The sequence below is a fragment of the Choloepus didactylus genome, chromosome 22 (assembly GCF_015220235.1).
Source record: "Choloepus didactylus isolate mChoDid1 chromosome 22, mChoDid1.pri, whole genome shotgun sequence".
NCBI classification, from domain to species: domain Eukaryota; kingdom Metazoa; phylum Chordata; class Mammalia; order Pilosa; family Megalonychidae; genus Choloepus; species Choloepus didactylus.
The window spans coordinates 43,677,805-43,817,042 of NC_051328.1; the positions used below are offsets into that span (position 1 = coordinate 43,677,805).

Here is a 139,238-nt window from a genome sequence, read left to right on the forward strand (position 1 = left end):
CGGCAAGCCGAGGAGAAAAGCAGATTGTGCACTCAAAGGGCTGGCCCAGGCGAGGCGGGCCGAATGGGAGATTTTTCTGCTTTTTGTTGAGGGTCTCCCCGTGAGCCTCGTAGCTAAAGCGACATGAGGGAGCGGCTGGCAGAGCCCCGGGCTGAGCTGTCAGGCCATTGCCGCCGCCTCAGGGACTGAGCTCCGGGGCTGTCAGGTGCGCCCGGCCCCGCGGGCAGGCAGAGCTGAGGGAGGCCCGTGGGGTCACAGCCATCTCTTGTGTTCCGGAGCTTTTCTGCAGAGGGTCTATCACTTGTCAACCTTTAAAGAGTTTTAAAAAAGCCCCAAATACAAAGGACCATGGAGGATGAGGGGCAGGCAGGCCTGCTTGTGTCATGAAGAAGCGGGAATGGTGCATAATAAAGAGCTGCTCTGCGCTTTGGGGGATCGGCTGCAGCTTCCCGGGCCTGTGGGTGAGGGCAGCGGGCAGCAGTGCCGTGGGGGAGAGGCGGGCAGCAGGCTCCAGTTTTGCCCATCACACTGGCAATAAATAGATACGTGTGACATCAGGGAAAGACTGGGAGACGGTGTCACTCGCCGATGGCCACAAGATAAACAGAGCGAACCTTCTGTTGGAGAGCAATTCAGTGACGTGCACTCTCTGATCTGGCATTTCATGGAAATTGTCTTCAGAAAATAGTTTGTATGCAAAGATTTACCACTGAAGTCAATAAATAAGCAAATAAAACATGGCAGCGAAAGCCAGGAAGTGGCGGAACGGAACCACCAGTGGCTCAGAGGGAGCCTCCGTCCTCTCCCAGGACAGCCCAGACCAGCCCCTGCCCGAGGCCGGCGTGGGGGAGCTGAGACCCCCGAGAGGGGAGAGGCCGGGGGCTGGGGGCCCCGCCCTGGCTGCGTCTCCCCGGCACCCAGACGGCCACAGGCTCCCGGCCCCATGGGGCTCCCTGTTCTGGACCCAAATGCTGTCCCTTGAGGCCGGGCAATCTCACCGGGGGGAGGTCGGGGGACGGGGTCCCGTTGTCCTTGAGAAGCTCCAGGACGCACTGGGGACGCAGCCGCGCTCCCCTTTCCTTGGCCTCTGGCTCCCGCTCGGCGGACCCCTTCTGGCAGGTCGGGCAGGGGCCTCTGGGAAAGTCCTCGTCCCTTCCCCGGACCACGGCCCCCGCCGCTCTGCTGGAGGAGCCACGTTCCCTCCCGCCCGAGCCCCCAGGGCTGGGAGCTGGGACCCGCCCTGTGAAGCCACAGCCCTCGGCTCCGTGTCTCCAGGGCGCAGGGCGGGACCCCCGGGGCCAGTGCCCCACCCCGATGCCCGCTCCTCCACTGCCCCTGCGGCCCTTGCTGCATAACCAACCCCAAGCTTGGTGGTACAAAGCCCCTGTTTTATTACGTCACAGGTCCTGGGTCGGGGCTCTGGACGGGACGCCGTGGGGACGGCTCTGTTCCACGCTCCCGGGGCCCCGTGGGGAGCCACAAGGGGCTGGGTTCGGCCGGGGCTGCTGAGCAGGGCACCCACACGTGGTGCCTGGTGTGGCCTGGGAGACCCTGGCAGGGTGACCGGGTCCCCAAGAGCATACAGAGAGCCAGGTGGAGCTGCAGCCCTGGCTGCCCAAGACCCCCAGGTTTGGGGGGGCCACCCCAGCCCTCCACAGGAGTGGGGCTGGAGAAGCAGCAGCGCCTCCAACCGCCGTGTTCGCCTCCGCAGCAGAAGGGGCTTCTCCAAGCCCCTGGGAGAGCCGGCCAGGCCCGGGGTGCGAGTCGTGTCTGCAGCTACGTCACAGATCAGCCCCATTCTAGTGGCTTCAGAGCAATAAACGCTGGTGACCACCCACAGATGAGGTGGGTCGGGGGTCCAGGGAGGGCTCAGCGGGATGCTTCTGGCTCGGGGTCTCCTGCGAGGTGTTGGCAGCTCGCCCGGGGCTGCAGGAGCTGCTTCCAGGACGCCCCTCGCACGGCTGTGAGCGGAGGCTCCTCGCCGGCCCTCCACAGAGATGTCTGTCCCTCACACGCGGCCCCTTCGCGGCTGCTGCGGCGTGCTGACGGGGGGGGGAGAGGGAGCCGGGGCGCCTCCACGGCCTCGTCCCTGGCTGCACGCTGTCACCTCCACCACGTCCCCTCTGGGAACGGTCTGTGTGACACGCCCAAGTCGGGAGGTGGGGGGCACTGGGCCATCTCGGGGGCTGGCGGACACGAGCAGGGTCCGAGCCCAGGTCACGGCCACCTCCACACCAGGGGCCTACCCTCCGTGTCCCCGCTGACCCGCCGAGCCTCTGAGCGCCCCCGGTGCTGGTGCAGCCCTTCCCGTGCCCCTGCCCTGCCCCGCATCACGGGCTGCGTCTGCCCTGCTCCCTGCAGAGCAGCAAGCTGGAAGGGGACGTGGTTTGCACAAGGCCCCTCCACGAGCAAGCTGCTGCCAGCAGAGCTGTGACTGGCTTTCCCCCCGTGAAGAGGTGTGACCCGGATGTCCCCGGCGGTTTGGGCTCCTGGAGCTAGAGGTGACACAAGCCGGAGGGCAAGGGGGTGTCTCCCGTGCAGTCTCCTGCCGGCCGCTAGGCCACCCCTGGCGGGAAGGACCTTCTCGGGGAGAGGCTGCTTGCCAGGGCTGCGTGCATCTCGGGCGAGGCTGAGCCCGGGGGGGCACCAGAGGCTGCAGCCCACTCCCCCCAAATCTCAGGGCAGGGCAGGCGGGAACCCCCCTCCCCCTTAGAGGCTGCAGACACTCATCTGGCTTCCGGAGAACCCGCCACTGAGCAGCATCCTTGCCAAGTGCCTAGCATTGTGCCTACTCCTCGGTTTATTCACGTTTCCCTTCCCCACTGGCCCGCGAGCTACAGGAGGTCTCGGTCCGGACCCTGCCTCAAGCCCCCAAAGCCACAGTGGGCCCAGGACCCAGTGGGAGGTAGAGGGGAGATGGGCAAGGGCTTGGGGTCCCCTGTTCTGCCCTGGGGGGTTGAGGCACGTTGACAAGGACTTGGACATAGTGGACAATCCGGCCCTGTTGCCCATTGCGGGCCTGGCTGGGAGCACCTCTGGAGTCCTCTGAGTGAGTCTAAGGGCTGGATGCAAGGGTCAGCGTGGTGGCCTCATGCTGGGCACATCCCTCTGCCCCTTTTACTTTATTGGCTAATTTACTTGTTTCTTTTATCCATCAATCACAGCTATACATCCCCACAGACTGAAGAATCACCCTCCCCTTCATTTTACCTTGATGTTCACCAGCCTGTCTCTAAGCCAAGGTCTTCACAGACACTTTCCTGTACTGAGAGCTGCAGATCCACTTCTGCCTCCTCCCACCCTCCTCCCACCTTCCTCCCACCCTCCTCCCCACCCCTCCTCCGTCCCCTCCTCCCACCCTCCTCTACTCCTCCTCCAGAACAGTCTATCGTAAACTTGGTTTGCACTTTCATGTTTACACAGTAGATATTTACATTATTGTACTTCCATAAATGCTATTGACAATGGAGCCTCCTAGTATAATTGGATAGCTTTTCCTTTCCTACACAACTTTCTGTTTTCCCAGTGTTTAATCATGGCCTTATTTTCCTCCTGATCGGTTTTCTGTGTATTTATGCCTCCTCTGTCCTCAAACCCCACCTTGGCATTCAAATATCCTCTCATATGTAAGCAGATAAGGCACTCGACCCATTTCCTCTTCCTGAAGACGACCCGCTCCCCCGGCCAGGCTGGGATCCACGGCTGAAGCTGGGGACCGAGACCGAGGGAAGCCGGCATGGGCTGCGTGGGGTCTTGGCTGGAACTGCTCTGGATTCTGGGCAGGATCCAACTCAGGGTTCAAAAGGGGGTCCCTCCAGCTGCCGAGCTGGGACTAGACTGAGTGGGCAGGTGCGAGTGGGGAGACGGGAGGAGGCTATTGAGTGATCCAGGGGTGGGCCGAGGGGCTTGGCCGGCGGTCAGAGCAGGGGTGCTGGGAGGAAACCAGCTCTGAACCAGTTCCGAAGGGGGGGCCGGCAAAGGCTGTGGGGGTTGCCGGTTAGAGGGAGGTCCCAAGCTCAGGTGGGGACACACCAGGTTTTCTTGTCCCGTGGGCGTCCAAGGGGAGAAGTCAGGTGGGCAGCGTAGGGTCTCCCTGCTCCTGTGCTCTGCGGGTCATGACTCCATTTGCTGGGTCGGCAGGGGCCATTTCACCCCTCGCATGGGCGCTCTGTGGCACCTCCGTTTGGACCCTTGTGCCTTCTCACTCTGTTCATCTTCTTAAATTTTTTTGATGATTTCTTCTCCTCTTGCTTCTCTGCTACCCCTTCCTGCAACCATGAAATGTTGCATACTGGGCATTCTGGACTGTCCATGGATTTTCTCAACTCTCCTGTTGTTCATCTTCCTGTCCTTTTTGTTCTATTTCTGGGAGATTTCCTTAATTTTATTTTCTAGCCCTTCTGCTGAGGTTTTCAGTTGAATTAATCATGTTCTTCATTTCCAAGAGCTCCTTTTTGTTGTTTGAATGCTCTTTCCCAAAGCATCTTGTTTGTGATTCATGGGGACCACACCACCACCTGTCTCTGTGAGGACATTCGCGGGGGCTTGCTCTGGAGTCCTATTCATCCGCATGGTTGCTGTCCCCAAATATCTGATAGGCCCAACATGGAGGCACCGTCCTAAGCCCTATGGCAAATTTCTATTTCCTGTAAATGCCCAAATGCCCAGAAGACCAAATTTAAATACAGCCAGATCTTTATCAATTATCACCAGCTAACTTGCTCTTTCCTAAGCAACCTCCTGCTCCCAACTTTGTATGACCCACCCCCCAAGTAAAATGGAAGCATCATGTCAGCTAATCAGAACACTTCCTCATTTGTTTCCATGTTTGTCCTATTTGAGTTTTCCCTTTATGTCCCCTCAGCAGGGCTCCCTTCTTCTTTCTGAATTGGATGCTGCATGATTCATGAATCATTCAATAAAGCTGTGAGATCCTAAGTGGCATGGGAAAGACACATTGGGGTTGAGCACGCAGGCCACAGCATTTTATTTGGGACACCAAAGTTTTGCTGCAGCAAAAGAAGCCAGAACAATAGTGGCCTCGGGTTTCTAGGGATGGCAAAGGATTTTTATAGACATAATAAAGAAAGTTGTTTGACTCCTACTGATTGGACCAGGATTTGTCCATTTCTAGGGGTGGGTTCAGGGCAGGTGGGCTTTATTTTGTTTTGGGTCAAAGGTAATGAACTAGGTGCTTGATTGCCTGCCTGGGTCAACTGCCTTGGTGGGGATTTCAAATTTCAAAAGATAGAGAGGAAACCTAAGAGGGTGTAGGTTATTTTTGGCTCTGAGGGGCACCCAGGGCTTTTCCTATACTATTTTTATCAGGCATGAAAAGTTTTTCCTTTATCACTGGTAATTCTTGACTGTCTGCCCACGTTTGTGAGTTGTCAAACCAGAAGTGGGTGCGGGGAAAGAGCATTAAGCACAGAAAGCTTGGGGCCCAAGGTTTTGATTTCAACTGTCCCTTCTCCCCCATTTGTGTTTTCAGGATCAAGCCCCTCTCCCCAGCCTGGGAAAGAGGCAGGGGTGCACAGCAGGACATTTTGACACCACAACCAGACCTGTCTCAATGACACTACTTGGACTTTGTAGATGACACTGGACAGGGCTCAGCGTTACCAACTTTTGCCCAGATCCAATTCCCTTATCCCAGGAAAGCCATCCTCCGGCACCTGAGGCTTCCTAAGGACACATCAGATGCCTCCCAAACGACGCTCGTCACCTGGGAGGGAGAGGAGCATGGAAATGTGTACATTTACTACAGGACGTGTGGACCCGGTTCCACAGATCTGCGCTTACTGTTTGATAGTGCAGCTTTTGTTTTTGTTTGTTTGTTCTTTAGGAAAAAATTCATACATTCCAGTCAACGGAGTGGATTTTTGTGTTTGGCATTAAATGTTTGCTTCTCCCGTACAGGAAGTTATAATGTCTAACAATCGGCCTAACACTGACACCCTTGCTCCCAAGTCTTGAGGAGAAAGCTTCACCCCTGTCGGCTGGCGGCTCTGCAGAGGAGCAGGTCAGCCCGCCAGAGGCCCCTTCAGGAGTCGGGGGGCCGGGAATTTATATTTTAACAAGTTCCCCTACTAATTCTAATTTTGAGACTCTTTGATGTGGAGTCCCACTGTCCGACTGGGTAGCCAGCAGATATTGTAACTATTTAAATCTAAATTAAAATAAATTTAAATCAAACACAGAAGACAGCGCCGCCGTGGCACCTCCATCGCTTGCCAGCCACACTGTCCCTTCCCCATGGCAGAGGGACAGACAGCAGGGCGCCTGGCCGTGCTTATTCCCTAAAAATACTCCCGAGCCTCCCCGAGCGCGGGGCCGTTCGCTCCGCCCGGGCATCGGGGCCGGGCCAGGGGGAACGCTCGCGCCCGGAACCCTCCGCTGCGCCGCCGCGCCGGGGCGGGGGACTCTTTTACGATCGGACGCGCCGCGCCGGGGGACGCACTTGGGTGCCGGACCCGGGCTGCGCGCGCCGCCGCGCTTCCGGCCCGAGCCCCCAGGCCCGCGGAGCCGGAGCAGGAGGCGGGGGCCGCGCGCCCAGGCCGAGGTAGAGCCCGCGCCGCCCGAGCGAGGGCAGGAGGGCCCCTGCGGCCTCAGCCCTGCGCCCGCTGCCTCTCCCGCCTCGCAGGCCGCCCTCCCCGACCCCTGCGCCCTCCTTCCGCCTCCGGCTCTCCGACGTCGCCGGGCTGCCCGGGGCGGGGAGACCTTCCTGCTGCGGCCGCCTCGTGGGGAGCGTCGGAGCGCGGAGTGTGCAAACGCGAGCCAGGCGGAGCCCGAGGCCGGCGTGCGCTCGGGAACTGCTGGGAGGGCCCTGAGGCGACTGGAGTCCACGTTTACTCCGTCACCTAACATTTTAGAGTTAAAATGTTTCTGTTGTGTCCAAAATAAGTTCTTTTCCATTTTCCCCTGGTCCTGCAGAAATCAGCCTTGTTTTTTGTTTGTGTAACATCTGCTCCTGCATTTGTTAGGTGCAGGAGTACAGATTCCAAGCCTGTCTCCCGGGGGAGGTGGATGTGTAAGCAAAGGCTCTCCACGTATACATGTGAGGTGTTTGGAAGGCAGGAGGGAGCAGCCACCACCCCGGGAGGGAAGGCTTCGCAGAGGAGGTAGTATTTGAGCTGAGCTTTGAAAGAGGATTAGGAATTTGCCAAGAGGGAAAGCACAAGAGCTCAGGGATCGGGGGCAGAATTGAACGTTTCGGGAGTCCAGGGAGAGGGGGAAAATGTTCAGGTGGGAGCAGAGGCTGAGGAGGTCTTCAGTGCTAGCCTCGAGTGCTGGCCAGGAGCATAAACTATCAGTTGGGTGTTAGGAAGTTTTTGAGCAGATGAGTGGGCTGGTCATGGCGGGAACCGTGACTTCCCTGCGTCCGGCTGAGCTGGTCGTGGCGGGAACCGTGACTTCCCCGCGTCCGGCTGAGCTGGTCGTGGTGGGAACTGTGACTTCCCTGTATCCAGCTGAGCTGGTCATGGCGGGAACCGTGACTCGGTCTAGTGGCCTTCCCTGTGTCCACCTGAGCTAGTCATGGCAGGAACCATGACTTCCCCGCGTCTGGCTTAGCTGGTCTTGGTGGGAATCTTGACTTCCCTGCATCCGGCTGAGATGTCATGGCGGGAACCGTGACTCGGTCTAGTGGCCTTCCCTTTGTCCGGCTTAGCTGGTCATGGCGGGAACCGTGACTTCCCCGTGTCCGGCTGAGCTGGTCATGGCGGGAACCGTGACTTCCGCATGTACAGCTGAGCTGGTCATGGTGGGAACTGTGACTTCCCCGCGTCCGGCTGAGTTGGTCATGGCGGGAACCGTGACTTCCACATGTACAGCTGAGCTGGTCATGGTGGGAACTGTGACTTCCCCGCGTCTGGCTGAGTTGGTCATGGCGGGAACCGTGACTTCCCCGCGTCTGGCTGAGTTGGTCATGGCGGGAACCGTGACTTCCCGTGTACAGCTGAGCTGGTCATGGCGGGAACCGTGACTCAGTCTAGCAGCCTTCCCTGTGTACAGCTGAGCTGGTCATGGCGGGAACCGTGGCTCTTAGTCCAGCGGCCTTCCCCGCGTCTGGCTGAGCTGGTCGTGGCGGGACTGTGACTGGGTCTGGCACCTTCTCTTCGTCTGTGCTGTGACTTGGAGGACAAGGTCTCCCTTGCTCTCACAATGTTTTTCTCTGAAACGTCTCCTTGTGGCAGACTGAATTGGTGGATTAATCTGTGGGTCTAAAATAGCAGCAAGCTTTGCCCTTGTTGGTATTTTTTAAAATGGCGTTTTACTTCCTAAAAGGGAAGTAAATGTAAGTGTGTTTTTTGTTTTTTTTTAATTTGAATTTAGAGCTCGTGAATGCAGTCTGAATGTCTGTTAGTTACAAATATAGTCTTGAAAGCAACCCCGCAAAACCACAGGCATCACTGAAATGAAGGTCTCCACTGAAGAACAGGGGTCTGCTCCTCCCGCCCCCACACCATTGTCAGAGCAACAAGGCAGGAGGAAGTGCTCTTGGGGGTCCCCTTTAGATATCAGGTTTGGGGGTCGGTGGGCTGGGTGTGGTGTTGAGTAGATCAGGTGCCGTTTTATTCATTTGGAAACCAGCCGCTTCATTTGAATGCAAGTATCGTTCTTACCCAGTAACCTTTGTCCTGCGTTTCCGCTGAGCCTCCACGGGATGCAGCCACTGTGCTGAGGACAGCGCAGCCATTTGTTTTGCGCTCGCCATGTGCCAGGTCTTTCATCCGAGCATCAGCTCTGTTAGGTGGGTCTTCTTCATCTTATAGATGCGGAAACCATGCCCTAGAGAGGTGAGGAAAAAGAAGTTCAAGACTAGGTCTGTGTTGACTATAAAATCCGTGCTGTTCACCCGGCGTCCTATTAAGACAAGAAAGATGGGATCTTCCTGGTGTTTGAAGTGTGACCCTTGGGGGTCCATGCGTCACCACTTCTTGGTGGTCTGCCCTGACCTCTGGGCTCTGCCCAGTTCCTGACTTGAGATCTTGCCTCCTAGAGTAGAAGGCAGCAGCTGTGTCCAGTGGTTCCCAAACCCCAAAGAACACTGTACGTTTTCCATGAAAAGGGTGACCTGGCTAGAGTGCAAGCTTCTCTGCTTTTGACCAGGATTGCATCCCAATGTGATGGCACTGGCCGTTTCGTGTTGATGAAGTGCTGAATAGCAGTTGGTTAGTTAAAACGGGGAGCACCCACGACAGAGCTGTGTTGACATGGTGGGTGAGGTCTCTCTGAGCTGTGCTGCTGGTCATGGGGAGCCGAGTGACGGGAGATGCCCCCGTGGCTCAAGGATGGGGTCACTTCCTGGAGGAGCCGTGCATCTTGCTGATGCCCCAGGCGTCTGTCCATAATTGAAGCATGTACCTGCTCGAGGCGGGGCCCAGCCCCGGTGACCTCGGGAGATGGCAGCCCTGCATGGAGTTTGCAGTTGGGTGCTGGCAGGGTCTCGTCCTCGAAGGACGAGGAGGCCAGTGTGACGGGTGCCTCTGTTCCCCCTCATTGTAGGTGGGAGAGTAGAACAGTGCAGCCTGTCTGGAGGGGATGTGGGCAGTATCTGCCCAAACTAAAGCTGACCTGCTGCCTGCTGTGGTGGTTCCACCTCCTGGCGTTGTCCCAGGCGGGCCCAGAGGCTGGGGCGAGGACAGCACTCATCCTTCCGCCAGGGTTCTCTTTTCTGGGTGTCTGCCCGGCTGCCCCCCGTCCCTCGGGGCTCAGCTGTCCTGCCCCTCCTGCCACTGTGCCCACCCCCTTCCATGCACTGGGGAGCCTCGTCACCCCGGCACCCCCCGGCTCCCTGGTTCTGGGTGCAGCGCAGCCCAGGAGGCTAGACTGGAGTCGGTCCATGCCCGACAAGAATGTGCCAGCCAGCGAGGGTTGCGGAGGAGAGGCAGGGCGCCTTAGGGAAAGGGCCGTCGGTGTCCTCATTGGGAAGTTGCTGGACTCAGGCAGGGCGCCAAGGAGGCATCGTGGAGACACTGTGGAGAGCGGAAAACGGTTTCAGTGTCGTGTTTGCTCTTTTTCCAGTATGCTGTCTTTTATTTGCCTTTATGTTTATCTTATATTTGTAAAATAGAGAAAAAGATGATGAAATCACCTGAGTTTACCTCCTGGCCCCCTGAACGTCGAGGTGTCGTTTCTTTCTGCTGTATGTTGGGTGGTTTCTTTTCACCCAACACAAACACATGTTCACAGTTTTCGTTTCATGTGCTGGGACACGTCTGTGGAAAACCAGGTTATTTCCTTCCTTTTTTTTTTTTTTTTTTTACTTTTATAGATAGTGTTATAAGGAAATCATTGTACCTGAATTTTTGTTTATTATTTTAGAATTTTTTCAGTAGATTTTTGAAGTTGAATCAAAGTATGAATATTTTAAAGCTTTTGATACCCACGGCTGATTTGCTGCCAGAAGCATTGTGTGGGTTAAAAAGGCAGCTGGAAGCACCTGAGGCCTGTTTCGGGATGTCTCTGTAAGGTAGTATTTCACAGCTGGAAGGTGTCATCCAGCCTGCCCTTCTTTTTCTTATTTTAAATTTATTTTTTTAAGGCTGGCTGTTCTTTGATGGTGGACAGCAGGATTGAGCTTTGCAGTGCATCATCTAAAACATGTAGGACCTTGACCAAGCCAAGGGGGCTGTGCTTGCATATGAGCAGGGCCTGCGGCCGCACCCCACACCCCTCTCCAGGCTGCCCTGAGGCCACAAAGCCCTTTTCCATCGTGGGCTAGAAGCCGAAGATGGAAAAGTGAAAAGCTCACCGTGCAGTCTCAAACCCCAATCAAGTGGAGGAGTGAGGAATGCTTTAGTGGCGTCAGCTTCCAAAATAGCCCCCTCACCAGCCTCTGCGGGGATCCCTCTGCTCCTGGTTATGTTTCGTGGCCATGTTTTCCTAAAAGGCATCAAACCCGGGCCCCAGCGAGACGGCTTTGTTGGAGCCGGTGTGTTCGCCACCTGTGCTTGAAGGCCGCTGTCCTGACCATAGCCTGGCCCTGCCGCACCCTGAGCTTGGGCAGGGCCCCTCCCTGGGAAAGCTGCTCCTGGGGATTCAGTAGCGAGCAGTGACCCAGGAGTTAGCGGAAATGCCAGGCGGAGGACCCCAGCGTCCTGGCGCCATGCCACCCTCCTGCAGCGGCGCCACCGGGCTGCGTGTCCAGCGTTAGCTCAGCGTGCGCGTGCACTTGCTTCGGGCAGGACCCAGTTCTTTGTCGTCTGCATAAACCTGTTATGAGCCAGTAGCTTTAATTTTTAAAAGGATGCACCTTTCTCATTTTTATTTGAGAAGTTTTCTGTATCAGATTTGCTGGGTCAGTGGGTGAGACAGTGGCTGTGCGTTGGGGAGCTATGGAAATTGCCCTCTCCGGGGCCACCGTGTGATAAAGGGACGGAAGCCCCAGGAATGGAGGAAGGGCCGGTCAGCCCTCAGGTTTCCCGCTGCCCTGAATGCTGACTGCTCGCTCCTTCCAAGTCCCTGCTGTGGTCTGGGTTCCTCCTCGGGGCCCTGGTTGGGGGCGCTGGGGAAGGAGGTGCTGTGGAGGCACTGCGCCTGCCACCTGCTCTGGTGCCCGGCGGGGAGAGCGGAGGGGCGGCTGGCTCCCCTCTCTGTGCGAGCAGCTCCTGGCCACCTCGGCACCCAGCCAGCCCCACTTCCAGTGAATAACTTGTTCAGTTTGCTAATGCTGCTGGAATGCAAAACACCAGAGATGCATTGGCTTTTATAAAAGGGGGTTTATTTGGCTACACAGTTACAGTCTTAAGGCCATAGAGTGTGCAAGGTAACACATCAGCAATCAGGTGCCTTCACTGGAGGATGGCCAATGGCATCCGGAAAACCTCTGTTAGCTGGGAAGGCATGTGGCTGGCATCTGCTTATTCCCAGGTTGTGTTTCAAAATAGCGTTCTCCAGAATGTCCTCATCATCTTTCAACAGCCATCTTCAAAATGTCTGTATAAGCTGCAGCAGCAAGCTTCTTCTGTCTGAGCTTCTTTATAGGGCTCTGGTAAACTAAACAAGGCCCACACTGAATGAGCAGGGCCATGCCTCTGTGGAAATTATCTAATCCAAAGGTTCCAACCTAATCAAGATTAAATATGTTTGCCCCACAAGATTGCATCAAAGAACATGGCGTTTTGGGGGACATAATACATCCAAATTGTCACACACCCCAATAGCACCTTGTTCTCAGCAGGAAGACTGGGGCCTTGGGGTGTGCCCTGAAACGCCATGTGGCGGCTCCGTTGGCAGACCCTTGCTTCCAATGCTGTGGGCCAGTAGCAAAGGCTCCCGGGGGCCAGGAGAGGGAGCACGGTGAGGCCGCCCCGGTCTGCCTCGCCCCCGTCGGGCGTGTTGACGGTGTCTGGTGGCTGCTTTCTTTTGATCTCTTGGTGTCTTGGTGGCAGCAGAGATGGGGGCCGCGTGCAGACGGGGTGTCTCTTCGCTGCCTGAGCCTGAAGTGCAGCCTTCCAGCAGGGCCACATGCAACTGAGGCTAACCTCTTGGGAGAGGCTGCCAGGCGCCGAGAGCGCCCACACTCGCCCCGAGCAGCCCGTGAGGTGGCGATTCTGCCTGGCACGGGAGGTGCAGGTGGCAGCCCCGTGTGGCCGTGGAGAGGCATCCCTGAGAAGACGCACCCCATGCCGGAGCTCCGAGGAGCTCCAGGGAAAGCAAAAGCATGCTTTGGCCCTGGCAGTTGTGAATGTTGTGGAGTTGGTTCATTTTGTTAGATAATTATAAAGCGTTGTGTGTAATCTGTCTTGTAAATTAGGAACAGAGAACAAAACTGTTTTGCACGTGCAATAAACAATAACGTGTTAGCTTCTGCCATAGCAAGTTGGTGAAGGAGCGAGGAAAGTGAGACCCTCTCAGCAGGAGACAGTGTGCTCCCCAAGAAAGAGGCCGCATTGGGGCCCCCCAGGGCTGGGCAGGGGCAGGGAGGCCTGCGGGGCGTGGCGCCCTCGGACAGGGCCGTGGCCTGGCGTTGCACTGATGGGCCAGCGCACAGCTGCTCCCTGTGGGTTGCTCACCCTGAAGGTAGGTGTTCTCCAGGGACAGGCCCACCCAGCCTCTGCCCAGTGGGGTAGGGAGGGCTCCTTCAGCCCGCGAGGGAGACTCCAGCCGTGGACTGCACGAGGCAGATGCTGTTAGGCCATGAAACGCCCTTGTACGAGGGCACATGACGGCAGTGGGCCTGGGTCCTTGTGGTGCCATCTGGGAGGCATGGTTCCTGGCGGGGGGTGTGTCCTGGGGGGGTGGGACCTGGGGGGGTGTGGGTCCGGGGGTGTCCTAGGCGCCCGGGTGGATCTTGCTGAGACGGGCCAGCTATTGCTGGTGGCAGCACTGCACCGAGCCCCCCCCACCTCCAGGCCCCAGTCCCCAGGCACCTCCCCAGCTCTGGCTCCTGCACGTTGGTCAGTATTTACCTTGAGGGAGAGGGAGGCGTTGAGTTTCAGCTTAGAACCCCGCTGCCCTCCACACGTGCACTTCTGCAGAAAGCCCCACTGCCTTCCAGGCAGCCTTCAAGGAGGGGAGGCCCCCCGCTCCTGGCGTCCCCAGGGCTTCCCTGCTGGTGGACGGAGCATCTGCTCAGCGGCTCTTAGCCAGTCCTCCTTTATCTAGTATTTTTCCAGGCTCAGGTTTTTTTAAACCCTTTTTTAGAATTGACCTTAAATGCATTGAGTTTGATTGGCTTCTCTTTGACCTCACCTGGTTTGTTCCACTTGTGTATTTTTGAAATCCCTAAACTAATGAGATTCAACAGAAAGCTGAGCTGTTGGACATTTAAACTCTGAAGGATGAGTGTGTGAGCGTTTCACATTCGGGACGTTAGATATTTGCAAGTGTGTTTTTAACCTGCTTCAGGTGGAGGGGAGGATGGGCCAGCAGTAACCTCGTGCCTTCCGCCTTGCAGCGCTGCCTGGGTCATCACTGCAAGATGTTTGTCGGCGCCATGTCCTTCCTCGCGCAGACAGCTGCCTGGCGCCTGGCACGTGCCATGGCCTCCCGCGGCGGGGCGAGCCTCCTGCACACAGCCGCGGCCGCCCACGCCAGCAGAAGCGCCCCGGTGTTCACCCGAGCCCTGGCCTTTGGGGACAGACTTGCCCTCGTTGACCAGCATGGCCACCACACGTACCGAGACCTTTACCGCCGCAGCCGCAGCCTGTCCCAGGAGCTTCTGCGGCTGCGGGGCTGTGCTGGTGGGGACCTGCAGGGAGAGAGGGTCTCCTTCCTGTGCTCCAATGATGCCTCCTACGTCGTGGCCCAGTGGGCCTCGTGGATGAGTGGCGGCATTGCAGTCCCTCTCTACAGGAAGCACCCGGCTGCAGAGCTCGAGTATTTCATCCACGACTCCCAGAGCTCCCTGGTTGTGGCAGGCGAGGAGCACGTGGAGCTCCTGAACCCGATCATCCAAAAGCTGGGGGTCCCGTTGTTGCCTCTTCCCCTTACGCTCCCCAGCAAGGACACAGAGGAGCCCGCAAGATGGGAGGTGCAGGAACAGGTGTGGGGGGACCGCGGTGCCATGATCATCTACACGAGCGGGACCACGGGCAGGCCCAAGGGCGTGCTGAGCACCCACCGCAATCTCGAGGCTGTGGTGAGTGGCCTGCGGTGGCCGGGGCCTCTGGATCCGCATCACGTCCTGCCCCAGGGCTGCTTTCTTTTCAGTGGGGTCACACATGGTGTCACCACCCTGCTGGGCCAGACAGGGGTGCTTGGCACTGCCCCCAGAGCCGCCTCAGCTCACAGGGCCGGGGGCGTCCAGGGGCTGGGGGCCTCTGCTGTCAGAGGGGTGGGCCTGCAGGGAGGGCCTCCCCACGACTCCCAAGTTGGGCCGTTTCTGTCTGCTGACCCCTGGCTTACGTGGCTGCCTCTGCCGGCGGGCCCTGGGCTGGGTCCTCGCCCCTCCCTTCAGGCCTTAGCGCTTTGCTTCCGCCTCCCCATCAGGCCCCCGGCCTGGGCCGAGCCTGAGCTGTGCCTCGTCCCCGCAGGTGACGGGGCTGGTCTGCAAGTGGGCGTGGACGAAGGACGACACCATCCTGCACGTCCTCCCGCTGCACCACGTGCACGGTGTGGTCAACAAGCTGCTCTGCCCGCTCTGGGTGGGGGCCGCCTGCGTGATGCTGCCCGAGTTCAGCGCCCAGCGGGTGAGTCGAGCTCGCGGCCCCCTCGCCTTGGAGTCTCCCACCGCTGCCGGAACAGTAACCACAAACTCTCTGACGTGGGTCCCAGGGCTAAAGGTGTCGGCAGGGCTGGGTCCCTTCTGGAGGCTCCAGGGAAGAATCAGTTCTGGCCCCTTCCAGCTTCCGGGGGCCGCCTGCACCCCTGGGCTCATGGTCGCACCCCAGCCCCTGTGTCTGTCATCTCACGGCCGCCTTCTCTTCTGCAGTCCCACCCCCTTGTGAGAACACTGGGCACCCAGTAACCCAGGGACGCCCCCCACATCTGGGTCCTTACCGCAGTCCCACCACAGAGTCCTCTTAGCCTTGCGAGTTGCCGTATCCACAGGCCCAGGGCCTGGACGTTGTGGGCCTTCCCAGCTCACCCTCAGCTCTAGTGATTCCGGAATGTGGCTCTGGTGGGGGCTTCAGTAGCTCCTTCGCTGTCCCCCCGAAAGCCTTTCATTCCTCCCTAGCACTCGCGTTAGAGGGGGCAGGAGGCAGGAGAGGGCCTGCACTCATGGCTGACGTGGGAGCTGAGGTGGGTCAGGGCCACGGCACCCGGGCACTGCTTCGCCGTGGCTTTGCTGCGGGAGAAGAGGGGCCACCGCACAGCTCCGTAGCAGCACCAGCCTCACCTCCTGGCACCTTGGTGCCAGTCAGGGTAATGGCAGCTCACGTGGCTGCTGGGAGGCCTGAGGCTCTGTCTGTGGCTGTCTGTCGTTTGGGGAAGGGAGCTTTGCCTTGGGGCTGCGTGTGTGCAGAGAGGAGCTCTCCAGGGTGCAGAGGCCTTGAAGTGGGGGACAGTGAGGGAGTGGCCTCCCTGCCTTCCTCGTGGGGAGGTTGGCTATAGCTTCCTGTAAGAAGGCCATAGGTTTTGTTGCCTTTTGCTGTCACCCATGCAGTGTTCTTATTCACGGAGCTCAGAGCATATGTGAATGTGGGAAGAGACCTGAGAGTTGGGGTCACAGAGCCGCAGTTCTGGGACCCTCTGTTGGCCCGGTGCTGAGGCAGAGGTGCCCTGAGGCCGGTTCCTGGCACCTGGGGCTCCTGGTCTGTGAGGGCGGTTGCAGCTGGTGGCCGCAGAGGGGCTGTGCGCCCCCACTGTCCCTGCAGGTGGAGCTTCCCCAACCACGGGAGGCGGGTCCACGACAGCCAGGAGGGGGCACCCACTGCAGCTGTTAGTGTTGGAGCCTCAGGCTTCCCCAGGGCTTGGGAGGGAATGCCCCCATTGCTGCCCCTTTGGTGGTTGCTTGCATCTCGGTCGGGTGAGTTTCCCCAGGGAGAGCCCCCTCCTTTGACTGCACTGAGGGAAGGGGTCAGGGCTCGCCCTTTCCTTGCGGCCCCGTCTCCTCCCTCGGTGTCAGGAGTGGACCAGACGAGCGCTGTTGGCGGGTGGGCTGGAGTCTGTGTCCAGCTTTTTATGAGCCATGCCTCCCGGGATCGGCTGCCCACTGGCCTGGTGTCCCTGACCCCTGAAAGGTGCAGAGCTATGAAGGAGGGTGCTCTCTCTGGCTTCTGCTGGGGTTAAGAGTCAAGGAGAACCCTGAGCATAGAAACCTCGTGAGCCGGCACCGCCAGGCAGCAGTGCTGGGGCTGAGAGAGGCTCGTTTGGAAGTCCAGGAGGGCCGCCACGCGACCCCAGGGGGGTCAGGGGCTTGTCCGCTGTGGGGGACACCCCAGCTGCAGAGCCCTGGGAGGGGGCCTGCTCGAGGCACAGGCCCTTCCCCTGCCTCCGTCACTGCGGTCACTCTGCTCCCAGTCACTGCGGTCACTCAGCTCCCTGTTAGGCTTTTGTTTGTTTGGGCCTATTTTTGGCTGATGGGTTCACATTGCCTTAATTACGCAAAATTCTTAACCATCACTTCTTCACATACACCATCTGCCCGTTCTCTCTTTTTCTTCTTCTGGGACCTCACTGACGTTAGTTTCAAATGTCTCCTGGGTGGGCCTGGACTTGTGTGTAATAATGTTCCTGCCTCCAGTTTTAAGAATCCCAGTATTCTCTGCTTTCCATCCTGTGTGCTCGCCCTGCGTCTGGGGTCCCCACAGCCAGCAGTCCCACCCTGCAGCCCACCGGGCTGTGGAAGCTCACTGGGGGGCCCGTCTGCTCCCACCGCACCCCAGGGAGGAGAGCAGCCCAGTCTCTGCTCACCCAACAAGTGTCCGTGTTTTTCCCTATGGAATTTAGTTCTTTTAATCTGTCTTTGAGTGTGGACTTTGGATATCTTTGAAACATTTATGGCTTTCTTAGATTATCCATTTTTTTCCCCTTTTGGTATGACAGAAACGATGGATGTCCTAACTAGAAGCTGACAGTCCTTTGTTACTTCTTCATTTATTACTGGAATATTTCTATAGAGAAACTTCCCCTTATCATTTCATGGGTACATTTCATGTGGTAAAGCAGAGTAAGTGCTTGATTCTTTTCCTTTATCAGTTCTCAATACAGTAAGTTGAGATGATCAGCCAGTTTGGGGTCATTTTGTTTAGAATCATTTTAAACTTCTGGCTTTAAGCACATTTGTCTGAAGTGTCCCATCCGTTGCAGCCGTCTCTCTATGGGGGAGAAGTTGTCCCGTCCGTGGCCAGTGGGACCTGCTCGGGGTTGGCCTCTGAGTCCCTGTGACCGACCCCAGGAGCCTCCGACGCCTTCCTTGGTTTCTGGTGTGACGGGCTGTTCCGGGTGCACTTGCTGTGCTCTATCTCAGACCTGGAAACAGCCGTTTCCTTCCGGAGCGCGGGTTCCCCCGGAGGGAAAGGCTTCAGAAGCCGTGGTCCAAGGGCAGGCTGCACGCGGCTGTCGGACTGGTCGTCGTTTCTTGGCCTTCTCAGTGGTCAGAGTTAGGCAAAAAAGACACACTTCTAAAATATGAAAAACGCATCGTGAGTTTATGCTTCCTCTCCCAGTTCGCATCTGGGACCACAGGGTTTTGCCGGATGCGTCTGTCGTCCGCCTGCCACCTCCTTCCCGGCCCGGTCTCAGCTCCATCATGATGTTGCCTATGGCTCATACACAGACTCAGGACTGCAGACACACCACCAGCAGTGCAGTTGCTGAAATAAGCTAAAAATGGTTTTTGAAGCTCTTTTTATCCTTAGGGTGTATTCCATTAGTTTTTCCAGTTAAATTACTGTGTTTTCAAGTCTGTTGGGAAAGTTCCTCTTGGTAGTGGGTAAGCAGCCAACTCAACACACGTTTGGATTCATGTGTGTCGTTATGCTTTCGATTCATAGGTATTGTATGTGGGAAAAATTAATTTTGTTTTAAAATTATATAAACCATTTATCTGGGTCCAAAGTCAATTTACAAAGCCAGCTCTCTTCAGACAAATATGGCTTCTCTCTCTGCTGGTCCTCTGTCTCCTCCATCCCTCAGAGATAACCGTTGAAACTTTAAATTTCCCTTCCATTGTAAAAGTGTCAGCCTTGTGTTTACATTCCATGAGCAGCTCTTCACGCCTCCCTCCCTTCTTAGGTAAACTAGCGTCTGGGAACGCTTTCCTCTGCCTTCCTCGTTTCCCTCCACGGTCCGCCCTGGAGCTCACACGGCAGAACTGTACATCGGGGGGTCCCTCGTTTCCGCAGCGCTGCGCCCTTCCCCTTGGGAGACGCAGCCATGGAGTGACGGGCCCTGCCGGCAGGCCTGTGTCTCCCTGGGTGACGAGGGTGGACGCTGGGGCTCGGGGACCCCGGAAGCTTGCATTCTCTCGGGGATTCCACAGCGGAATGCTGGGGCACGGAAAGCCACCAGATGAGATGTGGTGCACCAGTTTTCCTTAAAATTCATGGAGTACAACATGAAGATTTAACTGATGAGGAATTTAAAACCATCTTTACAGTAAAGCACGAACACACAAATGAAGCAGCGTCCTGGGCACTCACCCTCTGCCGATGCTGGTCCGTGCCAGGGCTGGGCCGGCTCCCGGGACACAGGCCTCTGGGATGGCACTGTGCACCCTGGCACATCTTGGCTGGAGCCTCCTTGCCCAGCTCTTTTCCTCCGTCGCTGTCCCTGCACACCCTTGGTGTCCATCGCCCAGGCGACCTCAGTGGGAACGGGCAGGGGGCAGTGTCATGGTACGAACGATGGGCCCCTTGGTGGGGTGTGCTGCCGGCATCTTCAGTGCCTGGGTAAGGAGAGGCATGCCGACGAGCCCCGCCCTGGACCTGGGGCATTGCAAATGCTGGTCTGTCTGCGTATGGTTTACTTTACTGCCCTGTCCTTTCTTTTTCCCTTTAGGTTTGGGAAAAGTTCTTAAGTTCTGAAATGCCACGGATCAATGTCTTTATGGCAGTGCCAACGATATACAGCAAGTTGATGGACTATTATGATGAGCATTTTACCCAGCCTCATGTCCAGGATTTTGTGCGCGCAGTTTGTAAAGAAAGAATTAGGTAAGACATCCAGAAAGTCTTGACGATCAGTACATATACTCCATTTCTAACAGTCAGTTCTGCTCCGTTTTAGGAAGCAGTGTTTTCTGGGCCCTGTAAAAACAGGTGCATAGGTGGTGGTGGGTGTGAGAGTGACTGTGAGGTGTGGACTTGGCCTGCTTGCAGGCGCCCTCCCAGCTTCTCTGCTCCTGCCAGCTACTCTCTGAGCTGTGCTCAGCGGGGCCCTTCTGCTGCTTCTCCTCTTTCTTGCCTCCTGCCCTCCAGAAGGTCCCCTGGTCGCTTGGTGTGGAGCTGAATCCTTTGCCCAGAGCGCCTCGGTGTGCCCATGCAAACCCTGGGTGTGATGTGTTTTCTCCCCCTGCCTGGCATCAAGGGTCAGAGACTCACAGGAAGGCACACACGTGTGCGCACAGCTCGGTTGCGTGTCACACCCACACTCACTCAGTAAACAGCAGAGGTGCAAGTGGGAGAGGGGGCAGTGGGTAAGCACAGCCTCTCAGACCCAGCGAGCAGGGGGCTGAGTGAGCGTGGCATGGCACAGAGGGCCAGTGTGACCTTTAAGCGCAGGTGCTCTCTGCGTCTGGGCCCCTCGGCCTTACGGGGTGTGCAGGAGGGGGTGCCTTTATTTCCCAGACACCCGGTGTGGCTGTGCTTGTGGTCCCACCTGCCATTCCCCTCTCCTTGTCCAGACATTTGGGGACACGAGCACCCTCGCCCCAGCCGTCTCCTGAGCCTGCTCACGTGGCCAGTGCTGGTGGCTGTCAGGGAGGAGCCCAGAGCCCTGGGCCGCGTGAGATCAGCGAGGGAGGAATGGGGTGATGTGGGTCCAAGGCCCTAAGGCCCGCCTGACTCGGACCCCTCCAAGGCTGCACATTGTCCAGGAGGAGACGCAGGGCGTGTTGCTCCGACAGCCAGGCCCCGTTCCAACTAGAAGCAAAATCCTCTTCCCCCTGGGCCTGCCACTGTGGAGGCACGATGCATGAGAGATTAGCTTCACGTGTTCCTAGTTTCATGTTGAACGGATCACGAAACCTTTAGGTGTGAAGCAGGAGCAAGTGGCCCCGCAGGGTCATTCCCTCCGGCTCCCTCCCGCTCCTTAGACGGAGCATATTATCCACGAATTGGGTTTTATCGTCATCATCAGTATTATTTTTGCTGTTACTTAGGATTGTGAATAGCCTCTTAATTACATGCCAGATGAGTGCCACCCCGAAGACCCTAAAAATACTTTCTTTTGTCTTGATTAAACCATCCCTTTTGAGACTTACTTGCTTTCTAAAATATACTCAATAAACTGTTTTCAAAGAACGAAGTTAAATTTTAACCCCAACTAGTTTGCATCCTGACTTCCTGGACCAGGAGTGTCGTAGAGCTCCTGCCCTGAGCATAGGAAGTGCTGCGCGTCGAGTCCGCGCTCTGCAGGATGCTGACCGCACCCGCCGTGCCGCGCAGGTTGATGGTGTCCGGCTCTGCCCCTCTGCCCCTCCCCGTGCTGGAGAAGTGGAAGGACATCACGGGCCACACGCTGCTGGAGCGGTACGGCATGACGGAGATCGGCATGGCCCTGTCCAACCCCCTGACTGCCACACGCCTGCCAGGTACAAGGCCTCCCTCCAGTCAGTGCACAGCGGGCCTGTCTTGGATGGGGGGGCTCCCAGGGGTGCTTGCCAGCCAGCCATGGCTGGACCCACCGTGCTGCCCGCCACGCTGCCTTCTCCCAAGGAGCCAGCCGAGCTCAGGACGGGAAGGCCCTCCTGCTGGCCCCTGCCTGAGCCCCCTGGGAGACGCGGGCACGCTGTCCCGGAGCCACGTGCTCTTGGTGCAGGGCGAGCTGACCACAGTGCCGCTGGCTATGGCTTCACGCCTCATCCCAGCTGCCCCAGACTGTGCAGGGCCGGGGGCAGGAGCAGAGGTGGAGGGTGTGGCGGGCAGGGGCTGGCGGCCCTTCTCCCACCCATCTCTTGTGAAAACGGACTGTCAGCCCCAGGTCCTCAGTGTCACTGTGTACTTTCACAGCCCTCTCTGTCCATTTTTCTGTACGCATAGAGTGAAATTCACCCGTTTTTTGGATCCATGTCTGTGAATTTTAAAAACGTTTAGTTACATAACCACCAGCACCTCAAAAGACCTCCGTTTTTTGTAGTCAGTACCTTCCGTACCCTCAAGGCCTGGCAACTACTTGCTTGTTTTCTGTGCCTGTAGTTCTGCGTCTTCTGGAGTGTCATGTGAGTGAAGCATGCGGTACGTGGCCTTAGTGTTTGAGGCTCATCCCTGTTGTCGCGTGCACCAGGAGCCCCCAGTTACCCACCTGTTACTGCGACAGTTGTCCGTCATGTGGGGGCACCATCCGCTGGGGGGCGTCAGGATGGCTTCCGGGTTTGGGTGGTCACAGGTAAAGCCATTCTAAGCACTGGCCGTGGGCTTCTGTGGGTCACACTCAGGAGCCGGTCACTGGGCTGCGTGCCCCAGGGTGGCCCTGCGCTCCCGCCCGGCCACGCCTCCAGCACCTGGCATCGTCCGCGTGTTCACGCCACTCTAGTGGGCGTGAAGTTTGTCTTGATGTGGGTTCATTTGCATTTATCTAACGGCAGCGATGTTGGTCATCTTTTCACGTGCTTGTTTGCCACCTGTATATCTTCTGTGGTGATGTATTTATTCAGACATTTTGTCCATTTTCAGTTGGGGTGTTTGTTTTCTTAATTGTGAATTTTGAGAGTTTTTTTTTGAAATTCTGAATAGAAACCTTCTACCAAATATGTGTTTTGTCTGTATATTCTCCCAGGTTGTGGCTTGTCTTTCCGTTCTCTTAATGTATCTTTTGAAGAGCAGATGTTTTTAATTTTGGTCCACTTTATTTTGTTCTCTTAAGAAATCTTTGCCTAGCCCAAGGTTTCAAAGATTTTCTACTGTGCTTTATTCCAGAAATTTCACAGTTTTAGTTATACATTTTGAGTTAACTTTTTATCTCATGCAAGGTATGGGCTGATGTTGTTTTCAGTCTGTCAGTATCTGGTTTTTCCAGTGCTATTTTTTGACAAGACTGTCCTTTCTACATTGATCTTCCTTTGACTCCTCATCAAAAGTTAGTTGACCGTATATGTGGGTTCTATTTCTGAACTCTCTTCTGAATTGTTTACTCTTTTGCTAATTCCATCCTTTCTCAGTTGCTGTAGCTTTGTGAAGTCTTAAAATGAGGTAGTCAGTCAGCTTTGTTCTCTTCCAAAATTGTTTGGCTATTCCAGTTCCTTTGCCTTTCCATACAAATTTTAGAATCAACTTGTCGGTTTCTTAAAAAGGTTTTTCTGGAATTCTGACTGGAATTATGCTGAGTCTATAGGTCACTTTGAAGAGAACTTGTTTCTTAATTTCAATTCCAATTCATGAGTACTGTGCATCTTTCCATGTATTAGGTCTTTTTTATTTCTTTCATCAGTGTTTTAAAATTTTCAGCATATAGATTTTGTACATATTTGTGAGACCTGAGTCGACTTTGGGGATGTTGTTGTGAAGGCTACCAGGTGTCCCCACACCACGGCTGCTGGCGTGGAGACACACGGCGGGTCCTGGAGGCCTTTGGAGGGCCCTTCGGGGTTTTCTGTGCAGGCTGTCACGCCAGCCGCACCCGCAGGCAGTTTTATTTCTTCCTTCCCAATCTGTGCACCCCTTGTTTCTTGCTCCCGCCCTGTTGCCTGGCTGAGACTCCGGCGTGGTGTCCGCAAGGAACGGTTGGGGTGCACCAGGCCCTGCACAGTCCTGCGGCCACCAGCCATGCGCCGTGGAGCCCGAGGGCGGCCTGGGTCTGGTGAGGGCCCTTCAGCCGGCTGCGGTGCGCTTCTCTTCCTGGTTTGCTGAGCATCGTCATCACGAGTGTTGGACGTTGAGTTTTGTCACGTGCTAATTCTGCGTTAAAATTATTTTTAAAATGGTGAATCACATTGGTTGATTTTTGAATGTTGCACCAGCTTTGCATTACAGTAATAAAGCACACTTGGTTATGATGTGCTGATATATTGTTGGATTTGACTTCCGAGTATTTTTGTGAAGAATTTTTGTGTCCATGATCATAAGGCATCTCAGCCTTTAGTTTTGTTTTTCTCTTGACGCCTGTGTCTGGTTTCACTACCAGGGTAACACCCTGGAGAATGAGTTGGGAACTGTCTTCTTTTCCGTTTTCTGAGGCTTCTGTGGAATTGGTGTTATTTCTTCTTTAACTCTTTGGTGACTCACTGCCAGTTATCTGGGCCTGGACCTGTCCTCGTGGGAAGATTTCAAACCACAAATTCAGCTTCTTTAATAGGGTCGGGTTTTTCAGATTATCTGTTTTTTCTTGAGGGAGCCACTGTGGCTTGTGTTGGTCACGAGTTGTGTCCATTTCACCCAAGTTGTTTGGCTTATCTGCTTAAAGTTCTTCCTCCTATCCTCTTGCCATCCTCGAATGCCTGCAGCGCTGCCTCCTCTCATTCATGACGGTAACTGTGTCTTCTCTTTTTCCCTGATCAGTCTGCCAGCGGTTTAGCAGTTTAACTGCTGTTCTCGAAGAATAAGCTCTCAGGATTCCAGTTACATGTGCTTTAGGCTGCTTGGCGTGTCCTATAGCTCACTGTGTCATCCATTTTTTAAAATGTTTTTTTTCCTCTGGGTTTCATTTCACTTTATGTTTTTAAAGTCACTCATCTTTTCTTCTGCTATGTCCACTATGCTGTACTTTTCAGTGAAGACGTTCTAGTTTTCATCTCTGGAATTTGATTTTGGTATTTTTGGGTTTTCCTTGCCTCTCGTTAACATACTTGGCTTTTCTGGGCCCTCTAGGTTCTGTTGCATAGTCACATTAATGTGATTGATGTCCTTGTCCGTGTACTGTCATCTGCACCATTTCTGGCTTGGTTTCGGTTCCCTGACTCCCCCACTTTCATCCTGGGCTGTGTCTTCTTTGCTCCCTGGTAATGTTTGATCTGCTGCCAGAGATTAGAAATTTTATCCTACTGGGTGCTAGATGCTCCCATATTTCCCAAAAACGTTGTACACTCTGTTCTGGAACACAGTTAGGATGTTTGGAAGTAGTTGGATCCATTGGGGTCCCACTTTTAGCCTTAGTGCAGTGGGTCCAGGTCAGCCTTGGGTCCAGGGCTGGCAATGCCCTGGGCAGAGGTCCCCTCGGCTCCCTCCCGCCCTGGCTGGTGGCACACGGGGCGGTGCTGCGTGTGCCAGGAGCTGTACTCGCCTGAGCAGGGCCCCTGTGGGTCTCCGTGGCTTTCTCGGCACGCTCGCCCTTGGCACAGTGCGCGTGAGCCCCGCACCCTTGGCCCCTGGACCCCCGGCTCCGTCTTTGCGGTCAGCAGGCCTGGGCTCTGCCTGGGCTCCCCTGCCTGCCCCGAGGCCTGAGGTCCCCAGGCTGGGGGTGGACACCACCTCTGTCTCCCCTCTTTCATGGGTCGCGGTCCTGTGCGGCCTGCAGGGCCTGCAGACGGTCACCACGTGCATCCTGTCGGGTTTCCTTAGCTTGTGAGGTAGGAGGGTGATTCCAGTCCTGTTCCTCCATCTTAGATGTGAAAATTCCAAATCTTGACTGATGATTCATTTGGTTCCTTATTTAAATGATGTCACCTTGTGCTGGCTTCTACTTTTTTTGTTTAAAAGACATATACGGGGGCTGGTCAGCAAAGAGGAAAGCACCTTCTCTGTTGAAAGAAAAGGCTAAACGTATTTAAAATGAGCGGAAACCTTTTCTTGCTAGTCTGCTGTGAGGTGATGGTGTGGAATCGGGTCGTTCTGGGGCTGCTGGCTTCACTGCCACCAAGGAGCCAGCGTTACCCCAACCCGGGGTTCCCTGGAAGCAGCTCCCCAGGGCTCAGCCACTTTAGCTCGATGCTCTTGTCCCATAATCCCAACCTGACCCTCCTCCATGCCGCACCCCCGTCCCGGGTGCCGTGGGGACAGGGCCTTCAGGCTCTGACTTTCGTCGCCTGTCGGTGTCTGTCTGTGGATGGAGGGGCACTGTGTGGGGCCCAGGCACTCATGGAGGGAGCAGTGGGGGGCTCTGAGGGGGGCTGGGCTACCCGCCTGCCCGTCTCTCTCGGGCCTTCTCCAGAAGCTGGAAGATTTCACTCATTTGTTGGGGGCGATGTGGCATTACGGAGGGAGGGGGAGGAGGAGGACAGAAGTGCTTCTGGCCGGGCCCTCTCAGGTACAGTCGAGCTGTCTCGATGCTCTTCAGTGAGGCATGTGCCTCAGCGGGACTTGGGTTTTCTCTCTAATTCGTCTTGAGACTGTTTCATCAGACTTCGGATGAAATTGCCATTTCATAATTCCCAAGCCCAGTGAGCCTTATTGCTCAAGTTAGAAAGGTTTTGAAGTCCTGATGAGGGTCTTTTATAAGACCAGGGGACTGGGGGGAGATGTGAGAGGCGGCCACTGGCTGGAGCTGCTTTACCCCAGGCCCTGTACCAAGCCGAGAGCCAGGGGTCTGTAAGGCTGCGACCTGCTGGGTCAGTTGGGGAGATGGGCGCTGGACATGTGCAGGGGTGGTCAGTGCACTGGGACAGACAGTCATTTAGTTTTGGTCCAGAGGGTGCTCACGCCGATGTGGTCCTTCACCTCCTTGGATACCCATGTGCCCTCAGCACTCTTGCGGGCCTTGGTCCCCTCCCTGGCCAGGTCCGGCTGTGAGGACGCGGGTGTTGGGAGCTGTGTGCCCCGCTGGGACTCAGAGGCTGGCAGCTTTGGGGTCTCGCTGTGGTTCTTGGTGGTTCGGCTCCTTGGCGCATGGTGCTGCTTTACGGTGCCTTTGGCTGGCAGTTCTGGGTCCGTGGCGTGTGGCAGATGCACGTGCTGAGGGATGTTTGTGGAGGGCGGGCACTGCCTCCATGCACGACAGTAAGCGCCGCCCCGCGGGGGCTCACTCAGTCCGTTACGGCAGGTCCACACGGGGGAGGCCAGGCTGCCAGCTCCGAAAGCCACGTCCAGAATTGCGGCCCCGTGAGAGCTCCCGGTGCAGCGCAGTGTGTGTTGTTTAAAAGGCCGAGGGCAAGAGAGAGGCGCACACACCTGCTGGTCTTGGCAGGAGCGGTCCTCAGGGGACGCCCCAGGCTGGCAGTGGTGCTTGCCCCCAGCAGGGGCTGGGGGACCTCACAGAGCTGGGCCCGGGGGTGTCCACTGCTCTGTCCGGTTTCTTTTTCACAGTCTACATACGTTACCTTTCAAAAAAGCTCCTCCGTTATTAGCTTCCCGTCACAGTCACACTAACGTTTTTACAGAACCGGTCGCTAACCCGGACCCGTGAAGCCTCCCGCAGCCACGAGAAGGCGGAGCTCCCCAGCGGAGGGGGCAGGGCGTCTGTTGTCCTTTTGTGGCATAAATGCCTTTGGGAAGCTACAGTTGTGGACATTGATTGTTTCTGATCATAGAATATTAAAAATGTGGAATTTCCGATTCCAGATGTTGACCATTTTGAATACGAGCCTGGCAGTGAGTGTGAGAGCACACGGCGGCAGGTGGCGGCAACACACACAGGGCCCCAGCCTGGGCAGGCAGAGGGTGGGCTTGGCAGGCAGGAGCTGGGGCACGCGGGGCCTGGCGGGCCAGTGTGGAGGGAAGTCATGGGGGACGCGGTCTGTGCAGAACAGGGAGGATGAGGGTTCACGGGGACAGCCATCATGGCGCAAGGAGAGGGCAGACCTGGGACGGACCATCTTGAAAAGGGGTCAGCACGGGGAGAGGGCCTTGGCCATGTTGGGGTCGGTCCCTGTGCTTCCTGTTGGGATTGGGCCGCAGCTGGGAGGGCCTAGCAGGGGCCTGGCGTCCAGCTCTCAGGTCCTTGGGATTCTGTCCGTGTTGCTGTCCTCACTGGTCAGCACGTCAGGATTTTCCCCCAGAAGGCCCCTCTCCACCTAGTTACTGTTCAGCGTGGAGCAGATGATTGATCAAAACTTGGATAGAGTGTATTTTGTAGCCAGAGAACTCCAAATCCAATGACAAACCGAGCTGTAGGCGAGGTCAGTTCACTGGAAGAAGTTTAAAGAGCAAGACCCTTCTCCAGATCCTCTCTGGGCAGCCGAGTTCCGTGCGTCTGGAGTTTGTTGGAGCCGAGAGTCCATGTTGAGCAGCTCTCACAGCCACCGTGCGGCCGCTGCCAGGCTTTTCCCCCTTCAGCCCAGCGTCGGGGCTGGGCTCACCCCATTCCCAAGTGAGAGGCGGGCGCCTGCCGTGTTGGGCCAACAGGCAGACCCCAGGCCCATCCAGGTGGACATGGGATGGGGGGACGGGCACCATCAAGGTGGACTCTGGCCTCCATGGCTAGCTCGGGGGTGCTCGGGCAGCATGTTGCCCCCACACAGTGTCATCTGCTGTCTCTTCGTCCTCGGACACATCACAGAGCTTCTGAAACCCTAGCCCTGGTCTCTGCTGGAGGCTTTTTTCTCCACTGTGGCCTCTGTGGTGGTTCTGTCAGCACGTCCTTAAGTCTTTTCTGCAGCCGTGGCTTTTGCTTCTGACAGGAAAAAGGGCCTTGCTGAACAAAGCAGAGGTGAGCCCAGGAGGTTTCTAATTTTTTTATGTCATTCAAATAAGAAGCGAGCGGGTTGGAAGGTGGTACAGGGGGGTAGGAGCCTCCGAGGAGGCCTGGCGTTGGCATGGCCCAGCCCTCGAGGACCCCCACCCCACGGCTCAGCACCCAGCCCTCAGGGAAGCCCCTCTCAGGCCCAGTGTGGAGGCGCAAGGCAGGCCTGAGGTGGCAGGCTGTCCCTGTAGGCCCGTGGGGCCCAGAGTGTGCCGGGAGGGGTGCAGGTGTCTGCCACTGCATGATGTGCACTTATCTGGATGTTAAATGTCTTTTCAAAACCAGAAAATGTAGTAATTTATTGTTCCTTTACCTCCAAGAGTTCTCTTCTCTCAAAGTTTAGAAATAACATAACTGTCCCGTAAAGCAAAACATGTTAGCGATGTTTAAAGGTTGGGCAGACTCTGGGTTGATGGGGCGCCTTCCACCCCACGTCCTTGTCTTCTTGGTGGCCCCAGAAGCCCCCCAACCATGGAGTGCGCTCATCCCCGCCCCCTGCGTTGGACCTCCTGAACAAGAGGCTGCCACAGCAAGCGAGGCTGGCAGTCGCAAGGCCACAGCCTCCTCTGTCGCTGGCAGGAGCACGCGGGGGTGAGGTTGTATCAGCAAACAGCCTCTCGTGTTCCTCGTCGCGCGTCCCCCACCCCTGAGGGGCCGGCGCTGGCAGCAGAGCTTCCCCCCATGGCGCCCCGTTCTGTCTGTGGTGCTGTTGGGGCACTCGTTGTGGGGCCACCGAGCCATGGAATGTGGCAGCACGGCCAAGGAAACGAATGCTTCGTGGATTTTTACTTATATCTGAACAGCCCACGTGGCTGGTGGCTGCTGGGTCGGACGGCGTGGCTCTAGGCACACTGAGAAACCAGGCCAGCCTCCCACGGCCCAGACCACGTCCTCAGCCAGTGCCGCCCACCGCTGACTGGCCAGCACCCCTCCAACGGCAGGGTCCTGCCCAGGGCCCCCAGGACACCCACCTCACAGGGTCCCCCCAGGACGCCCCAGAGAACCTCCCCCCAGGGCACAGAGGACATGCTGCGTTGGAGCAGGGCAGGGCAGACTCTGAGACCCCTGTCACGAGCTCCCAATGACGTGTTGATACAGCAAAGTCCCTGGCATGGGCGCAGCCGGCTCATTTGAGGGTGAGGAGTCGGAGCTCTGCAGAGAAGAGGCCGCTGTTGAGGAGCTGCCCTTAGTAAAGCACGTGTCCTGATAGAGCGTGGCCTGGCTGTGCCCTCTGTGCGGTCACCGGGGCCGGGCAGCTGCTCCCCTGCCTGTGGAGTTGGGCAGCCGGGGCCTGCGCCAGGGAGGGAGTGAGGAGGGGGTGACTGGGTTCCGCTGGGCACACCTGGAGCTGCGCTGGCCGCAGTGGCCACTTCCCCTGCAGTTATGGCCGTGGTGTGGCCCTCTGCCTGGACCTGCTTCCATCCCGGCGGCACCACACCCCTCTCATCCAGCCTCCGACCCAGCGGGTGCCGCCTGCTCACCGTGTCTTGCTGCCTCCCGGCTGAGCACTGAGCCCGTGCTCCTGGGCAGGGCTGGACGCCCCTGACTGGCATCTGCTGCACCGCAGGGCGTCAGTCCAGGACACACCGCCTAAGGCGTAACTGCCCTCGCGAGGCCAGGCCTGAGCAGAGCCGCCGCCCACATGGGGCTCGGGGAACGGGGAAGGAGGTGCAGGCATCGATCTCCCAGAGGCTGGCCGGTCCTGCCGCTTGGAATCCGCGTTTCAGCTGATGACCTGCTCCTGGCGGCATCACTGTGGGGATTGCATTCACGGAGCCTTCTTCCTGGGAGGTGCGTGACTGTCGTATCTGAGCAGTCTCAGGAAGCCAGCTGAGCATTTCCATGGCCCCCTGGTATCCGGGTACCCCGCCTGGGCGTGGACAGCAAGACATCGTCACATGAGACACAGTCAGCGAGAAGTCTCTCCGTGGGGGAGCGTGTGTCGGGATGGACGGGACTCGTGGTTGATGTGGCTGCCAGGACACTACCCACCGAGTGCCCGCGTCCTCCTCGTCCCTCCCACCTCCCCCCCGGCCTCGATGCTCCCGCACCACCCCGAGCTGTCTGCACACGTGTGTTGGGAGTTGTGACCACAGACCAGTCATCGGTGTGCGTGTGCAGAGGTCAGCCAGGTGGGTTCACACTGAGACGTGGGTACAGCGGGGGTCCGTGTCCCCACATTCAGGGCCCTCGTCCCACCCGTCCGTCCCTGTCAGGCTGCGAGGTCCTGGGGCAGCAGGAGAACCGGACCAGAGGCTGGGAGTTAGGCCCATTGATTGAAAAGGGAAATCAACAAGGAAACGGGTGATTTATCGTAAAGACAGTGACCTTGAGACCAAGGGGAAGCTGTATCTGGAGGCTGGGTGGTGGCCGGTCTTCCTGGCCTGCCTTCCTGCCCGGAGGCGCCCGTCCTGGGTCAGGAGAGGGCACCTCACCTGCGCAGCCCGTGGGCTGGTTCCACACCTGGGCCCTCACCTCCTCCTCTGCCACCCGGACCCGACAGTGCCTCCTCCACGGCTGCCCGCCGGGAAGACGGGCACAGGGGCTCCCTGCTGGGGCCTCGCCCTGAGGGCCCCGGAGTGGATGGCAGGCTGCAGCGAGAACTGGAGGGGGGTCTCAGCCTGGGCGCCGACCAGCTCCTGGGCTTGTGGTTGCTGCCCCCCTCCGTCATCCCATCTGTCCTGATGGGGTCTGTCCCCCCAACAATCATAGCTCGCTGTCCCCCCGTCATCTGTCTGTCCCTTGGCATGTCCCCGTCTCCTGTGCTTCGTCACTCACAGATCAGCGTGGGCATGAGGGTTCCCCGGGTGCAAAGGTGTCCTCGGCCGTGCAGGCGCGGTCGGCCCACCGGCTTGCTCGGTGGACTAGCTGAGGTGCCAAAAGCACTTGGTATGGGGCCGGCACCGAGCAGACGCTCCACAGACACTGCTGTGGCTGCCGTCATCATAGCCCTGGGGTCCTGGCACCCCATATCCTGCACCCCCATGTGACTCCCCCATGCCTTCCAGTTTTGCCTCCCAGAACACAGCCCCCACACACAGATGCCCATTGGGCACACGGGAAGCTGTTGGGAGACCCCACCCAGGAGTCCTTCTCCCCTGAGCCTCTTGTAACCCACTGTCTCCCCATCTCTCTTCTCCTAGGCTCCGTGGGGACCCCCCTGCCGGGAGTTGAGGTGCGCATCGTCTCAGAGAGCCCTCAGAAGGAGCCTGGCGCCTACACCATCCACGCCGAGGGGGACGAGAGTAGGACCAGGGTGGGTGGTGGGTCTGAGCCCGCCGAGAGGGGCCACGAGGGCAGAGGGCAGGGAGGGCAGCTGTGGGCTTGCAGCAGGCCCAGATTGCCCAGGGGCCCTCAAAGGGCTGGCACGGTTCAGGCAACAGTGGCACTTGTCCTGGTATGAGCGGGTGGGCACCAGCATCAGGGTGTTGACGTGGACCCGCTTCTCGTGCACACCCGGGCTTCTCGGTCCCGGAAGTGACAGGTGAGGCCTTGGAGGTGGCAGGGAGAAGGGCAGGGCGCCCGGGGGCAGAGCCTACCTTGGGGGAGGGGGCACAGCAGGGGCTCAGGACACAGGATGGGGGGCTGACAGGAGGCTGGGCACAGGCAGCTCTGGTCGCCTCCTCCCCACACACTGAGCCCCTCACTGCATTGGCTCATTCCTCAGCTGTCGGGCAGACCCAGAGAGCCCCTTTACCTGAGCCGTGCACCCCGAGACCCCCGCAGTCCCTTGCCTACCAGCCTTCCCGCCACTTACCAGAGACATGAGTGTTCTGCTTGTTTTTAGTTTAAGTAAGTTTAACTGCACCGTGTGTGTGTTTTGAAATTTCTCCTTTTGTCCAGTATCATGTTCATAAAATTCATTCTGTTTCCTGTGGGTCGTAGTTTCCACTTAGGGGATATTTCACACAATGCAGTGGTAAACTTTTTTGTACCTGCCCACCTGGGTGTGTGTGTTTGTGAGCCTGTCCACCTGTGGGCCTGTCTACCTGTGTGCATCTACCTGTGAGCCCATTCACCTGTGTTTATCTACCTGTGAGCCCATCCACCTGTGTACATCTACCTGTGAGCCTCTCCACCTGTGAGCCCATCCACCTGTGTGCATCTACCTGTGAGCCTGTCCACCTGTGTGCATCTACCTGAGAGCCCATCCACCTGTGTGCATCTGCCTGTGAGCCTGTCCACCTGTAAGCCCATCCACCTGTGTGCATCTGCCTGTGAGCCCATCCACCTGTGTGCATCTACCTGTGAGCCTGTCCACCTGTGAGCCCATCCACCTGTGTGCATCCACCTGTGAACCTGTCCACCTGTGTGCACAGACAGGCATTTCTGCAGAGGGCCTGGGAGTGGGCCAGCTCTCCCAGCGCAGCCCAGCGGTTTTCCCCACCCTCTGCCGGGCCGCACTGCAGCCTGCCCAGGGGGCCTTGGTGCTAGACCCGCTGCGCACGGGCCGTGTCTGCGGTGGGGTCTCCTTCTTCCCACATGAACTTCCTGGGTGGCAAGTTACTCTCTTCCTGTATCTTTCCATGTACATGTATGTCATCTGTATTTCTCTCTTTATTGAGGTGCCTTTTACCTATTTTTGAGTCTTTTGCCCATATCTCTCTTGGGCTGTCTTTTATTTGCGCATTTATCATCTGACTACACTGCGTCCAGGGGAGCCATCTGCGGTGCTGCACCCCGTGTCACCGACTCTCCAGGCTGCGGCCATTGGACTCCTGTCACATACTGGGCTCCTGTCACATGCTCGGCAGGGGCTCCTGGTGCCACATAGCTGCACTTGGGCAGCATCTTGTCACCTAGAGGCGCCTGCTCGTGCCCTTTCTTATCTTCACTCCACGCATGGCTGCGGTGGGGCTGGGCGCCCCATCCCCTTGGTGCCTCCTGGGACCACGGCCCCAGCCCATACCCCATGTTAGTGCTGGAGCTGGGCCCTGAGCCCTCTGGACATCAGCCTTACCGGGTGTGGCTGGGTGGCTGTTCTCCCTCTGACGTGAGCCACTCCTGTGCTTGCCGGCTTTCTGGCACCTGCCTAGACTTGGAGTTTCGGGGCTTCAGAGCGCATGGGAAGGTGGGATGCTGCTGCTCTCAAACCTGTGCCCGACCTCACAGCCTCTTTATGAGGTTGGAATCTCTGACCTCCATGGAAGTGAGGGCTTGGTTGCCTCCCATGCGTGGTTTTTGTTCTGCTGACCTGGTGGGGACAAACAGGTAGCAAGCTGACCCTGAAGCCAGCATGAAGGGTCCAGGACCTCAGGCTCTGGAACAAGACGTCACTGTGAGGGCCAGGAGGAAGACAGTTCATCCTCCGTGATGTAACTTCCTCCTTCATTAGCTTTAAAGCAGTTTGAAGCCCACCTCCTCCCACCCTGACTTCTAGGCCGTCCCAGGGCTCTGCTCTGTCCTCGCTCCTTCTGTCCCCCCTGGTACCTGGTGATCCCGTGGAGAGCACTGCCGACCCCTGAGCCCATCACTCCGATTTCCCTCTTAGCTTGTTTAACACCCTCTGAAAACACTGTGCCCTCCCCTCTGGCTGCACCTGATTGGACAGCCCCGGAGCACTGCTTGTCCTTGGTCTGCCCGCCTCTGACCATCTGTGGCCTCTCCCTGGGCTTGGGGTCGGTCCTGGGGTCAGGAGCTGCACCTGCGTCCCCCCACCATCGTTGTGGCCTGGCTGTGCCCCCTCTTGGTCCACAGAAAGGAGGTGGCTGAGCAGTTGGTCTGCTGGGATACTGCTCTCTGGCCCTTCGGGCAGCAGACCCTACGTGGCCTTGACCCTTTTCTCCAGGGGCACTGCCCGGCCCTGGTCTCAGCCCCTGCAAGCTCCTGCAGCCCCTGCACCCCCCTCCTCCCCACTGGGGCACGGCCTCTGTTGTTTTTTTTTTTTTGTTCTTAATGTATTTTTTATTGTGAACTTTAACATATGTGCCTAATAGTGATAACTTTCAAAGGATGATTTCACAAGTAGAGAACAAATCTCAAAGAATGTCATGGGTCACAGTTCCACAACTTCAGCCGTTTCCATTATTGTAAAATATAATATACAGACAAAGAGGTGTCATCTCTCTACATACAGCTCAACAAGCAGTCACACAGGTAATTTCAGACATTGTCATGGGTTACAGTTCTGCAGTTTCCGTTCTTTCCGTAGTATAAGATACAGGGTATGTACAGAAAGGTGAAGACTTTCAAAGCGCAATTGAACGAGTAGCTATAGAGCAAATGTCAAAAGATGTTATAGGTTACAGATCCACCACGTCATTTACCTCCTTCCAGCTATTCCAGCATCTAAAAAGTATATATGTTTATATGAAGTTTCAGTGTTCAATCTTTTCTTGTTTATTACTACCCTTTCCTCTCACTTAATCTCTTTCTCCATCTTCAGGGGTGTCTAGGCCGTGAGTACCCCAACTTGTTCATATTGAAAGGGGCTGTCAGCAGTATGGGGAAGGAGGCTGGATCTGATTGTTCTAAAAGATGCTGTTGCCTCTGGATTTTAGGACTTGTCTGGCATAGGAATGCTCTGGTGGACTTAAGTTTCTGAGAGATAAAACTAAGTGATTGAGTCTTTTATAGAATCTCAGGAGGGACCTAGGTATTTGGGGACTACTTTTGGTAAAGGCATGGCGTACTGTGGCCGTTTGGGATGCCTAGCTGGAGCTTGCATGAGAGAAACCTCCAGGGTAGCCTCTCAACTCTATTTGGGATCTCTCTGCCATTGTGACCTCAGCTTGTTACCTTTTTTCTCCCCCTTTTGTTCAATAGGCATTTTCAATCCCTCGCTGCCAGGGCCGGGCTCATTCCTGGAAGTCGTGTCCCATGTCGCCTGGGAGATTCGTTCCCCTGGGAGTCATGTCCTTCGTGGGGGAGGTTAATGAATTTATTTGCCAAGTTGAGCTTAGAGAAAGGCCACATCTGAGCAACAAAAGAGGCTCCCTGGAGGTGCCTCTCAGGCATAATTATGGGAGGGCTCAGCCTCCCATTTACAACCCTAAGTTTCACAAGAACAAGCTTCAAGTTGAGGGCTTGACTTATTAAGTAGGAGGTTCCTAACTTCATTTAATATATATTCTATCCCAAGATAAACAGTCAGTTTCTTACATTATTTTCCTTTAGTTGCATAGTCGTCGTCACTCTCACGTCCTCTGGGTTTAATTGGAGCGTGTTCCACCTTTGTGGCTCCCACCAGCTTTCCCGTTGTCTCCAGGCCAAGACTCACACGGAAGCACTGTGTTTCCGCCTCCCTTGCAGAGCAGGATGGGTTAGCTCCCCTGCAGAGCTGCAGTTTGCATTGTTTACTGCAATGCATGTCTCATGCACTGCAGCTCCCCAGCTGGCTCCAGCCTGCAAACTTTGAAACATTTTGGAGGTTCTCTATGTTTTTATTCTTTTATTTTTTAAAACTGCTCACTTACACGAGAGCCAAGCACCAGCCTGGGGAGTGGGGGTCTCAGTAGGTAAGTGGCTGCACAGCTGAGTTGAGCACCACCCGTCCACGGGGGCCGGGGCGCATTTCCTCTCGCTGATGGTGTGGAGATGCACAGCCAGGCAGGTTCTCTTTATTTCCCCCCTTCAAAAAAATCAGTTATCTTGCTGTCCATCCATATGCCAGCTGTCACTCTGGACAGCAGACTGCTCCCTATGGCCACCGCGCTCGCCTGCCCTCCTCCAGCCACCACTTCCTCCCAGGGCCCCCTCGTTGCTGCCATCTGTCACCCAGAAAGCCGCCAACTGCTGCTCTGCCTGTAAAGGGGTGCCAGGGCCCCCCCACAGTAGCAAACCATCTGGTTGCAGGCTCCTTGCCGTTGGGAGCAGATTTTCTTTCTCCACCAAGAGCTAGCCAGGAGGCGGCTCTGACCCTAAAGGGGGAATCTTCCCACTGAAAAGCAGAGCCATTCCCCCTGCCTTGCTGCGGCCTGTGCAGGCCTCGCTTTCCCAACTAAGACCAGAGCCTGTCTGCCCCAAACACCTTTCCAGGGTGTTGAGTGAGTCAGGGCACTGGAGCCTTATGGCTTCTTCTGTGCACAAAAACAATGTCCTTCGGGCCTGGCTGGGAGGGCGCCTTCCCCACAGAAATCGTGCCGGCTGCCACAGCCTCCAGCCTGGACACACTTCCCTGGGTTCCAGGTGGCTCCTTTGAGCACAAGACACGCTCCTGTGCCCCCCAGGCCCATCAGAAGGGGGTGCTGGGCCAAGTCAGGAGCTTCTGGGACAGGTGCACCCCACTACCCTCCCTGCCTGCCCCCTGCCGTCCCTCAGCCCCTGCTGCAGTGCCCAGTCCTGCCTGGACACGTGGCTGACCCACTGGGTTCCAGCCTCCTCTCCACAGAGGGACCAGAGCCAGACTTCCCGTTCAAAAGTGCTGGGAATGTGAGTGTGTCAGAGAATTTAGCAGCTGTCAGGAATTCCATCTGGGGGTCTTTCACAAGCAGTGAAAAGACGAGCGAGGAGCAGGCCATTAGGCGGAGGGTAGCTGCAGAGGGTAATGGGTTACAGGTGCTTTTGGACCAGAGGAATCTTCGTTTCCAGGCTGGTGGCTCTGGAGCATGGTCTGGGGGTGACCCTGTGGGAGAGAAAGGGGTGACCCTTGGGGCGGCCCAGGGAGGCCGAGCCTTCGACCTTCGTGTGGCCAGGTGCCCGCATGTCTTCATGTCCCCGAGGGAGAGCACAGCGTCTGGGGCCAGGGCGTGGCTGTCCCTCGTGAAGGCAGCCTGGCCTCTAACACAGGGCCCACGTGGGAGCTGCCACCCGGCCTGCCTCCTGGACCTTGCTGGGGTATGGGCGTCGAGCGCGCGTCCCAGAGCCCCTCTGCACAGCTGTGCGCGCTCTCAGGACACCGGTGTGGGGGAGACGTGCGGTGAGCTGGCTGCATTAGGGCACCGTTTTAGGTTATTCGTTTATTTCTTTGTGAGTCGTGTCCTCAGAGCACCCCACTGCCAGCTCGCTGCCACTTGCTGTCCCTTCTAACTGGTGCCCCAGATGGACAGACGCCAGTGGCTGAGGTCACCTATGCCTTTTTGTTTCCACGTCTGCTGGGTTCGTGTTTTATAAACGTGAAGTGGATATATATGGGGCTGTTTAGAGCTTGATGATGGATGTTCGTTTGTCCCTCTCCGCAAGGAAAACGAACACTTCTCATCCATTTTTTGGCATGAAGATGATGGCAGCTTTGTCATTTTGGACTAGCCTACTTTGGACCAGAAACTTCTGGGGAAATTGTGTAGTGAGGATTGGTGGTGTGCTGGCTTTACGTTGCTGGGGGGCTGCAGCTGTGTGGAAACACGGTGAGGGTATGAAACGAAATGAGCCAGCCTAGGAGGGATGCGGGCTGAAAGGCCGAGTGGGCTGGAGCTGTGGCAAAAGGCCTGGAGGGGTACGGGGCAGGGAGCTTGAGTTTGGTGTGACCATGAATGCACTCCTGCATCCTTCGGTGAGGCAGGGGGTGTCCCACCCTCACACAGGTGTCCCTTTCTCCTCTCGCAGGTGTCGCTCTAGCACTCCAGCACCATGCAGTGCTTGCACCTGGTGTCTGTTGGTGACGATGCCACCCGTCCCTGTGTAGATGTGGGGGGACAGGTAGAGGCCCTGGCCCTGCGCAGCTGGAGGTGGGGGCAGCTGAGCTGTCGATGTTCTGCATCCCTCTCTGGGCCCTCCCCTCCCTCCTGCTTGTCAGCCCCCAGGCTCCAGGCTGCCCTCCTGGGTCTGTCCACCCTGGCTTCCCTTTCAGGGTCTCGCCCACCCTCTCCCCCCGTGATGTGCCCCCCATCCTCAGATAGACGCAGCCTGGGGGCACCCTCCTGATTGCCAAATTAGAACCTCTTGTCAGGCTCCAAATTCCAGGAATGCGGCTCAGCTCAAGGTCAGCGCTGTGGACCCCTGGCGCTGAGTGGCAGGGTACAGGGATGGTGAAGACATGAGGAGCCCGTTCACCCTGAGGGAACCCCCTGGGCAAGAGGGATCTCGGCTGTTTCCGGTTCCTTCTCTATAATTGAGGCTCTCAGCAGAGCAGACAGAGGCTCCCTGCAGGGGCAGGTGAGCTTTTGCGGGAGCCGTGGGGGGTGGCGATGGACGTGGGGTTCTCAGGGTGTGATGGGGACAGGAGCTGTGAGCGTCCCCCACGTGAGGGGGCACAGCAAAGGAACCCAGTCCCGGGGGGCATTTCTGACATTCTCGTCTCCTTTGTTCTACAGGTGACCCCAGGGTTCGAGGAGAAGGAAGGGGAGCTCCTGGTCCGTGGACCCTCTGTGTTTCGAGAATACTGGAATAAACCAGAAGAAACGAAGAACGCATTCACCTCGGACGGCTGGTTCAAAACAGGTGGGGCCCAGCCTGTGTTCCTCCGGGTCGCAGATAGTCTTGCTGGGCAGGGGCTGTGGGGACAGCGCAGGGGTGAGGCTCGGCCACTGAGACGGGGTGTGGGGACCGGGGACACTCATCCTGCATGCACCAGCCGGGCCCATGGGGACCCGAGATGCTCGTCCCGCACGCACCGGCTGGGCCTGTGGGGAAGCAGCTGCCCCTTCCCAGGTGGCTCTGCCCAGCTCAGATCGTTTTGGGGTGTACTTAGTCCATGTCATCCCACCACTTGGGCTCTGCTCATCTATGTCACCTGCTGGGGCAGCTAGTTTCATTATTTAAGGTAAAGAAAGACCAAGCATGAAAGCTGTTAGCAAGAGTGAGCACGAGCCTGGGAAACATGTCCAGGGCACGAGGTCTCATGTGCAGATGGAGCGGCCTGACAAAGTCCATGCTCAAGCCTGAGACCCAGCCGCCAGCTGGAGACCGAGGACGCTCCTGCCTTCCCCGGAGAACGGGGGGCACCCTCCCCGCCCCCACCTTCCATGCTGCTGCCTCGGTCCCAGGGATGCTGGGGCGCTGACTGTGCTGCACCGGAACGTTGAGCCGTGTTTGTGGGTTTGGGGTGGTTGTTTCTTATTGCCTGTTTTTTAAATGTTTGTACTTGAAAGGAGTGCCAGGAAGCCAGACAGGAAGTCCCCAGAGCCTTGGAGCCGGGGCTGCGGACCCACCAGAGATACAGAAAGCACCCAGCCCAGGCTGCTCGGTGGGGATGTGGCGGTGCGGGGTGTGTGTGTGCATGTAGGAGCATATGTGCATGGGTGTGCGTGCGGGAGAGTGTGTGCAGCAGAGTGTGTGCAGGGCTGTGCATGCAGAGGATTGTGTGCAGGGGTGTGTGCAGAGGTATGTGCAGGGGAGCGTGTGCAGGTTGTGTGCTTAGTCACACGTGCACACGTGCAGGGGTCCCTGTGTTGAGCATTCATTCCGCAACTCTCCTGCTCTTAAGGGAAGTGCCGTCAGCCCGTCTGAGCACCGTCCCTGGTACAAATACGCGTGTTCTGCCCGATGGGCACATGAGGGTTGGGGCCCTCCCGCAGGGCCCCCCTTCCCGCCTCCAGCTCAGCCTGCCCCTGCCAGCCACCTGCTTCCTTCCCACGCCCTCCCTTCTGCCACACTCAGGGAGAGGCAGCTGGGGGAGCCCACCAGGCAGGGCCAGGCCCTGGTGTGGGAGGAAGAGATCCTGGACGCTCCGTGCTCCTGGCTATGACCGGTCATTAGGCAAAAGGTGTGTCTTTCCTGTTACGTGTTCCCCGTGCTTCTGAAAAGCAGCACCGGGGTTCCAGAGACCTCGCAGAGGCAGTGAGTTCTGCACACCTCCTGCCCTGCCATGCCCGGTTCCTGCCCCAGCTCCAGTGGCCTCCTTCGTCTGTCCTCCCTCTTCCCCCACCCCAGCCCTTACCAGCATTCTGTCTATGGGTGGGCACCAAGGCAATGGAGGGCAGCTGTGGGCAGCTGCCATGTGCGTCAGAGAAGAAAGAGAGAAAACAGACCGTGGCTGTGTGGCCTGTGGCACATCGATGGCCGCCCGAAAGGAGAGGCCTTAAAAGTGCGTGACACCTCGAGGCGTGTGCTGCTGGCTGCTCCTGCACAGCTGCGTGTGGGCCATCAGCTCTCAGGATGGCACAGAGGCCGAGGACAGGTGTCTGCTGCCGTGAGCACCCAGGCCACAGAGCCATGGCCGGGTGGGACCCCTGCAGCCTCAGGGTGTGCGGGGCCCTGAGGGTGGAGGGGCAGCTGGGGGGCTACCCACTGAGGAGGGGGCATTGTCTCCCTCCACTGTCGCCCCTAAGCCTGCTGTAAGGTCCTCACTCTTCCCTCTGCTGCTTCTCCACTTCCCAAGTGCAGCTGACAGAAACTTCTAGTCCCCATGGGTGGGGGGTGGTGATGCTGTGGGCGTGTTTCCTGTGCGCCCTGGTGGTCGTGTGTGTGATGGGGGGGCCGCTGTCCCCGGAGGCCCTGGGAGTGAGGAGGGGCCAGGCCACATGCCCCGCTGGCCACCCGTGGGTGCTGTTGTACCCAACACGCTCGCTCCTCGGGTGCCGCTGCCCATGGAAACAAGCTGACCTGAGGGAGTCTTCCAGCCCCAGGGTGTTGGAAACGCTGCCCTGAGCCCTCCTGCGTTTGCCGTGTCCCTCCCAGAGCCTCTGAAGGGCCCAGATTGGGCAGCCTGGCCGGCTCATGGCCATCTTATTTTTAAATTCAGGTAAAAAGCTGCAGGCTTTTTCCCTTTAAAACCCTGCAGATTTCGAGGCACACTAAGCTGGTGAGGCGGCAGCAGAATGGGGGCTGCGAGTGGCTTGAAAGGGTGTTTTTAGTCACCACTCCTGATGAATATTTCAGTTGAAAAGGAATCGCTTGCATTAATTATTGTAAAGAGATGTCTTTAGGAGAAAATGATCTTGAAATTCAGTTTAATTTCATTGTAATGCACCACAAACAGGAAGGGAGTGTGTGTTTAATTGGCTCTCGGGGGTGAGGCCTGGAAGCTGCCTGCCGTTGTCACAGGCCATTAGCAGCACAGACCGCGTGATGAGCCCACAGTCAGCACAGCTGCCGCTCCTGGGGGAGCAGCAAGCGGGTAGGAGATGGGAATCGGGATTGGACTTAACCCTTTCCCTGGCCAAAGCCTCCCGCACGCGGAGACTGAGAGGGGGTGCTGGGGGGCGGCCCCCGCAGCTTAGCCGAGTCTCCTCTGCTTGGATGAGACGCAGGGCCGCTCACTGGACCCCAGCCCCTGCATCCTCCTCTGCCTGGCGTCCACGTCTGCCTCATTTCTTGTGGTCACACAGGGGCTGCACATGCCTCAGGGGCCCTCAGTCCCCCCCAACTCTTGCCTGTCGCAGGGCCGTGCCTGCTGGGACTCCAGGAGGAAGGGGTGACTGCCACAGCGGCCGCAGAGGCCCCCGGCAGCCCCTGCCTGCCGCGCTGCTCCGAGCCGCCAGGGCGCTGGGCAGGTGTGAGGTGGCCATCCCCGCCCCTCGTGTCAGGAAGGACGGGCTCCAGAGGCTGGCGGGTCGGCCCAGGTGGTCCCAGCATCAGGGGCATGGGGGACGGTCCTTCGGGCTGAGTCGTTCCTGGCCAGCACTTCCCAGTGGGCTCCTGATAGCGCGCATGGCGGAGCTGCCCCGTGGGCTTCCCGGGACAGAGGGCGACCCTTCTCGGTTCCGAGGCCGCAGGATGGGCTGCACATCGCCTCAAAGGCTCTGTGCCTCTAATTCCTCGAGTCTCTTCATCCCGCCTCATGGTGCAAGAACCTGGAACCGAAGGTGCCTTGCGCTTGGTTGTTTAGGTGGTGACTCTGAAGCTCAGGATGCGCTCCTGCCATGCCCGACGGTCCCGGAAGCTTTGGGGATACGTGGTTGTGAGCCCGCAACCTCCGCCTTCCTGAGGTGGCACCTCGGGAGCAACAGCTGACGGCTCCGGGTTCTGTGCACTAAGGCTTGGCCTCCATCGGGACCCCCAGCCCCCCACATGTGCAAGGGGTTCCCACCTCCGTGAGGCGTTCCGTCCCCGCAGCTCCCACCCCAGCTGGCCTCTGCGTGAGGAGAGGACGCGGCAGTGCGGGAAACGTCACGAGCCTCTGCCCTTCCGTGTCTTATAAGCTTCACCATGTTTCTGTGTTTGCTTCTGATCCCCTCGAAGCTGGTAGAGGAAGCCCCTCGCCTGCCCGCACTGACCCTCCCCAAATGTGGGGCTCTCTGTTCTCATCAGTTTGCCCCGTCGCAGCCTCTGAAGGTGCCGCAGCCCCCATGATCACGCCCTGTCCACTGGGACATGCTCTCGCTGCCCGTCTGTCCACCGGGGGCTCTGGGGCGCTTGGGGCTGGCTCTGCAGGGCTGGGCTCCCTGCCCCTTCAGCTTCCCAAGGGCATCCCGAGGGCCTTGTGCCCTCATCTGGTCGACCCTGCCAGGCAGGTCTAATGCCTGGGAACCGCGCCTTTCCCTGACATTGGCGTGGCCGAGCCTGTCCCGTGGATGGGCCGTGTGCGGGAGACTTTGCTCCAGTGCTGTATCCATCAGCGTCTCCTCTGCGGGCCACAAAGATGCTCCCCTGTGTTTTTCTTGGGGACGTATCAGGCTTTGATTCTGCACTTGGAGCACGTGTTGCGTGTGGAGTGACGTCCTGATGTAATTTTGAGGGTTTCCTTGTGAGCCACCAGTGTGCCCCTGCAGCCTCCTGCACGGCCGTCCCCTCAGCCGTGGGTCTGGGCCCTGCCCCTCCAGAGCACTGGGCTGCTCCTTGGCCCCAGACGCGGCCCTTGCCGTGGCCCTGCCAGACATATACACACACGTAGACGGCGCCCCGTGATGCCTCTCCACTTACGGCAAGGTAAGGAGGCTCTCGCCTTGTGCACTTTCAACACTAATTCCGTAAACAGTCGAGGATGAGTTTTTCAAGCTTACGCTGGCACTGACCTCATCTAAGGCTCAGCTGTCAGCATGTAGGGAAACCGGCCTGCACTTCTCCCAGCCTCCCGAGCAGAGATGCCAGGGGCAGGAGTCCCAGGCCTCGAACCTCTGCCGGTTCATGACATCCGTATGCCCATCTGCAGTCTGGGAGAGGCTGCCCACCTCCTGGTGGGGACGGATGTGTCCCTGCAGCTTCTGCGGCTGCAAGGGACAGCCATCCGGGGACCCAGGCACCTCCCGGCCAGCGTCCCACCCTGCAGGCACAGGGGTGCTTGGTGGGCTCGGGTCCTTTTACTCTCCTCAGCAGCATGTGCCGTTTCTTCTGTGTATTTAGTTAGATTTCACACATGTACTGAGTACTAGGCACCAAATGCTCAGTATTGCCGTGCAACTTTGTTTGCTATTGTGAATGGAATGTTTTTATTCTATGTTCTCTGAGTATTACTGGCATATTAGAAAACTGTTGATTTTTTTATTATTTTTTTATTTTGAAATAAATTCAAAGTTATAGGAACAGTTGCAAAAACAATACTAACCCCATACACAGAATTCCATCATACCCTGACCCCCCTCCCCTGATAGCCCAATCCACCAACTTTAACATGCTGTCACATCGCTATTTCTTTCCCTCCCTCCCTATCATCCATCATCTATTGCTCTGTCTTCTGAACATATGGGAGCTAGCTGCTCACACCCTTGAACAAACACTGTAATTCACATATACACTTCCCATCAATAAGAACATTCTTTTATGCAATCCCATTAAGCGCAGCTAAGAAGTACAAGAGATTCAACAATGATACAAAGCTTACGTTCTATATTTCCTTTTCCTTATGTCTCAACTTGTGACCCTTTGAGCCTCCTATCCTCCATCCTCCAATCCCATCCAGGTTCATCCTTGGCATTCAATTGTCATCTATTTAGACTGTCTTTTTTTTTCCAATTGTGGAAACATATATACCGCCTTAATCTTCCCATTCCACCCCCTCCCTAGCCTTCCATTAGTGGGATTAATCACATTTAGAATGTTGTAATGCTCTTTCCCACCATCCATTACTAGAAATTTCCCTTCACCTTAAACAGCAACCCTACACTCATTTCTTAACTCCCCATTGCCCCTTCCCTCATTTTTCTTAACCCATACTCTACTTTTCATCTCTATGGTTATATTCTCTAATAATTTCTTTGTGTTTACTGTGGGGCTTAAAATTAACCTCTTAAATCCATAACAATCTTGTTTTTCTTTGATACCACCTTCACTTCAATAGGACACATAAACTATGTTCCTATACTCCTCCATTCCCCCACCTTTGTATAGTTGTCTAAAATTACATATTTTACGTTGAGTTCAAAACCACTGATTTGTCATTAGAATTTGTGTATTTTATATCATGTAGGAAGTAAATAGTGGAGTTACAGTTCAAAAATTATTGACTTCTATTTGTATTCCATTGTATTTGGAGAATGTGCTTTGAGTATATTCATTTTTTTTTTTTTTAATTTATTGAGGCTTATGTCCCAGCTTATGGTCTCTTCTGGAGAAAGATCCATGATCACTAGAGAAAAATGAGTGTCCTGGTGATTTGGGATGTAAGGTACTATATATGTCTGTTAAAATTCTCTATATCTCTTTCTCCTTTCTTTGTTTCTCTGTTGGTAGGGCTCCCTTTAGAATCTGAAGTAGGGCAGGTCTTTTATTGGCAAAGTCTCTCAGCATTTGTTTGTCTGTGAAAAATTTAAGCTCTCCCTCAAATTTGAAGGAGAGTTTTGCTAGATAAAGTATTCTTGGTTGGAAATTTTTCTCTCTAAGAATTTTAAATATGTCATGCCACTGCCTTCTTGCCTCCATGGTGGCCGCTGAGTAGTCACAACTTAGTCTTACATTGTTTCCTTTGTATGTGGTGAATTGCTTTTCTCTTGCTGCTTTCAGAACTTGCTCCTTCTTTTCAGTATTTGACAGTCTGATCAGAATATGTCTTGGAGTGGGTTTATTTAGATTTATTCTATTTGGAATTCGCTGGGCATTTATGCTTTGTGTATTTATATTGTGTATAAGGTTTGGGAAGTTTTCCCCAACAATTTCTTTGAATACTCTTTCTAGACCTTTACCCTTCTCTTCCCCTTCTGGGACACCAATGAGTCTTAAGTTTGGACGTTTTATTTTATCTATCGTATCCCTGAGATCCATTTCGATTTTTTAGATTTTTTTCTCCATTCTTTCTTTTGTTCTTTCATTTTCTGTTCTGTGGACTTATAGGACACTGAGATGTTGTTCAGCTTCCTCTAGTCTTGTATTGTGAATATCCAGAGTCTTTTTAATTTGGCCAGCAGTTTCTTTTATTTCCATAAGATCTTCTATTTTTTTATTTACTCTTGCAATGTCTTCTTTATGCTCTTCTAGGGCCTTCTTTGTGTCGCTTATATCCTGGGCCATGGTCTTCTTGATGTCCTTTAAATCTTTTGCCATGTTTTCTTTCCTAGATTGTAGTTCTTTGATTAATTCTGTTAGGTACTGTGTCTCTTCTGATATCTTGATTTGTGTGTTTGGAGTTGGATTCTCTACATCATCTGGTTTTATCATATACATTAAGATTTTCTGTTGTTTTTGGTCTCTTGGCATTTGCTTTGCTTGATAGGGTTCTTTCAAGTTGTAAAAAAAAAAATACCTATCTAATTTTTCAGAAACACAGTTTGGTGGCGTACACTTTCTCTAACTACCCAGCAGATGGCGTCTGAGTCACCTATACCCCTCAAGTCAGTTTTCCTCCACTTTGTCCCCATGGTGTGTGGGGAAATGATTCTTGTGGGTTCAGTTGGAGAACTCAGTTTGGGTGTGTTGCTGGAGCCGTCCGCCCTGAATGTGGGGCGTGTATACGGGTGGCCAGGGAGGAAGGACAGCTTTAATATTCAAATCCCCCAGGTTCCCAGAGATGCAAGGAAAACTATTGATTTTTGAGTGTTGATAGAGTAGTGAGAAATCTTGTTAAAATTTCTTTGAAGTTCTAATGAGTTTTTTCAGTCTCTTAAGTTTTTGTGGATGGTGCTGTCATTCGCTCATAACAAACTAAAGCAGGTGTCCGTCTGTGCTTCTGCTCTGCCGGCCCCTCTCTTGGTGCCCTGGCACCAAGCAGCATCCACACCGCCTGCAGTGTCGGCATCGGCAGCTGTGCTCGAGGCTCCGTGTGTGGACCCCACGCCAGGCCTCCCCCAGCCACACCCCCCAGCACGGCAGGGAGCTGAGTGGCACACCCCGAGTCGGGGCCTAGGGGCTTGGGGGCTGCTGTCGCCACGTCAGAGAGGACTGCTCGATTTGCTGAGAGGTTGTGGATTTGTTTGTTTGTTTCACAGGTGAGCGTTGGATTTTATTGAATTTTGCTTCTGAGACATTCCTGTAACCCCACGACTCTCCCCACGCACTCATCCTCTGGCGTCCGTCCCTGCCACACCGTGCACTCCTGGGGCCGTGGCAGGCCTCCTGCACAGGGATTTCTCTGTGTCTTCCGAGTCGGGGCTCGCAGGTTGTTCCGAGTGGAAGGCTCCGCTCTCTCTGTTCCGCTTGGCCTCACTTTGCTCTCGGCCCCCCATGTAGAACTCCTTCCCGTGGCTTGTGGGCTCTGTCCCAGGGGCCACCTCCCTGGGCCCACTGCCTCCCTGGGACCTGCTGCAGCACGCTGTCCCCTTTCCCAGTGTCTGGTGGGCCCCGTGCCCTCCATGGCCCTCACCCCTGCCCTCATTGGAGTCCGGGCCCAGGAGACACCTCCCCACGTGTGCACCAGCACTGGGCCCCCGCCCCTCGTCATCCCCTCTTCCTGTGCTCTCTGTTGCCTTTGGACCTCCCCCTTTCCCTGGGACCTCCCTCCATGTGCCCTCCCCTCTCCTGAGAACCCCCCAGACACTGTGTGCCCTCCCCCCTCTCCTGGGAACCCCCACACACACTGTGTGCCCTCCCCCCTCTCCTGGGAACCCCCCACACGTGTGCCCTCCCCCCTCTCCTGGGAACCCCCACACACACTGTGTGCCCTCCCCCTCTCCTGGGAACCCCCCACACACCGTGTGCCCTCCCCCTCTCCTGGGAACCCCCAGACACCGTGTGCCCTCCCCCCTCTCCTGGGAACCCCCCCACACACCGTGTGCCCTCCCCCCTCTCCTGGGAACCCCCCACACGTGTGCCCTCCCCCCTCTCCTGGGAACCCCCACACACACTGTGTGCCCTCCCCCCTCTCCTGGGAACCCCCACACACACCGTGTGCCCTCCCCCTCTCCTGGGAACCCCCACACACACCGTGTGCCCTCCCCCCTCTCCTGGGAACCCCCACACACACCGTGTGCCCTCCCCCCTCTCCTGGGAACCCCCCCACACACCGTGTGCCCTCCCCCCTCTCCTGGGAACCCCCCCACACACCGTGTGCCCTCCCCCTCTCCTGGGAACCCCCACACACACCGTGTGCCCTCCCCCTCTCCTGGGAACCCCCACACACACCGTGTGCCCTCCCCCCTCTCCTGGGAACCCCCACACACACCGTGTGCCCTCCCCCTCTCCTGGGAACCCCCCCACACACCGTGTGCCCTCCCCCCTCTCCTGGGAACCCCCCACACACCGTGTGCCCTCCCCCCTCTCCTGGGAAACCCCCACACACCGTGTGCCCTCCCCCCTCTCCTGGGAAACCCCCACACGTATGCCCTCCCCCCTCTCCTGGGAACCCCACACACACCGTGTGCCCTCCCCCCTCTCCTGAGAACCCCCAGACACCGTGTGCCCTCCCCCCTCTCCTGGGAACCCCCCCCACACACCGTGTGCCCTCCCCCCTCTCCTGGGAACCCCCCACACGTGTGCCCTCCCCCCTCTCCTGGGAACCCCACACACACCGTGTGCCCTCCCCCCTCTCCTGGGAACCCCCACACACACCGTGTGCCCTCCCCCCTCTCCTGGGAACCCCCACACACACCGTGTGCCCTCCCCCGTCTCCTGGGAACCCCCACACACACCGTGTGCCCTCCCCCCTCTCCTGGGAACCCCCACACACACCGTGTGCCCTCCCCCCTCTCCTGGGAACCCCACACACACCGTGTGCCCTCCCCCCTCTCCTGAGAACCCCCAGACACCGTGTGCCCTCCCCCCTCTCCTGGGAACCCCCCACACACCGTGTGCCCTCCCCCCTCTCCTGGGAACCCCCCACACGTGTGCCCTCCCCCCTCTCCTGGGAACCCCACACACATTGTGTGCCCTCCCCCTCTCCTGGGAACCCCCACACACACCGTGTGCCCTCCCCCTGTCCTGGGAACCCCCACACACACCGTGTGCCCTCCCCCCTCATCTGGGAACCCCCACACACACCGTGTGCCCTCCCCCCTCTCCTGGGAACCCCCACACACACCGTGTGCCCTCCCCCCTCTCCTGGGAATCCCCCACACACCGTGTGCCCTCCCCCTCTCCTGGGAACCCCCACACACACCGTGTGCCCTCCCCCCTCTCCTGGGAACCCCCCACACACCGTGTGCCCTCCCCCCTCTCCTGGGAACCCCCCACACACCGTGTACCCTCCCCCGTCTCCTGGGAACCCCCCACACACACCGTGTGCCCTCCTCCACCCCCCATTCAGCACTGGGTGGGGTTGCTTGGAGGCTGCCGAGGGGAGGGTGAGGTGGTGGCTGGATCCAGCTGTTTCTCAGAGGCCTTCTGCCACCGCCCCTGTCCTCCACCCCATCCCAGTCCCGGCGTGTCCCCCAGTTTTCACCTTGGGTCTCTGAGCTGAGATCTTTCTTCCTTTTAGTGTACGCCTCTAGAGCTACACATTTCCCTCTTGGCACAGCCTTCTCCGCATCCCGTCAGGTTTGGTGTGTTGTGCCTTCGTCTCATTTGTCTCAAGATACTTCCCAATTTCCTTTGTGATTTCTTCTTTGACCCATTGATTGTTCAGGAATGTGCTGTTTAACTTCCGCATGTTTATGGAAACGTCTTCTCCTTCTGTTATTGAGTCCTAGTTCCATCCCACTGTGGTCACAGAAGATACGTGTTTTGTAGTTTATGGAGACTTGTTTTGTGACCCAGCCCTGGCCTCTCCCCGAGAGCGACCCTTGCAGTGAGGAGAACGTGCATCTGCACTGGCAGCTGTGCCCAGCAGCGGGCTGCTGTGGGCAGGTCGGTCCTGCCTCCCTCCCTGTGCTCGTCCGACAGGACATCCTTTCCGATGGAGAGAGCCGCCACCGAGCCGCCTGACGGCAACGGGAACGCAGCCTCTCCCTGGGATCTGTCAGCCTGTGCTTCCTGTGTTCAGGCCCTGCTGTTAGCTGCCTGTGTTTTCACAGTTACATTTGCTTGTTGAATTGCCCCCTTTATCAGTATGTAATGATCTTCTTTGTCCCTCATAACAATTTTTGACCTAAAAGTCTTTTTTATCTGTAATTAATATCATTGCCCCAGCTCTTTTTTAGATATTACTTGCATGGTATATATATTTTCCATCCTTCACTTTCAACCTACTAATGTTTTAAGTTAAGGTGAGTTTCTTATAAATGGCATATAGTTGGGTCATGGCTTTTTTATCCATTCTGCCAATCTCTGCCTTTTGACTGGAGAGTTTAATCATTTACATTTAAAGTCACTACCGATGACCCAGGGCTTTTTGCTGCCGTTTTGCTATTTAGTCTTTGTAAATTTTATACCTTCTTTAACCCTCAATTCTTCCATTAATGTGTACTTTCATATTTTTTTTATTTGTGTGTGTCATACCATGTCTCATTTCTTTCCAGATATGTTTTTTATATATTTTCTTTAGTTACCATGGGGTTAAAATCTAACAATCTAAATAAATAACCATCATTTTTTGTTTGATGCAAACACACACATACACTGTTCTGTATACTCCATCCCCTACCTTTTTTTGTACTTGTACCCCTTCTATCTGTGTACACTGTATGCCCGAAAACCTAGATTTACTGTTACTTTTTATGCATTTGCATTTTAGCACCCATAGGAAGTAAGAAGTGGAGATAACACCGACAATACACTACAATAATCCTGGCATTTATGATTACCCAAATGGCCACTGTAACTGCAGGTCTGTATTCTTTATGCTGCTTTCCACCACTGTCCAGTGCCCTTTCCTTCCAGTCTGAAGAACTGCCATTAGCAGTGCTCGTAGGGCAGGGCTGGTGGTGACGAGCTCCCTCAGCCTCTGTTTACCTGCGAATGTCTTAATCTCCCTCGTTTTTGAGAGAGAGTCTCACTGGATATAGAATTCTTGGCTGGCAGTTGTTTTCCTTCAGCACTTTAAGTGTGTCAGCCCACTGCCCTCCCGCCTCTGTGGTTTCTGATGAGAAATCGGCACTCGATTTAACTGGGACCCCCTCGTACCTAACATTGCTCTTCTCAGGCAGCTTCCGGAACTCTCTTGTCCTTTGCGTTTGATAGTGTGATACGTATATGACACGGTGTATTTTTCTTCATGTTTATCCTGTTTAGTGTTCATTGGGTTTCTTGGATGTGCATAGTCATGTCTTTTACCGAGTTTGGAAAGTTTTCTGCCATTATTTCCTTGAGTATCCCTCTGCCCTCTTCCTTCTCTCTCCTCCTCCTGGGACTCCCGTAACGCATTTATCGGTAAACTTGATGGGGTCCCACAGGTCTCGTAGGCTCTGTTCACGTTTTTCATCTTTTTTCTTTCTGCTCCTCAGCCTGCCTCGTTTCAAATGTCTTGTCTTTGAGTTCACTGATTCCATCTTCTGCCAGCTCCAGTCTGCTCTTGAAACCTCCTGGGCATCTTCATTTCGATTACTGTAGTCTTCAACTCCAGTAGTTCTGTTTGGTTCCTTTTTAAAATTTCTGTCTCTTTACTGAGAGTCTCATATTGTTCTTTTTTTGTTTTTCTGACATCTGTAGTTCTTTCTTTGTTTTTTCCTTCATCTCCTTGAGCATATTAAAGGTCATTTTTTTAAAGTCTTTGCCCAGTATGTTCACTGTCTGGCCTCTTTGTTGATCTTTTCTGGATTTTCGTCCTCTTCCTTTGGATAGGCCTTCATTTCCTGTTTCTTTGTTTGTCTTGTAGTCTTTTTTGCACACTTCATTTTAATATTTTAAAATATTAAGTCTGGGAGTTAGTCCTTGAGCTTGTTTCTTGAGTTCGTGCCCAGTGAGCGATGTGACAGAGTGCCGGGCTAACAAAGTAAGCACAGCAATGCAAAAAACACCGCTCACCATCTCTGCACAGTTGTCAGGTTTTTCATTTGGGAAGAGAAGACACGAAAACTCGGTCAAAAGGAGCTTTATTGTCCGCTGTGCGCAGGGGGCTGAAGCCTGAGAGGGCGAGTGCCCCGCACCAGGGGAGCAGTGGGGCTGACGAAGGACGGCTGGCGGGAAGTTCTTTGTCCGGGGAAGGGGAGGCTGGCAGTTCTCAGTGGCTGCTTTGGAGAAGAGTAGCTGGCAGGTTTCCATTGGCTGGTTGGAGAGCAGGAGCTTGGGAAGTGGGAGAGTTGACAATTTTAAATGTCATCAATAACTTGCAGAATTCCTTAAGGGCGCAGGGGTGGGGTGAGGGCCCAGGATCTAAAGCTAGCGCAGTTGCTCTGCATGGGCTGGTGCCACGGGCAGGGTCCTCTTGAACCCTCCCGACCCTGCAGCTTGTCCTGGCTCCTGCTTGCTTCTGGCCTTGGGAGTTCCCCTGTTTACAGGAATTTGGATGCTCCCTCCTCCCTCCCCAGGAAACAGACCTTCTCCCTCGGGGACTTAGGGCCGCTAAGCCTTCGCCTGGGCTGCCCAACTCAGCTGTTTCTTACACCACTTTCTGCTCTCAGCTGCTGTGCCTGGAGGGCACCTTCTGGGAAGGGTGGGAGTGACTGGAGAGGCGGGTCCTGGGTGAGTCTCTCCCAGCCAGAGGGAGGCCAGGGCACCACAGGGGAGCACCAGCCCCACGCTGCCCGGGCGGAGGGGACGGGGGTCCAGCCAGGGCGCTGGCAGCTTCTTCTCTGGGCCTTGGGAGCTTGTTTTCGTGATTTGGCACTTGTCCAGTAAATGCAGCCAGTTAACTGTTTCCTGTGGTTTTCTACCACCTTTAACACTCCTCTGCTGCTTTTGCCCGAGGCGTGCTAGAGCAGCGGGCCCCCAGCAGCCCGAAGTAGCTGATCAGAGCAGCGATTGGGGATCGGACCATCACACCGCACGCTTGCACCCAGCTGGCACCAGCTTCGCCAGGAGCCGGGGTTAAGGACCCACTGCGGCTGCCGTGCAGCTGGGGACCTGCACGGAGAGTGAAGCTCGACAAGGTTTGCCACAGTTTCCAGCCCTGGGTGCTGTGTGGGGCTGATGGTCGGGCCCTGCCTGTTCCGGTGGAGGTGCTGACTCCTGGAGCTCCTACTCCGCCATCTTCCCACAGTCCCTTCTCACGGTGATGCTTGTTGTCGCTGAGCTTTTCTCCCTGGGTTGCTAGAGCCTTTGCCAACCAACCCCGTGGTCTTGTTTAAACCTGGGTTAGATGCCCCCAGTCCTTGATCATGGGGGTTGAGCCAAGAAGGATGCAAACCACAGAGCCTTGGAAAGAGTGGGGTTCCCCGGTTGGGAGTTGGCTCCCTGGAGTGCCCCCTGGGCAGGCACTGTGCAGAAGCCAGCCTCCCCTGAGTGGCCCTGCACAGTCAGGAAGAGCTGAGTGCTGGGAACAGGCTGAGAGAGCCCCTTTATATTGCAGCCCCAGGGCCCTCTGAGAAGGAGCTGGCCAGGGAATATGGGGGCTCCCAAGGAGCAGGGTGCATGTGCAAGCAGGGGGGAAGGGGGCAGCGGTGAGGGCTGGGCAAGGACAGCTCAGCTTCTTGCAGGGAGAGGATGCAGAGAGGCAGCCCAGAGCGCAGCTGGGAGTGGCTGGGCCCTTGTCTGTGTGCTCAGACCTCGGGCTACTTATGTGCTAAGAAGGGGCAGGCACCACCAGGGGCTGGGACATGGGTGGGCCCATGGGAAAGGCTTCTGGGAGCCCTTGAACACAGGGGACCCACCTCGAGGGTGACCCCATCCCACCCCCCAGGGAAGCCAGCTGCCCTCAGACAGCACCGTGGTGGCATCTGCCCTTCTGCCTGGTCACAGAGAGGCCGGAAGCCTCAGTCCAGCCCGGTGACCAGCTGCAGGCACAGCCTGCCCACCTCCCGCCCGTCGTCCACCTCAGCATCAGCCCAGCGAGTTCCCAGGCCAGGGGCTCGCACGGGCTCCCGGGGCAACACACCGGCCTCTCGGGGCTTTGGGGGAGCCTTGGCTCCGCGCCCTGCGGGCAGGTGTTTCCTCGTGAAGGGAGTTCCCACGGCAGGTGGAGCCGGAGCCTGCGGATGGAATGCCTCCCAAGCGGGAACTCGGGGACAGAATCACATCCAATCAGCGTCCTTTCCTACAATTTCCCCACTTTGGGGAGTGACATTTGTCTCTCACAGTCATAAATTTGGTTACTACAGTTTTTTCCTTAAAAACTTATTGCTTAATTATCATCTGTTGCGGCTGTTGTGTGTGCCTTACGTGTGGGTGAGCCACACCGGGGGGGACCTGCTCCTGGAGCTGCAGAAGGGAAAGTCTTCATGGACCAGAGAGCCAGTTTTAAAACTTTTTATTTTGAAATAATTTTAGATCCACAGAAAGCTACAACAGATATATACAGGGAGACCCTGGGTGCCCCTCGCCCACTTTGTCCCAGTGGAGGTGCCCCCCAGGGGGTGTCGGCGCCCACCTGACCCTGCAGAGGCCGCGCTCATGCGCTCATCTCCACGGTTTCCCATGCACTTGCCTCGTGTGCATGCGTGCACGTGGTTCTCGCTGCCAGCTGTGTGCACGTGTGCTTCTGTCTGTAGCACTGCGTGTACACATGTGCACTTCTGTTGCCGTATCTTACCTAGGTCTGGGTGCCGACCGCTGCTGCCCCGAGGACCACCCTTGAGCCGCCCTTGCAGTTGTACGTCTCCCGGCCGGGCCACCACTGCTCTGTCCTCACCTCTGCAGTTTTGTCGTTTCGGGGTGTGGTGTAAGTGGCGTAGCACACAGCTCGGGGGTTGCTCTTCTCAGCCTTTACGTCGGCTGTGCAGGCCGCCTGCTCCCACGGGCTCTTCCTCCTCGTGCTGGGGCACTCCGGGTTGTCTCCAGCTCGGGGCTGTTACGGATGGAGTTTGCTGAGCATTTGGGTACAGGTCTGCTCGGTGTGGCCCTAAGTCTTCGCGCCCCTGGGATGCGTGCCCAGGGCTCCGCTGCTGGCCCGGGCGGGAAGCTCACGCGCAGTCTCGGGAGGAGCTGCCAAACTCCCGCCAGAGCGGCTGCCCCCCCGCTTCCTGCGCACTTTCTCCACGTCCTTGCCAGCATGTGGTGCTGCCAGCGTGTCATTTTAGCCTTCTGCTAGGGCGAAGTGGCCTCGTGTTGGCTTCCGTTGCATTTCCCTCAGGGCTGGCGATGGGGATGCTGGTCGTTCTTTTCACGTGTTCACAGCCCACCTCTGTGTCCCGTGCTCAGTGGACGCCCCCAAGCACCCTCATCTGGTTCTGTCACAGGAGTGAGTGGCTCGTGCACGCACCTGCTGTTGGCTCGCGCAGGTGTTCAGGGCAGGCTGCGTGCTCACACACAACACACACAGACACACACACACACACACACCCCGGCCTGCTCTCACGGGCCGCCCCATCACCCTGTAGTTCTTGTAGAGAAAGGAGCTCCCGCCCTTAAAGTCATCTCTGTCAGGGCAGGCCTGGAGGTGCCCACGTGGCCCTTCTCCTTGCTGTGTCTCTCCTGCAGGTGCAACCTTGTGGCCTGTGGCTTCGTCTCCCTCTCTGTGCCCCAACCCTCCTCTCCATCCCCAGGACCAGCCCAGCCGGGCCCTGAGCTGCTCTTTCCCCCCAGGCCCCCGTCTGCGTGGCCTCACAGGCAGCAGGGTCCAAAACACACACACACACCAGTTCACCCTTATCTCAAGCTTCCCGAGCCTTCTTGAGAGCAGCTGGAGCTTCCTCGTGCAAGTCCTGGCCAGTCCGCCCGCCTGTGGACGCCCCACCCCTTCCCACCCTGACTGCAGCCCCGGGGTGGCTCCCAGCTGCCCTTGCCCTCCCTGACGAGGTGAGACTTCCTTCCCATGGCCCCTGCACCCCCTCCTCATTTCACATGGACTTGGGGTGTGGCCCATGCCTCATCCCTGGGGACTGTCCTTGAAGGCGCAGCCCTTGTCTGCCTGGAGAGGCTCCAGAACTCAGGGTGAGCTGGAGGCACCCAGTATCTGCCGGACGCGTGCTGAAGACGTTTAAGCTGCTAGGGGTCACAGGTTCTTCACCTGGAGTATCAGTTTCCCGTGGCCACTGTCACAGATGAACACAGCCTTGGTGGTCCGGAACGACAGAAGTCCAAGATCAGTTCTGCTGGGCAGGTGGTGACAGGGCCGTGCTCCCTCCAAGGTCCAGGAAAGACCCCTTCCTGGCTGCTTCCCGCCCCTGGAGGCTTCCACATCAGCACCTTCACGTTTGCCCGGGCGCCGTCCTTGCAGCCCCTTCCCCTCTGCCTTTATCCTGCTCTGGCAAGGACCCTGTGACTTCGTTGGGACCCACACAGATGATCCAGGGTCATCTCCCATCTCAAAACCCTAAACTGCATCTCCAAAGACTCTTTCCAAATGAGCCACCTACCCAGGTTCTGGGGCTGTCCTTCAGCCCCCACACTTGGTATTTGGGGTCCCCCATCCCAACCCGTCTGGCCACCACCACCTCCCAGCACCCCCTTGGCACCGTCTATGCTCAGTGGGCGCAGGGTCCCTTCCCAGCTGTCTCCTTCCTCGCTGGCTTTGGGTTCTGCTGTCGTTTCCCTGCACGGCCACACCTCCTGGCTGACTGCACGGACACCCGCCGTGTGCCCCACCAGATGAGAGCAGCTGCCACACAGCCTTGCTGGACATTGCTCCAACTGCAGTTTTCCTTGACGCTGCACAGCCCTTGCCTACCTGGCCAGGTGTGCAGGAGGGGGTCTCCTGCCTCTGGACCTGCCCCTTCAGCCAGCACTGGGTTCACGCCTTCTGCAGGAGGCTCCGGGCACAGACCAGAGGCGCTGGGTGGTGAATCCTGGGCACGAGCCAGGGCCCCCGAGCCTTTGCCATACTCTCTCCGGGGGAAGGGATGGTCTGCTCTGCCCTGCTCTTCGGTGGGTGCCCAGGGGACAAGGATGGCATGGGGCACGCCACTTGAGTCAGAATCCAACAGGCAGACAGCCCTGTGGGGTCCTCACCCAGAAAGCGCATTCTCTGTTTTGTCCTCCATGGAGGCATCAAGAGCCATTAAAGCTGCCCTCCATGTGTCCCTCGGGGTGGGGGTACGGGGTACCCTGCCACAGTGCCAGCCTGGGTGCTCAGCACAGGAGACTTCAGCATCCCTTTCCTTCCTTCTTAAGTTACTCGTAAGCTGCCCTTCCCCGGGCACTCACTTCCCACCCAAGATGACTGGGAATTCCTCGGCTCCTCGGACAGAAAGCTTCACCGTGGGTGCAGTCCGACTCGGGCGTCTCGAGTGTCTGGTGTCACCTCGTCGCGTGAAGCCTGGTTGTGGGCCATGGTGGTCAGTGGCTCCCCCAGAACCCGAGTGGACAGGCTGGCCTGGCCCGTGGGCTCATTTTTCGGTGGGATTGTTTTCTTATGGTGAGTTTTCACAGTTGTTTATCTTGGATGCAAATACTTGGTCGGGGAAAGTTTGCAAATACTTTCTCTCAGCCTGTGGCATGTCTTTTCATTCTCTTTTGTATCTTTCACTGAGCAGGTTTTCAATTTAATGAAATTCAGCTACCTATTTTTTTCCTCCGTGGTTCATGTTTTTTGGTTTTGTTATCTTGAAACTCATTGCCAAACCCAAGGTCACCTCAGTGTTCTCCTGTTATTTTCTCAAGGGTGTGTAGCTCTGCATTTGACATCTATTGCTCTGAACTGTTGAGTTCATTTTTGTGAAAGGGAGGGAGTCCGTGTCTGAATCCATTTTTTTGCACATGGGTGCCCAGTGGTCCGGCCCGCCTGCCCTGAGACCCCCCTGCCTGTACCCAAGGCGTCTCCTGCTGGGGTCTGCAGGACGCGGCGTCTGTGTCCCTCCACGCTGCTCCGCCGAGCCCTTCTCTCGCCGTCCTCGCCGTCATGGTCCCGGCAGCCCGCAGTGCCCATGGAGCTGCGGTCGCCCTCTCCACTGCCCCTCGGTGTTGTGGTGGCTCTTCTGGGCCTCGGTCCCCTCCGTCTAGACCTCGGGTCCAGCTGTCGTGTCCACAGAGTGACTCCCTGCGCTGCGCCGAGCCTGCGGGTTCCGCTGGGAAGCACTGGTTCTTCACGACTCGCGTCCCCTGCCCAGGGTGGGGGGTCCCTCCCTCAGGCCTCCCCGGTGCCCCTCCTCACACGAGCCTGGTACGTATCTTGGTGGATTTGTATGTAACTGTTTCTTCTGCGTTTCTTCTCTTTGGTGCTAATGTAGATGGTGTTCTGGTTTTAATTTCAAGTCCCCGTTGTTCTCTGCTGGTGGACAGGAAGACAGTTGGCTTTGTGTATTAACCTCGCTGTAGCCTTAGTTCCTGGAGTTGTCTTGTTGATTCTTAAGGATTTTCTATATAAACAATTGGGTTCTCTCTTAACAAAGGCAGTTTTATTCCTTCCTCCTCGATCTGCATCCCTTTTGTTTCTTCCTCTTGCCATGTTGCAGTACCTGGGACTCCTGGTGTGATGTTGACCAGGATGGTGACAGGGACATCCTTGTCTTGTTCTTGATCTTAGGGGAGAAGAATTTAATTTCTCTCCATTAAGTACGGTGTTAACTTTAGGTGTTTAGTGGATGTTTCCAAGTTGAGGGAGTTCCCCTCTACTTATAGTTCACTGAGAAGTTTTACCATGAATGGGTGTGGGATATTTTCAGATGCTTTCTCTGCATCTCTTGAGATGATCATGTGGTTTTTTCTGTAGCCTTTGGTGAGACAGATTACATTAACTTACTGTTGAGTGTTGAGCCAGACTTGCCTAACTAGAAAAACCCCCTTGGTTGTGGGCTGTGATTTATCAGTCCTTTGTGGAGGGGGAGGGTTAGTCCATCTATGTGCAGGAGATTTTGGTTGCAGTTTTCTTTCCTGTGATGTCTTTGTCTGGTTTTGACAGTATGGTGACGCTGGCCTCGTAGGATGGGTGGGAAGTGCCCCCTCTGCTTCCATTTCTCCGGAAGGGTTGTGGCAGGTGGCGTCATTTCTTAAGCACTTAGTGGGATGTGCCAGCAAGACCCCCTGGCCCTCTTTGCCCACCTGGCATCTAAATCCTTGTGTTTCCATCACACCTTCCACCTGCCCCCGGGTGTGCTGGTTTGCAGCTGTTACATCCCCAGAAAGGGCCATGCTCCTTTAACCCATTCTCCTGGGTGCAGAGCTGCTGTGGGTGGGCCCTTTTGGTTAGGTTGTTCCCATGGAGATGGGACCCCGTCCATTCAGGTGGGTCTTGATCCTCCTACTGGAGTCCTTTAAGAGAGGAGAAAAAGAGAGAAGCTGACAGAGAAAAGCTCCGGAGAAGCTCTGAGAGGAGCCGCTGGAACCAGGAGCTGAAAGCAGCAAAACCTGGGCGTGAAGGCCCAGCAGACCCCGCCACGTGCGTTCCATGTGCCAGAGGAGTCCTGGATGCCAGCAGCCTGTCTTCAGAATCCAGGTATCAACTTGTTGAAGCCTTGAGTTGGACATTTTCACAGCCTAAGAACTGAAATCGTAAGTTAATAAATCCCCATTGCAAAAGCCAGCCCATGTCTGGCGTATTGCACTCCAGCTGCTCAGCAAACCAAAATGCCAGGGCAAGCCCTCCTGCACCACACGTCGTTTCTTCTGCGAGGTCCTGGTCCTCACTGTTCTCTCCTCCCTGGGGCGTGAGGGAGGCTCAGGTGCTCACACAGGGCTGCTGGGCACTCGCAGACATTTGCAGACTCGTGGCCCCAGGGACACAGGCCCCTGCACGCCCTGCCCACAGCTTCTGGGACGTTCTCCTTTATGGCTTAGAGTCACGCTCAGATCCCTCCACAGGGCACTGCTGGGAACAGGACCCAGGCTTCTCACTCTCATGCACCTGTCCCTGCCACAAGAGACTTGGGTGGAGACCCCCGGCAGACCCCACATGGCAGACGGTGCAGCAGGCATCCCAAAAGCTGAGGGTGGGGAGGTGACCCATGAGGAGTGGGCTAGGGCCTTCTAAGGGGGATGCCCCGTGAGTGCCCTGGGGCATAAGGGAGCACGGCCGTGGGAGCCCAAGGGGAGGCCAGCGACGTGCAGCCGGGGGTCCCCGAGAGGCGAATGGCACAGGCCGGCCCATGCATTGCCTTATGGGACACGTTCAGGACTGTGACCCTGGGAGCTGCACCCCCCCCCCCATTATGCTGGATGGGGCATCTCAGCAAGCAATAGAGCAGCTCAGAGAGGGGGAGCAGGGTGGGAATGTTGCTCGAAGGCACCTGAGGCCCGAGGACAGGCCTGAACCTCATCGGTCACTTGTGCTGCATCAGCATGCACCAACACATGTTGGCACGCTTCAGCATGCAGCACATATCAGCATGCAACACGCATTAGCACGTGTCATCACGCATCAGCATGCAGCACATATCAGCATGCAACACGCATCAACATGTGTCAGCACACAGCACGCATCAGCACGTGTCATCACGCATCAGCATGCAGCACATATCAGCATGCAACACGCATCAACATGTGTCAGCACACAGCACGCATCAGCACGTGTCATCACGCATCAGCACGCAGCACATAACAGCAGGCAACACACATCAGCATGCGTCAACATGTCAGCATGCATCAGCACATAACACTCGTCAACACGTGTCAGCACACAGCACATAACACTCATCAACACGTGTCAGCACGCATCAGTGCACGTGAGGGTGAGCGGCCCACAGCCAGAGCAGTGTAGCAGCGATGCCCCTTGGGAATGGCGCTGTCCCTGCCCAGGCCACATGCCCACTTCCTGCAGCCTTCCCCAGGCCTGCGGCTGGTGCCCCCAACTCTGCCCCCAGGCTGGTCCCCCAGCCTGCTGGCTTCCTCCGGCCTCTGAGCCGAAAGCTGGTGTCTGTCCAGGGATCCCACCCCCCAGGGCAGGACCTGCAGCCCTACCCGCTGCCACCGCGCCTCTCCACACCTTAATCCCTGCAGCCCGTCCAGGCTGACCCCCTCAATCTTGTTTAATAGTCTGGAAAGAGCCTTGCAAGGGGCAGGTCAGGAAGGGCTGCGAGGCAGTGGGCTGTGACTTCCCCATGTCAGGCAGCCTGATTGCTGATAACATTTTTATGATTTATGGTTTATTCCAGCAAATGACCTGACATGAGGTGTGGGATCTGGGTGAGCAGGTGGGCACTGTGCTCAGAGGGCGGGGCAGGGTGTGTCTGTCCCTCCGTCACACACACGCTCACACAGGTGCATGCTGGCACACGCATGTCCACGCATGCAGCACATGGTCACGCACGCATATGCACACACACACGTGCACACCGTAAAGCCTAGCCTCTTGGCTGGGAACATGGCCCTCCCTTTCGTGGTTAGCTCCCCTGTCCCTTCTTGAAGGTTTGGTGTTTGGCTGCGCAATATGTGTCCCAGAGCTGGCCGAGAAGGAAACCAGGTTGATTCCTAGCTTCCAGGGGCTTCCGTGGGTGCAACTGGAGCCAGTGGGACTGAGTGGGGAGGGGGCTCTGGGAGAGAAGCCAGAACTTGGCTGGGTGAGGGACCCCCTTTCTCCCCGTGGGAGAGGTGACATAGTCGCGGGGGGCCGCAAGGGCCAGATCACAGCCAGGGGTGTCCTGAAGGCTCAGCCCCAGGACCCTGGGGTGACGGGAGCCGTCCACAGCCACCGAGAGAAGGCGAGAGCTGAGCAAGAACTGCTGCCTGACCCGGCAGCCCCACCTTAGTCTCTGCCACCAAGCACCAAAGGCGGGGACACAGATGGTGACCCTCAGGTGCCAGAAGGTGGGAGCAGCCCCTGGGGCCACAAGCAGCTGAGCAGACCCATGTGCAGCCTCTCCCCTCGGCCAGAAGAAGGATGGCTGGTGCACACCACGGCACGGATGAGCTCTGAAGACGCCGTGTGGGGTGAAATGAGCCCCACACAAAGGGGCAGACAGTGTTGATGTCTCTTATGTGAAACGCTTAGAATAAGCAGATTCAGAGAGACGGGAAGCAGAGTGGTGGTCACTGAGGGTGGTGGCAGTTACCTCTTAATAGGAGCAGGTTCCCATCTGGGGGTGAGGGGCTCTGGAAACGGTGTGATGATTGCACACTGTGTGTGTACCAAATGCTCCCGAATTGTAGCTTAAAAGTGGCTTCAAAGGTAAGTCGTACGTTACGTCTGCCATACCACAATAAAAGGAACGTTAAAAAAAACTGCAGGTGATTCCGACACACAGCAGAGCATCTCTGTCAGAGCCTGGTGCGGTTGTTTCCAAATCCAGCTGTGGCGTCACTGGTCTCGGGTTGGGGTCGCAGGCCACCAGTGGCCCGTTCCCCTTGGGGCTCCCTCAGGTGACGAGAAACTGGGTCTGGGGGTGTTTGTAAGGCGCTGGGGATCCGACTCACTTGTGGAAAATAGATGGTCCGTGTTTGCTCCCCTCTTGGGTCGACAAGTCTCCGTGGACATGGGGTGAGTGGATTGGGGCACCAGCGGCAGCCCCGTCACCAGGTACCTGCTCCCCCGTCCTGGTGGGGGCACTCACGCCTGCTGGCCTGTCCTGAAGCAGCCGGGGGCACAGGCTCCAGGGTCAGGCCAGCAGGAGTCTAGTTTGGGGCCATCATGCTGCGAGTCCCCTGCCCTGTTTCACATCCGCCACACCCAACTGCATTGATCACACTCTCTCTCACTCACCCTCTGCGAGGACGCTCGGGTGCAGGCAACAGAACATGAGCCCCAAAGTGGCTGACCCAGCTGAGCAGGTGGCGAGTGGTGCCTGGCTTCAGGGTGCTGACAGGCTCTCAGGCCCATTCCAGTTTGCTTGCCCAGGCCAGAGGGAGCGGGTGCTGGTGGACCCCACCCAGTATGCGGGCTGAGAGCACAGAGGGGAGGCCGCCAGGAGTGGGGCCTGGTAAAGGGACGAAGGCAGACACCATGTGACCCCTGGGCCGGCCCCTCCAGGACCCGCTGGGGATCCAGGCTCTCCTGGACGTGGCACCTGGGGACTCCTGGCAGCCAGAGGCTCAGTGACCAGGTCTGCCGAGGCTGCCCTGAGGTGGGAATCCTAGCGGAGCCAGCATTGCCAGGTACTGACAGCCGCTCTCTTCGCAGGCGACACAGCCGTGTTTAAGGACGGCAGCTACTGGATCCGGGGGCGCACGTCAGTGGACATCATCAAGAGCGGGGGCTACAAGCTCAGCGCCCTGGAGATCGAGCGGCACCTGCTGGCCCACCCCAGCATCGCAGGTGAGCGAACCCTGCCTGGCCGGCCGTGGGGGCCGTGGGGGCCGTGGGGGCAGCCGGGGCGCCCTGCACTCTGTAGCAGGAAGACCAGGTCTGGGAGCCCTGGGCTGTCAAGAACTTTGAACTTCAAAGGGGGTCCCGGGGACAGTGGGGCCCCAGAGGTCTCCTGGCCGTGGGTCTGAATGTCCGTGTGTCCTAGGGCAAGGCTCCCGAGAGGCGCTTGTCTGCCATTTCCAGGCCTTGCGTCTGGCACTTCTGCAGGGCCCCTGGGCACTGCCTGAGTCTTGGCCTGCTCTTGTCCGCAGATGTGGCCGTGCTCGGCATCCCGGATGTGACGTGGGGCCAGCGGGTCGCTGCAGTGGTGGCCCTCCGGGACGGGCACTTGCTGTCCCACGGGGAGCTCAAGGAGTGGGCGAGGTAGGACCCGGGCAGGGCAAGTGAGGGGAGGGTGGGCAGCAGCTCTCCCAAGGTCTGGGTGGATCCGTGTGTAGGTAAAAACGGACTCGAAAGGCCAGGTGGCCACAGTCCCTGAACCGAGGGCATCCCTCCCACCCCCTGTGGAGGGCTCACAGGAGAAACCTGCTCCTTTCCTAAAGTGCTTGAGAACCTAAGGGGGCAAACAAACGCCCGCCTCCCCCATGTGTCCAGGATGGGCGTTGGGCCAGCACGAGTTCTCTGCCCCTGAGGAGGGACCCCCCAGCTCTCATGCCTGGCTCTGTCTGAGCCCCCCGACGGCCGCGCAGCTCTGGGCCTGAGCCTGGGGCGTGCCAGCTGCGGGTCCGTCCCACTTCCTGCCTTCCCTGGCCCGGGCCAGCGTGTGAACGGGCTCCTGAGACGTCCGGGGCCGGGGACAGCAGGGGACAGGCAAGTGACCCGTGGCCGGCAGTGCTCTGGGCTCTCCCCGTCGGCCGCCCCTTCCTCGCCCTTCCGTTGCGGGAGGTGGGGCACCTCGGGCACCAATGCCCCTCCTAAGGGAGGCAGAGGCCCCTGCCCGCCCCAACGTTGTTTTGCCTAAAATTATTTTTAATTTAAGGGTTTTTGAAATGCACACAATTGAGGGTTCAGCTGGAGGTGTTTCTAGCCTAAGTCTTAGTTGAGGGAAGAAAATGTGGTGGCTGGAAATTCCCTTTGGGTACAAATCAGAATCGTGGACGATGCCTCCTTGGTGCTTCCAGGAAGGAGCCCCCTAAACAGGCCGTTGGCACAGACCCTTCCTCTCCCGGACGCTGGGGGTGAGGCCAGCACCCCCTTCCCTGCCGAGGGTGGGGTCAGGCCAGGCCACTCCGTTCCTTCCATCCTTCTGTCCCTCAGCAGCTCGGCTCATCGCTGACCCTCCCCGCCCAGAACCTTCCCTGCACAGGGCCCCTCTTCCCAGCCTGTCTGGGCCCCCGTGTTCCCAGCGCCCCCAGGGCACCCACCCACCCTCCTGGAGGCACCGCAGAGCCGTGGTGCCAGCAGGCGGCACAGAGGCTTTCAGCTTTACTTGTGGCAAATATGAATATCCCCCCAGAATTCTTTTTATTAAATCCAAGAAATTTTCTCCTTTCCACTCCCTCTGTCCCTCTGCCCTCCCCCTTCCACCCGGTCGCGCCTCCTCCTCCTTAGAGCTAAAGATAGTCTGGCTCATCCACCGTGATTTCACGAAGAGTCGGAATCCTCGTTTCAGCAGCAGAGCACAGCTGGGCCATTAAAGATTCCCCTGGATTTGCAGAATCTCAGTTGGAGGACGGTGGTGAGCAGAGGCAGGAGGAGCTGGTTGGCCGGCTGCTGCTCTGATTAAACAATTACTTTCTTTAAAATAATAATAAGGGTCTCGTGAGCCGAGCACTTCCTGAAGGGGTTTGGAGTCCAGGTGCCCAAGGACAAGCCCACTCTGGGTGTCAGAAGCCAGGCGCGCATTTGACCCTCGGCCTGAGGGAGCGGGAGGGTCCGCGTCTCCACCCTGCCCCTGTGAGGCAGACACCCTGCTCGTTGGCGCTCTCTGCTGCTTGGCTCTTTTCGTCCTGGCCCAGTGTCCGGCCAGAGCTCATGCTAATCGCTCCAGCTATGCAGGGACGCCCGAGACGGTTGCGGAGTGCCTGGGGGCCTGCCTGCCAGGCGGCGGGTGGCCAAGGTGCAGCCTGGGCCCAGGCAGTGCCAGGCTGGGTGACTGAGTCCTGCGCCTGGAGAGGGCAGCTCAGACCTGACAGGTGCCCGCTGGAGCTCTCCCGCACCTCTCGGCCCTCCAGGACCCCGGCTGGCCCACGGCTGCCGCTGATCTCCACCCTTCAGGTGGTGCTGCTGTCCTCGTCCCCAGCAGCTGCTCGAGGCGGAACGTTTCTCGCCTGACGAGGCTGCCTGTGGCATAGTACCTCAGGCCTCCCCTCGGGTCTGCCCCTGCTTCTGCAGCCTTCTCAGGACGCACTGAAACCGGGCACGAGGGACTGCGCAGAAGGGAGGCGAGAAGACACCAGCACAGCTGTCAGGGACAGGGGAGGGACGTCCCAGGAGACCCCCCAGCCACTATAGTCATTGTGAGTATTATAGGGACTTCATGCTGTCACATCAGCGGTTTGGATGAAATGGATAAACTCTTTGAAAGGCACAGTTACCAAAACTGACGCAAAAGTAGAAAAGCTCTGTATCTGTTAAATAAATCAGATTCATAACTTAAAACATTCCCAAAAAGAAAATACAGGCCTAAAAGGCTTCTGTTAAATTCTCACAAACATCCAAGGAAGAAAGAAAACCAGGCTACACAGGCCTGTAATGAAACGGAGGAGGAAGGAACACTTCCTAAGGTGCTCTGTGAGGCCATTGTCACGCTCTCCAGAACCAGTGTCACTAGAGACCACAGAGACAGAGACAAAAGGTCCTTAAAATACCAGCAAGTTGCATCCATAAGTGGGAAGGAAACTCCCGGATTGGTGGGAAAGGAAAGGCCTGGAGCAAGGGCTGGCAGTGGGCTGGAAGCCCCCACGGCTGAGCAGGGGACAGACGGTTCCAGGAAAGCTGCCTCCGAAGGGGAGAGGCTGAGCCGCTGGTGGCCTTTGTGTGAGAGCCTGCAGGAAACTGAGCAAACGGGCTGTTCTGAGTGAGAAGTCTTCTAGTAAGGAGCACTGAATGACCGCTCAACAGGCGGGGCCGGGGAGAGAGCCGGCCCGAGCAGGGGGCGGGGGGCAGCGGGCTGCGACCTCCCCGCTGGGCCCCGAGGACGCTGGCCACAGGCAGGAGTGGAGGCCGCCGGGAGCAGCCGTGGAGTGCGGCCGCGCAGTCCTCGCTTTTCTTGAGAATGAGGTCGTGGTCTCGAGCCTCTTTAGGAACCTGCAGGGGGTTTTCCCACCAATTGTGACTGGAACTGTTTCCCATCCAGTTACGTTTTTCTCTATGACATGATTCTTCAGGGCATCCTGGAAACCTCAAGAAATTAGCTCTTCTGGCTCCTGCCCGCCTCCCGCCTTCTCACCTTTGGGGACCAGTGCTGGTGCCCCTCGTGAGCCCGCCCCCCGTCACCACCTGGCTCACCCCTGGGAGACCTGGACGGCAGAGCTCCTGGCAGCTCGCTGAGGCGCCTCTGCACGAGAACATTTTGGAAATCACGTTGCTGTGGGGAGATGCATCCTAAACCAGCCGTCTTCAGCGTCGTCCCTTTATCCTCATCCCACCCTGGAGATGACGGGGGACCGGGTGAGGGTGGAGAGGGGAAAGCCAACGTGCTCCAGCAGCACCTGCCCCTGCATCCTGGGCCCCGCTGGCTGCCTCTTCCCCACCCCCCACCCCCCTCGCCCTCCTGTATCGCGAGTGTCGCTGCCCCTGGCAGGGGACGCATGTCCCTCGGCATGATGATCCACAGCTGTCTCCACTCGTGGGCTCCGTGGTGCCAGGCCGCGTCAGGAGTTCACTCACTGGGTGTGTCGCGGTCAAACCAACGTGGGCCAGTCACGCGGGACATGCTTAACGCCCCCAGCAGCAAGTGGTGACAGCGTGCTCGCACGCCCCTGCCCTGGGAAGCTGGTGGGAGACCCCGTGCCCGGCCTCTCCCGGGGGCTGCCCGCAGGCTCCTGGTGAGGAAGCAGGTGCCCAGCAGGAGACCCCCGCATGCCGCAGCCCAGGGTGGGCCTCTTGTTAAGGAGCAGAGAGAGCCCTCCCGGACCCTGGTCCCCGACGAATGCCCAGAAGGCACGCCCGCCTCCTCTAGGGGCCTGGGCTCTAGCCCTAGCTGCCGGGAGGCCGCTGGGGGCAAAGGGCACGTTCAGCTGTCGGCTTTTACAGACAGTGCTGTCGTCACCAGGTCAGGGTTAGGCTCCGTGTCCAGACCCCTCTGTGGCTGGTGGGGAAGGCGGCACCCTGAGCCTGGGCTGCGCTCAGAGTCCCTGCTTCTCCCCGGCCGGGAGGCCCGCTGCTGCCTTGCCACACGCACCTTCCTCACCTGATCCCCTGCAGCCCTGGCACCGGAACCCGGCCTGGGGGTGCCCGCCTCGCCCTCAACTCCTAGGGAGACACCAACCCTGGGCAGCAGGGGCCGGGGAGCGGTCGGCAGCCCTGATGGAGACGGGAGCAGGGGGCTGTGTGCCGGGGCTTGGGGAAGTGGAGACAGGCCCTTCAGACACGTTTGGCGGCAAAGGGAAAGAAACCGAAAGTGACAGAGGAGGTGGCCCAGGAGGAGGGGGCAGTTTGGGTGGCCCCTCAGAAGGTATGAGGGGGAGCAGGAGGCAGGAGGAGGAGGATCCACGGCCATGGCAGGGTGGAGGCTGAGAGGAAGGGGCGGCGGCTGGGAACACCGTGGCAGCCACCGTCGCGCTTCCTGGTGTGCTCCCTGCAGGCCTCGTCTTCCGGGATCGAGGATGTGTGCAGTGTTTCTCAGGCTCAGTGCCTCCCATGGTAGCACCCAGCACATGGGCACAGGCACGGTTTAAACAGCTGTGCTGAGGTATAATTGGCCTACAATGAAGGTACATATTTGAAGTGTACAATTTAATAAATTTCAAAACCATGTGTCCCTCCTCCTGCCTGTCCCCCCCCCCACCCTCCCCCGGCCCCAAGCAGTCCTGGCCTGCTTTCTGTCACTGCCTTTAGTCTGCATTTCCTGGAGTTTTGTCTAAATGGCATCAACACCAGGTAGTCTTGTTTGAAGCCTGGCTTCTCTCGCTCTGTGTGCTTCGGGACCCTTGGCTGCGTGCACCACAAGCTCAGGGCCCCGTGTTGCTGGGTGCGTCCCACCGTGGGCCAGAGCACAGCTCACGTCCCCAGTCGCCTGTGGACGGGCATTTGGGCTGGTCCAGTTGGGCCGTTACACACGACACCAAATGGGCTTTGTGTCCGAGTCTGCGTGGACGTCTCTCTCTCTTTTCTCTTGGGTGACTGCCCGGTAGTGGAATGGCCAGGTCGCGTGATGGGCATTAAACTCTCAGAGACTGCCGAGCTGCTTTCCAAATTGCTTGCGCCATTTTGCCTCGTCACCTGCACAGTCTTGCCGCCAGTTGGCACCTGGTCATTTTCATCTGAGCTGTTGTGACGGAGCGGTGTTTCCTCGAAGCTTTAGTTTTCATGTCCCAAACGCGGAGCATCTTGCCGCCTGCTCACTGACCTTTGTATATCTTCTTTGGTGAAGTGTCTGTTCAAACCTTTTACCGTTTTTGAAATTTAGCTATTTGTTTTCTTATTGTTGAGTTTTGAGAGTTCTTTTTATATTTTGGCAATACATTCCTTATCCAGTGCATGCAAATATTTTCTCTCAGTTTGTGACTTGTTCTTTCTTTCTCTTAACAATGTCTCTTGGATGACGGAAGTTCTTAATTTTCATGAAGTCCAGTACATCAATTCTTTCTTTCATGGATTGTGCTCCTGGTGTCATATCTAAGAAATTTTTGCCTAATGCAAGGTCTTCTAGAAGTTTTGCAGTTTTCGGTTTTACATTTAGGACACTGATCCACTTTCAGTTAGTTTTGTACGTGGCGTGAGGTGTGGGCTGAAGCGCATCTCCTCGAACATGGACGTCTGGTTGTGCAGCACCCGTCGTCGGGAAGCCCCCGCCCGGCCTCGCCCGTGAGCCTCTTGTGGTTCTGTTTCCAGACTCCGCCTGCTCCGCTCACCTGTGCTCGTCTGTCCTTCGCGGGCGCGGCACCACGGCGCCCCGGGAGGTCCTGACGCCAGCTGGGGCCAGTCCTCCAGCCTCCTGGTTTCTCAGTTTATAGCCCTTTGCGTTTCCACGTGAATTTTAGAATCAGCTCATCGATTTCTGTAAAATAAAGGCTGGCTGAGTTATCTGTTGGGATTGAGTTGAATCTGTAGATTATTTCAGGGAGAAATGGTACTTGACAATATTGAGTTTTTGAACCACGAACACAGAGTATCTCTCCATTCATTTAGTTCTTTAATTTCACTCAGCAGTATTTTGTAGTTTTCAGTCTTACACATATTTTGTTAGATTTATCCCTAAATAGTTCAGATTTTTGATGCTGTTATAAATGGTACTTTTTAAGTTTTTTGAATTGATGATTACTCATTGCTAGTACATAGGGGTACAGTTAAGTTTTGATTTTGATCTTGAATCCTGCAGCTTTGCTCAACTCATTACTTCTAGTGGCTTTTTTTAAAGATTCTATCAGATTTCCTACCCAGACAGTTGTGTCATCTGCAAATACAGATCGTGTTCCTTCTTCCTTTCCAATCCAGTTGCCTTCTATTTCTTTTTCTTGGCTTATCGCGCTGGCCACAACTGCCAGAACGGTGTTAGGGGGAGTGGCGAGGCTGGCATCCCTCTTGTTCCCAATCTCCGGGGAGGGGGGAGGGGGTTGCTCCCAGACTTCCCCACCAAGGAGGAAGTTCCCTTCTATTCCTGGTTTTCTTAGCATTATTAGGGATGGACAGTGGATGTTTTCAAATACTTTTTCGTGTAATCTGTTACGATGATTACATGTATTTTCTTTTTTATGTTGTGAATATAGTGAATTATGTTGATGGATTTTTTAACATTAAACCCACCTGGTCATGACATGTTTTCCTTTTCATATATTATTGGGTTTGATCTGGTATGGCTGTGTTTGGAACTTTGCATCTGAGTTTGAGGGACATTGGTCTGGAACGTTCTTTTCTTGTCACGTGCCTATGGTTGGCACCAGGGGAGGGCTCTGCAGCCCCCGAGAGGAGTTTGCCGAGCCCACAGTCGTGCCAATTGGTCCGGAGATGCCGCCTCCAGCCCGGTTCCCTTGGGAAGGGCTGATGCCCCCACTGCTGCCGCATGTCTGTCGTCTCCCACTTCCCCGAGGAGCTCAGAGGGACATGGCATATGTCAAAACTGCAAGCCCGTCCCAGCCTGTCGGTGCCTCCTTCAGGCAGCACAGTTACCAGCATCCTCCAGGCAGGGACGTGAGACGCCCACAGAAGCCGCCGCAGAAGGTGCCCGTGACCTGGCCGGACGGTGGCGTCAAACTGATAAAGGTGGAGGATGAGTGAGGGTCCCAGCAGAAGGCCCAGGGCTGCTCGGACGGTCCAGGATGAAGCCCAGGAGCTGACAGGAAAACTCAGGAAGCCTCAGAGATTGGGAAAAAACCTGGAGATGGAAAAACCCGTGTGCTCCTGCTGCTGGGCAGGCAGGCCGCCTCCAGTCACTGACACGAAGCAAAGGCACTGCGCTGGCACCGTGAGCACAGCTCACCTGCACACCTGGGGCCTGTCGTACATGGTGCTCGGAGGTAGCTGCAGTGCTCTTGTTTGAAGATGTCCGTCCTTCCGTCTGCTTGCAGTGGGGCTCTGGACCCACCCCTGTCCATGGCGGTCGCCCCCCTTGCCACCCTCTCCTTTCTGGGCGCAGCCTCCAGCTCAGGCTGCACGGCACAGGGAGCCGGCCTGGCAGGGGAGCAGGCACAGCGTGGCAGAGGGTGCTGACGTCCCCCAGATGCTGCAGGAGACCCTGAGTTTGGGCAGCAGAAGCGAGGCCGAGGGAGGTAGGGTGGCCGAGTTCCTGGAGTGGGCGGGCATCGGGGCTGAGGAATCACCCCGTGGTGCTTTCAGGTGCCCTCGGCCTGGTCCAGGTGGCTTGTTTTAGAATCCCGCAGCTGCAAGTCACCACGTCCCCCCAACGTGGCTCGCCCGCTCCTCCAGCCCCTCGGGAAAGGGCCTCCACTGGCATTCTTGGCCCCGCTCTGGTCTTCCACATGTGCATATCTCGGCCCTGGGAGGGGTCGCCCCTGGCCGGGGCTGTAGAGTGTTCCCCTAGCCCGCTGCAGCCGCGCGGCTCCTGGGCCTGAGCAAGCAGGCAGCCGGGTCCCACTTACCATGTTCTGAGTCTCATGCCTGGGGCAGCTTTCCACCTGATTCCCCAGCTGACTGTCACCCTGGAGACACGGGTGCCATGCGTGGGAGTGGCTGCACCTGGCAGACATCTTCATGGCTGTGGGAGGGGAGGAGGGGTCCTGAATGTTCTGGATCCCATCACAGCTGCCAACATGCCAACAATGCCCACCCATGTGGATGCACCCAGGGCTCCCTCAGTCGGCTGCTGGGCTGTGCCAGGGTTGGGCCATGGGTGGGAGGGCTGCAGGTTGCAGCCTGTGCCCCAGCTCCCCCCTGGGGAGGCCGCAGGGTAACCCATCAGCCTGCAGCAGGCGACTGTGGCCCTGCACCACTGGGGGTCACAGGATCTCGGTGCTGCTTGGGGATCTGGGTGCCCCTGGGGGTTGCCGTGCCCCCAGCACAGACTGGCCTCTTCGCCTGCAGGACATCCCAGCAGGCTGCCAGGCTTGTGTTGATTGAACCGTGGCTTGGGGCTTTTCGGGCACCTCCCATGCTAGCTCTGCACCCTGACACCAACACCTTCCAGAAGGTGAGCCGGGAGCCACGGTGCAGTCGCGACATGCACCGGAAAGCACAGGGCACAGGGTGATTCACGGCCCGTGGTCCCAGAGCACTGCCAAATGCCAGGGGGAGTCAGGGGCACGGCTGTGAGAAACAAGCACTATTCCTAAAAAGGAACAAACGCTCACCTGATTGTGGAGAAGAAAAGAATTTATTCACAGTCTTGTAAGAACGGGCGCCCAACCAAATGTGGGGGTTGGCACCCAGAACAATAGACCCAGCGGTATTTATCCCTTAAACCTAACCGCAAGTCCCTCCTGTTTCTCCATTGGCTGATACTCCAGAGGTTACATTCTATTCTACAAGCCTAACTAGCCTGCACAAATTGGAAACATTTGAAATAAGTTTCCCCCACAAATTTGCAACATTAGGAACCATTGGAACAAATCCCCACCCCTGACTATAATGGTTATGCCCAGGCTTCTTTAGAGCCAGTTGGGGCTAGTTTGGTAACAAGTTATGAGGCTATTTTGAGAACCTCTATTCTGAGGCTCCACCCTGCAAGGATAGTAGATAGTGGGCGGATAAGCAGGGGGACTGACTGTGGATAGTGGGCGGATAAGCAGGGGGACTGACTCTGGCTTACAGTTTGTCTTTTTAACCTTCTACCAATTCCTTAACTGCCCCACCCTGCTAGCCACACCTGTCCAGTGTGAAAGCTAAACTTAATCTCATTCTCACACGGCGCACACAGTCGTGGACCTGATGCCCAAGCAGCCATCTTCTCGATGCGCCCACTGGCAGTTGTGCAAAAGGAGGACAAGTGCAGAGCTCTGTGGTGCCTGAACCAGAACACCGGGGGCAGTGGTTCCTGCGGCCCAGGGACGATTTCCCAGAGCAGGGAGCTGTTTCTCAGAGGGCAGAAGCCACTGTGGGGGCGGGGGGCACCCCACCTGCAGCACAAGAAGCCTGTCTCCCGGTGAGGCCAATCTGTGGGCGTCCCACCTTCCAGCCCGGTGCCCCTGGACTCTGCGCCCCCCCAGAGCTGTGTCCTGAGCGCCCCACCAGGCCCAGCAGCCTCGCCCAGCTTCTGTACCACCTCCATAGGCTCGTGGGTTCCCTGGGGTGGCCTTTGGGTGGGCGGCCCCATAGGCCCTGGGCCTTCCTACGGGGCAGCACCTTGAGCACAGCCATTCTCGGTGTGTCTGTGCAGCCTCTCGTGTCTCACTGTCCGCTGCGGGGTCAGGCAAGCGCCAGCTGAGGCCGCACGGCGGAGGCGCAGCCTGAGTCAGAGGTTGTGTGTGCCACGGGGCGGCCGGGCTGTGCGTCTGGGGAGGGTCTCTGCCCTCAGCCTGTGGGTCTATACCCCTGTTCCCGGGGGCTGTTCCGTGCCCACCTGCTCATGACCTCCCTGCCACAGACCCTGCCTGTCTCCACAGAGGCCTCCTGGCCCCCTACGCCGTCCCCTCGGAGCTGCTGCTGGTGGACGAGGTCCCGAGGAACCAGATGGGGAAGATCAACAAGCGGGAGCTGGCCCGGCTGCTCTTCCCGCGGGACCAGCGGGTGCCGTGACCCGGGCCCCCGGCCCCCAGGTGCCCACAGGAGGCCGCCCCATGAACCCCCTCCGCGGGCCACTGCGCAGGCGCTCCGTCTCCTCCCTGTAGTCGCCTCCCACTGATGTTTCTTGCCACTGAAGGAGCAGGGGCAGCTCCCGCCCCATTATCTTTGGGCTGGTCTCCCACACTGGGGCGGGCTGGGAACCCCTGCAGTCCAGAGAGGTCCCTGGGGTGCTGGGTCCCAGTCACGGCTGTGCCCCCCACCCAGGCAGGCGCTCCTGGGTCTCCGGGGCCCACTGACTCAAGGAGGATGCGGCATTTGGGTTTAGGCGACTTGGGAAATGGGGGAGCAGAGTGCCTGGAGCCTCTGCCATGTGGCCCGTGGGCCAGCCTCACCCCACCCCCGTGCACAGATGACTGGGGCTTCCCAACGGCTGATTTGGAGCAGGAATGTTCCCAGAAAAGCCAGGTGCTGTTATCCACTCCTGTGGGCAGGACCCTGTGATCAGGCTGTTTCCATGGAGTTGTGACTCCACCGACTCAAGGTGAGTCTTGGTCCTTTATTGGAGCCCTTTGAGTGGATAAAGGACACACACAAAAAGCCCAGAGAGCGAAGAGAAGCCCCAGAGAGAGCTTAGACAGGTGTCCCCAGAGAAGCGGAAAGAGCCACTGAAGCCAAAAACAAAACAGCAAAACCTGGGAGAAAGGAATGAGCGGTCTGACGGGGACCAAGATGCCTTTGGCCTTTCTTCAGAGAAAGTGTCGTCCTCTTGGTGCCTTGATTGGGACGTTCCTCGTGGCCTTAGAGCCGTATAACTGAAAACCAGTAAACCCCCTTTTTAAAGCCAAACCATTTCTGGCCTATCGCGTTCCAGCAGCTCTAGCAAACCGAATCTGACCGTCCCTGTGGGTCCCTCCCCCTCCCCCCACAGCCCGTGGTCTCTAGTGCTTGGTGCTCTGCAGCCCCCAGCAGCACCTGGCCAGGACCCCATCGGCCCCCCACCCGCCCTTGCTGCCCATGCCCCCTCCCATCAGACCATCCTCTGGGCTTGTTCACAGTCATCCCGGCCCCACCAGCCCCGAGGCCTGGGAAGGTGCTGCAGGTGCAGGTGCTCACTGCTGCCTGGGATGCGTGGGGTTCCCTGCTGAGGGGAAGGGCCAGCCAGAGCCACACTGGGACACCCAGTGGGGAGCGGCAAAGCCTTGGGGAAGTGGCCACCCCAGGACAGCTGGAGTGTGGCCCTGCCTTGTCCAGAACCTCCAGAGCTCACATCTGAACGAGCAGCCAAGGGAGAGCGCTCAGGACAGGGTGCCGAGACCCCCAGAGAAGCTGGCCTCAGTCACGGGCACCAAGAGACGCACGAGCCAGCATGACTTCTAGGACGGGCCGGGAGGCCCCTGTGCCCCCAGCACTCCACCTTACCAGCCCTGCCTCCGGGCACTCCCACAGGGGCCCAGCCATGCTCGGGGGCCTCGGAAGAGCCCCCCAGGCCTTCCTCCTGGGGCTCTCCCTGGCCTGCCATGGCCCTTCCCAAGGAGCCGGGTCCTCGGCTCTCCAAGGGGCCGGGTGGGGGTGGAGCCGGGTGGGGGAAGCAGCCAGTCCTGGGAGCATCAGGGTTTGCATTTAGGGAATTTTCACTCACAGAAATGGGGAGAACCATGGATGAGCCCCGATAGACGCAGCCCCAGCGTCGGCGACTGGTGGGACCGCGCCACTCTGGCTTCTGGACCCGGCCTCCCCCCACCTCCCTCCTGCCTTTCCTTCCCTCCCTCCTTTTTGGAAGTTGTTTAGCAATTTTTTTTTATCCCAATATCATGTTGCTTTAACCATCAGTGTTGCCCTTAGCATGAGCCCTCGGAGAGCAGGCGCCGAGATGGGGCAAAACAGCGAGGCTGGGGTTCAGGGGGGCACCTGCAGAAGAAACAGGAGGGGGAGGACAGTGAAGGCGCTGTCCCTCCAGTCCCTGGAGCCCAGACTCCCATGGGCACCTGTCTGTCCTCGGGCCATAGCGCCCGGGTTTCCATCAGGAGGCGCCCACGTGGCACTCTGCAGGGCCAGTCCCCAGGTCCCCCGCTTTGTCCCGCCCTTTGGGGCGCCCTGTCAGGCTGCAGTGGACTCGGAGCAGCCTCGGGGTGCAGGGTGGCTTGAGCCCGGGTGGTGCCTGCCAGATACAGAAGCCGTGGCGGCAAACCACGCGGCATCTCCAGCACACCGACAGGCCTGTGGGGTCCCAGAACACCCTGTCTGTGCTCAGAACCCCTCTCAGACACCTTTTCAGCTGGTTTCCTGGGAGCCAAGACCCAGCACGCTGCCCATCCATGGCTGATGTCCCCACAGCTCCTCCACCCAGGGATTGCCTCCTGCTCTGCATTTTGCAGAAGCCCCCAACGGCCTCCTCGGCGCACGCCCGTCCCCATGTCCCACAGACTGGAGGCTCGGGCTGGGGGCGCTTCCGAGGCAGAGCTGTGGGGGTCTGATTTCTGTGACGGTGACGTGGACGCCTGGGTCCCCCACTCCGTCCCACGGCCCACCCCGAGGTGCGTCCACAGACGGTTACAGCCGGTGTCAGGATTTTCTTCAGGGCCCACAGATGGTGTCTTACAGCCCATCTCTAAGTGTTGGTGTCTTGGGCCATTTTATTTTCATTTTATTATCCAGGCTTTTGTTTTGTTCTGTTTTGTGGGTGCTCGAGCTCACTGTCCCCGCCCTGCCACTCTCTGGCCTGCCGGGTGTCCCAGCTCACGGGGCCCCACCCCCCCACACACCTGGAGGGGCCCCGGGAGCCAGTGCCTTTGAGGGGCAGGGCTGTCAGGCGTCTCAGCCCTTTCAGCACTGCACGGTCTTGTTTTTTTCTGCTGGTTTTACACCAATATCTCCTTTCTTTAGTACTGAAAACCTTGATTCCTAAAAACGCTGAGTCGTTCTTGCCCTGGTGCCGTGGCACACGTCACAGACCTCGGGGACAGTGTCCACCACGGCAGCCATGAGGGGCGGTTGAGGTCGCGGTGCCTCTCCGTGGTCCTCGGAGCGCGTGTTTCTAAGGACGTGCAGTCCAGTGCCGGCTCCCGCAGCCTGTGTGCCGTTCTCTCTGGGTGTCGGGGCAGGCTGTCCGGTGCTCTGCAGCCCCTGGGCCCTGCTCGGCTGTCGGATGAAGCAGGTCCCTTCCGAGGGGCCTCCCCAGCCAGTGTGGCTCCCGGCCAGCGCTCAGCAGACTCAGCTTGGCAAAGGGGCCACAGTGAGGCAGACCCCACCAGGGGCCCTGGGAGGACAGCTTGCTTAACCCTTCTGCTGCCCCGTCCTCTCCGAGCCTCTGGTCTCCACTGGCGGGGGTGGGTGGGGGTTCCGGAGCGGGGACGGCACATCTGGGGGCGAGTCTGTGGAAAGGAACCCGGGGAGCATCAGGGCCCAGCATGGTGCCTGGTGAGAGGCGGCGGCTGGGGGAGGCTCAGCTGCTCTGGAGGGACCTTCAGGCCCGGGAATGTCTGGGAAGCCACCAGTGGCGGGTGTCCTGAAGCTGTCTGGCCTGCTGGTGGCACTGGCAACAGAGCAGAGGGGGCCAAAGGGACATCACTCCCGCCCTCTGCCCACCCCCGCACGGCCCTGCCAGGAGCGACTGCCAGCGAGCCAGGAAGGACTGGGCAGCAGCGAGGAGCAGGGGCCAGGAGGCCAGGGTCCACAGGGCCTGTGACCACACTGTCGTCCTGGGCCAACCGAGAGCCTGTTTGCACGTGGCCACAAGGGTGCCTCACCCCCGAGAGGACTCACCACCTAACGGGCCACAAGCAGGAAATGGGTGCATCAGGGCACTGGCCTCCGCCCTGCCTCTCAGCCGCCTGCGCCTCATCCTGCACCGAGGCCGGAGCCACGGGGAGGCCTGGGGTGCTTACGGGCCTAGGCCAAGGTGCGTGAAGGGTCAGAGGTCACAGCTGGGCAGGACCATGGGCTGGTCCTGCAGTAACTCCAGCGTGCTGCAGGTTGATGCCGTGTGTCGCACGTGTCACACGCACAGCCCTGACCTCTCACCACCCAGGACAGCTCAAGCAGGCTGGGCCGGGATGTCTGGCTCAGATTCCAGAGAGCCTAGGAGTGGGAACCCCCAGCTTTTTCTCTCTGTCCCACTAGGTCTTTGAGCACCGACCTTGTCCCAAGACGTCCCTCTAGCCCAAACAGGGAGCGTGAGAGCCGCCCTGCTCCCTCGGGTGCCGTCTCATCTGCATTGCGGGCCCCAGCTCCCCTTCTGCCCCTCGTGACTTCAGGAGCCCTTCCTGCGCCCCCGGGCCTCACCCTCCCGCTCGGTGGCCTCAGTCACCTCGTCCACCTCATCTCAGGGTCCCCTCCCGCCTGGCTGGCTGTTGGCCTTCCCTGAGCTGGGTGGGTGCCCGCCTCCCCCAGGAACGACTGGCCTTGGGGCGTGTTGGGTGGGTTTCCAGCCCTCTCTGGCGTGGGCCGTGGCGCTGTGGGGAGTGAAGTGCGTCTTCTGCTAAAACATCAGCTCCAAGCAAAACTGACCAAGTCCCAGGTGATCTCACCCGTCGGCCGCTCCTGAGGCTGCTCCTGAGACTTACCCGGCCGTTTGTGGTTTCCTGATCGTGACTGAAGGACAGTGGCACTGGGTGCATGGAGAGATGGGGGACGGGGACCCGTGGTGTTTGCCCCTGCCCCCCGAGAACCCCTCTCCCTGCCCTCCCACACCCCACAGCCCCCCGAGCCTCCTCTCTCCGGCCCCTCCTGGGTGGAGAAGCAGCGAGGGAGAAACGCAGAGACAGTGCAGCCGGGGGGGCGGGGTGCGTCCAGGGCCTCGGCCGGCCCTGCCTCCCCAACTTCTCTCTGGCCAGCAGATGGGAGCTCACCGTGCAGGCAGCTATGAGCCGGACCGGGGCAGACCCCCCACGAGGTTCGTGGAGAGTAAGGATTTAGCGTACAGAGAGTGTGGGCTCGGCCAGCTCCCCCTGGCCCCCCTGCCCTGGGCCCGCCTGCCCCGGCCGTCACTGCTGCTGACCAGCTTGTGGGCAGGTGGAGGGGGACAGCCCCCCCCTGTCCAGCCTCAGGGGGAGACCTCCACCCGCACCCACAGCCACACAGGGACTTGTCCCAACCCTGGCGACACCGGGGGTGAGCCTGGGCTGTTCGCCCACCCCAAGCAGGACCTGCGGGGCCTGGAGCTCCTGGAAATAGGGGCTGAGGGGTGCTGTGTGGCCACATGGCTAATGAGCTGACGAGGTCCCCCACCTCAGGGTTTGGGGTGGGGTGGGTTTTTCAGCCTTTTTCTCCAACTGAGAACATTCTTCAAGGGAAACCTTTTGTGAAGCAGGGAAGATGGGCGCCGACAGGCGGAGCCTCGCTGCTCCAGGAGAAGCCCAGGGAATTCCGTGTGGTGACCCCTCACACCCCAAGCCCCCTCAGGTGCACTCCGCAGCCAGCACCCTGTCCAGCCTCCTCCTGCCCACCTGCCCTGCCCTGTGCTGTCCTTCTAGGCCAGCCCTGGAGCCCTGGGGTGCCTAGCCCTTTTGGGGTGCCCTGGGTGGTGACTGCCCTCTGGCCTTTGGTTCCTCTCCCCCCTAAGAGCCCAGCCCTGCAACACCAACTCCTCCTCCCGAGGCCTCTGCACCCCAGCCCCTCCGGGGGGCTGTTCTCTCCAGGACCCTGCAGTGCTCGCCCACCCTCTGCCCTTCCCCCCCAGCACTGGGCGAGGAGGATGGAGGGGGGTGTGGGGAGTGGAGGTGCCGTGGGAGGGGGGATGGCAGTGGGGTGAGAGGGAGTGAGGGAGAATGCTGGGTGGAGGGGAGAGGGCCTCCGTCCCTGATCCCAGACTCAAGGTGGCCCAGCCACTACCAGATCTATGGTTTGCCGGGGGGTAGGGCAGCGCCCACTGTTTCCCGTGGCGCCAGCTCACACCTAGGAGCTGGGCAGGCAGGTGGGTGGGCCGGGAGGAGCCAGCAGACCTCCTGCCTTTCTGTCTTTCTGGGGCTCAGCCAAATGTGGCCCCAAGATGACTCCTTTTACAGAACTGCCAGGGCTCCTACTGGGCCTTGCCCTGGCGGGCACTGACTCGGGGCAGCCCCAGCCTGGCCCCATTGTGGGCTGCATGGTGAGCGTCCTCACTGGAGCAGAGCATGGCCTGGAAACGGCCTCTGGGGGGTTGCTGATGTGTGCCCATTGCCAGGGGGTGGGGTGAGTGCAGGAGGCTGCCCTTCACCAGTCCCCCCACCCAGTGCTGTGCCCTGCACCACGGGACCTGCCTGCCCCGGGGGCCAGGGAGCAGGAGCCCGGCTAGGCTGGGCACAGCGTCCTTGGCAGGCGCGACATGGCACGGTGTGTCCTGCATCCCCAGCCGCCGCCACCATTTGGGTCCAGCCCAGGCTTCAGGTGAGCGTCCCCACAGGCACACCAGGCTGGGGAGGGGGCCTGGCAGCCAGGGCCTGCTCTGTGGGGTGACCCTGTGTTCGGCGGCCCCTTCTTGGCTGGAGCTGCTTGCCCGTGCCCTGCTCTTGTGGGCACTGGGAGGGCAGGAGAACCCAGGGGGGCTGGCCAGGGACCCTCCACCCTGGGAGGGGCTGGGGGTCCAGCCTAGGGTGTGGGCAGGCAAGAGGGCTCCATTTTGGGGGGCGGGGGGACATGGAGGGGCTGGGGGAAGGGCCCTGGTCCTGAGCGAGCTGCCTGGGAGCCCCTGGGGATGGCCAGGTGGTGCCTCCCCCAGCCCTGCCCGCCTGGCTCTTCCCTGGAGCCACACCGCCCCCTGCGGGTGCAAGGGGGTACCGCCCGCAGAGTGGGGGGCTGCCCAGTCCCTGGCCCTCCCGGCCGAACCCGGCTGGAGATGGTCACCATCTGAGGGTCACTGCCCCACCTGAGCCCACCTAGGGGTGCACAGGAGATGGCGTGGGCTCTCGGGTCCGGAGCTGGGCTCCCTGCCTGGCTGGGTCCCATGTCCCATGGCTGGCGGGACAGGGCTGCCCTGCAGCAGCTCATGCTCAGACCTCAGGGACCGCCTTGGAGGGGCTCAGTACAGACCCCCCGGGCCCCTCTGCAGTGTCCCTAACCAGGCCTGGGTCCCAGCTCCACAGGGAGCTCCGGCTCATTCTGTTTCCAGAGTCCTTGGAACCAGAGGGGCCCGTGGGGGGCACCGTGCACCCAGCCCCAGCCCCTTCCCTCCATCTGCTTTCTGTGTCTGTCTGTGTTTTCAAGGGCTCGAGTCTTTTAAATGAACGGAGTTTGAAAACGTATGGCTTTTTCTGTGGGGGCCCTGGGGGGCCAGGCAAGAGCACTGGGCTTCTGAACAGAAAAGATGGCCCCAAACCAGAGGGATGACGTCCCCGAGGCTGCCAGAGCCCCCCAGCTCCCTGGCCCCCCACGGCGGCCAAGTGCCCTCGGGCTCTCCAGGCTCTGTCCTCTGCAGGGAGCCGCCCCCTTCTCCCGGAGCCCCTGACCCCTTCCCAGGCGCACCCCAGCCAGGCCTGGCCTGGCTTACCACGGCGAGCCAGCACCCCCACACTCAGTGTGGGGGTCCGCCTCTGCCCCCCACTCCGAGGTCCAAGGGCAGCTGTGTCGGCACCATCCACTCCCAGACCCGTGGCCTGTAGGGCACTGGGGGTGCGGGACCCACATGGGGCAGAGCGGTCACCGGGGCGGTGGGGAGCCCCCAACCATGTGCATGGCCCAATCCCCCAGGAGCCCCAAGCCCCACCCTGCGATGCTCCCCCCACCTCCAAGCGCTCACAGCCCCCTCTCCCCACCCCTCTCACCCCGGGGCGCTGCGGACGGGAGCGTGGGGCGGTTAACGGACGAAGGTGGCCACCTGTGCTGCAGCCACAGGGTTGGCTGCCGGGAATGTCCAAGCTTAGCAGAAGGGAAAGCGGGGACAGAGCTGGAGAAGTGGGGTGCAAAGACAGGGTGTCCACGTGGGGGGTGCCCACAGCAGACCAGGAGGGGGGCTCTTCTGAAGATAACAGTCCCCTCCTGAAGAAAGAAACCAGCTGCACCTCAGGGCTGCGCCAACCACCCCCCTTTTACAGATGAAGAAACAGGCTGAGGGGGGCAGACCTCACCCAGCCACTGAGCCAGGACTAGGCTGTGGGGCCCCCGACACTGCCCACCCCAGCCCCCAAGCCTCCTGCCCCTGCCCTTGGCAGGTTCCCCCTGACCTGACCCGGCCTACCCACCCCCTTGCAGAGCCCCCCTCCTGCGGGGAGACCCCAGCCTTGTTGGGAGGGAGCCAGGTGGTCACGAGCAAGGCGAGGACAGATGGAGAAGAGGGGGAGCTACGAGGTCCAACTGCCCCAAGCCCCAGGGTTCAGGGCACCAGGAATTAGCTCACTTGAGACAGCCCCCTTGGGGGGGGGCTCACTCAGGTACCCCACTCCTTACACCCGAGTCTCTGACACGGACACGAGGCAGAAACCCCCAAAGCACCCGACCTTGGGAACAGCATGGTGACCCCCGAGCCTGGAGAGGAGGTGGCTCCCCTCCCCCTCCTGGGAGCTTACAGGTTGGGGGGCCCCAAGTCCCCGCCCGGCAGCACGGCCTCCTGCCCACAGTGCCAGGGGGGACAGATGGCGCCAGCACCTGCGGCCGCCCCGCAATCTGGAGAGAGCGGCAGCCCGCACCTGCGCACTGCGGGGAAACGGGGAAACGGGCGTGGAGAGCCGAGCCCACCCGCCCCGGGGAGGACTCGGGGGGCGCGGGGGACCCAGGCAGGGTCTGAGGCTGGTCAGGGATCCCTCTGCCTGTCTGGCAGGAAGCCACTGGGCCCAGGTCCCCCTTCCTGCCCTTCCTCCCTCCCTGGCCCCCTGCCCGGCACCCCTGCTGGTACTGCTCAGCCTGGGCTGTGTGTGAGGTGCACACATGCACACACACAGCTCACAAATGCAAGCACTTGCACAGACTCTTGCACTTACACACAGATTCACAATTTCACACTCATGCAATGTTCACCACACATGTGCACGTAGGCTCACATTCATAATCACACACGTTCACACACAAGCATGCACACACAACACACATACACTCACACTCAGTTTCACACACACTTACATGCTCAGTCTCATACACTCACAATCACTGTTACTTGCTCACACAACTCACAAGCACTGACATGCTCAGTACACACTCAGTTTCATGCACATGCTCACCACATACACACACTTGCACACTCACACGTACACAACTCATTCAAGATTGTGCATGCACACGTATGCATTCACACTCATGTACTTAGTCTCACACATGGTCACATACAGTCTTACACTCACACACAAAACTCCCACTCTCCCACTCTCACTCGTTCACACGCTTTCACACACACACACTTCCACGCACACCTGCTTGGGAACAGGCTGTGTGCAGTCCCCGTCGTGCTCTTCAGCCAGTGCTCGAAGGCTTGCGCGTGTGCAGGGCTTTCCAAACGCTGCTGCTGGGCCCGGAGGGGGCCGCCGGGGTGCTCCCTCACAGGTGACCTGCGCTCATCCCCTGGTGAGGTGCTTGCACCGAGAGGGCTGGGGCTGGGACCGCCGTGCCTTGCAGGAGCTGCTCCCTGTGGGGAGACCGAGAGGGCGCACTGATGTGGCGGCAACAGAGAGGTGGGCCCGCCCCAGGGACCACGGGTCTGCAGAGCGTGGGGGACAGGCTGCAGGCAGGAAACAAACTCAGAGAAGCTGGGTACATGTGACGGGAATGACGGGGCTCCCTTGGGGGACCCAGCTTGAAGCTTGTGCTGAGGAGGCAACACTTCGGGCGAAAGATCCAGCCTTTGGAAAGGTGGGCTTCCTGGGCAGGGCTCCCTGCGCTGCCTGGTGTTGGGGTCGGCCAGCACTTCTCCTTGGGAGTCATTACTGGGGAGGGGGCACGAACACAGGACAAGTCAGAGGCGAGGACCTTGGGGCACATGGAGTCCCTGTGGAGGTGTCGGCACGCCCACGTCAGGCAGGGGACCTGAGCCGAGGTACCAACCTGGAGTGGGGGGGGGGAGTCCTCAGCAAATCGATGGCATCTAAAGGCCAGGGGCCAGACAAGGACACCTGGGGAGAGAAGACGGGGAGGGGAGCCCCAGGACCAAGCCCTGGAGACCACCCAACGCACAACCAGGCTCCCATCTGAAGCTCACCTGCAGCAGCCCCTCATTCGCCACGGTCAGGACGGGATGCTGCTGGAAGGGATGAGCCCGGCGGGGGTGAACTTTCGTCTCCTCTCTGCCCACTTGTAGCCCTGACGGGGCCTGGGGGTGTGACGACACGCCAGGTGAGACAGCGGACGCAGGCCTCCACCCACAGGTCTGCCGGGGTGCAAGGAGCCAAGGCACAGGGCTCAGTCCTGGCTTCGCTGCTTCCCCGCCTAGCAGCCTTGGCGAGAAGGCCTTTATCGCTTGAGTTTTAGGTCCTCTTACGCAAAATGGAAAATGCCATTTCTCCTATCCCCTCGAGGGCGCTGAGAAAAGGCAAAGTGCTAGAAAGGCCTTTTTTTTTTGGCCCAGCTGCACTGTGGGGGGTGAAGCTGTTTTAAGGCCAGGCCTACCTTCCAGGGGCCGCAGGTGAGAGCTGGGGAGACCCACCCCCACCCCTGCTGGCCTGAGGACCCCTGGTCCACTTACTCTGTCCTCCCCACCCCATTGCCCCTCTGCAGCCAGTGAGGAACTGGGGGACAAGAAGCAGAGCAGGACCCCCCAGACTGGGCATCAGCAGGGAGAAAAACCCCTGCCCCTAGGGCTGCCACTCCAGGGGAAGACAGACAAGGAAAACGGCAGGTGAGATCCATGCTGGGAAGGGCCGAGCCGAGCTGCAGTTTTCAGTGGGGTGGGGAGAAGGTGCCTTTCCCAGAACCCTGGAGGGGCGGAGGGAGGGAAGAGCTTTCCTGGCAGAGGAGCAGCCAGTGCAAAGGCCCTGGGGCAGGCAAGGGCCAACGACAGGGACAGTGAGTGTGTGAGTGAACCCAACACCCCCCACCCCGCCCCTGCCTTACTGGGGAGTCTGCTGCAGCCGCCTCCACGGGCTTGCGTGGAAAAAGGTCGAGCCTCCTCCCTGCGTCACTTGACTTCTGGACGCTCCGCACGCGAGCTGTCACTCAGCCTCTGGCCCCGCCCGACACGCGCAAGTTCTCACTCGGCCACGCCCCCGGCACATTTACTCGGCCACGCCCCCGGCGCATTTGTGCTGTCGCTCAGGCCACCGCCCCGCCCCGCCCCTTCCCCGCCCACCCGGCCCACGCGCGGCCTCCAGGGCCCGCCCCCGGGGCACTTGTGCTGTCGCTCAGGCCGCCGCCCCGCCCCTTCCCCGCCCACCCGGCCCACGCGCTGCCTCCTGGGCCCGCCCCCGGCGCACTTGTGCTGTCGCTCAGGCCGCCGCCCCGCCCCTTCCCCGCCCACCCGGCCCACGCGCTGCCTCCTGGGCCCGCCCCCGGCGCACTTGTGCTGTCGCTCAGGCCGCCGCCCCGCCCCTGCCCCGCCCCTGCCCCGCCCACCCGGCCCACGCGCTGCCTCCAGGGCCCGCCCCCGGCGCACTTGTGCTGTCGCTCATCCCGCTTTTCGGGTCGCGACTAGGAGGCGCCGCGCTGCCCACTGAGCCCCGACACTCGCCCCATGGACGCCGCGCTCCTCCTCGCTCTCGGGCTGCTGGCCCAGGTAAGGCCTCGGCACCCCGTGGGGGGAGCCTGCCTCCCGGAGCCCTGAGGTGCGGCGCCCCAGGCTTCCCCCGGGACGCGGGTCCTGCGGCTGAGGGGTGCGCGGCGGCCGGGCTGCGGGGGTGGGGGCCGTGCTTTCCGGGAGTCTGGGTGCCGGCCGCTCCGTGCCCAGAGGGGTCCCAGGCGTGTGGGGGGCGGAGAGGTGGAGGGAGTTGGATGGGATCACCCAGAAGGGAGAGTCCAGCTGGGGCTCGCCTTAGGAGGGGCTCAGCAGAGCATCCTCATCCCGGCCAGGGGCTGGGGGAGAAGGGCACCCTGAGCAGGAGGGCTGGGACCACTTTTCGTGCACGGGGTCCTCTCCGGTGACTGCACTGGCACATGAACTGGTCAGTCCTGGGGGCGTCCGAGCCCCTTACCCCACCCCACCCTATGCCTGGACAGCAGGCAGGTGGCTGTGGGTCTGTGGGATGGCTGCGCTTGGGAACACCCAGGCCACACACTCACCACTACTCTGCCCGCTCCCCACATCCTCTCCAGCCCAGACAGCGGCTGGGTCTGTGTGTCCACCTGGAGCTCACCTGCAGCCAGCGTGGGCTGCATGGGGCCTGGACCCCACAAATCTCTCTGACGTGGAGGAAGGCCTTTGGAGCCCCCAGTCCCCCTTGTGGGTGCTGGCTGGCGGAGCCACGCTCTCACGCCCTGGGCTGACCAGGGGTGCAGGGTGGGGTCTCAGGGGGCCTGGGAAGCCAGGCTCACACCGCCAGAGTCCAGGGCCAGACAGCAGCTGGGGCCCACGTGGGTTCAGAGCTCGGCTCGGCTCCTTCCTCGCCTGCCAACAGGACGCCCTCGTGCTTGGCAGACGTGAGCACAAAGGGCTTAGCAAGTGCTCACGAGTCCTCGACTCCACGTGGCCTGCAGGGTGGTCGCCCTGGCCCAGCCACACCCTCAGGGGCTTCCTGAATCCCCTAATCCCCGTGGGCCTCCCGGGACAGGCTTGGGTTTCACCCCCTGGCTGCTGACCAGGTGCCGGGCAGCCCCCCACCCCTGCCCCCAGAGATTGCCGCCTGCCCTTGGGCTGCTCCCCCTTCTGCCTGGAGACCGGCCCCTCTGCAAGCCCTCGGCACACACGCCCCCACCTACACACGCTGGGGTTCCCCTCTGGAAGGTTCTGGGCCCCCCGTGTTGCCCACCTCACCCATTTGCTCTTAGGTCAGCACTTCCCCAGCAACCCCACTACGTGCATCCGGGGTCTACGCGTTGGTTAAAATGTTCCTCCTCTTCTTTCGGGGTTTGGGAGGATCTGCCTATCCGTGGCACCCCAAGTGGATTCTCCTTGGGGAAGAGGTTAGGCCCCTCTCGGATTTTCCTCCCTCTCCCCTCCCCCCGGGCTACTGCAGGGGCCCCCACCCCGGACAGCTGGAGGCAGGCCCAGGAGGGGTGGGGACCAGCCAGGGGGCCTCCCGAGGTCCTGCCCACAGCATGGCTGCGATTAGCTCTGCTGTGAGGGGAGGGTCTCCCGGGCTGCCAAATATGTCAGGGTCAGGACCCCGGCCCCTCTGCCACCCGGCTCAGCTTTCAGGCGGGTGGGCAAGGACGATGGCCTGGAGACGAGGCTCTGTCCCTCGCGCTGGGACACTGGACCCACCTTCTCTGGCCTGTCTGAATCTCGGGGGACTCACAGCATGTGTCCCCAGATCCGGCCCCTGTACCCCACCGCTGCCTGCATCCGTCCCCATAGCTGGTCCATACCCGGGACCCTCAAGAAGGAGCAGGGATGGGGCCTGTACACGGGCGTCAGTGAGGCGGTGCGTGTCCATGGAGGGGCATCGGGCGTGCGGGGGCACGGGGGCGGCGTGGGGCAGTCCCGGACCCCTAGGACACAGCCCCCGGCCCCGGCCAGCCGGTTTGAGGGTCACCGAGGCAGCAAAGGGGAGTGGTGCCCTGCTCCTGTGCTTTGTCCAGCGGGACCGGAGCCGCCCGGGAGGGGCTGGGGGTGCACAGAGCTCGCCCCCCCCCCCGTGGGAAGGTTTGTGTCCCCCAGCAAGGGGAGGAAACTGCTGCGCCCCCACCCCCAGGCCCACCCTGCGGCCCTGAAGCCTGTGGCAGCTGGACGGGGTGGGGCCCCCGAGCTGCCCGGGGCGTCCTCGGGGCCAGGCCGACAGCTGGTCCGTTCCTGGCATTCCCGCCACCTGCCAGCCTGTCCGGGGATCTGGAGGCCAGGATTCCAGCCCGGGGGCGGGGGGCTCAGGCCCAAGGAGCTTGGGGGGGTCCAGGCCAGGAGTGACCTGCCCCGGCCCCGTGTGACAGCGTCTCTGTTCAGGGTCGGTGACCTCGAGCTTCCCCCCCAGGCCCCTCGTAATGTCCGACCTGGCCCGGCCCCGTCAGAGCCCCCGGGGCCTCCCGGGCAAGGGTGAGAAGCGGGTGATTCCTGGGCCGGGGGGGTTGCAGTGCGGGGCTGAGGGCGTCCTGGGTGGCGGGCAGGAGGGAAGGCCTCGGTGTGCAGCTCCCGGCCGGCCTGGGGGCCACGGTTCCCGTGGGGGAGGGTCCGGAAGGAAGCGCGGCCGCAGGGCGGGGGCTCGGGGGCGGGCGGCTCCCTCTCGGCGGCCATCCTGGCCTCGGCCTCCTCTCCTGGGAACCGGGGTGTTTGTGAAGTGCCCTGAGGGGGGCGGTTTTGTGCGGCAGCCCCTGGCTGGTGGCCCGGGAGGGGCTTCGAGGATGTGCCTTCGAGAGCGTTGCACTGGCGCAGGGCGGCGGGCGGAGGGGCCTGCTGTCAGTGTACCCGTGTCCACCGTCCTGGGCACTGAGGGTCTGTCGAGGTGGCTTTGTCACAGGGCTGGAGGTCCCTGGCTCCCCGAGGTGGCACCAGGCCCCGCTTCCAGCCGGCCACGTCTTCTGGGGAAGGCAGGCGCAGGGGCGGGTGGAGGACAGGCCACGCCAACGCTCACCAAGAGCCGGATGTCCGTGGGGACCTGGCCGCCCATCTGGGCTGGGCCTGGAGACCTGGCCGAGGGCCTGTGGCTTTCTCTGACCTCGTGAACTTGAGCTGCGGACAGGCCAGGACCCAGGATTCTCAGGCGTGGCCACAGCCTCTCCTAGCCCCGCACCGAGCTGGGGGGTTTCTGGGGCACCGGTGAGATGGCGGCAGCTGTGGATGGGGGAGGGGGCCCAAGTTTGGCAGCAGCTGGACGGGACAAGGGCTTGACCACGTGGGTCTGCAGAGCTGGGGGTCCCCCCCGCTTAGCCCCTTCTGGCTGTGTGGCCTTCGGTGAACATCTTGGCCTCTCTGACCCTTGCTCAGCAGCCGTGAAGGGAGCCCGTGGGGATGAGGCCTGAGAGCAGGTCGCGCCCACACCGCGCACCCTGCCCACCCTGCCGATCAGCGCTGTGAAGAGCTTCCTCCCAGGCTGACGTGTCCCGCTTGGCAGCAACACACCCCTCGACCTGCAAGGCAGCTTGTGCTTTGCCCGGAAGTCTCTGCTGTGCCCGAGCATGGCCATCTGTCAGCAGGACGGGCCTCCCCGCAGGGGCTCTGGCCTGAGCTCTGAGCGCTGAGCCCTCGGATACCTGCGCGGGGCGGAGGGGGGGCCCTGGGGAGGCAGCCTGGGGTTCCCACCGGCCGAGCGTGTCAGGGTGGTCACCGGAGGCAGCAGCTTCTTTTGGGACATTACTGCCCCTTGTTGCGTTGTCAGCAGATGCGAACGCACAAGGCCCCTTGGGTGCCTGGCCTGGGGCGCAGCCGAGGGCAGGACCAAGCCCCTTCCCCAGGGGGTCTTGGACATCGGGACAAGGTGGCACAGGGAGGAGGGGGTAGAGGTGAGGCTGAGACTCGGGAGGCGCCTCCTGCTTCCCCACTCCCCAGCACGAGTCTCTCCCCAACCCCTGTCTCTCCCAGGTGCCGAGGCCCAGGAAGCTCCATGGGCAGCAGGACGCACTGCCCGCGGTTGGCACCAGGGGGCACGAGGCTGTTGATCCCAGTCCCGGGAGGGGTCCAGGGGCCAGGCTGGGCCCCCTGAACAGCCAGAGCCCCCCCACCCTGGCCCTCATGGCCTGGACAGCCGCCCTCGCTGCGTCCCCACAGGTCCGGTTTGCCCTCCCACCCTGACCATCCTCCCTGTTTTGTGCTTCATGGGGGTGCCTGGGGCTCGGGAGGGCGGCTGATCTGAGCGCAGCCCAAGCAGGGCTGGTGGGGTCCCCAGCTCCTGCCCCCTGCTCGGGGCCCTCAGGCACATCTGGGCAGGGCCAGCTCCGGCTGCAGGGAGAAGGGGGTCTGGTCTCCCGACTTTTGGATGGGCACAGAGCTGGGCGGAGACACCCACGTGGTTGGAGTTGAGGGGTCAGGGCAGTCCTCCGCCACCCCCACCCCAGATCTGAGCCCCCCACCCTCAGGGGCTCCCTAAGAGCAGAGGCACCAGCAGCTCCCTCTGGCGGCGTGGAGAGGGAGGCCGGGGGTCCTGGGCACGGGTGGCCCCGGGGGCAGCGCAGGGTCCGGGGGCTGAGCACGTGCGGGTGTTGGTCTCGGGGCCACCAGCGCCTCAGCAGGCAGGTGGGTCACAGACGCGTGCAGGGCACGTGCCCGCGGCAAAGACTGTAAACCTCCCGCACGCGTGTCCCCAGCCGGCGAACCGCGCACGGCCCGTTTGGTGCCTCGTCTTCCGTTCGTGCTGTGACGGGTGGGCGGGTGGCCTGAGGCGGCCCCTGAGCGCGGCCCGAGGGGTTCCCGGCGCGGGTCAGCCCTGCTCCGCGGGGCCCGGGTGCCGGCTGGGGCTCCGCGCCGTGTCCGTAAAGAGCAGCGCTCAGCAAACGGGGGGCCTCCCCGATCAGTTGATGAAAACGCTGTGGCCAGAGGCTCTCAGGAGCCGCCCCTCGTCTCCCCGGGAGATGGCGCGGGATTCGCAAATTCTGGGGTCCGTGGCTGTAGAAGCTGCACCCGCCATGCATGAGCTGAAGTCAGGACAGATGGACCCAGGGATTTGGGGTGCATCTGTGGGGCCAGTGCCCTTGCTGGGTGGTGGGTGGTCCCCTCTGGGCCTCAGTCTCCCCGTTGAAGAGGAGCTTCCCGGGGTCCCCAGCAGAGGGCTGCGAGTGGGGGGGGGGCTTGTTGAATCGCCCGCGGTTGGAGCAGCGGCAGGTGCTGTTGCCCCTTGACCTCAGCCCCCACACTCCAAACACCTGGGCCCCCGGGGAACTGCGGCCAAGCGTCCCCGCCAACTCCCCGGAATGGAGTGGGGGCCACACAGCAGCCACAGCCCCCTCCCGCCACTCTGCCGGCCCGGCCCCCAGGCAGTAGGGGTGCCCCCGCTGGCCTCCTGGGGTGGGCTCCCCCCTCCACGGGGAGAGAGGGAGGGAGCGTGTCCCAAGGGGCCCCAGTTTCCTGGAACTAAAGTGTTGGCGTGAGAATCGCACTTCGATGCCACAGCTCGAGCCTCTGGGAGAAAAACAGCACAAGGGGGAGGTGGGGGCTCTGGGCTGCGCCCCCATCCGCCCAGCTGCCCAGCACAGCCAGCCAAGCTCCTCCCCCTGGCTCAGGCCTGCGGGTCCCAGAACCCGGGGGCACAGCCCAGCCCTCGCACCCTCAGTCCCACAGGCCTGGAGCAGCCGAGGGAACGCCCCGCAGCCACGGCTGCGTCACCCCACAGCTCAGCCGCACGCGCCAACTGGGCCGCGTGTAGTCTGGGAAATTCCAGAGGCCCCACTTGCTCTGGCCGCTGGCCCTCCCTCCTACAAGGCGGGGCAGGGAAGGTGCAGGGGGTCTGCTGCAGGCGGCCCCCCATTGCGCAGTCCCTGCTGCTCCCCCACCCCGATAGCACCCCCACCCTGGCTCCTGGAAGCATTTGGGATGGGTCGGAGCGAACGTTCCAAAACTCTGCTTGCTGTGTGCCGGGTGCCCGCAGCCTCTGGCCGATCCGGCCGTGTGGGCAGGAGGCCCCTCCCCCAGGTGCCCGTGCGCCTGCCTGCCCCAGGGGGCTCCCCTCTCCACACAGGGGCTCCCGGGGCAGGGGCTGCAGTTGTGGGGATTTGGTCCCTGGCCGGCCACTGGACTCCTCGCCATGAGCCCATCCGTCCACAGCTCCACAGCTCTGCCCTCAGTGCCCCCTCACTTCCCAGCTCCCCAGCTCCTCTGCCCGGCTTCCCGGCAAAGTCCCGGCCTCTGGACACACCGAGTCTGGACTCAGGCAGCGAGGGGGTGCCCAGCTCTGGGGGTCTGAGAGGGTTACAGACCCTCCCCCACCTCCCTGGGGCTTCAGGGGCTCTGTTGGAGGCCGAGTGGCCGCGTGGAGCGGGGCTGGACTCCCGGCTCGGACATGGGCCAAGCCCAGGCCTGGTGCCCCCTCGCCCAGCGCCAGCCGCCAGCGACCAGGTTCTGGCTTCCTGTTGCAGGGCCTGGGCCTGTCTCTGGGGGTCCCCGGGTCCCCGAGTCCCAGCACCCTGTACCCCTGGCATCGGGCGCCTGGCTCGGGTCGCATGCGGAGAGCCTGGGTCATCCCCCCGATCAGCGTGTCCGAGAATTACAAGCGCATCCCCTACGCCCTGGTGCAGGTGAGGGTTGGCTAGGGGAGTGGGGGCGGGGGCACGGATGAGGGTGGGGGGGGCTGGAGTTGGGAGTGGGGGCAGGGCAGGGGGATGTGCAGAGCAGGAGCTGAGTTGTCTCCTTGTGTCCCTCAAAGAGCTGTGTGCTGAGGCTCCCTTGACCCCCCATTCCCACGTGCTTTCTGGGAGCTCCAGGCCCAGCTCACCCCAGCACACCAGGCTTTCCCATTCCGGGCTGATAGCAGGGCTCAGACCCGCCCCCGTTGGCTCCTGGGCCGCACCCACTGTGTGCTCCCTCCGCCCCCACATGTGCCCCCTGTGCACAAGCTCCCTCCATGCACACACTGCCCCCCACACATGCTTCCCCATGCACACGCCCTCCCCCCCGTGCACACCCTCCCCACTGTGCACAGACACACACCCTGTGCACACACCCCACCCCCATAACATTCTCCACAGTGCACACCCTACCCCTGTGCACACACATCTGTGCACACCACACCCATGCCCACACTCTCAGTGCACACGCTCCCCGGTGGACCCACAGATACAGGTTGAGCCTGGAATGTGCACTTGAGGCCTGTTGCCAGAGCCCAGGGGCCCAGTTGCACCCAGGCTGTGCCCGGGGAGGAGGCCTTGGGAGCCCCCACCCGGCACGGCTCCACTGGGGCCGTGGGTGCCTGGATCTTCTCTGCTCTCGGGGCTGCGGAGCCCCCCTACCGTCCCCCTGCCCGCTCCCCCACAGATCAAGTCCGACAAGCAGCCGCTGGGCAGCGTCATCTACAGCATCCAGGGCCCCGGCGTGGACGAGGAGCCTCGCGGCGTCTTCTCCATCGACAGGTTCACTGGAAAGGTCTCCCTGAACGCCATGCTGGACCGCGAGAAGACCGACCGCTTCAGGGTGGGTCCCTGCGGGGCTGAGGCCCTCCCCTCCCGGAAGGCGCTGAGGGCACGGGTTGGGGGCCTGGGACCTCCCCCCAAGGCAGCGGCACTCGGGTCTGGGTCCCTGTTAAAAGCTGCGCAGGGGAGGGCGGCGCGGACAGGGCAGTGGGGAGTGGCTTCCTGGGAGCTCGTTGCCGCCCCCCCCCGGGATGGTCCCCCAGGAGTCCTGGGCACCATAGCTGGGGACGGGGAGTCAGGAGGAACCCCAAATTGTTGTTGAATCAACTCGGCACCTGCCCTTTGAGTCTCAGGGTGGGACGGGCCCCAGGAAGGTGCCCGCGAGACCTGCCCCTTGGGGGCCTCAGGATTCTGGGGACCAAGGGGAGCCCCAGTGGGCAGAATGCCAGGAGGGGAGCGCACGGGAGCCAGAACCCCGCCCCCAGTCCCGCTGCACAGCCGTCTGCCCTCTTCTATGCCCTAAATCATCCTTCGGACTCAGAGAGGGCTCTTGATCCCATTTCAAAGAAAGAGATGAGTGTTTTCTTTTATCTGGATATTATATCATGCCCATTCTCCAAAAGAGTAGGAGGCAGTTTAATTTAAATTTTCATGTGTGCAGGGGAATTTAAAATAAACTTCAAGAGGAACCCAAACCATATAGAGAAAGGGAGAGATAGGGACCTGATGTGAGCAAATTACTTCAGTCAAGCACTGACTGAGCCTCCTGGCAGCCAAGGCAAGAGGGGAAGCCTGACAGTTGCCTTTGACACGGGCTGCCCCACCCAGTGCCGTTTCATACCTCAGCGTGTGGTTTCCAGCTGCAGCGGCGCTTGCCCTCGCTGCCCTTTTGCATGATCCTGACGGGAGCCACCAAAATTTGGGGACCCCCATGTCAGCCCTTCTCGCCCTCTGCCTGACCAGCTACGGGCCTTTGCCCTGGACCTGGGAGGGTCCACCCTGGAGGACCCCACGGACCTGGAGATCGTGGTTGTGGATCAGAACGACAACCGGCCCGTCTTCCGGGAGGAGGTGTTCACCGGGCGCGTGCTGGAGGGTGCTGCCCCAGGTGAGCTCGGCCAAGGGGCTCCATGTAGGTCAGACATTCGGGAATTTCCGAGGTCCTTTGCAGGACCCAACCCTAAGGAAATAGTCTTCAGGACGGAGAGAATTTCCAGAGGTCAACTCAAGCTGCTTTCGTGTCAACGTACATTTCAAATCAAAATATAAAGGTGGGTTTGTGGGGGGCAGCGCTCTGTCTGCTTTGGGTTCCTTGTTTTTGCTTGTGTGTGATTTGCGCTGGTTGCTTTGTAACGTGGCATTTTGACTGCAGGCGGCCACAGCCGACCCTCCCTCCCGAGTCGCCACAGGCACAGCCAGTGCCCCCGGCAGCCCCTGGGCGCAGCGTGTCCGAGTGGGGCCGCCGCTCCTTCCCGCGTCCCCGGCCGGCCCGGAGCCTCGGGAAGTTGGAAACCTCCTTGCACTCGTGCTTCTTACTCCATCCCGTTTTTTGTTTTTCAAGATAAATGACAATTCTTTTTCTTTTAACTTTTCTTTAGATGTAATTTCAGAGTCACGGAAAGGTTACGAGGAATTCCTGTACACACTTCACAGTGATTTCCTTGAGGTTTATCACATTTGCTTTAACCGTTTTTCTTCTTTTTCCCTTCCCCTCCCTGCTTTTCCCTCCTTCCTTTTTCTTGTCTCCTTCTCCCTCTCTCTTTTTTCCCTGGGTTCTGGTTGCAGACGTGATGCCTTTTTCTTTCTCATATCTTAGCCGTGGTGCAATGATGAGAGTCAGGGAACTAACGGTGACACGCGCTGCATCCTGTCCACAGCCTGTTTGAGCCGTGCAGTCAGCCTGACGAGGTCTTTTCTAGCAAAAGACAGTGCTGGGCCCTGCGCCGCCTGCGTCGTGGTGACCCCTTGGTCTCTTTCCACATGGCTCCCTCTCTCCTGCGTGGCCATCTCTCCGTGCACACGCACAGCTCCGAGGACCTGGCTGGCAGCCCGTGTCGGGGCTGTCTCTGGACCAGGTTCTGTTGACGGTTGGATCTCTTGATGATGTGTTCTGTCACTCTGTCTCTTGCTACTCGCTTTTCTGTCTGCGAAAGAACAGGAGCGACTGCGGGAAGTGGTTTCCGTGTCTGCCGGCCCTCAGTGTGCAGCGCGGATGGAGGGCACTCCCGGCGGTTTGGCTCCACCAAGCCGCACACAGCGGACCGTGGACACCCTGTTCTCCCAGCGGAGACTGCTGTGCTCGGCGCTCTGCCCGGGCCCCTCTCCTGCTCTAGCCTCAGCCCCAGGAGTCCCTGGGCTCAGCGTCTCAGGGGTGAAGCTTTTTCAGATTCATGCTCCTCCCTCCTGCTCAGGCGGGTCCAGGGGGCAGGCAGGCCTGTCCCCCCAAGAAGCACCCACCGTCACCGTGTACGTGCACAAGGCCCAGGGCTCCAACAGGCTCCTCCAGCTCCACCCCAAAACCTGGGCAGACCCCGCCTGCCAGAGCCAGGGGCACCCCCTTGGTCCCCTGAGTGGCAGCAAGAACTGCTGGGTGAGCCATGTTCTGCCTTGGAGAAGTCCCTAGGATTCCAGCTGTGTTCTTCTTGCCTGATCCTGTCGCGGCCACTCGTTCCACCCTTGCTCGGCAGGTGTGGAAGAAGGTGCATCGGTCTCCCCGGAGGCCGTGTCTCGGGCCTCGGCTGTCAGGTGGCCCCGAGGCCCCGTCTCTCTGATGAGCTCAGGAGATTGGAGGCTGGTGGCCGGTGCAGGCAGCGCTGCGGCCCCCGGAGCAGGACGGCCTCTTCCCCTGTGTCTGGAATAAGCTCTGTCTCTTTTTTGTGTTTGTTTTCACGGCACATTTTTTTCATCGTTCGGGCTTGTCATTTTGTAGATTGTCTCTCAGTTTGGGTTTGCTGATGAGATTCTGGCTTTGCCCTTTTGGAAGAAAACCACAAACGAGGCCGTTTGTCCCACTGCTGGATTTCACCTTTACACCTGCTCGAGGCGCTGGCTTTTCTGCTGTGGGGTCTCCGTGTTTCCCTTTGCAATGAATCGTTATCTTGTGGAAGATTCGTCGGGACTGTGTAAACATCCCATTACTCCTCAGACTTCCACCCACGAGTTCAAACACCCCTATCGACTCCTCCCTGAGTCAGGCCGTTTGATGGCTGCAGAATGGCGGTTTCCTGACTCCATCGTTCCTTCTCTCTAGTCAGCTGCCTTTCTGCTATACGGGGGGCGTTCCCTTCTCCTCTGCGTGTGTGTGCACGATGTGTTTCATTCATTTATATTTGTACGGGCTTGTGGAGTCACGCCATTCAATGGGTTATATTCTTTAGTATTGTTATTGTGATGCTCAGATAGTCCCAGATTTGGCCATTGGGGGTTCCCTCAGGCTGACTACTCACTCAGCCCTCTCAGTGGACAGAGCAAAGAAATACGCTTATGCACGTCCTTGCTCGCTCATGCACATCTGGATTTGTGTGTCCGTCTGTCCATGCTACCAGTGGTGGGGTCCCACGCTGCTCCGGGCCAATGCACAGGCTCCCTGTGGCCCCTACCCATCTGCTGCCCCTGCTCCAGTGGCGAGAACCTGGGCTCCCACTTACCTGCTCAACCCTGGAGCTGCACGGAGAGTTCTTTCCAAACCGCTGGCTCGTGCCTCTGTGAAGAGAGGCCTGCGGCCGAGAGGGGCTGCCTGGAGTCCTTGTCCTCCGTGTGAGGGTCCAGGGCTGCTCAGTAACCTGGTGGGCAGCACCCCACACCACCCTGCCCGGCCCGGGCCTTACGGTGTCTGCGAGGTGGGGCCGATGCACCCGTGTCCCAGGCCAGGAGGCAGCTGTGCCAGGGGCTCGTCCGGCTGGCCCCAGAGTTGTGTGCTTCCTGCTCCACCTTGCTGGTTTAGTTTCCCACAGCCTCAGGTGGTCAGGGGTAAGGCTCGCTCGGGCGGGTGTCCGGGGTGAGGCTCACGAGAGGAAAACATGAGCGGTGGGTGGAGGCTGCACGCTCCACCTGCCCTGCCCCGGCCTGACGTGAGGACGGGCGTGTGGCAGCCCGGGTCTCAGGCCTCCCTGAGCTGGGCCTCCCGTGCCGGGGAGGGGGCTTGGGTAGGTGCTGGAGGGGCACGGTGGGCCGGGGGCTGGGGCCCCCCTTCGAGGAGGACTTGGGGCCACGCGACCTTCTCCGGCCCGAGGACAGGGGTGCTGGCCTCTTAGTCCCTGTGTGGTGGGCTCTTGGGCGGTGGCCCAAGTCCGCGTGGCTCTCGCAGGACCCTGCATCTCTGACACGCCTGCTTCCCCCCCTCCCATGTGGCCCAAGCCAGGCCAAGGCCTGGGGTCCCGGGGTGGGGGTCGGCCCAGGGGCCCCCAGACCCGCCAAGCCTGTGCTCGGCCCCCGTTCATGCGTCCCCCTGTCCTTCCAGGCACCTACGTGACCCGGGCAGAGGCCACGGACGCCGATGACCCCGAAACGGACAACGCGGCGCTGCGGTACTCCATTGTGGCGCAGGGGGACCCCGAGCTCTTCAGCATCGACGAGCTCACAGGCGAGATCCGCACGGTGCAAGTGGGGCTGGACCGCGAGGTGAGGGCCGCCTGTCCACGCCGGCCATTCCTAGTTGCTCCCCCAGGCCTGGCCTTGCCCCCCGCAGACCCCTCCCTGCCTGTCCCCGGCCCCCGGCAGCCACTCAGGGGGCCTCCGACGGCTTCGGGAGGGTCCCTCCTGGCCTCCTCCGGCGTCTGGAGTTGGCCAACCCCCCTTGGCGTTCCTGGGCTCATGGCCCCGAGCGTCTGCCCCTGTCGTCCCACGGCCCTGCCCCGGGGGTCCCCCCTCTTTAGGACCCTGTCGTGTTGGACCAGGGCCTGCCCACCCAGCCTGGCCTTGTCTTAGCCTGATGACATCTGCAAGGTCCCTCTTTTCAAACAATGTCACCTTCACAGCACCCGGGGCCGGGTCTCGGACGTGTCTTTTTGGGGACAGAGTTCAACCATAACACCTGTTGTTGGCGTGAGCCCCCAAAATGCTGCAGAAGGCCCCAGATGCCCAGACGGCCCAGTCTGAGTCCGGTGTGGCTGTGTGCCGGGCACCCGTGACCTCAGCCTCGGTCCCGCTGAATGGGGTCCTTGGGGGTGTCTTCTTGGCCTTTCCAAGGCACCTCTCTCTCCCTGCTTGTCATGCTCTGGACTAACTGCCGTCTGTCTGACCATCTGTCCATCCTTCGTGTATCTCTGCCTCCTGTTGGGACCCCCGCTGCCCCTGCTGCCTGAGGATTCCTCTTGGAAAACCCTCCTGAGACCCAGGCCCAGCCTCGGTTTATCCACGGCCGCCCGGCGTGGAGCTCTGTCTGGTCACTTGCTGTGTTACGTGGTCCCTTCCATTTCTTTTGGTCTCTGCCACTAAATCGTGATCCCCAGGCACAGGGACTGGCTCCGAGTCAGGGGCGGACACTGTGCTGTGCCCGGGGTGGGCAATGGCCTCTCAGTGGCCAGGCTGCGTGGGTCTGCCCGGAGCTGGACGCAGGGCTCCCCCAGAGGGGCTGACCCCGCCTGCCCCCGGCCCTGTGTTTGGCCGCAGTGGCGCCCACCTGCGCCTTCCCACGCCCACGCCTGGCCCCCAGGTGGTCGCCGTGTACAACCTGACCCTGCAGGTGGCCGACATGTCTGGAGACGGCCTCACCGCCACAGCCTGTGCCCTCATCACCCTCGACGACATCAACGATCACGCACCTGAGTTCACCAGGGACGAGGTGTGGCCACCGCCCCCCACTCCTCGGCACCTGGGGGGCTGCGCTGCAGGAGGGGTGCCCACGGGTCCCAGGGAGACCCACAGGAGGGGGTTCCCAGTACCTGGGGCACACGGGCTCACCAGGGTTGCTAGGGTGTGGGGTGGGGGGTGATAAAGCAGATCCGAGAGCAGGTGGCGGAGAGGCTGCCCGGCGCGTTGGGAGGGTGGGGGGCGGTTTGGACGGCAGGGGCTTCCCTGCAGCATGGGGGCCCCGGGGGTGCTGAGAGAAGAGGGGGGCCGGGCCGAGGTCAGCGACCCTAGGCACCCAGGGCCTGTGGGGGCCCCCCACTCTGCAAGCCCTGCTGGTAACCAGGGCTGGGCTCCCCCCAGTTTTTCTTGGAGGCGGTGGAGGCCGTGAGCGGTGTGGACGTGGGCCGGCTCGAGGTGGAGGATGACGACCTGCCGGGCTCCCCCAACTGGGCGGCCAGGTTCTCCATCCTGGAGGGCGACCCCGACGGGCACTTCACAATCCGCACAGACCCCAAGACTAACGCAGGCATCCTGTCCGTGGCAAAGGTGAGTGGCACCCAGGCTCGCGCGGGGCCGCGACTCGGGCGGAGGGTGGGGGCAGCCGGGACCCCCATCTCCGCGTTGCCAGCACTGACCTGAGGAAAGGACTCAGGGTGCAGACCCTCGGGGGTGTGCTCAGGGGAGAGCAGGGCGAGGGCCGCAGCCCAGGGCTAGGCCGATTCTGCGTGTGACGATTCTGCATGTGACGCGCCACAGGAGGATGTAGCCTGTACGCCTCTGTCAGTGAGGGCTCTACCAGGGGGAGCGAGCCCACGGGAGACCGTGTGTGTGTGTGCATGTGTGTGCACGCACGCATGTGTAGTACGTATGTACAAACATACACAGACACGTGTACATATAAATAAATACATAAAGAGATTCATTGTGAGGAACTGGCTTAGCGATCGCTGGGGCTGTTTGGACATGTCTGAAACCCGTGGTGCAGGCCGCCGGCTGGGAGCGCAGGCAGGAGGGCCTCTTCTCCGGGAATCCTCGGTTCTGCCTGGGAGGCCTCCCTGTGAGGGACGAGGCCCAGAGTGGACCGTGTCCGGGGCTGACCCCGTCGACACGGCGCCTCTGCAGCCCACCCGGGTCAGCACCCCCCGGCCCGGCCACCTGGACATGTGAAACTGACATCACAGCACCCAGCACACACGTTTTGTGTGATGGATACCTGTTTTATTATTTTTGCATTGTTCTTTGTGCTTTTCCTTCCTGCAGACTTTTTATTTTTCAAGGATAAGAAGGGGAAGAAAGAGTGCAGGGTTCTCAGGACAGATCCAGGGAGCAGCCAGCCTGGGCCTTCCGGACCAGCACCCAGGGCCTGGCTGCCTCCGGGCTCCCCAGGATGGGAGTGGGTGCCCGCATCCCGGGCAGCCCCGTCAGCTCTGCTTCCTCCACAGCCCCTGGACCACGAGAGCCGCGAGCTCCACCGGCTCCGCGTGTCGGTGCAGAACATGGCTCCGCTGCATGCGGCTGCCCCCAGAGCCAGACGGGGCCAGGCCACGGTCAGCGTGCGGGTGCAGGACACCAACGAGGCCCCCGTGTTCCAGGAGAACCCGCTTCGGACCAGCGTGGCCGAGGGGACAGCCCCAGGGACCCCCGTGGCCACCTTCTCTGCCCGAGACCCTGACACGCAACAGCTACAGAGGCTCAGGTGGGGGGCGCTAAGGGCCCCATCTCACCCTCCCTTGCCCGGCCAGGCTGAAGTGCACATCTTGCCCCACACCCCAAGGGTCCCCATCTGTGCATGAGCCTGGGTAGTGGGGAGTGGCGCTGTCTGTCTGCAGGTGCTTTGGGGGTCTGGGGTCTCCAGCCCTGTGTGCACGTGTGAGTTGTTGGAGTGCCCTGGAGCCCTGGGGTAGCGCCGGGCCCCCTCCGGGAGGCACCAACTCGGCCAGTCTGTTCCCACCAGCCTGACGGCCTGACCTGTGTCTCCTGGTCTCCATGGCTGCCCCTGTCCCTCTTGGTTTCCTCACCGGTTGACTGAGATAGGAGCGCCAGCCAAGGGCTGCAGGGAGACCAGCCACAAGGGCTCACGAAAGGCACCAGGCCTGTTTCCGGTGGTTCCCCGGGTGGACTCAGGGCTGCCCTGTCCCCGTTCACTCCCTGCCCTGCCAACAGCTACTTCAAGGACTACGACCCCGAGGACTGGCTGCAGGTGGACGGGGCCACGGGCCGGATCCAGACCCAGCGTGTGCTCAGCCCATCCTCGCCCTTCCTCAAGGACGGCTGGTACCGGGCCATCATCCTGGCCAGCGACGACGGTGAGTGGCCACACCCCTGAGCTGGCTTCAGGGTGCCCAGCTGGGCCCAGAAAGGCCCTGCCCCGAGCGACGTCCCTGGGCTCCGAGCAGCGACTCCCGGGGGTGAGGGTGGCCGAGCCCAGCTGTGCGTGCGCCCGCAGCCTCCCCACCGCGCACGGCCACCGGCACCCTGTCCATCGAGATCCTGGAGGTCAACGACCACGCCCCGGTGCTGAGCCCGCCGGCTGGCAGCCTGTGCAGCGAGCCGGACCTGGGCGCCGGCCTCCTCCTGGGCGCCACCGACGAGGATCTGCCCCCCCACGGGGCCCCCTTCCACTTCCAGCTGAGCCCCGGCGTCCCAGCGCTGGCCCGGAACTGGAGCGTCAGCCGGGTTAACGGTGAGGCGGGGCCGGGGGGCCGGGGGGCCGGGGGGCCGCCTGCCCGGGCGCCGGTGCGGACGCAGAGGCCCCGGGCCGCGGCCTCCCGCCGACCGGCGCCCGCCCTCTGCAGGGAGCCACGCGCGGTTGCGGCCGCGGCAGCGGGTCGCGGAGGGTCTGCACGGCCTCAGCCTGCTGCTCCGGGACTCGGGACAGCCGCCCCAGCAGCGCCAGCAGCCCCTGAACGTGAGCGTCTGCCGCTGCGGCCAGGACGGCGCCTGCCTGCCGGGGAGCGCGGCGCGCCGGGCCGGGGGCGCGGGCCTCAGCCTGGGCGCGCTGGTCATCGCGCTGGCCAGTGGGGGCCTGCTGCTGCGTGAGTGCGCCCCGCCCCGGACACGCCCCGCGCCCCGGGCACGCCCCCACCCGGACACGCCCCCCGCCACAGACACGCCCCCCGCCCGGACACGCCCCCGCCGCAGACACGCCCCCACCCCGGCACGCCCCCGCCACAGACACGCCCCCCGCCCCGGACACGCCCCCGCCACAGACACGCCCCCCGCCACAGACACGCCCCCACCCGGGCACGCCCCCCCGCACTGGACACGCCCCCATCCCAGACACGCCCCCACCAGGACACGCCCCCGCCACGGACATGCCCCGCCCCCGCCACGGACACGCCCCCCGCCCGGACACGCCCCCGCCACAGACACGCCCCCACCCCGGCACGCCCCCTCCACAGACACGCCCCCACCCGGACACGCCCCTGCCACAGACACGCCCCCCGCCCGGACACGCCCCCACCCATGCACGCCCCCGCCAAGGACACGCCCCCACATGGGCACGCCCCCGCCCCAGACACGCCCCTGCCACAGACACGCCCCCTGGACACGCCCCCACCCGGGCACGCCCCCCGCCAAGACACGCCCCCACCCGGGCACGCCCCCGCCACAGAAACGGCCCCACCCGGGCACGCCCCCCACCCGGACACGCCCCCCGCCCCGGGCACGCCCCCACCCAGACACGCCCCCACCACAGACACGCCCATGCCCCGGGCACGCCCCCCGCCAAGACACGCCCCCACCCGGACACGCCCCCCACCCCGGACACGCCCCCTGCCCCGGACACGCCCCCACCCGGAGCAGGCCCCCGCCCCGGACACGCCCCCTCCAAGACACGCCCCCACCCGGGCACGCCCCCGCCACAGACACGCCCTCACCTGGGCATGCCCCCGTCACAGACACGCCCCCACCCTGGGCACGCCCCCCCGCCCAGGGCACGCCCCCCGCCCCGGGACCCCCAGGACCTGCCCCTCGCCCTGCCCCGTGCACGCCCCCCGGGTCCCCCCTCCCGCCCTGGGCACGCCCCCACCTCGGGCTGGCTCCCCCGCCCCGGTACCCTCCAGGACCTGCCCCTCCCCCCACCCCACTAGGGCACGCCCCCCGGGCCCCCCTCCCGCCCCGGGCACGCCCCTCGCCCTCGGATCCGCCCCCCCAACCCCCTCTGAGGCTCCCTCGGCCCCACCCAGCGCCTCCCCCTCTGTCCCCGCCCCTCCCCCTGGACCAGCCTCTTGCTTCCCGCCCCATCCAGTGCTCGTCCTCCTGGCTGCCCTCCTCGGGCGGTTTCGCCGGCGGCCTCTGGACAAGGCCTTGCTGCACGGGCTGCAGGACGACCCACGGGACAACGTTCTCGACTACCACGAGCAGGGGGGCGGGGAGGAGGACCAGGTGCGGGACGAGGGCCAGGTGCGGGGTGGGGAGGAGGAGCAGGTGCCGCTCAGGGCGTGTGGGTGCCCCAAGCTAGCCAGGAGCCCCAGTCGTCTCCTGGAGCCCGATTCAGGCTACCGGAGGAGACCTCACTCTGTGGTTCGGGGTCTGACTCCTCTCTGCTACCCCCAACCCCAGGATGCCTACGACATAAACCAGCTGCGCCACCCCACAGAGCTGACGGCCCTGGGGGTCCCTCTGGGGCGGCCACCACAGCGCCGTGACGCCCCGTATGGCCACATGCCCCCCCAGCCACCCCGAGTGCTGCCCAGCAGTCCGGCTGACATCGCCGACTTCATCAGCGAGGTAGGTGCTCTGGGGGCAGTGTGCACATGCTTACGTAGTCATGCACGCTCACGAGCTCACGTGCACACACACACCTCCCGGGAGCCCTGGGTGTGCCCGGCTGGGAAACAAGTCTCCGGCATGGTCCGTTGGTGGGGGGGGTAGGAGCAGGGCAGAGTGGTCTTGGGGCGGCCCCTGAGAACGGGAGGTTCCGTGAGGACATCAGGAGGGGCAGTGGCCAACAGGCCTGCAGGGGTACTGGCCCCGTGGGGGAGAGCGGACGGTGCCAGGGGCAAAGGGCTGGTGGAGGTGGGTGCGGGGCCTGCCCTCCGCAGGGCACTGATGCGGGGGACAGTTTGTCGCAGTTGGGGTGTGGCAAAGTCAGCCGGACACCACGGGTGGGCCTGGTCTGGGTCCTGGCGTCAGCCTTAGCTTCCGCAAGGAGTAAACACCAGTGAGTGGCGGCGCTGCCCTGTCCCCTCACAAAGCCACGAGCTTTTTCTGAATCCCCCCAAGTCCATGGGCTGCTCCGAGGTCTTCTCTCGCCGTATGCAGAATCGCGGTATCCGTGGTGGCCACTCTGGGCGCCCCCTGACTGGCTTCCCGCTGCTGGCACAGGACACCCCCAGAACAAGAGAAGGAAGTGCGGGGGCCGCGGAGCCTTTCAGGCTGGGGCGAGCTCGCAGCTTGGCCGTCTCACCAGGAGGGAAAGGGGGCGGTGAGCGGGAGCCCCCGACGGCACTGCTGCGGCATGTGCCGGCCACCATGAGTGACAGTGCCCCTGCTGACCTGGAGAAGGCCCTGCGGCCTCGCCCGGGGGCAGCTGCCTGGGTCTGGCCCAAGTGGCCACAGTGTGGGAGGACAGTGCAGGGCCAGCCCGGGCCCGACTCTCCGGGGCCTCTCCGCAGGGCCTGGAGGCTGCAGACGGTGACCCCAGCGTCCCACCCTATGACACGGCCCTCATCTACGACTACGAAGGGGACGGCTCCGTGGCAGGGACGCTGAGCTCCATTCTGTCCAGCCTGGGTGACGAAGACCAGGACTACGACTACCTCCAAGGATGGGGCCCCCGCTTCACCCGACTGGCGGACATGTACGGCCACTCCTGAGGGCGGCAGGCTGACGGGCCCTGGGGACAGCACCTGGCGGCAGCCCTCCCAGGCCCAGGCTGTGAGCCAAAGAGCTGGGGAGCACCATCTCCCAGCCACAGGCACACGTGACCCTGGGGCCCCTGCTGGACACCCAAGCACCAAAGGCACCCAGCCAGCCCCTGCGGGAACAGGCCTTGTACCCCTGGCTGGAGCCAGACCACATGCTGGGGTCAGTTCTTGGAACCGTGGAGACAGGGCAGCCAGAAAGAGGTGCCCGTCCGGCCTGCGTGGGGGCCACGGCCTTGAGGGCCAGCAGCCCCACTCTCAGCTGCTCGGGGCACGCCGCCCCACTCCCACCTCTGCCCCCCCCACCCCATCTGTCTCTGGAAGGAAGTAGCCCCTTGGGCAACTTTCAATTAAAAACCTGCTAGTCTTTTCAAGGTGGGCCCTGGTGCCCAGCGCCCCACTGACTTCAGGGGCCCTCTGCAGCCCCTGCTACCACCCCGGGTGGGCTTCCCACGGTCGGCCGGCAGGGGAGCTCCCAGCCTCACACCACCCCCCAGTTCTGAGCCCAGGGGAGGGCTTCTTGCCCTGCTCAGGGTGCCCCAACTCGGGGTGGGGACGCTAAAGCCTGGTGGTGAGTCCAGAGGGCAGGGAGTGGACGCAGATTGCCGGGGGCCCAGTGCAGAGCAAGGACCAGGGCGAGACCCTGGACTCCCTGAAACACCTTTATCCCCCACCCACGGGCGTGGCCGGGAGTCGGTGCCCCTGTCAGCAGGGTCCCCAGTGGGACTCTTGCCTGTGGGGACCCCGGCCACTGGGGCGGCGGGGTGCTCAGCCAGGCCCCCTCCTGGCTTGGGGGGACGGGCACTGGGGGGCAGCAGCAGGGGCAGCTGGTCCCGCGGGGGCCGCACAGGCCGTGGGCATCGGGCAGGCGCTGGGGCGGCAGCAGGCCGCGGAGCAGCACCAGGATGGCACAGGCTGCCAAGAGCACGTGGCGCAGGAAGAAGCCGCGATGGCCGTGGACGGCGGCCGGCACCAGGCCCAGCCCAGCGCCCTGCGGACAGGCAGACGGGTGCCCGCCTGGCTCAGCGTCCGCCATGCGGGGTGGGGGACGTGGGGGGCGAGTGATGCCGGGCAGGGGCTCAAGGAAAAGAAATTAGGAAAAAGGAGGGGTCGGGGAAAGGCTGCTCCTTGCCCTGGAACAAGTTTTGTTCTTTAGAAAACGGAAACCTCCTTCCCCCTCGAATTCTACCTCCTGTGAGCACCCCACCCCCCGACCAGAGCCTTCTTGGGGAGCCCAGGGACCCCACACCGGCCAGGAGGAGGGCTGAACTCGGAGTGGTGGCATGAGCACGGGGGTGTCTGCCCCGGCCCCCCCTACCCCAGGGGTCCCGGCGGAGGTGGGGGGCTGCGGCGCTCTCCGGGTCACGGTGGGGAAGAGCTCGGGGGCTAGAGGCAGCTGAGCGCGGACACGGCCTGGAGGCCGGGAGCCCCGGAGCGAGGGCAGCAGCAGGGCCCAGCCGGGCAGGTCTGGGGGCAGAGGACAGGGCCCCCTGCTCAGCCGCAGCCCCCCGGCCCCACCCCAAGTGGCTCAGCAAGGCCCACCCTGCTCCTGTCGACACTCAGGGCCACCACCCCGGTGAATGCCTGCTGTGGCCGTGTTATAACTTGGCCGGCATCATGGCACTGCCCCTTCCCACCTCCCACTGTCTGGGGCCCTTGAGGGGTCCCATCACCCAGCAGGTGAGGCCTGCCCCCCCCAAGCACAGAGCCCACCGGGGACCCCACTGCACCCTCCTCCAGCCTCCTGCCCCCCCGACTCTGTGCCCAGTGGTGGCGTCCAGGCTGCCCTCTTGGGTCAGGGCTCTGTCCCCATCAAATAGGATCTTCTGGCCCTTGTGGCTCTTTGGGCCTCAGTTTCCCCTAGTACACAACATGGGAGATGGACGGGGCAAAAGGAACAACAGCTGCCCTGCCACCTCCCCCTGCCAGGCCCACTGGGGCTCACACTGGGTCCCGGTGAGGAACAGCAGGGACGCCAGGCCAGTGGCCATGGTGGTCAGCAGCAGGACCGGGCGACAGCCCCAGCGATCCGCCGTCAGGAGCAGGAACACTGTGGCCACCACCTCCAGGCTGGCGTCCAGGAAGTAGGGCAGTAGAAGGACAGCTCCTGTGGGGCCAGAACATCGAGGAAGCAGGGTCCCCCACCGCCTTCCCCCTTCCCCCTCCTCACGAACTGAATCCCAGGATAAGCCCGTTCTGCCAGGTGACGTGGGTGTGCAGGAGCCTCAGGACAGAGCAGTGCAGGGCTTGGGGCTCCCTGCAGACAGCGGGTCCAGCTCTGTGGCCACAGGGACACGAGGGCTGGGGGCAGGGGTCAGGGTGGGGCCGGCCTGGGTCCATGGCCCCTCCTCCCTCCTGGAGCACCGGGGTCTCCCTCCCCTGGCTGCAGCCCTACCCGCCCCCCGGGAGTTCCCTCCCGAGGAGCAGTTGTCCTCTGGGTCCACACCGCTGGCTTCCACAAAGTGCGGAATCTTCCCGGCTTGTGCCGGCTGCCCCGTGGCCAGCAGCCAGCAGCGGGACTCAGGAAACAGGGCTGGGAGCCTGCGAGGGTGGGTGAGGGTGGCTCGCAGCCCCTAAGCTGCCCCTCTCTCCTGGCCTCCTCCCCAGACCTGGAGAGGCAGGACCCCTGGCCGAGGTGCTCTGTCACCTGCCCCTGTCCCACGGCAGCCCTGGCCTGGCTCCTGCCACTCACCCCCAAAAGAGCAGCAGGAGGCCCATCCCCAGGCACACAGCCCTTGCCGAAGCATCAGTCCTGGGCGAGCGCGGCCAGGCCGGGCAGCAGCAGTGTGCCGGCCAGGGAGAAGGCCGTGCGGTGCGGGGGTTGCAGAGCTCCAGGCCTGGGGTGGACATGGGCAGGCTGAGCCGAGGCCGCTGTGCCCACTGCTGCCTGTCCCCACACCCGGGCCTGCCAGCAGACCCCAGGGCCGCAGAGCCACCAGCAGCCGCCACCCCCTCCTCAAGAGGCCTCAGGACCTGTCCTCAGTGGCACCCCCACAGCCCCACGGTGGTACTCACGAGCCATGCAGAGGGCGAGGAGAGTCCCTGACAGGGCGGTCCCCAGCAGCAGCCGCAGGGCCAGCAGTGCGGGGAAGCTGGCACCCAGGGCCGCGCTGGCCCCAGAGACCCCGCAAACGGGCCTGTGGCCAAAACTTCTGGGCAGAGGGGACACAGGGGGCCTCAGACACTCTGAAGTTTCACCCTCCTCACCCCATGCAGGGCCTGGGGCCTGGGCTGGGGGAGGGCCGCACCTCACCGGTCACACATGACGCCCAGGAGGACACAGCCCAGCAGCCCGCCCAAGCGGCGAGTCATCTGCTCAGTGGCACCTTCCAGGCGTCCTCACGTGTCAGGTTCCACTGTGTGAGGCACAGGCCACCTGTCACCTGTCGGCCAGTCCAGGCCTCCTGGGCCCAGGACCTTCCTTCCCAGTTGCTGGGAACCCCAAAGTGCCAGGCTGGGAGGGTCTCTAGATGTCCTGCTCCACCCCCTGGAGAGAAGGGGAAACTGAGGCTCGGGTAGGGTGAGGGGCCTGGGTGAGGTCCCACAGTGAGGGTCCCTGACAGGTCATCTGAGCCCCCAGGTGAGCTGGGGTTCCCAGGAAACCTGGATGTCAGACCAACTCTGGTCAGGGCCCCCCCCCCCACCCAAGGTTTCTGCTTTTCCCCAGCCAGGGTCTGACCCCTCCAGCTACCCCCCTCCTGCTGCCTCTGGCCTTAATTTCTACCAGTTGTGCCCAGAGAGCAGGATACACAGGACCTTGTGGCTTTATAAACACGGCACATCCATCCCCACCAGGGGACTCTGGCTCCAAGCCAAGACTGAGACACCCTCCCTCCACCGCCGTCCGGCCAGCAGGGCCCTGTGGGTTTCAAGAGGGACTCCGGGAATGGCCCTGAGGGGGTGTTCAGACGCTTCCTGGCCCCAGCCCTCAAGCTCAGCTCTGCCCCTCCCTGCCTGGGTTCCCGACTCTTCTCCCCAATCTCAATGCCCTGGGTTTGGTGGTGCTACCCCAGAGTCTTTGCTTCAAAATCAGATCGTTTGGGAAAGCTGCTGGGGCATCAGCTGACCCAGTACCAAACAGGAGGCGGCTGTAGGTGGGGGTGGGAGGAGGGAGGCCCAGCAGGTTTCGGGGCCCCAGGCAAGCTCTGGCAGGACACGAGGCAACCCCGTTCCCGTTTGCACACTAAGGACTGATCCTCACAGGGGAGGGGAAGGGCTGTGGGGTAAAGGCTGCCGGAGGGAGGAGGCAGAGGCAGACAGGGAGGGCGAGGAGCCCTGGGAGGGCACTGGACTGCCCCTCAGGGCCGCCCTGCCTCGGCGGGGCCTGCACCCCTCCTCCCAGGGGCTGGGCCGGCCTTTCTCCGTCTTGAATGTGCACATCACTCCCAGGACCCACGGCCTTGGGGACGGATTCCAGACACCTGCAGCCCACAGCCCAGGCTCAGAACATGTCTGTGACGTTGACGGGCAGTCCAGGCCCCGCTTCTGGCCGGGGCCTGGAGTCCACGTTCTGCTTTCCTGCAGCTGCCCTCGCCCCATGCGGCCTGTCCGTCAGCCACAGGCTCTGCATGAGGCTTTCCAGGGACGCCCGCTTCCCCGAGTCTCCGGGACTGGGACCTCTGTCCTTCCACTCAGGAGCTGGTCTGTGGCGTGCACACTGGAGGGCCAACTGCCCTCAGCTGCTGCAGGGGCCAGGTGCCCACGGGGAAGTCAGGAGGGGCCAAGAAACCCCACTCCCCAGCAGCCAGGCCGGGAGGGAACTAACCCCCCAATGAAAGCCCCAGCAGACGTGGTCAGAAGAGCAAGAGGGAGGCCGGGAGCCCGGGGAGGCCGAGAGCAAGGCAGGAGGGCCAGAGGACCCCAGGCGGTTTCCGCCCCGGCCCGCCCCAGTGCCCCGCGGTCCCCAGCGCCGGCTTCCTGTCCCCGCAACCGGGACCCCAGCGCTGGGCTCCCGATAGCGCAGCAGCAGGCAGGGGCTCCGGGCGCGGCAGGCTGGCGCGGAGCAGCGCGGGGGGCAGCGGCTCGGAGCTCAGCGCGAGCCCCAGCGCCAGGCCGCGCAGCCACGAGGCGACGGCCAACAGCCACCCGGCCCGGGCGAAGCCGCCCGCGGGGCACAGCGCCTCCAGCTCCATCCGCCCCGGCTGCGGGAGCCGCGGCCGGCCCGGGGCTCGGGGGAGGGTCTGGGGCTCGGGGGCGGGGCCACAGGGGCCGGGGGCCGGGGGCGGGAAAGGGGGCGGGCAGGGGCGGGGCCACAGAGGCCGGGGGCGGGAGAGGGGGGCGGGTCTGGGGTCTGGGGCGGGGCCACAGGGGCCGGGGGCGGGAGAGGGGGCGGGTCTGTGGCTCGGGGCGGGGCCACAGGGGCCGGGGGAGGGAAAGGGGGCGGGCCGGGCGGGAAAGGGGCCACGGGGGCCGGGGGCGGGAGAGGGGGCGGGTCTGGGGGCGGGGCAATAGGGGCCGGGGGCGGGAAAGGGGTCGGGCAGGGGGCGGGGCCACAGGCCGGGGCGGGTCTGGGGCTCGGGGCGGGGCCACAGGGGCCGGGGGCGGGAGAGGGGGGCGGGTCTGGGGGTCGGGGGCGGGGCCACAGGGGCCGGGGCGGGAAAGGGGGCGGGTAGGGGGGCGGGGCCACAGGGCCTGGGGCGGGTCTGTGGCTCGGGGGCGGGGCTACAGGGGCCCGGGGCGGGAAAGGGGCCGGGCTGGGGGCGGGGCCGCAGGGCCCGGGGGCGGGTCTGGGTCTTGGGGCGGGGCCACAGGGGCCGGGGGCGGGAGAGGGGGCGGGTCTGGGGGTCGGGGTCGGAGCCACAGGGGCCAGGGGGCGGGAGAGGGGGGGGCGGGTCTGTGGCTCGGGGCGGGGCCACATGGGCCGGGGCGGGAAAGGGGGCGGGAAGGGGGCGGGGCCACAGGGCCCGGGGGCGGGTCTGTGGCTCGGGGCGGGGCCACAGGGGCCGGGGCGCGGGAGAGGGGGCGGGTCTGTGGCTCGGGGCGGGGCTACAGGGGCCGAGGGAGGGAAAGGGGGCGGGCCGGGCGGGAAAGGGGCCACAGGGTCCGGGGGCGGGAGAGGGGGCGGGTCTGGGGGCGGGGCCACCGGGGCCGGGGCGGGAAAGGGGGCGGGAAGGGAGGCGGGACCACAGGGCTCGGGGCGGGGCCACAGGGGCCGGGGGCGGGGAAGGGGGCGGGAAAGGGGCGGGGACACAGGGCCCGGGGCGCGGGAGAGGGGGCGGGTCTGGGGGTCGTGGGCGGGAAGGGGGCGGGGCCACAGGGCCCGGGGGCGGGTCTGTGGCTCGGGGCGGGGCCACAGGGGCCGGGGCGCGGGAGAGGGGGCGGGTCTGGGGGTCGGGGCGGGGCCGTGGAGCCCCGCTGGCTTCCACAGGGGTGGCGACCGGCGCCTCAGCCCGCGGAGCTCCGGGATGCGGGGTCGCCGGGGCAGCCCGGCCCTTCGCCGCCCGGCCCGGTACGTCCGCGCCGGGGCCCCGAGTCTCCGCCCTCCGCGGCCGCCGTGGTCCGACCTGAGCTCTCGCCTCCGCCCGCTCCAGCGGCCCGAGGGCCTGTCGACCTCCCCCGCCCTGGCGGCTCCCCGGACGCGGCTCCCCGGACGCGGCTCCCCGGACGCGGCGGGCAGGCGGACGCTCCCCGCGGGAAGAGCCCTCCGGGTCCCGGGCGGCGAGGCGGCTCCTGGCGCGGACGCGCTTCAGTCCTGGTGGGTGAACGTCCTCGTTTCTCTCCCAGGATTTGGAAGTTGGTGGCGGATTCCGCAGGGCGCACCTGTCCTTTTGAGTCTGGCCTGGAGTGCACTGATCGGCGCCTTTCTTTAGGGAAGACGACTTCTTCACACTGTTAACCCTTCCTGCCCGGAAACAAGGTATGCCACGTTTATTTCCAAGTCTTTTGTTTTCCGCGGTAGCATTTGTGGGACAAACTCCACCAGATCCTGTAGCTTAGGGCTGCTGGCTGTTCTCCTGGATGCTTGGCTCTGTCGCTTTGGGTTTGCTTTGTGTTTTGCCAACCAACTTTGTTGTTTGTTTTTTGCATTTGAAAAATCTGTTGACTTTTGCAGGTGGTTCACTTGGGTTTTCAGTGCATATTATCATATGATCTGTAAATAATAACTTTGCTGCATTGCTTTCCAAATATTTATTCTACAGTTTGCAATTTGTTTCTTGTTTCTTGTCTGAATGTAATGGTCTTTTCTTCCAGAGTCATATTAGCTAATATGGGGATGGTTGGGACACTTATTCCTCGATGAATGGGAATGTTTCTGTAGTGCACCGTCAAGCATGGTGTCCACTGCCGTTTTGTGATGTGTGCATTTTATCGAGTTAAAGGAATTTTTTTCTGTTCTTGTTAAAGATTGCCCTTGGTCATGTTGAATTATTGCTTTAACAGATCGTATTTGAGATTATTTTATTTTTGAAGAACCAGTTCTTGGATTAATTTCTAAAGTACACTTTCCTTCTGTTTTCAGATTCATTATTTTTTGTTTCTTTCTTAATTCCAGCCTTGTGTTTTCTTCACACTTAATTTCTACTTTTATAGATTTAACTTTCACTTTTAAAGTTGAATTGAATATTTAAATGCTTTCTTTTTATTTTTACAATTTAGTAATAAAAATACTTAGGGCTATAAATTTTCCTCTCAGTGCGGCTTTGGATGTGCTCAATAAGATTTGATGTATAATGTTTAATTTCCAATTTGACCAAATAATTTTTAAGGAGGGAGTTTTAAAAGTTCTAAATGGGTAGGTTACTTCTGGTATTTTTGTTTCTAGTTCTGTTACTTCCAGTTTTCTTGCAATGTGGTCAGATACTAGTGTCTGTACTGTTTCTACATTTTGGAACCCATGAGGTTTTCTTTGTGATGTGATAGGCAATCACGTTTTGAAAATCCCAGGCACTTGAAAATCTATTTTATGTAGTGCATAGAGTTTGAAATTTAAAAAATCAGTCTTACTAACATTGGAGTTCCTCTGTCCCTTTACCACTGTATTTGGAACATTGTAATCATATATTTGACATATAACATATATTCTTTTGTAAATTATGAGACATCATAAGCCACATGTGAACACACCATGCTGAATTATAACATGCCTGTTGACTCTGCTTGTGTTTTCTTGTGCTCCAACCCTGAGCTCTGGGATTGATCCATGCTCTTTTGTGTAGCTGGAGTTAGTTTTCACTGAGTTGTATGCTGCGTTTTTGTGAATGAGCTACCATTTCTTTTTCCATGATTCTGACGGACGCCTTTCTCGTGTTTGCCTTTTGGGACTGAAGCTGTACATGGCTTCTGCTGCTAATATGCCAAAGTTGCTCTCGCAAAGTTGTTCACAACTGTTTGGTTTTTTACTCTTAAAAATTGAGAATCTCAAAGAGTTTTTATGGATGTGCTTTGTAGCTATTGGTAATTCTTGGCTTAGAAACTGAAACTGAGAAATTTAATATGAATACGTGTAATCATTTAAAAATGATAAACAATTTATACACTAACATAAGTAACTTTTTAAATGAAAAATCGTTTTCCAAAGCAAAAAACATTGAGTGAGAAAGATACCTCATCTGACATTCTTGTAAATCTCTTTTATCTGGCTCACAGAAGACAGCTGGATTCTCATATCTGCCTCTGCATTCAGTCTACTGCGATACCACATGTCATGTGGACTCTGGAAAGTGCCACTCTGCACTGGTCAATGAGAGTTTAAAAAGCAAATAACACCTTAGCACGATTAAGAAAATAGTTTGATTCTCCTGAACCCTCCAAAAGGGTCACAGGGACCCCCAGAGGTCACCGGACCACACATCGAGAAGCACAGCTCCCAAGGAACATTGTGGAATTGAGGAGCTGTGGGGCGTGAGCACCAGTGCCGTGCAAGATGCCCCCAAACTTCTCCCAAGTGGCTGGACGCTCCAGAGCTAATGCTCCCTCCTCCCCTCCCAGCCATTTCCATTTCTGTGGTTTGGATGTGAATTTTTCCTAAGTCTTCATAAAGGCCATGTCTTAGGAATCTGGAATCCAGGTGGGTCCTGTGGATATCTTCTGAAGTCTCTGATTTCTCAAAGAGTTTTTTTGGTTTTGTGGCTTTTTTTTTTTCTTTAACATTTTTTTATTGTGGAATATAACATATTTACATAGAAATTATAACTTTCCAAGTCCAATTTAACAGGTAGTTAGAGAGCAAATTTCAAACAATGTTATGGGTTATAGTTCTGCAGTCTCAGTTATCTTCTTCTTATAAAATATAGCATATTCAAAAAGGTGATAACTTTCAAAGTATGATTTAACAAGTAGTTATATATAGGAAATTTTCAAGAATATTATGCATTACAGTACCATAGTTTCAGTTATTTCCTTAATGTGAAATATAACATATATTCAAAACGGTGATATTTTTCAAATTACAACTTAACCAGTAGCTATATAGCAAATTTCAAAGAATGTTATGGGTTATAGTTCCACCATTTCAATTCTTTCCTTCTAGCTGTTCTAATACCCTAGCACCTTAGAAAGAGAAAATTTAATATAGAGATTCAGTATTCATAATCCTTTGTTAAATTCTGTCTTGTCTATTGCTACCCCTTCCTCTAGCTTAATCACTTTCCTGATTTTCAGGGATGTCTAGGCAGGGACCACCCTAATGTTCATGTTGAAAAGGGGTGTCAACATTATGGGTAAAGGGGATGCAAGTAGTTGATGTTCTTGAAGAGGCTGTTGCCTCTGGGTTTTGGGACTTATCTAGCATAGGAACATTCTGGAGGATTTAAGTTTCGAAGAATAAAGTTAGTGAGTGAAACTTTTATATAAGAGTCTCAGATAGGGACCTGGGTATTCTTTAGGGTTTTTTGACTTGGGCTTGTCATACTGTGGTCATTTAGCAAATCTAGCTGAAGCTTGCATAGGAGTAACTTCCAGGACAGCCTCTCAACTCTATCTGAAATCTTTTCGCTACTGAAACCTTATTTTGTTGCCTTTCTTTTCCCCATTTTGGTCAAAAAGGCATTCTCAGCCCCTCGATGCCAGGGTCAGGCTCATTTCCAGAATCCATGTCCCACGTCACCAGGGAGACTCACTTACCTTGGGGGTCCTGTCCCACGTCGGGGGGTGGGTGATTAATTTATTTGCAGAGTTGGTCTTAGAGAGAACAAGTCCCCCTTTGAGCAACAAAAGAGGTTCTCTGGAGGTGACTCCTAGGCAAACTTATATGTGGGCTTAGCATCCCCTTTACAAGAGTTTCACAAGAGCAAGCCTCAAATCGAGGGCTTGACTTATAAAGTCAGGGGTTCCTAATTTCACACAGCATATATTCTGTCCACGATAATCAGTCAGTATCTCACATTATCATTACTTAGTTGTACAATCCTCATCACTCTCCATTTTAAACAATTCTCATGATCCAGAATACCCCATAGCTCTTTTCAGCCCTTAATTATTTGTCCCTAGTATTTAAGTGGTACTAGGAAGGTATTCCTATTAATGAAATTCCCCAGTATGCAGTAGGTGGATTTTTCCCATATACCACTCTGTTGTCAGCTCTCTGTACCAGTGTGATACCTTAGAAGTGTATCATGCAAGCACCTATCTATATTTGTAGTGCTGATCTGTGGGATACATGCCTCTAAACAACCCCTTTCAATCCTGTTTGCCTCCGGTGCAGCTCTGATACTTACAATCTCATTAACAAATAGTCATCACCCCTATCCATTCCCATATGTTTAAATTCACCCTCATTAATATATCTGAACATATTAGGTTGTCATTCCCCATTCACTAGCTTCTGTCTGTCTCTAGGTCTCCAACATTCTACCTTATAAGACATTGATTTTACATTGTTCAGGGAGTTCATAAAAGTGGTAACATACAATCTCTCTCCTTTTGTGTCTGATTTCACTTCGTATTCTAGCTTCAGGGTTCATCGTGTTGCCATATGTTTCAGGACCTTGTTTCTTCTTACTGCTACATAATATTCCATCTTATGTATATACCACATTTTGTTTATCCGCTCTTCTGTTGAAGGGCACTTGGATTGTTTCCTTCTCTTGGCAGTTGTGAACAGTGCTGCTGTGAACATCGGTGTGCAAATGTTTGTTCGTGTCGCTGCTTTCAGATCATCTGGGTGTACACCTAGAAGTGGAATTGCCTGATCCTAGGGTAATTCAATATCTGGTTTTCTGAGAAACTGCCAAATGGTCCTCCACAGCGGCTGTGCATTATACATCCCACCAGCAAGTGGTAAGAGTCCCAGTTTTCTCCACATCCTCGCCAGCATTTATTGCTTCCTGTTTGTTTAATGGCGGCCATTCTTATTGGTGTGAGATGAACATTTTTTCATGTTTTTTAGCCATTTGTTTCTCCTCTTTGGAAAAATGTCTTTTCATATCTTTTGCCCATTTTTTAATTGGGCTGTTTGTACTATTGGGTTGAGTTGTAAGATTTTTTAATATGGGCAGGATATCAGTCTCTTATCAAGATACATGGTTTCCAAATATTTTCTCCCATTGAGTTGGCAGCCTCTTCACCTTTTTGACAGTCTTTTGAGGCACAGCGGCTTTGATTTTGATGAGTTCCCATATTATCTATTTTTCCTTTTGTTGCTTGTGCTTTGGGTATAAGGTCTAAGAAGCTACCTCCTGTTACTAGGTCCAGAAGATGTTTTCCTATACTGTCATACCTTGGTACTTGACTGCTTTGAAACACGTTGAATTCGGTCCTCGATGCGAAAAGTTTGTCCTGGTACTCATCGTTTGTTTGGTACTCGACGCACAAGCTAGAACTTGTCGGTGTTGGTTGCCTCCTGACTCGCTACCCTTTCCAGTCACGTGGTGCCTCTTGCCTTGTGCACATCCCCCTGCATTCTAGTCTTAGCTTCTGTGTTCATTCTGTGTATCTTCGTGCTTTTTTTCCTCATCATGGGCCTTAAGAAAATGAGCAGTGAAAGGGCCAAGCTGAAAAGAAAATTACTTTGCACCACCAATGAGCAAAAAAAAAAAAAAAGAAAGAATAGGTAAATGTGAGAGTGGTGTTCACGTTACTGATCTTTCTAGGGAATACGGGATGCCTAGAACAATGGTCTCCACTATCATCAAGAACAAAAAAGCGATAAAAAAGGCTGATGTTGTGAAAGGAGTTAAAGCAGGAACAAAGCAGCATTCCCAAACACTCAAGGAAGTTGAAAAGCTGTAATTAATTTGAGTAAACTAGAAGCAGTTAGCGGGGGACAGAGTACCGGAAGCTATGACGTGAAGAAGAGCAAGTGTTGCATGCTGCTTTTTTGAAAAACAAACTGGGACTGAGTGATGAGAGTGTTGAAGCTTTTAAGGCCAGCCAGGGCTTGTTTGATAATTTTAAAAAGCGGACCAGTATCTATAGTGTCATGAGGCATGGCAAGGCAGCGAGGGCTGATAAAAAGTCTGCTGATGTATTCATCAGTGGATTTCAAGACTATGTAGAGGCTGAGGGTTTTATTCCCCAGCAAGTTTTTAACTGTGATGAGACGGGACTTTTTGAAAAAAAAAATGCTAAGTAGAACCTACATCACAAAAGAGGAGAAAGGCATCACCAGGCCACAAACCAATGAAGGATAGGCCCGCTCTGTTGTGTGTGAATGCTAGATGGGACTTAAAACTCAAGCCTCTACTAGTCGATCATCGTGAAACCCTGCGAGTTTTCAAGAAGCAAAATGTCATAAAAAGCAAACTCCATGTGATGTGGAGGGCAAACAGCAAAGCTTAGGTCACAAGGCAATTTATCACTGAGTGGATAAATGAAGTGTTTGGTCCCTCAGTGAAAACATATTTGCTGGAGAAAGATTTGCCTTCAAAAGCTCTCCTAGTTTTGGACAATTTGCCTGCCCACCTTCCAGGCTTGGAGGATGACTTACTGGAGGAGCTCAGCTTCATCACTGTAAGGTTCCTGCCCCCAACACTACTCCTCTCATGCAGCCCATGGGCCAGCAGGTCCTTGCAAACTTCAAAAAGTTGTGCACCCAGGTGCTTTTCCAGTGCTTTGAGATCACCTCTGACACCCAGTTGACCCTCACAGAGTTCTGGGAGGAGCTTTCAATGTCCTGCACTGTGTTAACCTTATTGACAAGGCCTGGAACGAAGTCTTCTTACAGGGCAGTGAGTTTGGCGTGGAAGAGTCTGTGGCCAGAGTCTGTGACTCAGAGAGGCTTGGAAGGGTCTGCGGCCGGCCCTAAGCCTGCAGGCACGGGGGGGCAGCCATGCAGGACGTCGCATCTTCGGGCCCATCTGAGGGTCTGCGGCTGAGGCTGCCGATGATGAGGAGCTGGTGGAGGAACATCGTGAAGAGCTCAGCACTGAGGAGCTGCCGGACCTGCAGAAGGAGCAGCAGCGCGGGGTGTGGAGGAGATAAGGGATGATGTCCCCAGTTCCTTGATAAAAGAAATGGGCAAAAGTCCGAACGCTGTGGAGAAGCACCATCCAGACAAAGCTCTGACAAGCAGAGATGTGAATTTGTTGGATGACCAAACAGTTTCACATTTTCCAGGAATTCTGAAAAGAAGACAGAAGCAGTTCTCATTGCGTAAGTTTTTAATGAAGGTGACAAAGAGTGTGTGAGAGCCTGTAGTGCAAGTTGAAAAAAGGCAGAAAAGAGAAAGAAAACCTGGAGCGCAAGTGCCCTGTGTTCTGTCGGAGGGGACTCTCCTTCCGGGCGGCTCCGCGTGCCCTCTGCCCGCTCTCCTCCCCCCATCCCATCAGGCCACGGACCCTTCCCAGTACAGGCAAAGCGAAGTTTTTATTTTATTTAATCTCAGTATTTATTAATTTTAGGTTTATTTCTCATGTAAAGTGATGCCATACAAACATACCTTTTTACATATTGCCTTAAAAATGTGCATTGTCTTTGTTTGGGAACACATTAAATTTATTTACATTCCATATGGGAAAATTTGTTTGGTACTCACCATTTTTGGTATTCATCATGCCTCCCAGAACCAATTAACGATGAGTACCGAGGTGTACCACTATGCCAGTTTGCATGTTTTGTGTCCCCCCAAATGCCACGTTCTTTGATGCAGTCTTGTGGGGGCAAATGTGTTAGTGGTGGTTAGGTTGGAAGCGATTGGTTCAGTGTTTCCAGGGAGGTATGACTCAGACAACTGTGGGCGAGACCTTTCATTGGATTACTTCTGTGGAGATGTTACCCCACCCATTCAGTTTGGGTCTTTATTGGATCACTAGAGTACTTTTAAAAAGAGCCACACAGGCCCAGATGCAGAGATAGCTGCAGCTTACAGAGACATTTTGAAGATGGCCATTGGAAGCTGATGCAGAATTTTGGAGAACGCCATTTTGAAATGAAACCTGGGAGCACGCAGACACCAGCCACGTGCCTTCCCAGCTAACAGAGGTTTTCCGGATGCCAGTGACCTTTCTCCAGTGAAGGTGCCCTATTGTTGATGCCTTACCTTGGACACTATATGGCCTTAAGGCTGTAATTTTGTTACCAAATAAACCCCCTTTATAAAAGCCAATCCACTTCTGGTATTGTGCATAATAGCAGCATTAGCAAACCGGAATAACCACTGTGTTCTCTTCTAAGAGATTTCTTGTGCTGTCTCTTATATTGAGGTCTTTGCTCCACTTTGAGTTAACTTTTGTACAGGGTGTGAGGTGGGGGTCCTCTCATTCTTTTAGATACAGATGTCCAACTCTTCCAGCCCCATGTGTTGAAGAGACTGTTCTGTCTCAGTTCTGTGGATTTGGGGCCTTATCAAAGATCAGTTGACCAGAAACCTAAGACGGCAGCTAGGTGAGACAGGGCAAAAAAACACCTCTGTGAAAAATGCTAGATAAAAGCCAGAAAGTGACCCAGAACACCAGTTCCAGTGATGCACCAGCCGGACAAGGTCTGCTAAATCCACAGGGACCGTGCATTTGGTGAAACTGGAAGTCTGTGTTCTGAAACAAGTGAGTGAGTCAGCTGAAAGTCCGGCGGCTGTGCTGCGGTGTGGGGAAACTGTGGGTTGACGTTTGGAGACGAACTAGTTCTTTTTAAAAAAAAAAAAAACAGGGAGCAGCTGCAGATATGGCAATGAGAACCACGCGGTGAGGTGCAGCAGGAACGGGCTGTGCCAACGCCTCGGTATCTGGTGTGGAAGACAGCCCTTCCCACACCCGCTGCTAATTGTCTCGGAGCCAGGAGGGCAGAGGGGAGCCAGAAGGAGAAGGAAACCGCACCCCTTGCAGCCATCATCCCGGCGGGCTGGGGATGCTCCTGCCTGGCGATGGAACCACAGCCCAGAGCCGTGCCAGGAAACCCAGGGTGACAGGGAGTGTTACCCATAGCAGCGCACACACGCCACAATATCGGCCATGGACAGTCGCCTTTAGTGCACCTACAGCTGATTGTCCCAGAGCTGGGAAGGCAGAGCTGTGCAAAAAGGGGGAAATCAACATGCCCCATTCAGCCATCCTTACAGCAGGCTGGGAACAACCCTGCACAGCCTGGTGGCCCAGGGCTTCCCTGGAGGGCCAGTGCACACTTGTGACGTGGCGCAACTTTCCCTCAGCAGAGGCCCTAGAAGGGCACGGCTGAGAAGGGGTACCTGCTCAGAAATCCCAGGGACCCTACGCCAATACCAAAGACTTGTGGGTCAGCGGCAGAGATTCTCTGTGGCGAGACTGAAATGAAGACTTAGACTCTTCCAACAGCCTTAAATCTCCAGGAACACCTGGGAGGTTTGATTATTAAACCTGCCCTGCCTCCCTAACTGCTCAGACACATGCACCTCATCCAGGGTAGAAAGCATCAACAACACACCCAAACTTGGTGCACCAACTGAACCCCACAAGAATCAGACCCCCACACACCACAAAGACAAAGTTGGGGAGAACTGACTTGAGGGGAATAGGTGACTCGTGGATGCCACCTGCTGGTTAGTTAGACAAAGTGTATGCCACCAAGCTGTAGATCTGACAAATTAGAGATAGGTGTTTTTCATATTCTGAAAGAACCCTATCAAGTAAAGCAAATGCCAAGAGGCCGAAAACAACAGAAAATTTTAAAGCATATGATAAAACCAGATGATATGGAGAACCCAAACACAAACACCCAAATCAAAAGATCAGAGGAGACACAGGACTTGGAGCAATTAATCAAAGAACTAAAGACAAACAATGAAACCATGGCACAGGATATAAAGGACATGACGAAGAACATGGCACAGGATATAAAGGACGTGAAGAAGACCCTAGAAGAGCATAAAGAAGAACTTGCAAGAGTAAATAACAAAATAGATGATCTTATGGAAATAAATGAAACTGTTGACCAAATTAAAACGATTCTGGATACTCATAATACAAGACTAGAGGAAGCTGAACAATGACTCAGTGTCCTCGAGGACCACAGAACAGAAGATGAAAGAACAAAAGAAAGAATGGGGAAAAAAATTGAAAAAATCTAAATGGATCTCAGGGATACGATAGGTAAAATAAAACATCCAAATTTAAGACTCACTGGTGTCCCACAAGGGGAAGAGAAGAGTAAAGGTCTAGAAAGAGTATTCAAAGAAATTGTTGGGGAAAACTTCCCAAACCTTCTACACAGTATAAATACACAAAGTATAAATGCCCAGCGAACTCCAAATAGAATAAATGCAAATAAACCCACTCCGATACATATTCTGATCAGACTGTCAAATACTGACGACAAGGAGCAAGTTCTGAAAGCAGCAAGAGAAAAGCAATTCACCACAAAGGAAACAACATAAGACTAAGTAGTGACTACTCAGCCGCCACCATGGAGGCGAGAAGGCAATGACATGACATATTTAAAATTCTGAGAGAGAAAAATTTCCAACCAAGAATACTTTATCCAGCAAAATTCTCCTTCAAATTTGAGGGAGAGCTTAAATTTTTCACAGACAAACAAATGCTGAGAGATTTTGCTAATAAAAGACCTGCCCTACTTCAGATACTAAAGGAGCCCTACTGACAGAGAAACAAAGAAAGGAGAGAGAGAGAGAAATTTAACAGACATATATAGAACCTTACATCCCAAATCACCAGGACACACATTCTTCTCTAGTGATCATGGATCTTTCTCCAGAATAGACCATATGCTGGGACATAAAACAAGCCTCAATAAATTTAAAAAAAATTGAATTTATTCAAAGCACATTCTCTGACCACAGTAGAATACAAATAGAAGTCAATAACCATTAGCAACTTAGAAAATTTTAACACCTGGAGGTTAAAAATGAGGGGGAGATGAAAACATTCCCGGATAATCAAAAGCTGAGGGACTTCATCACCAGTAGATCAGTCCTATAAGAAATGCTAAAGGGAACTGAGCAGGCTGAAAGGAAGGGACACTAAACAATTGACTGAAACCACATGAAGAAATAAATATTTCCAGTAAAGATCACATGGTAAATATAAATACCAATACTACTGTATTTTTGATGTGTAACTCTACTGTTTACTTCCTATAGGATCTAAAATATATAAACTGTAATGATAAATTAGTAATTTTGGACTCAATGTAAAATATGTAATTTTTGACAAGAACTACATAAAGGTAGGGGAATGGAGGAGTATAGGAACATAGTTTATGTGTCCTGTTGAAGTTAAGTTGGTATCAAAGAAAAACAAGATTGTTATAGATTTAAGATGTTAAATTTAAGCCCCATGGTAAACACAAAGAAAGTATCAGAGAATATGACCATAGAGATGAAAAGTAGAGTATGGGTTACGAGAAGTGGGGGAAGGGGCAGTGGGGAGTTCAGAAATGAGTATAGGGTTTCTGTTTGGGGTGAAGGGAAATTTCTAGTAATGGATGGTGAGAAGGTGACGGCATTGCAACATTCTAAATGTGATTAATCCCGCTAGTGGAATGCTAGGGAGGAGTTGGTATGGGAAGATTTAGGCTGTATGTATGTTTCCACAATTGGAAAAAAAAAAAAGTCTAAATAGATAATGACAATTAAATGCCAAGGATGATCCTGGATGGGATCTGAGGATGGAGGAGAGGAGGCTCAAAGGGACACAGTTGGGACATAAGATAAAAAAGTAAATATAGAATGTAAGCTTTGTATCAATGTTTAATTTCTTGAACTTCTTAGCTGCGCTTAATGGGATTGCATAAAAGAATGTTCTTGTTCATGGGAAATGTATATGTGAATCATAGTGTTTGTTCAAGGATGTGTGCAGCTAGCTCTCATGTTTAGAAGACAGAGCAATAGATGATGGATGATAGGGAGGGAAAGAAAGAAATGGTGGTGTGACAGGAAGTTAAAGTTGGTGGATTAGGGTATTGGGGGAGGCGTGTCGGGGTATGCTGGAGTTTTGTATATGGGGTTTGTATTGTTTTTGCAACTGTTCCTGTAAGTTTTAATTTATTTCAAAATGAAATTAAAAAAAAAAATTCAGTTGACCATTGTTCTAGTTTGCTAATGCTGCTGGAATGCAAAACACCAGAGATGGATTGGCTTTTATAAAAGGGGGTTTATTTGGTTACACAGTTACAGTCGTAAGGCCACAAGTGTCCAAAGTAACACATCAGCAATTGGGTACCTTCCCTGGAGGATGGCCAGTGGTGTCTGGAAAACCTCTGTTAGCTGGGAAGGCATGTGGCTGGCATCTGCTCCAAAGTTCTGGTTTCAAAATGGCTTTCTCCTGGGACATTCCTCTCTAGGCTGCAGTTCGTCAAAAATGTCACTCTTAGTTGCACTTGGGATATTTGTCCTCTCTCAGCTTCTCCAGAGCAAGAGTCTGCTTTAAATGGCCATCATCAAACTGTCTCTCATCTGCAGCTCCTGCACTTTCTTCAAAGTGTCCCTCTTGGCTGTAGCTCCTCTTCAAAACATCACTATCAGCTGCACTGAGTTTCCTCTGCCCATCAGCTCATTTATATGGCTCCACTGATCAAGGCCCACCCTGAATGGGTGGGGCCACACTTCCGTGGAAATATCTCATCAGAGTTATCACCTACAGTTGGGTGGGGCACATTTCCATGCAAATCTAATCAGCACCAAAACATCTTCTCCACAAGACTGCATCAAAGAATATGACTTTTTCTGGGCGACATAATACATTCAAACTGGCACAACCATAGATCTGGGAGTCTATTTCCGAACTCTCAGTTTGATTCCATTGATCAGTATGTCTGTCTTTGTGCCAGCATCATGCTGTTTTGACCATTGTGGCTTTATAATAAGCTTCAAATTCTGGAAGTGTAAGTCCTACCACTTTGTTCTTCTTTTTCAGGATGTTTTTGGCAATTTGAGGCCCCTCCCGCTTCCAAATAAATCTGATAACTAACTTTTCCAAGTCTGCAAAGTAGTTGTTGGAATTTTTATTGGAATTGTGTTGAATCTGTAGATCAGTGTGGGTAGAATTGACATCTTAAAGATGTTTAATCTTCCTGTCCATGAACACAGAATATCTTTCCACCTCTTTAGGTCCCCTTTCATTTCTTATAGTAACAATTTGTAATTTTCTGGGTAGAGGTCTTTTATGTCTTTGGTTAAATGATTTTTTTTAGTTGCTATTGTGAGTGGAATTTTTTTTTAATTGCCTCTTCAGATAGATCATTACTAGTGTATAGGAACATTACTGACATGTGAATTAATCTTGTATCCCACCTGTAATGGGTTTGTCTCTTTGCACCTCAAACCTGTGATCTCTGTTAGAAAAGGTCTGAGCCTAATCGGGTCATTATTTAATGGGTTTGGGCTTCATCAAGTAACCTCCCACTCAATTAAGAGTCTAGGGACAGACAATAATTCAAAAGTAGAGAGCACTTAAGACAAGAATTTACCTTTAACACATTTTACTAAAGGAGCACTTAAGGTAAAAGAACAAGTTTACAATGTAAGAATTAATTCATACATTACCAAGCCTGGGAGCCCTGGCTCCTGCGGACACAGCTGGACTTGAGATCAGAGAGGCTCCCCTTGTTTCAGTTGCAGAGACTTCATAGCACTTTTAGTTTACATTCAGTCAAATCGTATTCTATTTTTACATTAAATGATGAGTTATGAACACAAATGTCTTACAAAACCAAGTATCTCAGTCCATGAGTGGTTCAAGATCAAAGGAAGGGATCCACATTATCAGAAATGTAGCCTGGAATGCCTGTAAAATTCTGATACTATTTTTACCAGTTAAGCTATGATTTCTGTAAGAGCAATATAACGTACTTTTACTTGTATAAAGTCTAAAAATTAGAAAAGAGATTACTATTACTTGTTTCTAACTTAATATAGTTTTTCGTTCATTTTATTCTATTGATTACTTTAGCCATTACATCATATTGATAAACATACATTTGATTAGGACTATATTCAAACCTGCTACAATATTTATGACTTCTCTATGATTAAAGTAACAGCTGCAGCCCATCCTCTTTTCACAGAGGACCAGGTGATTACATGTTCTCTATATCTAAGAAGGCTGACAGGGCCTTTCTGCTTTCTTGAAAATATTCACAGTTCTTTTAACTGTTTAGCTTCTCTGTCAGTGTAATTTTCTAATATAGGACTTGAAGGATATGAGTCATCTGTCTCAGTTATTATAGTAAGGCCTTTCCACGTTTTATCATCTGGAAATTGTACTTGAGGGTTTTTAGGTAAACATTCTGTTAAATATGCTTCTGTGTCAGAAGGAATAACTGGTTTTTTACTATTAGAAGAGAAAATCTGAGAGCAGCATAAAGAGAAGGAGTCAGCATCCTCATTATTAAGATTCCTCGGTAGAGATTATCCTGCAACATGCCACTCTGCTGAATTTGTTTATTAAATCAAGTAGCTTTGTCATCAGTTGCTCAGGATTTTCAAAATATAAGATCATATCATTTGCAAATAATGACAGTTTTACATCTTCCTTTCCATTTTGGATACCTTTTAGTTCTGTGTCTTGGAAAGTTACTCTGGCTAGCACTTCCAGCACAGTGTTGAGTAATAGTGGTGTCAGCGGGCATCCTTGTCTCGTTCCTGACCCTAGAGGGGAGGCTTTCAGCCTCTCACCACTGAGTACTATGCTGGCTGTGGGTTTTTCATGTATGCCCTTCATCATATTGAGGATGGTTCCTTCAAATCCTACCTTTTGAAGTGTTTTATCAAAAAGGGATGCTGAATTTTGTCAAATGCTTTTTCAGCACCTATCAAGATGATAATTTGATTTTTCCCTTTTGATTTGTTAATGTGTTGTATTACATTGATTTTCTTATGTTGACCCATCCTTGCATGCCAGGAATGAACCCCACTTGGTCATGGTGTATAATTCTTTTAATGTGCCTTTGGATTCGATTTGCAAGTATGTTGTTTAGGATTTTTGCGTCTATATTCGTTATGGAGAGTGGCCTATAGTTTTCCTCTTTTGTAGTACCTTTATCTGGTTTTGGTATCAGTGATATTAGCTTCATAAAATGAGTTAGGTAGTGTTCCTTTTTCTTCAATTTTTTGAAAGAGTTTGAGCAGGAACGGTGTCGGTTCTTTTTGGAAAGTTTGGTAAAATTCCCCTGGGAAGCCATCTGTCCCTGGGCTTTTATTTGTAGATAGATTTTTGATGACTGATTGGATCTCTTTGCTTGTGATTGGTTTGTTGAGGTCTTCTATTTCGTCTTGGGTCAGTCTAGGTTGTTCATGTGTTTCCAGGAGATTGTCCATTTCCTCTACATTGTCTATCTTGTTGGCATACAGTTGTTTATAGTATCTGCTTATGATTTTTAAAATTTCTTCAGGATCTGTAGTAAACCCTGCTCTCATTTCTGATTCTGTTTATTTGGGTCTTCTCTCTTTTTGACTTTGTCAGTCTAGCTGTGTCTGTCAATCTTGCTGATCAGCTCAAAGAACCAACTTTTGGTTTTATTTGTTCTATTGTTTTTTTTCCTTGTTGTTCTCCAGCTCATTTATTTCTGTTTTAATATTTGTTATTCTTTTCTTCTACTTGCTTTAGGGTTAGTTTGCTGACCATGCTCTAGACTCTAATTCGTTTACCATATTATTTAGGTTCTCAGTTTCCTTATGGGTCCTCTGTCTAGTTTTCCTGTCTATAGAAGTGAGTGATGTATTGAAGTCTCCCACTATTATTGTAGACATGTGTATTGCTGCCTTCAGTTTAGCCAATGTTTGTCTCATGTATTTTGGAGCTCCTTGATTGGGTGCATAAACGTTTATGATTATAATTTCTTCTTGGTGAATTGAACCTTTTATTAATATATAGTGTCCTTCTTTGTCTGACACCTTTGCATTTAAAGTCTGTTTTGTATGATATTAGTATAGCTACCCCTCCTTTCTTTAGGTTGCAGCTTGCATAGAGTATTTTTTTCCATCCTTTCACTTTCAGTCTTTTTGTGCTGCAAGGTCTGAGATTAGTCCTTTTGTAAACAGAATATTGATGGGTCATGTGTTTAATCCATTCTACCATTCTATATCTTTTAATTGGAGAGTTTAATCCATTCACATTCAAAGTTATTATTGTGAAGGGAGATCTTGAACCAGCCAACTTATCCTTTAGTTTTTAGTTGTCAGATCTATTTTTCCCCCTCTCTTTTTATTTCCTTTAAGTTACCATTACTAATACTCTTTAGTTCTGTGCCCTTCTCCAGGCCTCTCTGTCCTTTCTTTTTTTCTCATCCTGTAGAGCTCCCTTTAGTATTTCTTATAGGGCAGATCTCTTGTTAACAAATTCTTTCAGCATTTGTTTGTGAAAATTTTAAACTCTCCCTCAGTTTTGAAGAAGAGCTTTGCTAGATACAGAATTCTTGGCTGGCAGTTTTTCTCTTTCAGAATTTTAAATATGTCACACCACTGCCTTCTCGCTCCATAGTGCCTGCTGAGAGGTCAGTGCTTAGTCTTATATTGTTTCCCTTGAAGTGTTGTATGGCTTCTCTCATGCTGCTTTCAGAACTTGTCCTTTTCTTAAGCATTTGATAATCTGATCAGTATATGTCTTGGAGTGGGTTTATTTGGATTTATTCTGTTTGGAATTCTTTGGGCATCTTTTATGTGCATATTTATGTCATTTAGAAGTGTTGGAAAGTTTTCCCCAACTATGTCTTGAAACACTCTTCCTAGCCCTTTACTCTTCTTTTGTGTCACCAGTGGTTCTTATATTTGTGCACTTCATGTTGTCAATGTCATTTCTCTGAGATCCATTTCCAATTTTTTGATTCTTTTCACCATTTGTTTTTTTGTGTGTTTGCATTCAGTTGTTTTCCCTAGAGTTCACTTATCCCTTTTTCTGCCTCTTCAAATCTGCTGCTGTGTGTGTCTAGTATAGTTTTAATTTTTTCAACAGTATCTTTTATTTCCATAAGATCTGTTCTTTCAAATTCTTCTTTATGCTCTTCTAGAGTCATCTTGACGTCTTTTATGTCTTTAGCCATGTTGTTGAAGTTGTTTTGGAGATCTGTGTGTACTTCTTTAATTAATTCCTCTAAATTTTGTATCTCCTCAGGCTTTTTAATTTGTTCATTTGGCTTGTCCATATCTTCTAGATTCCTTAAGTGCTTTGTGATTTTTCTCTTGACTTCGGGGCTTTTGCTTGTCTTGATGAAGTTAATTTGGGAAATGCAGGATTATTTGAGCATTTGTATATGATTTTGCAGAGGTACATCTTTCTGGAATGCGGTTTCCCAGTCGTACCAGCAGTTGGTGGTCTCACGCCAGCCTTCCTCAAACAACTTCTGTGTGGTGGGCAGAGTCCCAACTGGGTGGGGATCCAATCATTGCACCAGTTCTCTGCGTGCCCTGGGGTGCAATGTGGGCCCTATGCAGTTTGGCAGGGAATCACTTCAAGGCACCCTGCCCCTCAGACGTGCCCCCTCCCTGCCTGCCATGCTCTTGCAAGCCTCTGGGGTGTGGGAGGGGCTCCTAGTTCTTCTGTGTGGTGCCCTCTCCTCACCCCACTTCTTGCTGTTCCACACCTCGCGGACTTCTGTAGGGGGAGAGTAAATGCAGTCAGTACTCGTCCGCAGCCTCCCGGGCTCCTTCATAGGAGCTCCTGGCCATGTGGCTGTGGAGGATTATCTCCCTAGCCAGCTGCCAAGGTGTGTGCCATGCAAGTGGAGGGCCACTGCTCGCTCCCTTGCCCGGTGGCCGTCTCATGGCTTCCAGCCCTGGGAGGCAATCCCAGCTAAACGCACTCACCCCGTCCTTTGGGGCGCAGTCTCTCCACTTTTCCATCCGTATCCCCACTGTGTACTATAGGAGTCCCTCTGTGGCTGCTCACATCCCCAAACTGTGGTCCTGGTCGTCTTCCGGCTCCTCTCTGGTTTCCATCATAGAGGAGAAGCCTGCTCTGCCTCACCCACTCCACCGTCTTCCCCTGCAATGGTTTTGTGGTTTTATTTTGATAATCTGAAAAAATAGTAAAGGCATACATATTCTGAGTGAGGACAGAATAGTGTTGTGAGGTGTCAGTGCGGAGAGTCCCGTTTGTATTCGTGACGGTGTTGGCACCAAGGAGGAAGTCCTAGTTCAGTCGTCTCTGACCCCGGGAGGAGGACTGGGTGAGCTGGGCCCTGTGTCAGGTGCAGCCTGGGTGGGCCTGCTGGCCGCACCGCAGGACCGGGGCTCTGCAGTGGCTGCCGTCGAGGAAGGGAGCAGGAGCGAGGTCTCCACGGAGCACGTGGGCACAGAAGTCGTGGGCCTCAGGAGCACTGGACATCTGAGTCCCGCTGGAAGCAGGAAGTCACTCTCAGCAGAATGCCGTTATGTTGAAGTGATGCTACCAATTTGAATTTTATTGATTGTCGTTTTCTATGTTTTTAACTCATAAATTTGTTTTGATTTTATATATGTATGCAAGTTATGATATAAAGAGTTTGTACTTAATATTAAGCTGGTGTATATACATGTTGTAACTTTTATTGATATTTAATATTCACATAGAAAAAAAGTGCACATTTTTCACAACAGAACATATCCATATAACAAGCGCCCAATTAAGAAACAGGACATTAATTGTTAATCGATAAAAATTGGATTAAAATGGATTAAGCTGATATTGCAGGTCTTCAGGAATCTTTTTTTCTTTAATGGAGCCATATATTGTATTGGGTTTTGGGCTAAGAACATCAAGTTTATTTTTTAATTATTTATTTGTAATTGTGGTAAAATATACATAACAGAAAAATCTTTGGAGTGTCCATTTTAAGTGGACAATTCTTTGACATTAAGTAGAGTGACAATACTGTGTAATTTTCACCACTATTTCCTTACTACTTTCATCATCCCAAACCAAGACACATACTCATTTAGCAAAAACTCCCCGCTCTCCCCTCCCCCGACCCGTGGTAACCACTCTTCTGCTTTCTGTCTCTATGAATTTACTTATTCTACGTGTTTCATATAAGAGAAGTCATACAATATTTGTCCTTTTATGTCTGGCTTATTGTACTCAACATGATGTCTGCAAGGTTCCTCCTTGCTGTAGCCTGTATCAGTACTTCACTTTTAGGGTTGAATAATTCTCCATAATGGCTCCGCTTTGTTTATCCTTTCATCTGCTGATGGACACTTGGGTGGCTTCCACCTCTTGGCTTCTGGGAATAAGGCTGCTATGAACGTGGGTGTGCAAGTAGCTGCTGAGTCCCTGCTTTCAGTTGTTTTGTGTGTGTACCCAGGAGTGGAATTGCTGATTCACATGGTAATTCTGTGTAACTTAAAATGTTTTCCACAATGGCTGCACCATTTTACATTCTCAACAATAGTGTTCAAGAGTTCCTATTTCTTTGCATTGTTACCAACACTTCTTATTGTCAGTTGTTTTAATAATAGCCAACCTAATAGATGTGAAGTGGTATCTCATTGTAGTTTTAATTTGCTTTTCTCTAATGGCTAATGACTTTGAGCATCATTTCATATATTTATTGACCATTTTAATATCTTCTTTGGAAAAATGTATTTTGAAATCCTTGGCCCATTTTTTATTGTTTGTCTTTTTGTTCTCGAATTATAGGAGTTCTTTTTATATTCTGGATATTAAGTTGTTATCATATATATGGTTTCCAAATATGTTCTCTCATTCTAAAGCTTGTCTTTTTGGTTTCTGGATAATATCCTTTGATGCACAAAAGTTTTTATTGTTGATGAAGTCCATTTTATCTGTTTTTTCTTTTGTTGCTTGTGCTTTTGATGTGAAATCTAAAAATTTATTGCCTACTACAAGGTCCTGAAGATATTTCTCTCTGTTTTCTTGTAAGAGTTTTGTAATGTTAGCTCTTATATTTAGGTCATTTATCCATTCTGAGTTCATTTTTGCACATGATGAGATGCAAGGGTCCACATTCATTCTCTGGCATGTGGATTCCCAGTTGTTCCAGTGCCATTAGTGGAGACTGTTCTGTCCCCATTGAATGGACTTGGCACCTTGTCAGAAATCAACTAGCCATAGATGTGTGGATTTCTCTCCGGACTCTCAATTCCATTCCATGGGTCTATATAGCTGCCCTTATGCCTGTACGTCACTTTTTAAATTACTGTAGCTTTGTAATAAATTTTGAAATCAAAAAGTGTGAGTCCTCTGGTTTTGTTCTTCTTTTTCAAGTTTGTTTTGCATATTCGGGGCACCTTGCAGTTCCGTATGAATTTGAGTATCAGGTTTTCTTTCCATTTCTCCAAAAAAAGGCTGCTGGAATGTTGATGGGGATTGCATTGAATTTGTAGATTGCTTTAGGCAGAATTGACATCTTAACAATATTAAGTCCTCTAATCTATGAAAACAAATGTCTTTCCCTTTATTTAGGTCATCTTTAATTTCTTTCAGTGCTGTTTTTAGTTTTCAGTGTACAAGTCTTTGACTTCTTGGTTAAATTTATTTCTAGGTCTTTTATCCTTTTAGATGCTATTGCAAATGGAATGCACATCTATTTTATTTTGATGCCTTTTGGTTTGTTTGAGCCCTTTTTCCTAAATCTGACTCTGACTTCTCAGTGCACTGACTTCCCTCTACTTTTCAAATAGATATTAGTTCCAATTTTGGAAACAGTATTAGGTTGTTTGTATCCTAAATTAAATTCTTACTGCAGTGTCTTCTTATTTCTAGTTCTGCTTCTGAGAGATAAAAGAAATAATTGGAATTTCTTTCATTCTTCACACCCTTAAAATTTGAAGGCAGATCTTTGCCACCCTGGAATCTTCTCCAATTTGCCAGCCAGCCCTCATTTGACTGATGACGTGATCCATCAGAGCCACCGTGTGCCTTTGGAGGTGCCCTGAAAGGAGCACATCCTTCACGTGTTGTCTGACCAGCAGTAGCAGGATCCTTTGACGTAGAAACTATACTTTTGTTAACATAGCCGAAGGTCATGCAACTTTCATATTTTAACTAATAGATTTCCCCCCTTATTTCAAAATTTATACACTTGTTATAAAATACAGAAAAGTCAAAAGAAGAAAATGGGAATTGTTCTTATTCCTATCCTCTGGAGATAATCCCTGGAAGTGTACATCCTTACAGTGTTAAAAAAGCACTCTGTTATTTTCTGTGTGTGTATTTTTGTGTAAATAAGGCCAGTATGTTGAGCAGAACTTTCCACATTGCTCATCGCATTCTTTTTAATGGATGTTCTACTGTATGGATGGGATATTTTTGTAAGCATTTCCATGCTGATGGATGTTTAGGCCATTTTGCCCCTTTTCTGACGTTTCAAATTTCAAGTTGAATCCTGAGCTTATTTTCAGTCACTTGTTTTCTAACTCATGTGGCTGTGCAAGGTGTACTATACTTTCCTGCCCTGGATGCCAGTCTCTCCCGGTGTTTCCAGCTACTTCTCGTTTCTTTTCTTTGGAGCAGTGTCTTCAGTGCAAGTAGATCCTTTCATGGAGATTGTATCTTAATGGAGTATTTCTTTTGATAATATAAAACATCTCTGTATTTTTTTCCCTTCTTAACCAATAATAAACACATTCCTGCTTTCTTTTTAAATATTTGCCTGTTCTTTCTTGGTCTTTTTCAGCCTGTTTCATTTGTAATCAACATTTAAATGGATTTTCTGAGTCTGTCTATTAATAAAAAAAGCTTTTTTATTTTGAAAAATTTCAGACACACACACACACCTAGAGAGAACCACCTGAGGAATCCACGTTAACTCAGGTTTCTGCAGTTACCCCTCATCTTGCTGTAGCCTTCGCGCCCACTCTCCCCGGGTGCCTTGGGTGCCCCGGACACCTCACCACTCCCAGGTGATAGGGAACCCCGCCCATCTGTACTTGTGGAAACTAATATGTTTATCTCAATCATAATGTTCAGTATTTTCTATTTGTTTTGTTTCCCCTGCTGTATCAGTTTGTATGTATTATGTCCCCCAGAAGAAGCCATGTTCTTTGATGGAGTCTTGTGGGGCAGACATTTTAGTGGGGATAAAGTTGGAACTTTTGGATTAGGTTGTTTCCATGGAGATCATCCCAACTGTGGGTGATGACTCTGATTGGATAATTTCCATGGAGGTGTGGCCCCATCCATTCAGCGTGGGCCTTCATTAGTTTACTGGAGCACTATATAAGCTCAGACAGGAGTGAGCTTGCTACAGCCAAGAGAGTCACTTTGAAGAAAGCACAGGAGCTGAGAGAGAAGCTGCAAATGAGAGACAGTTTGAAGATGGCCGTTGAAAGCAGACTTTTGCTCTGGGGAAGCTGAGAGAGGACAAACGCCCCCAGAGCAACTGAGAGTGACATTTTTGAGGAACTGCAGCCTAGAGAGGAACGTCCTGGGAGAAAGCCATTTTGAAGCCAGAACTTTGGAGCAGACGCCAGCCACGTGCCTTCCCAGCTAACAGAGGTTTTCCGGACACCATTGGCCATCCTCCAGTGAAGGTACCCGATTGCTGATGTGTTACCTTGGACACTTTATTGCCTTAAGACTGTAACTGTGTAACCAAATAAACCCCCCTTTATAAAAGCAAACCGTCTCTGGTGTTTTGCATTCCAGCAGCATTAGCAAACTAGAACGCCTGCCTTTTTTTTTTTTTTTTAATTAAGTTTCCCTAGTTCCATTTCCACTCTAATGGTTTGGAAGTTACATATCCTTTTTCTATTTCAGTGGTTCCTCATAACATTAAATTTTTTTTTTTTTTAGTATTTATTGAGATTGTCCACATACCATACAACTATCCAAAGATCAAAGGGTACAATCAGTTACCCATGGTACCATCATACAGCTGTGCATCCATCACAATTAATATTTTTTTCAATTTTTAGAACATTTTCATTACTCCAGAAAAGAAATAAAGACAAAACAAGGAAACTCCAATCTTCCACACCCCTAACCACTCCCCCTCCATTATTGATTCATAGTATTGGTGTAGTACATTTGTTACTGTTGATGAAAGAATGTTAAATTACTACTAACTGTAGTATATAGTTTGCAATAGGTATATGTATTTTTTCCTATATGCCCCTCTATTATTAACTTCTAGATATTGTGCCATACATTTGTTCTAATTCATGAGAGGGATTTCTAATATTTGTACAGTTAATCATGGACATCGTCTACCACAAGATTCACTATTTTATACATTCCCAACTTTTAACCTCCAGTTTTCCTTCTGGTGACATATGTGACTGAGAGCTTCCCCTTTCCACCACATTCACACACCATTCAGCACTATTAGTTATTCTCACAATGTGCTACCATCACCTCTGTCTATTTCCAAACATTTAAGTTCACCTAGTTGAACATTCTGCTCATAATAAGCAACCGCTCCTCATTCTTTAGCCTTGTTCTATATCCTGGTAACTTATATTTCATGTCTGTGAGTTTACATATTGTAATTAGTTATTATCAGTGAGACCCTGCAATATTAGTCCTTATGTGTCTGTCTTATTTCACTCAATATAGGTTTTCTTCATTAACTCATTTTTTTTAAGATGCTTTTGTTCACACATCATATATTCCATTCTAAGTAAACAATCATTGGTTCCCTGTATAGTCATGTATTTATGTATTCAGCACCATTGCCACTATCTATATAAGGACATCTCCATTTCTTCCACAAAGAAGGAGGAAGAGTCAAAGAAGGTAGAGAGACAAAAGAAAAAGAAAAAAGAGAAAAAAACACATGACAGCTAGAAAGCAACAAAAGGAAAGATAGCATTAAACTAAAGTAGAATAAAGAGTCAGACAATAGCACCAATGCCAGGAGTCCCATAGCCTTCCCCTATGTCCCCTCCTCCCATATTCATTTAACTTTGGTATATTGCCTTTGTTATATTAAAGGAAGCAGAATACAATGTTTCTGTTAATTATAGTCTCTAGTTTGCATTGATTGTATTTTCCCCCCAATCCCACCCTATTTTTAACACCTTGCAATGTTGACATTCATTTGTTCTACCTCATGTAAAAACATATTTGTACCTTTTATTACAATCGTTGAGCAGCCTAGGTTTCACTGAGTTATATAGTCCCAGTCTTTATCTTTCGCCTTTTGTTCTGGTGTCCCCCATGGTTCTAACCTTCCTCTTTCAACCATACTCAGTCATCTTTGTTCAGTGTACTTACATTGCTGTGCTACTATCTCCCATAGTTGTTTTCCAAACCTCTCACTCCTGTCTTTCCTTTCTGTCTGCAGTGCTTCCTTTAGTGTTTCCTGTAGGGCAGGTTTCTTGTTCACAAACTCTGTCATTGTCGGTTTGTCACAGAATATTTTAAGCTCTCCCTCATATTTGAAGGACAGTTTTGCCGGAATATAGGATTCTTGGTTGGTGGTTTTTCTCTTTCAGTATCGTAAATATATCACCCCACTTCCTTCTTGCCTCCATGGTTTCTATTGAGAAATCCGCACATAGTCTTATTAAGCTTCCTTTGTATGTGATGGATCACTTTTCTCTTGCTGCTTTCAGGATTCTCTCTTATCGTTGATGTTTGATAATCTGATAATTAAGTGTCTTGGTGTAGGCCTATTCAGATCTATTCTGTTTGGGGTATGCTGCACTTCTTGGATCCGTAATTTTATGTCTTTCATATGAGATGGGAAATTTTCATTCATTATTTCCTGTCTCATTGCTTCTGCCCCTTTTCCCTTCTCTTCTCCTTCTGGGACACCAATGACACTTACATTCCTGAATTTTGTTTTGTCCTTAAGTTTCTGGAGACGTTGCTCATATTTTTCCATTCTTTTCTCTATCTGTTCTTTTGTGTGTAGGCTTTCAGGTGCCTTGTTCTCCAGTTCCTGGGTGTTTTCTTCTGCCTCTTGAGATCTGCTGTTGTATGTTTCCATTGTGTTTTTCATCTCATGTGTTGTGCTTTCGTTTCCATAGATTCTGTCAGTTGTTTTTTTGAACTTTCGATTTCTTCCTTATGTATGCCCAGTGTTTTCATTATATGCTTCATCTCTTTTGCCATATCTTCTCTAAACTTTCTGAATTGATCCAGCACTAGTTGTTTAAATTCCTGTATCTCAGTTGAAGTGTAAGTTTGTTCCTTTGACTGGGCCATAACTTCATTTTTCTTAGTGTAGGTTGTATTTTTCTGTTGTCTAGGCATCCGGTTTCCTTGGTTACCCCAATCAGGTTTTCCCAGACCAGAACGGGCTCAGGTTTTGGAAGGAGGCAATAGTATCACATCTCCCTGAGGGTGTCTCAGAAGGTTGACACACCCTGTGAGGCCTCAAGTCACTGTGCTTTTCCTCCCAGCACGTGGTACCTGTCAACCTGTAACTCCTGACTGGTGTAAGGAGGTGTGGCCCGTGGCTGTTTCCCCCCAGACTCTGGGGTCTGGTTCTGAATGGAAGGCGGGTAGTAGAGCTTGGCACCACCTTCTTCCTCTTAGGGAAAATACATCCCCTGGGGAGAGGTTATTAGCATTTGAATAGACGCTCTGCCCATACTGCCTCCACCCTTGTCTGAGTCAGAGCGCTGGGAACTGAAAATGGCTGAGGATTTCTCCACTGAGGTGAAAAAGGGACAGAAAGCCCCCTTCAGGGTCAGTCCATGGCCACCCTCCAGCTCTCCAAGGTCAGTTGTCACCAATAGCCTCTGTTTGTTTATTGGGGATTTGTAGCTTGTGTTGAGCAGTCCACATTTATTAATTAAAACCCCAGTTGGAGCTCAGCTAAGCTGTATTCACTTGCTCAGGGGGAGCTGCTCTGTAGCACCGTGAGGCTTTGCAGCTTGGGCCGTGGGGGGAGGGGGCTCCTGGCTTGGAGCTGCAGTTTTTACTTACAGATTTTATGCTGTGATCTGGGGCATTCCTCCCAATTCAGGTTGGTGTATGATGAGTGAATGGCCACGTTTGCCCCCCTGCAATTATTCCATATTATTTACTAGTTGTTCCTGGTTGTTTATTAGTTGTTCCAAGGGGACAAACTGGCTTCCACTCCTCTCCATGCCGCTGTCTTCTTCCATCCCCTCTTTGTAACACTTTAACAAAAATATTTAAACGTTGTTTTCTACCAAATTTAATAGATCAGTTTCTATTCTACTACTTCTCCCCCCCCCCCGATCTATCATTTTATTGAAATTAGATATTTTCTTCCCTTTCTTTGGAATCACTTAACAGTTGATTTAACTTTCACAGCTGCTGCTTTTACTTAGAAGTAACTACGTTTTTATTGAATTCTGATTACCATTTCTTATGTTCTATTATTTTTTTCATGCATTCATTTCTCATTTTGCTTCAGTATTTTCTCACATAATTCACTAAGAAAGGATTAGTAAGTTTCAAATTTTCTGATTGTATGTCTTAAAATATCTTTATATTCTATGCATGATTGAATGATGGAATTTAAGTCCACAACTATTATCCCTGAGAACACTGAAGACATTGCTCAATTGTCTTCTAGCAAAAGGTGCTGCAGGTGAGACGCCTGATGCCACTTTAAGTCTCATTCCTTTTTAGGTAAACTTTTATTTGTTAATTGTTCTTAATCTCTAGAAACTTCCAGAATTTAGACATTTCATAAGAGCCTTTCGTTACATAGGACTCTGTGGGCTTTTTCAATCTGAAGACTGGATTATATCAGACGTGGGAGATTTATATGTTTATTTCTTCTCTTCCCTTTTTATTCTTTGTTCTCTCCTTCTGGAATCTTATTAACTATTTGACCTTTTGGGTATGTTCTCCACACCTCTTTGTTTATCTTAATCATTCTATTCTTTCATCTGGAGGAAACCTGGGTTCAGTTTTCCAGCTCATGAATCTGATCTTCAGCTACATGTGTTCTACAATTCGGCCTGTGTATCAAGTCAAATATTTGTCTTGTGAAATCATCTTTATTTTTATATATTTTTGAACCTTTATTTTGAAATAGTTTCATACTTACAGGATGGTTGAGAAACAGTATAAACCCATACAGAGAATTGCAACATGTCCCCATCTTCCCCAGATACCCAGATCCACCAATTTTACATTTTGCCACATTTACCATTTCCTCCTCCCTCCCTCCCTATTCATTGTCTGAGCCCTTGAGTGTGGGTTGTATGCATCACGCTCCTTGAACACAGGACACTTGTATGTACATTTTTTAAGGACAAAGGTATCTACTTATGTAACCACTTTAAGTACAGTTTTCAAGTTAACATGGATACAAAGTCTGTGTGCTATTTAAAAAATATGTCTCAATAATGTCCTTTTGGGCCTTTTCTCCTCCATTATCAGATCTTGTCCAGGACTGTATATTGCCTTTGTCGTTGTCTCTTTAGTTGCTTTTTTTTTTTTTTTAAACAAATGGGGGGACATATAAACTTTCCCATCTTGACTGCTCCCTAGCACATCATTCAGTGGGGTCACTCATATTAACGCTCTCATGGTGCCCTCACCACCTTCCATTGCTAGAGCGTTCTCATCTCCCCAGGCAAACCCTGTCCCCATTATTATGCATTAACTCCCTGTGCCCCCTGCTCCCTGCCCCTGGCAACCTATAATCTACATTCTGTCTCAGTGAGCTTGCATATTCTCCAGTATTTATTTTTTTTCAGTTATAGAGTTTGAATTTAACATCTTAAATCTATAATGGTCTCTTTGCTTTGACACCAACCTAACTTCAGCTACACACATTACGTTCCTATACTCTTCCATTCCCCCACCCTTATGTAGTTCTTGTTAGAATTAAGTGTTTATACATTATAAATCCAGAACTACTGGTTTATCATACATTTCATGCATTTGCCTTTTAGATCCTGTAGAAAGTAAAAAAGTGGAGTTGAAAACCAAAAATACTATGGCACTGGCCTTTTTACCTACTCACATCATTCTCAGTGTCAGAGATCTTTATTTCTTCATGCTGCACTGATCTTTTATCTGTTCTTTCTTTTCAACCTGCAGAAATCTGTTGGGCATCTCTTGTAGGGCTGGTTTAGGGGTGGTGAACTCCCTGAGTTTTTGTTTATTTTGTAATGTCTTAATCTCTCACTCATTTTTTTAAAATTTATCCAAAGATCCAAAGTGTACAGTCAGTTGCCCCTGGTACCCTCATACAGGGGTGCATCCATCACTGCACTTAATTTTTGTTCAATTGTTAGAACCTTTTCATTACTCCAGACAAGAAATAAAGCGAAAGACAAAAAAAGAGAAAAAAAAAAAAAAAAAAAAAAAAAAAGAAAAGGAAACTTGAATCCTCCCATATCCCTAACCAATCCCCCCTCAATTGTTGACTCATAGTGTTGGTATAGTACATTTGTTACTGTTTATGAAAGATCATTGAAGTACTACTAACTGTAGTATATAGTTTGCGATAGGTATATATTTTTTCCCTATATGCTCCTCTATTATTAACTTCTAATTGTATTGTCATACATTTGTTCTGGTTATTGGAAGACATTTCTAATATTTGTACAGTTAATCATGGACATTGCCCACCATAGGATTCAGTTTTATACATTTCCATCTTCTGACCGCCAGCTTTCCTTCTGGTGACATATATGACCCTGAGCTTCCCCTTTCCACCATTCATGCACCATTCAGCACTGTTATTCTCACATCTTGCTACCGACACCTCTTTTCATTTCCAAACATTAAGTTCATACTAGTTGAACAGTCTTCTCGTACTAAGCAACCACTCCCCATTCTTAAGCCTCGTCCTATATCTTGGTACCTTATATTTCATGTCTATGAGTTTACATATTATAATTAGTTCCTATCAGTGAGACCCTGCAACATTTGTCCTAATGTGTCTGGCTTATTTCACTCAGTATATTGTCCTCAAGTTTTCTTCATCAACCCATTATTTTTTTAGATGGTTTTGTTCACATATCATACATTCCATCCTAAGTAAACAATCGATGGTTCTCTGTATGGTCACATATCTATGTGTTCACCACCTTCACCACTATCTATATAAGGGCATCTACATTTCTTCCACAAGGCAGGAGGGAGAGTCAAAGAAGGTAGAGAGGCAAAAGAAAAAGAAAAAAGAAAGAGGGAAAAAAAACGACACCTAGGAAGCAGCAAAAGGAAAGATAACCTTAAATCAAAGTAGAGTAAAGAGTCAGCACCACCAATGTCAAGTGTCTAACATGCCTCCCCTATCCCCCCCTCTTATCTGCATTCACCTTGATATATCACCTTTGTTACATTAAAGGAAGCATAATACAATGATTCTGTTAGTTATAGTCTCTAGTGTATGTTGATTGCATCCCTCCCCCAATGCCTCCCCATTTCTAACACCTTGCAAGGTTGACATTTGCTTGTTCTCCCTCGTAAAAGAACATATTTGTACATTTTATCACAATTGTTGAACACTCTAGATTTCACCAAGTTACACAGTCCCAGTCGTTATCTTTCCTCCTTTCTTCTGGTGTCTCACATGCTCCCAACCTTCCTCTCTCAACTGTGTTCATAGTTATCTTTGTTCAGTGTACTTACATTGCTGTGCTACCATCTCCCAAAACTGTGTTCCAAACCACACACTCCTGTCTTCACCTATCACTTTGTAGTGCTCCCTTTAGTATTTCCCATAGGGCAGATGTCTTGTTCACAGAGTCTCTCATTGTCTGTTTGTTGGAAAATATTTTGAGCTCTCCCTCATATTTGAAGGACAGCTTTGCTGGATATAGGATTCTTGGTTGGTGGCTTTCTTCTTTCAGTATCTTAAATATATCACACCACTTCCTTCTTGCCTCCATGGTTTCTGCT

At 56.2% G+C, this 139,238-nt stretch overlaps 3 protein-coding genes across 12 annotated transcripts; 2 read left to right on the forward strand and 1 right to left on the reverse strand.

The window, feature by feature from the left end:
• The first annotated feature begins 6,470 nt into the window (after positions 1–6,470).
• Positions 6,471–73,429, forward strand: ACSF3 (acyl-CoA synthetase family member 3). 10 transcript variants are annotated; one of them, XM_037815638.1, is made up of 10 exons: positions 6,471–6,562; positions 13,904–14,587; positions 14,982–15,137; positions 19,393–19,547; positions 21,000–21,145; positions 31,245–31,357; positions 38,292–38,418; positions 62,117–62,251; positions 62,554–62,665; positions 72,463–73,429. In XM_037815638.1, the coding sequence occupies exons 2-10, from the start codon at positions 13,928–13,930 to the stop codon at positions 72,593–72,595; spliced, it is 1,737 nt and encodes a 578-aa protein (XP_037671566.1). In that variant the 5' UTR covers positions 6,471–6,562; positions 13,904–13,927; the 3' UTR covers positions 72,596–73,429. The 10 variants fall into 10 exon arrangements, 6 of the variants coding, with proteins under 6 accessions (XP_037671566.1, XP_037671567.1, XP_037671570.1 ...); XM_037815639.1 differs by lacking the exon at positions 6,471–6,562 and adding an exon at positions 6,576–6,797; XM_037815641.1 differs by lacking the exons at positions 6,471–6,562; positions 72,463–73,429 and adding exons at positions 12,107–13,026; positions 64,637–64,739.
• A 10,655-nt stretch (positions 73,430–84,084) lies between these two features.
• CDH15 (cadherin 15) lies at positions 84,085–103,520 on the forward strand. The gene is made up of 14 exons (XM_037816132.1): positions 84,085–84,188; positions 90,566–90,724; positions 91,461–91,616; positions 92,519–92,663; positions 96,015–96,175; positions 97,209–97,337; positions 97,706–97,891; positions 98,788–99,041; positions 99,509–99,651; positions 99,792–100,028; positions 100,141–100,380; positions 101,595–101,731; positions 101,909–102,076; positions 102,964–103,520. The coding sequence occupies exons 1-14, from the start codon at positions 84,147–84,149 to the stop codon at positions 103,162–103,164; spliced, it is 2,358 nt and encodes a 785-aa protein (XP_037672060.1). The 5' UTR covers positions 84,085–84,146; the 3' UTR covers positions 103,165–103,520.
• Positions 103,521–103,741: 221 nt separating this feature from the next.
• On the reverse strand, positions 103,742–108,364 carry SLC22A31 (solute carrier family 22 member 31). Its single transcript, XM_037815798.1, is given in 11 exon segments — positions 103,742–104,290; positions 104,420–104,679; positions 105,158–105,304; positions 105,307–105,469; positions 105,577–105,731; positions 106,228–106,361; positions 106,466–106,532; positions 106,535–106,699; positions 107,287–107,357; positions 107,661–107,855; positions 108,106–108,364. Coding segments are annotated over 11 exon segments (2,145 nt in total). The 5' UTR covers positions 108,345–108,364.
• Positions 108,365–139,238: the final 30,874 nt, after the last annotated feature.

Excerpts from the sequence above, each read along its gene's own strand:
- ACSF3 (XM_037815637.1), top strand. The coding sequence starts at position 12,982 with ATGGGCCAGCGCACAGCTGCTCCCTGTGGGTTGCTCACCCTGAAG. Across the intron at positions 14,588-14,981 it reads ACCGCAATCTCGAGGCTGTG|GTGACGGGGCTGGTCTGCAA; the intron begins GTGAGTGGCCTG and ends TCGTCCCCGCAG. Across the intron at positions 62,252-62,553 it reads GGCCCACCCCAGCATCGCAG|ATGTGGCCGTGCTCGGCATC; the intron begins GTGAGCGAACCC and ends TCTTGTCCGCAG.
- CDH15 (XM_037816132.1), top strand. The coding sequence starts at position 84,147 with ATGGACGCCGCGCTCCTCCTCGCTCTCGGGCTGCTGGCCCAG. Across the intron at positions 84,189-90,565 it reads CTCTCGGGCTGCTGGCCCAG|GGCCTGGGCCTGTCTCTGGG; the intron begins GTAAGGCCTCGG and ends TTCCTGTTGCAG. Across the intron at positions 99,042-99,508 it reads CAACAGCTACAGAGGCTCAG|CTACTTCAAGGACTACGACC; the intron begins GTGGGGGGCGCT and ends CCCTGCCAACAG.